Here is a 143,367-nt window from a genome sequence, read left to right on the forward strand (position 1 = left end):
ACACACACACGCACATTGATGGTGGCCGGTGAAATGAATTCTCTGCTTTTGACCCATCCTGGCTTGTCCTTCCTCCGGGGGCACAGCCAGGAGCAGTGGGCAGCATACGTGGACGCGAATGGGGACCAGGTGATAAATGTCCATTGCTGGTCAGACAATGATGGGTGCATGTTTTTTTTTTGGTGGGGGTCCTTACTGACGTGAGGTGGAGGAAACCCCATGTGAGCACGGGGAGAACATGCAAACTCCACACAGAAAGGCTCCTATTTGGGAGATAACCCGCCGGAGCACGGTGCCAACAGCGCCCCAGGCGGGAATCGAACCCAGGACCTTCTTGCTGTGAGGCAGCAGTGCAATGCACTGCGCCACCGTGCCACCGCCAGAAACAGCAACCACAGCAACAACAGAAACAACAACAGAAACAGCAACCACAGCAACAACAGAAACAGAAACAGCAGCAACAAAAGAAACAACAGGAACAACAGCAGCAACAGCAACAACAGCAAAACAGCAGCAGCAACAACAGAAACAACAACAGAAACAGCAGCAGAAACAGCAACAACAGAAACAACAGCAACAATAACAACAGCGACAACAGAAACAACAGCGACAACAGAAACAATAGCAACAACAGAAACAACAGAAACAACAGCAACAACAGAAACAACAACAGAAACATCAGCTAAAACAACAACAACAGCAGTGGCAACAGCAGCAGCAACAACAGCAGCAACAGCAGAAGTAACAACAGAAACAACGACAACAACAGCAACACCAGCAGCAACAAAAACAGCAGAAGCAACACTAGCAACAACAACAGAAACAACAGCAACTGCAACAGCAGCCGCAACAGAAACAACAAAAGAAACAGCAGAAACAACAGAAACAGCAGCAACAGCAGCAACGGCCGAAACAACAGCAACAACAGAAACAACAGCAACAACAGAAACAGCAGCAACAACAGAAACAGCAGAAAAAACGGCAAAAACAGAAACAACAACAACAGAAACAGCAGCAACAACAGCAGCAACAACAACAACAGAAACAGCAGCAATAGAAACCACAGCAACAACAGAAACAACAGCAACAACAGAAACAACAGCGACAACAGAAACAATAGCAACAATAGAATAGCAGAGACAACAGCAACAACAGAAACAACAGAAACAGCAGCAAAAACAGCAGCAACAGTAACAACAACAGCAACAACAGCAGCAGCAACAACAGAAACACCAGAAAAAGCAGCAGCAACAGCAACAACAGCAGCAGCAACAACAGAAACAGCAGCAACAGCAACCGCAGCAACAACAGAAACAACAACAGCAACAGCAGCAACAAAAGACACAACAGCAACAACAGAAACAGCAACAACAACAACAACAGCAGCAGCAACAGCAGAAACATAAACAACAGCAGCAGCAACAACAACAACAAACACAACTACAACAGCAGTGGCAACAGCAGCAGCAACAACAGCAACAACAGCAGCAACAGCAGCAGCAACAACAGAAACAACGACAACAGCAGAAACAACAACAGTAGCAGCAACAGAAACAACAACAACAGCAGCAGCAACAACAACACCAGCAGCAGCAACAGAAACAACAACAACAGAAGCAACAACAACAACAGAAGCAAGAATAACAGAAACAACAGAAACAGCAGCACTAACAGCAACAACAGAAACAGCGGCAGCAACAAAAACAACAACAACAACAGTAGCAACACTAGCATCAACAACAGAAACAACAGCAACAACAGCAACAACAAAAACAGCAACCGCAGTGGCAGCAGAAAAAACAACAGAAACAGCAGCAACAGTAGCAACAACAGAAACAACAACAGAAACAGCAGCAACAGAAACAACAACAGAAACAGCAGCAACAACAGCAGCAACAGAAACAACAACAGAAACAGCAGCAACAACAGAAACAACAACAGAAATAGCAGCAACAACAGCAACAACAGAAACAGCGGCAGCAACAACAACAGAAACAGCAGCAACAACAGAAACAACAGCAAAAACAGCAACCGCAGCGGCAGCAGAAAAAACAACAGAAACAGCAGCAACAGTAGCAACAACAGAAACAACAACAGAAACAGCAGCAACAACAGCAGCAACAGAAACAACAACAGAAACAGCAGTAACAACAGAAACAACAACAGAAATAGCAGCAACAACAGCAACAACAGAAACAGCGGCAGCAACAACAACAGAAACAACAACAGAAACAACAGCAACAACAAAAACAGCAACCGCAGCGGCAGCAGAAAAAACAACAGAAACAGCAGCAACAGTAGCAACAACAGAAACAACAACAGAAACAGCAGCAACAACAGCAACAACAGAAACAGCAGCAACAACAGAAAAAAACAACAGAAACAGCAGCAACAACAGAAACAACAACAGAAACATAAACAACGACAGAACCAACAGAAACAGCAGCAACAACAGAAACAACAACAGAAACATAAACAACGACAGAACCAACATAAACAGCAGCAGAAAATGTCTGTGCAAGCATAAGAAATCAAAGAGATCAAAGGAAGAACATTGTTGTCAGCTGTCAGCTGGTCATTTAAAAAGAATGGTAATATCATTAAGATAAGATCATTAGAACAGTCAGTGCAGAATAAATAGATCTCACAGGATACAGAGCACACATACAAATCTCACAACATAGAGAACACACACACACACACACACACACACACACACACACACACACACACACACACACACACACACACACACACACACACACACACACACACACACACACACACACAGAAGTCCGTTATAGACTGTAGTGAACAGCAAGGTTTTCAACTTGCTTTTAGAAGTGTTGAGTGTGGGGGCCTCTGATGTCTTTTAGCAGGGTGTCCCATTTACTTGGGGCATAGATACAGAAAGCAGCTTCCCCTGCTTGAGTGTTGGTACGAGGGATGGTTAAAAGACCACTGCCTGTGGACATGAGAGTTCTTGCTGGTTCCTGTATAATTAGCATTTATTTTATATACTGAGGTGCAGGGCCATTTATAGCTTTTTATACAAGTAGCAGAATCCTAAAAATAAATCCCAGTTTATACAGGGAGCCAATGTAGAGATCAAAGAACCGGTGTGATGTGTTCAAACTGTTCTGTCCCAGTGAGAACACGTGCAGCCGCATTTTGGATTAACTGCAGCCGCTGCACAGCTGATTTCGGGAGGCCGGTGAATAGGCCATTACAGTAGTCCAATCTACTCGTTATGAATGCATGGATTAATTTTTCAGAGTCTGCTTTTGACAGGAAGGTTCTTAATTTTGAAATGTTTTTTTAGATGGTAGAAGGCTGATTTTGTGATGTGATTGATATGGCTCTTAAAATTTAGATCGCCGTCTATGATTACACCCAGATTTCTGGCGTCATTCTTTCTGTCCAGGGACAGAGGACTGAGATGACCTGCAATTTCTATCTCTGAGCCTTTGCACCAAAGATTAGTATTTCTGTTTTATCTTTGTTCAGTTGTAAAAGGTTCTATGACATCCATGCATTCATTTCATTAATACATTGAGTGAAGGAGTGAATGGGGAGTAGTTCATCAGGAGATAGGGATATGTACAGTTGTGAATCATCTGCATAATTATGGTCATTTATTTTGTGTCTCTTTATAATATGTGCAAGTGGGAGCATTGGTTTCCCTTCCCTGTTGAATGCTGAAAGAACCAATAAAAGCAGTTTGGGGTTTTTTTTTGAAAGAGGTTAAACAATAATGAGCCCAGAATCGAACCTTGGGGCATTCCACATATAATATTCACTTTGTTCGACACAAAATCTCCAATAGACACAAAGAACTGCCTGTCCCGTAGGTAGGTTCTGAGCCAGTTTAGAACCAGGCCAAAAAGGCTGACCCATTTTTGTAATCTCACTAATAAAATCTGATGGTCAACAATAATAAACTGTTTTTTCAAGTATTTTGCTAAGGAACGGCAGGTTGGAAATGGGCCTATAGTTAGCAATAACTGTTGCATCGAGATTGCTCTTCTTCATTGGTGGTTAAATGACAGCTGCTTTAATAGTGCAGGAAATATACCTGATTGAAGGGAGCCGTTTAAAATTTCTAATACCTCATGTGCTAGGCAGTTAAAAACTGTTTTAAAAAATGTGGTAGAGAGGGTCCAGGCAGCAGGCGGAGGACCTGAGCTGACCAACAATTTTGTCCAGTTTTTTTTGTCCAAGGGGACAAAATGAGACATGGCTGCAGTCATAGTACTGAAGAACTGTAGAGTAGGTCCATTTCTGGATGTTGAGGTACTAATATTCTGTTGATAGCTAAAATTTTGTTACTGAAGAATTTAGCAAACTCTTCACATTCTTTAGTGGAGAGCTCTGACGGGGTTGTAGATGATGGATTCACAAGTCGATCAACAGTGGAGAAGAGCAATTTACTATTGTTGATATTTTCATTAATGATTTTGGAGAAGAAAGACTGTCTGGCCTGAGTCAATCCTTGTAAACTTCATGATGAACCTGAAGTTTTGTCTTTTTCCATTTTTGTTCTGCCTGGTGACTCTCTCTCTAAAGCTGCCTAACAAGCGTTCTATTTCTTCAGGGGGCTTTTTTTTATGTTTTTAGTTTTAACAGGCGCAATGTTATCAATGATATTTTGTATTATGGGGTTGAAGTTGTTAACAGGATCCTCAGTTGATGATGCCATGAACAGCGGTAACACATTTACAATTCTGTTAAAGCTTTCATTGGTATTATTGTTAATGATACGTTTTTTAATTGTTCAATGAGTGCAACTGTGCCATTTCTGTCCAGCCAAGGCTCAGTCAGTAGAGAGAAATCGAGGTTATGGGTACTTATAAGCTCATTAAGTGAAAATGACTAAATAGTTAGTGACCTGACATTTATTAAAGCCATTTTTATTGTTCTGGGTGCATGGCTTTGCGGCTGACTGAGAGTAGGAGTCCGAACCGGTAGTATATGGTTTAGATTCCTTTATGTTACAGGGAAGTTACGTGATTTCGGTCTATGGTTTATAATTACAGGAATTTGTAAAGCAGAGTGACAGTCATTAATGTCAGTAGAGTGGATCGGACTCACCAAACATCAGCAGTGAACAGAGAATTCAAGATTCAAGATCCAAGATTTTTATTTGTCACATACACGTACGTTCCATGTTCATGGCAAGGAGATGTGCGCCGTGAAAGTTTGGATGTACTCCATCGTGTCTGAAGACGTTTAACGGTTTAAGGATGTGTCAAAGTTGTCCACAAACGGTATGTTGAGGGAGCAGCAGTATCCCTTCAGCCATGTGTGTAGCTGAAGGACAGGCGTGAATTTTACGTCTCCAAAGCTGGGACACAGCAGCGAGCCGGAGACAATAAGCCGGCGATCTGACTGTAGAAGACTGTCAATAAGTTTCATAAAGTCCTCTTTAAGTGTTTTCGATTGTTTGTTCCTGAGATCGTTGGTTCCGACGCGGATGAGAACAGTGGAGGCAGACGGGTTTTGATCCAGCAGCTGTGGGATTTTGGGGTTTGTATCCTGGACGCGGGCACCCGGGTAGCAGAGGGTTTTAGCCACAGGCAGGGTGATGTGTCGAACCATGCAGGAGCCAACAATAAGCATGGATGGAGGTCCAGCAGCAGAGGAGTTCCGAGGGACAGCAGCAGCAGCAGCCGAGCCATGAGGGCCCCGTCCTCTTGGAGGCGGCGCAGGCAGGCTGTCCAAATCAGTGGCTGTGAGGCCAAGGCTCTGGGGTGGAGCAGGCTCGGGACTTGGGCCATGGCTCCTCTATCACAGCCCGCGGGGCGTCAGATGGACCCGACTCACCTGCAGTGAGAATGGATCTGGGCCATGGGAGAGTGGATCCTAAGTCCAGTTGTCAGCAGATGTCATTGAGCAGGAGATGTACTTAGCTTTAGCACTAGCGATGGAGGTCAGACGCACAGACAGTTCATCCCTTTTCTTCACATCCTCACACAGGCTATGGACGTCTTTGAAGACCAACTTCTCTAGAGCGCTGAGTCTGTCGACCAGGCACAAACAGTTCCCACAGTCTGTGGAGGTAGGCATCAATGCCGGCATAGTTGGCAATATACTAAGCTAATAGGCTAACTAGCGCTAGCCGAGCGCTAGCCAAGCCAAAGTCCATGTTCCAAAATCCGACAGCGACAACAGAAACAGTTCCAAAAACAGTTCAGGCGAGGGTCAAAGCCAGGAAATAGTTAGGATATCACAATCCGCAAACAATCTGAAATCCATAATCCAAATTCAGGTAAAGTTGGGAAACGATTCAACAAAGTAACGCACATGCAAAGATGTCACCGGAATTGGAAGTGGTAGATCGAGCCCAGTGCCCAACGACTGGAGCCTGAAGCCTGCACCATTAAAACTCCTGTGGGCTCAGATCAAGAGCAGAGAGGTAAAGAAGTGACCTAAAATGGGACTTTAAACTGACTTTTAATCCAGCCGCTGCCCTCGGCTCCGGCCATGCGTCCGCGGTGGTAGAGGTGCGAGCAGCAGAGTGTGACGTGATGTAATGTGAAGCCGGCGCTATAGACGCTCCTCTACAGCCCAGAACGGCCCCAAAGGAAACAAAGCAAAGTGAACATTCCGTAGAGCAATTTGGACATTGCGCTTCAGGAATGAAATGGCATTGGTGCCCCCCCATCAGAGTCCATTCCAGAGATAGAGAGAGGTTCAACTTTCAGTCCAACTTCTTTTCCCTCAGCAATCAACCAATCAACAGACTCCCCCATCTCTTTCCCTCTCTGTCTTCACACGTAACCCACATTATTTTGTTTGATCCAAGCCCCCATGGAGAACTCTTGTCTTCTAAGACCAGGCCATAAATTACAAGACTCACCTGAATGATTTGCATCTGCAATTTCTCTTTGTATTAAGCCTAAGTCTGAATTAATGTGAACCAATGTCAAATCAGTAAGTAATTGAAGTCACGTTATTTCTTCAGATGTTTCTGTGAAAAAGAATCCAACTGACATCAAGATACCAATAATACTATTTAAATGTATTAACTTTCATTTTGCCAGGTTGTCATCTAGTGGCCAACATATAGAAATCACGATAACCACAAAGATTACAATGATCATTGTGAATTATTCAGTTAAGGACGATGATTATTGCCATATATTAGGAGTGTTGAAATTCTGTTTTTATAGTTAGTAATTAGAAATTGTCTTAGTAGTTAGTCATAAATGTTATATTACTGAGAGTTCTGAAAGATGACCGATGTCCATCATGTGTCATGTGTCATGACACATGACACAATTATGTGTTTTCTTATTTTATAAGCTGTATGTAAAATACTGTCACCAGATTTTATGTTTTTAAACCATTAATTGGTTCGAACATAGTGTTGCCTGGAGTGACTTTTGTGCATAAAGTGAAATTACCTTCAATAGTTAAGGAATTATCAGCAACAAGTAAGAAAGGAGGCAGACAAAAACTCTGCGTCATTTTGAGAAGGAGAGACACCCAAACTCCTCCTCCTCAGTCTAGTGGATCAGGTATCGATAGGCGGGACCTCACTCCAGTTTTCTAAGAACTTTTATTGTTATTTTGTTTCAAGTTTTTCAACGTCTTATTTTTAAGTCTTTGTTTTCGGTAAGTTTGCCCGCAATTTAAACTTCCAGACTGATTCAGTTGCCCAGGACCGACTCTGTGAGAATAAATCACGAGCCTTTCCACACCGGTGAATCGTTCCAGTCCGCTCGGGAACTTGAGACTTTTTCCCCAGTACCGTCCACACCGCCGACCACAGATACCCACACAACCCAGCTGAGAATCACCAGCGGACGAGACGAGCTGTAGCGATCGCCCACGACACCACCGACCCGCTTAGTCCACAAGCTCTGGACAGCCCGCTGAGACTCCCCACCACGACTCGATGATTCGTAATGCAAAATGCTTCCAAATCTGCTTCTTGTTAAGGGTTGATGCCAAGTTAAATTAATTTCCCCTTTTAGAGAAGTTAACTGCCATTATGTACCTCATATTATTTTCGATGACAGAGTCACATAACTTCTTGCCTCACCACCTCACATGTCTCTGAGTTCAAGTGTCACCATTCATTTACTTATTTTCTTTATCATTTATTTTCTTTCTCATTTACTTTTTCTCTTCATTTATTTTATTTCATCATTATCACCATTACTTTCACGTTTCATATGTTTTACTATTATTTCATTAATCAAATTAGTTTGCATGAAAAAATCCATCCCATTCATCGGAAAGAACTTCCTTGAGAGGTGAAGACAATGGTAAATGTATCAGCCAAAAGCTCCTCCAATCCTAATGAGACTGATCAGTTATAATTAATATGGTTTATTTGCTGTTCTCCCAGAATTGAGAGCGGTGCCTGGTAAATAAAAGTCTTTTAATATGATAAATGTATAGTTTAATAAACCATATAATACTACATAAATTGATAGCCTTTTGACAAGTGCAATTTTAATTTCTAACATGGTGATAATGCTACAATCATATCACCAAACCTTACTTTAATGTCGCCTCGAATGGCAGCCTCTGTGAATTGGTGTGAATGGTGTCCATCTTTTTTGTGTGAACATTGTTTTTTGCGATCATACTCAAGATTATCATGAGAGAAGAGATCATTAACATCAGGGAATCTTTATATATCTGACTATATCTGTTTTGAATTTCTTTTGGGGGGGGGGGGTGGTATTTTTATATATTTTATCATTTTATTTCATTTTTAATTGTATTTTTTAATGTATTTTTTGCATTTATTTATTCTATTTTTCTGACTATTTATTATATTTTACATTTTTCTTATTTTCTTATATTATCTCAAATATTTTAAACAAAGTTACCCTTTCCTCACAGCAGAAACGTTTGCTGTTCTATTGTAAATAAAAAATAATGAAAGTATTAATAATGAAAACATCTTAAATGTAGTTATTACTTAATATGGCCTGGCCCCGATTCAGCCGTGCCTCCTTATTGAATTATCTTTATTATCGCATTATTATTGATGTTCTGAGCTCACCTCAAGATGTGTTCACCTCAGTTGTTTTTTTTTGGGGGGCGGGGGAACGACTGCAGAGGCAGGCTGAGAGGGAGAACAAAGGCGTACAGTGACACAAAGGATGGAATAACAATGAGTGGTTTTCTGCAGTAGTGAGTGTTTCCACCCTGTACCCAGACCCTGACTACGGTGCAAGTGTGTGTGTGTGTGTGTGTGTGTGTGTGTGTGTGTGTGTGTGTGTGTGTGTGTGTGTGTGTGCGCGCGCAGGGATTATTATCAGGGCCCAGGGAGCATGTTCTGTATATATCATTTCACTAATTACTGTTGCATGGTAAAATTACAATGCAGCAGGGACACACTCATCTCAGATCCAGGGTTTGTGTAAAATATTTTACCAGCTTCCATTGTCAATTACACAGGGAGAGCATGAGAGAACGGGGGGGGGACTTTCCACTGTTCTCTCTTAAAGATACTTTCTGTACAACTGTATCCTGTCATTCCCCTCCTCCCTTCACCGGAGTAAGATGGGTGGATGGTTATTCTTGTGTAAAGTGTTACGATCAGCAAAGGCGGACCCAAACTGAGACAATGGAATTAGGTCATAAGAAAAGGGGCTCATTGTTGGGATAAAAGCGAATGAGGATGGCAGGCAATGCAGACGGTGGAAAGGCGATGGTGGATGGCAAAGCTGAGCAGGACAGGCGGACAAGGGAGTGAGCGTGGCTGGCGGAGGATAAGCTCGGGGGTTTGGTAAGCGAGCAGACGAGCCAGGCAGTCGGACCGGAGGGAAGCAGCCAACCCAAAATTTGGTGTTTATCATCACTAAAAGGCTGGTTAACATACTTATTTCAGCATGAGGACAGGTGACTTTTCCTTATTTGGGGTTGTGAACTTCCATACAAAATACTGACATCCTAATATTTTTGTTTATGTCTATAATCACTTTGATGCCTGCACCCGATTTTGATGCTTCAGCCAGCTTTGACCATCAAGGAGAATAGGCCTTTATGAACTAGCAGCTAGTATTAATAAGAGTCTCTCACCACAAACATAAAGAGCATCCCCCTTTATTTGACTATTATTAATTATTACTAAATATATTTGATCTTAAAAAAGCTTACCAAAGCCTCATTAATAGCACGAGACAGGTTACGGATCTACATTGCGGGAATTGACTCTTTTGCTGTTCGAGCGGGGCAACACAATGACATAAAAAGGTCCCATTCAGCTATTAATCAATCAGAAGAGGAAAAAACGAACAGAAGATTCTCAGTCAATGAAGCCCTCCCTCTCATCTCATCCAAATGCAGACACGGGAGGTTTTAGGAGTTGTTAAAGAAAACCACACTCACACAGAGCACACAGGTCAGGGGGGAGCAGGCTGGGCAGGTGTGACAGACGGGGGGGCGGGGGGGGGGGGGAGTCCGAAATGTCCGAAACTGAGGCCAATGTTGAACATTATTGGGAGTACACTTCTTCATCCTTTGATAAGGAACAACATGCACAGATTGGAAGAGAGGCGATGCTGATGGAATGGAAACCTATGGTCACGAATCTTCCTTATTTCCTCATCTTCCCTGCAAGTCAGGGAAGATGAGGAAATAAGTTGAAAACATCATCACAGTGGTCCCAGGGCCGACCAGAGTTGCAGTTACATGTGCTGATGACATCAAATCTGCCATTGAACTCTTCATACAGCAGTCAGTGGAGGGCATTATTCTGGACAACACAAACCTGGTGCTTTATTTAAATTTAATTTAAAATTTTTAAATTTAAATGTGCTGTCTTGTTATGAAGGACTAATTAAATTAAATCATTCATGTGTTTTGATGTGGGTTACATTTGTCATCATCATGTCGAGGCCACTGGGGCAGCTTGTCATAATGAATGTTTTTGTGCCAAATCTGGCCCTCATCAAATGTAAGACAAACATTACATGTGTAAGATATTAAAAACATGGCAGCAAATTTCAAAAAAGCACGCTCATTATGGCCATCATGGAGTTTGATGAATAATGAGTGCATCTTGTGTGCTTTGAAAATTAAAAACAAGTGGTGTAATATCAAGAGAAACCTGTTCTATGCGGACAAACTAACTGAAATATATGGTGAATCTTGTTATGATAGTCAGTGACATGATGTTCATTTGCATTTATTACTTTTTAGTGAAAGGCATATCTCACAATTTTTAGGTTACTTTTTTAACAGCAGCCATTTCTTGCCAAAACTGTATCCATTGGTTAAACATTTCAAAATAACACAAGGGTAAATACAAAAAGAGCTGTTTTCTGTCCAACACTGCAGGACAGCCACAGGGAAAGAGGCGTGCGAGTTTATCTATTATCCCTGCGAAGGATTCAATCAAGATGCAAAGCGGCTTTATGGCCCGCTGCCGTTTATTTCATAGTGAGAAACTGTCATTGTTTATGAGTAAAACGTTCTATCGAATTTGCAGTTCCTTTATTATTTCCAAGGTTCAAGGCATTTGTTAACATTTTTTCCAAATAACATAAACAACCAACTTCATGCACAATCCAATCACTGAGTAGTAGTTATGGGACAATATAGGAATGCTTGCATTGATGGATAAAGTTCTCTGACATTATCGGAACTGTTCTAAAATGGTCAACTCACCTGGAGTACGAGGTGGACCTTGAAACTCACTTTTGGATAATCATGATCCTTCACATTACAAGGAAAATTCAAATTAAAAAACTACTTTTACTATTTCTAATCATTATCATCATAATAATGGTTTAACAGACAACTTGACTTAGATGTAGGCCTACAGATGTCTCTACTTTTCATCTAATCTTCAAATATATAATTTTTCCGAGTCTCTGTGTCCAGGAAACTCAACGCGTCTTGCGCTCATTCTGCCTTTTCCACTGTTCTGGTGCTAAAGCCTTTACTGACATCTAGCGAGGAAAAGCCGCATGAGGAGACATAAACACACATGGCTGCTAGAGGGCAGTGTTTCCCTTTCCCATGCTAAGCTGCACTGTTGTCTTTCTTCAAAACAGGTTTTAAGCACAATAAAATGTAATGCATTTAATCAAACACACAATTATTAAATTAAACACATTTAATGTGTTGAACAGAAATACTTTTAAGCCTGCACAGTAGTTACTGAACTGTGGTCATGAAGCACTGCTAAGAACGACATTGAGTCAAATACAATTTTGTGCCAAGATTTATTTATACAATTGAAACCACCACATTGAAAGCACCGCTGAAAATGATGCTAAAAAGTAGTGCTACAACACGTATCAAGATTCCAGTTTCCACATTATTACAGCATACATTTTAAATGGTACGTTGGATTTTTGAAAAATGAACAATGAGAAATTGTTCATTTCTCATTGAGCACTGAGAAATTACTATTCGTGACGATTATTCCTCTACTGTTAAGATCGTATTCACCGATCTATCAAGTCAGTCACAATCTCTGTATGTGCATAAAAATGTGATTCTAAAACAAAAAAATGATGGTTTACCTTTGATTAAAAGTGATTTCAGCAACATTACTGCACTTCTATCAGAGCTGCAGTGGCTGCAAACTGCTGAGTTTTTTTTAATGAAACTTAATACATCTTCATTATCATGTGTCAGGGCGTGTTTTTAAAAGTCCTGACCACTTAGATCACTCTAAAGCTAAGCCCTCTGTGGAGGTAGCTAACTAGTAAACAATGACAGGTATGTTGGAGTGTAATTGCAGCTTAACCCAACAGCTCAAACCACTGCAGGTTGGATTTAAACACAAAATGAAGGATTCACTTATGAATAAATCATAGAATATATACATAGTTGTATTGTAAAACCATAGAATAAATAATAAAAGTCACCGTATTAATATGAGCAAGTCACTGGAAAAACAAACTCAAGATGTAAACTGTTTAAAACATGTATTCCTCTTATGTAGTGGTATATTTCATTGTTATTTTCCTTGTGGTGATCACATAAGAATTCCTAGTTATTACCAGGGATGCAACGGTACAGTGGGCTCATGGTTTGGTATGTAGCAAGGTTTTGGGGCCACGGTAACGGCACTGTTTCGGTATCTTTCTGTTTACGTTTTTTATTTTTTTAATTAAAAAAGTTAAAAAGGTTTTAAAAATGTTTTTATAGTAGTCTGTCACAAATAACTACTCAAACACTGTGCATGTATGACTGTGGGGGAAGGGGGGGGGTGGTTTCAAGTTAATTGGTGGGTTGCGTCGGCAAGACCGGGAGTATGGGCTTCCACCGCCCTGTCACAGCTTATATACCTTGGATCCTGAGGGATAAGCAACCACTGAGGAAGGAGGATATGGTACAACCAAAGGGGCTGGAGAGTAAACGGTGGCGGGATCGTCTCAGGAGAGACCAGAGACAGGGCTGCAGTAAGTAGGAGGTGGTTCCTGTGGAGGACAGCGCACCAGAGCCAACACCCAGCACAGGTACGACTGAGCCCAAGAAGAAGAGCAGCGGCAAGAAGACGACGACAGGGAAGACGAGGCCTAAGACCAGGGCCCAGACAAGGGAAGGGAAGGAGAAAAAGAAGGAGAGAGGAGGAGAACGAGAGCTGCTACCGCAATCTATCATGTTGACCGGAGAACCGGACGTAGTCCAGAAGAAGGAAATTTCACCAGGATGGATGGAAGGATTAGAGGACATTTCCCCAGCGGGATCGCCACTCCAAGTGATGGAGGGGGCGGAGAGGAGTAGTGAGGGCCTCGCAGGCCTATGAAAAAGAACTGTAGGTGGAAACAGCCAAAGCAGGAGGATACCCATCATTGGGAGTTCTGGACTGGGAGTTACCGGACCAGCTGATAGACTTGCCCAGACTTGAGGAGGTGGAGGAAGAGGAAGAAGAAGAGAATAAATGAAATGCATTAATAAAGAAAGATGTCTTGATGTAATAATCTTTAACAATAACAAGAATGATTGAAGCACTTACAATGATGTAACAAACTGTTTATGAATTACTTTATGATATTCTATAATCTACAAGAAACAATTACCGAATGGTAATGATGTACCCATGTAAAGCAAATGGTTTAATATGAGAAAGAAATGTTGTGATTAATGTGATAATGATGTGTAAGGAATAGGGATAGAAATTGTAGATAAAGAAAAAATATATATATACACCAGGGAGGTCTGAAAAAATTGTGTTAATGTATTTACAGTAAAAATATAATTACATGTAATGTGGGGCTTAATGTGGGCTGACCTGGGATGGCAATTTTAGAAGAAAATCTAAAATGTCACGAGGGGGGGTGAGCTGTGGAAAAATACCAAACAAGTCTTTTCTGTAGACACACAGAAAAGAATGGACTTCAATAAGGCATTTATCTCCATAGAAGCATGAGTCACTGATCATGTGCTCCTAAAAGAGAGAAATTGGCAGAAGTTATAAAAAGAGGAGAGCAGAATACATTGGGATTCTTTGCTCCGGAGAAGACAAGACAAGAAGCAAAAGAGGATTACAACGCTGGACCAAGAGGCAACTTGAAGTCTGGGACTTTGTCACTTCAACCCTTCTCTGGAATATTAGGACACTTCAATACCGCAGCGAGCAGTGGTTGTTCAGCTGTAGTGAGGCCTGGGCTCCTTGTACTGGGAGTTGGGCTGTTCTGGAGGAAAAGCCAGTTTGGAGGTTCCTGATCAGATCCTTTGGCTGGCTCCCAATTGAAATTAGGCTAAATTAGAATAGGATAGGGAAAGCAGTCGGGTACGTTTTGATTCTTTTCTTTTTACCCATTTTAATCAGATTGATTTTTTGATCATATCTACACCAATTATTACGATTTGTCTGTATCATGTAAAGACTAATTACCCCTTTGCAACGCTTCAATAAATACTTTACCTGCATTTAAAGTATCAGTTTTAGTTATTATTTTAGTTTAGAGAAACAAGTCTCCTAAGTACCCTTCGTGTAGATGGTAAAAAGTTAGGAGGAGCGCATTGTAGGATCTAAATGGTTAGCCTAGCCCCCATATAGAAACATCTCCTTAGGACAAAAGTATACTTCTTGTTAAATGAAAACCCAGCAACCACACCAACTGGCACTCACTGAGTCTATTTGCTACCTAGACTAAGCGATCTTTAGAATGCTGTACAGTTGTAATACCTGGCAGGCTGGAGATCCGAGCCGTTAGACGGAGGACTAGTCCGGAGTACTGCACGGTGCAATTGCCGGGAGACAGTTGTTAGAATTTGCATAATTTGCTTGATTGGAGGGGAGGTGTCCAGTATAGTGTATAATTAAAATATTAATTGTATTTATTTTTATATATATATATATATATATATATATATATATATATATATATATATATATATATATATATATATATATATATAAACATTTCACAATAAACAAAATAAAATAAAACCAGTACTATTGTTAGTTATTTTTGTGTAGAACAAGTATAAACAGAATTTTTCACACAAAAAAATAAAATAAAATAACATATTGAAATAAAATCTCAGTCAGACCAGTGTTTTTGTGCCTTTGCTTTGTGAACCTGACAGAACTGTGGTTGCGCTCCTTCTCAGCAAGGGCATCTCCCGGCGAGGGAGAGGCATAGACTCTCTTTCTGGTGGCAGGAGACGACAACTTAAACAAAGAAAACATAAAACTGTAAAACTTGGCAAAAAAAAAAAACAAAAAAAAACAAAAAAAAAAAACACAGCTCATCACCCAGCGAGCCTTAATTCATCCATAAGAGCCGTTCAAAAGAACCGGATCGTTTTGTGTTTCTAAGAAATTGAAAAGGCTGCGTAGCTGTTGAAAAAAAAAATAATAATAGACCTCTCGAGTAAAAATGAGAAACGCTGCGCGGCTCAGCGTGGACTCAGGTGGAGCTGCAGCACTGGCGCTGCACCAACGTGCACAGTGGACATTTCTACCGTGATATCGCAATACCAGTTCAGTTCACTTTAGTTTAGTTTATTGTTATTCAAACATGCTAAAAACATGAAGGAACGAAATTCGTTATCTAGGTACATGTGCATATTGAACAGTAGGGGGCGTACCTAACGGTTCGGTAGCATATCGTGTACCGTGCATGTTTTGACTGACGTCTACATCCGGATCTGGGAAAACATTGTATTCCATTTGCTAATAACTTCTGGCAAATAATGTGCACCCAAGAACTGTTAGTAGGAATATGCAGGGTAATCAAATAAAATGAATGAATGAATGAATGAATGACAGTGCAGAATTATTGCGCACAGTACAAGGAATTTGGGCAATAAGGCAGCTCTTGAGAGAGGCATATTGTAAATATCAGGTTATGAAATGACAGGAAGCAATCACTGATATTCATTGTGAGCTGATTTGAAAATGGGCTGATTATCAGATCGACTCCCTGACTCCCATCATGTCCATTTCACGCTGGGGGGGGGGGGGGGGGGGGGGGGGGTGTTACACTTGTTCGAAGACTTTCTTTTCTCTAAATGTCGGCTTCTTCTGATCGATTGAGAGGTTTTTGTTTTTCCTCGGTCACTTGAGGTGGTGGAGATATTTTTTCTTTTTTTTTTTGTGAATGTTCAGCCATATAGACAGTTCACTGACCACAACTAGCTACGCTGCTTCAGAAAAATTCACCGGTTCGCTGCCTTTCACTTCTTGCACGTGCCCGATCTTTACAGTCTTGCCGGGAAGGGCGGACCCCGCCACCAACACGGAAACAGCATATAGAGGAACACATACATAACAAATACATTGAGTGGCTGTTTCTTATAAAGTGCCAGCTAAAAATAAAAAATAATTATCAAATATGGGATTATTAAACAAAATAATCTTACGGATTACCACTTTAATGTGCTTAAAAATGTCCATATTGCTATCAACAGCAGAGCAGAGCCCCCTCTTTGCAGTTTGGTCAAGCAGTGTTTAAAAAACAAACCTGAATGTGTAGTCATGAAGGTTTGACTCTTAACAGACTTTTTTTTTTTTTTGGTCGTTTCAGTGGAGGATGCGGTGGAGGTATCTGTCTGGTTCGCTCTCCGTGACACTCCTCAGCCCGGGGCCTGACCTGCTCAGCCTATCAGAGGTCCCTGTCGGCCCCTGGCTCCTGGAGCGCATCCCCACAGCCCCTCCATCTCCCCTCCCTGCTGGAGCCGGTGTGCGCGGCTCTGGGTTACTATGCGCTCCCACCTCAGAGTCACTGTCCTCTTCTGGATCCATCCCATGAATGCCAGCGGCAGACTCACCGATCCTGAAAAAAAAAAAGAAAAATGCCTTTGTTGGAATAGTAAGTACAGCTTACTTAAAAAAATAACAACAAATAAATAAAATAAAAACATCAAGTTCCATTCAGGTTAGTTCCCTAATGCCATGGGCACACTACATGACTTTCTAAGTCAGATCGCTGTACTTACTGTTCACACTACACAACTTTCTGTCTTGTGATCGAAATCTTGCAGTCTTGTGGTTTCACACTTCATGACTGGTCAGTGACAGGGGGTCACACATTACAATATCTTTCACAAGGAGGAATCCAAGACGAGTCTGCTGGGTCTACAAACATTGTGTCATGAAAACACGCGAAAAGGGCACCAGAAATGACGCGATACTATGTGCGGAACAGGATTATTTATTTTTTGTTATATCCTTGATCACTGCAAAAAAATAAAAAATAAAACAAAAAATAAAATAAATAAAAAAAGGCAGGATTTAAATAAGAAATGTATTAAATTATGTGTGTATTGTGTATGTATAATGTATTAATTAACATCTCTCCATTTCATCCCCGCTTCTCCCCCTGCTCTCATTGGTTGTAGCTCATTGTGTCCACCACGACTTGATCCCAACACGACCAGATATTAAACCTGTTTGATATCTCGTTGCCGTCAGCGAGCCATGGGCAAGCGCTGGGCGAGCAGTCGGATCGCGTTGTGAGCAGTTCACACCACACACTCATCGCTCACGGGAGCGCGCTATGACTTTTCTCCGATCGGGGGCTTTGCTCAGCGATCTCCAAAAACCTGTCAGCGGGCAGAAAATCAGGCCAGATACACGTGGTCTGAACTTGGCATAAGAGAACATAAGAAACTTTGACAGTCTAAAAGATTTACCTAGGCAACTTCCAAAGTTAATGCCAGTCATGTAACCACATGACTTTTAGAAGCCCTTGATATATTCGCTGGGCTTACTCAAGGATGTGTGTACTGTGTACTGTGTACTGTGTGTGTGTGTGTGTGTGTGTGTGTGTGTGTGTGTGTGTGTGTGTGTGTGTGTGTGTGTACGTGCAGCATGCACATCAAATCCCCAGCTCAGGGGTGTTATTCTACCTCAGGTGGTTGAAGGATCTGAGCCAGCGCGAGCCCAGTGCGTCTCTTCCTCCCTCCGTCCTCCTCCCCCGGCGGTGGCTCCGGGCCCTCAGCCCGATGAGGGCCTGAGCCAATTCGGCCTCGTCCCCATCGCCCCAGACCAGCTGGGCCCTCTGCTCCGCATCCTGGTCCCCTGCCGCTCGGAACAGCCTCTGGAGCTGCCACAGGTTCACGCCGCCAAAGATGTTCCCTGTGCCGGCCTTCCGGGTCCTTCTCTCAGCAAGACGCCACAGCGAAGAGGGTCCCGCCACCACGGAGGAGGAGGAGGAGGAGGAGGCGGAGGGTGGCGTCACTGCCTCACTGTCCATCAGCCTCCGCAGGAGAGACACGCAGCAGGAAGCGCCAGACGCTGCCACAACAGAGGGAAAATATCAAGACACTTGAACCTTGATATATTCCTTTTCACAGAATGAACACTAAAATGACAAATATATATTCGGGTGAGATATGTACAATAGGATGAAAATAGATCAGATACATGAATCGTTGATGTACAAAACAATAAGCGTATAATACATAAATTAAAATATACATACGGAGTAGTCACCTAAAACATCAGGTGGGAATGGGCTGCCAGCGAGCTTACAGTGTTCTGCCCTCATTCTTTAATCCTACTTTAGGAGATAGCAGGGGAGCGGTGCTTTAAAACCTGTTTGCAGAGGGTAACCTCTTCTCTTTTTAATGGGATAATTGGGACTGAAAGGTATCAGAGCTGTGGCTGAAGCTTTCATACACTGACAAACTCAGTACTCCTGGGCCCAAAATAAGTCTCCAAAAATGTAAATGGTGGACATTTCATGGGTTACAGTTATCACTGACGTTAGTTGACAACTAAGTTATTGCAAGTGTGAGAAAAATAACTAAAAAAAGGACTTAAACACATATTCATTGACAACCAACTAAATTCATGTATATAAAAGGCCTTTCTCTGAATGCGCATAAACGGCAAAGTTTAAAGATGCTCGGGAATAATTAACACATTTATCAATCAATGCATTTACTTTATTTGGCTTCGGTGTCCAGGTAAGCACAAAATAAACACCATATTAAATAAATCGGGACAAAATAAATAGCAGCGCTATCTGTTAATAACGACTGATTTAAGCCCTCTGGTGTTTTTTGGAACGCATATAACACGAATTTAAAACCAAACGTCTCGGCCGACAGACGCTTATCAATGATTAACCATTACTTTTGTTTACCTTTTCAACCGACTGTGCCGGTCTGAATGTAGGTCAAAGAGCAGCCAGCTTCCAGTGCAGCCCCATACACATCCCATGACATGCATGCGAAGTCTGCTTACCCAAAACACAGCTGCTTTGTCCGATGCGCTTCCTACAACACGTCCCTCTGCCGCTCCGTGTGTGCATCGGCGGTTGGCTTTCATACAAAACAAAACGAAGAAAGAACCGGTTAGGGAAGGCAGAAGAGCGGCGTTCCTTGGCCGCGGCCCGCGCTTTGTCTGCCCGCTGACCCACCGCGAGTTTCCAGCCCTGAGCCGATTTCCCGTTGACGTCCCCGTTGCTGGGAAGCGACCAATCGGCAAAGAGCACTCATACTGTCCCGCCCCCTGGGACGAGCGAGGCCTCGCCTTCGACCAATGGAAGAGGCGTTTAAGTTAGAGGAGGCCCATGCGCCCCCCCCGGTCAGTAAAACCCATTGACGTCAACGGCGCTGGCTCGGAGGTCCGCGCGAGGCGCGTGTCAACCGTGAGAGCGTCAGTTTGGACGCGGATCAGGGATGAGGGAGCGAGGTGTTTGTGCGAGGCCACGTTGGCGGGGGGTTGGAAGGCAGGGCGCTCTGACTCAAACAGCTTTCTGACAAACACTTCCACCCCCCCCCACCCCCCAAACCTCTGCTCCGGACTAGATTGCGCGGCGTGAGGGGTTCATTGTCACCTCCGTCCAATAGTCACAACTGGGAAATAACTATGTCTTGATGAATGAAAAAAAATTAAGGGTTATAAAACCCGAGACAGACAGACGCGTCTTTTATCCAATGTCTGGTAATAAAACTAGTAGAAATTAAATAAACAGAATGTCTGCTTTAGTTAAAACATTGACCCTTACATACGTTTTTTTTTTTAAATAATTATGAACAATGGCAGGTTGTTCAACTGTTGACGTATTTGCAACAGGTTTTGGCCTTTCACGCCAATAAACCACAAGAATTTGACTTTAGAGAGAAAATGACGCAGGCAGTGAGAGAGAGAGAGACTTGATATTTAAGAGAGAAAGAAGTGTGTGTGTGTGTGTGTGTGTGTGTGTGTGTGTGTGTGTGTGTGTGTGTGTGTGTGTGTGTGTGTGTGTGTGTGTGTGTGTGTGTGTGTTGTTTCCGTTCACATTTAAGTTAGAATATGGACTAGACTGTTAACGGTTTGGCAACGGTTGATACCTCAAAATAAGTAAAAGGAAAATGATTAATTAAACCAACGGACAAACAACCGTAGTAACCGTCTCTATTTTAGTCTATCTTTACTAGTCTCTTTACACATTAAATGACTAACTATTGTTGTTTTTGGTGATGTTGACTAGTTGTTAAGTACACATATGAGTGTACTTATCATACTGCACTAACACGCTAAAAATATATGTGACTAATAACACAACTTTGTTTCTTATTTCTTACAGCGATCATGCACTTCAATTCCTGGTTGCTGGCCTCTAACTAACTTAACCTCCTAATTCCCTCTGGTGGTCGCCGAGGCGCTCCGTGTCCTCGGCAGAAACCAGTGGTTTCGTTGATTACATTAAATGTAAATACCGACGAACGGCCCAACATTGTACAGCAGTCTGTGCGGCGTCAGCTGGCGTAGGCGACGCCGCCCCTTTAACAACAAACCGATATTGTCGCTGCTCTGTGACGTCCGATGAGCGATGTGCTTGATTTATCATCACTCGTGTTTCCCGGCGGGCGGTGTCACAGCTTTCCCCGGCAGCTGTGACTCTTGCGGAGTTATGCGCTCACTTGTGTAAGGTCAATGAAACGAGCGCTACCGCCTGTCCCGCCACTTCCGTTCAATTCAGCCAACGGGCTAGGAATTGTAGTGTTTTGTAAATGCATTTGTAGTTCTATTGAGACTGGTGTTTCAGCTGCCACCGTGTTGTAAGCATCGTGCACTGAATGCTTACGTTGTCATACATTTTGTTGATATTGAGGTTTATAGTTGATGTCATTTTTTAGGTTTATTGTATATTGGCAAATTGTTCTATTTTTCTACTTTTTTGGGGTTATTGCGTTTAGTTTTTGTTTTTCTATATATTATTACTTTATTATAATTGTCTATTATTTTGATGTGTGCTTCTGTAAACACAGCAATGTTGCTGCTAAGATTTGCTTTGGTTAAATATAAAATATGAAAAAAAAGTGAACAGCGGTGAATGTGCTGAATATTTCACTAGGACGTGTTTTGAGTCAGTAAAGTCTAAAACAAGTCTAAACAGTCTAAAAATGTGTAAAACAAAGTCTAAACAGTTATCGAGAATTAATTGAGACTGTTTGTTAAAAGAAAAACTACTACTACCACTACTAGTAGTGGTACATATACTTGTCAGATTACTACTGCTAGTTTATAGTTTTTTAGTTTATAGTAGTATAAGGAAGCACCGAGGTTTCCTTACACTACTATAAACAAATACTATTTCATGCCAAAGAGTCATTAATATCCAACAAACAAAATGGAAATGAAAAGAGTGGTTCAAATCAGACTGCATTGCCATATTAATTCTTTTGTAATGTATCTACTGTTGTAGCGAAGGGCGCGGGCCTCTCACTCACTGCAGCTCTACAGGCATTCTGTTGCTACTGACAACAGCTTGTGTTATGTTTCTACCGTACTGCAGATAAACCTGAAAACATATCCTCATGTTGCCCGAGAGCAAGTTACTTCCCTTTCACAGAGAGGATTGTTTTATATGATCTGTTTGGACTTTGGAAATATTTAAGTAATGCATACAATACAAATGTGATATTTCATCGCTCCTTTTCAGATGCATATTGATTTTGTGTGTGTGTGTGTGTGTGTGTGTGTGTGTGTGTGTGTACGTGCGTGCGTGCGTGCGGGCGTGCGTGCGTGTGTGTGTGTGTGTGTGTGCGTGTGAAGAATTGGCTGGCTATTTATTTTGTTTCTTATCAATTGTTTTTGAACCGCCTGGAATAAATAATAATCATATGTCATTCAATCAATGTTTTAGATGTTGAAATTGTCTTTTTATAGACTCTTGGGGCCATTTATTCAATGTTCAGATGTCTTCATTTGCAAATTAAAAAAATAATGCACACCCTTTTGGCAAAGGCCTCTGCTCAATTAATTAATATAAAGTTGAAATGTAGTTATAGTGTTGATATAATTCTTTACTTTTGCAATTTCTTCGGCAATGTAAAGTATATATCACACGCAAATAAAGCCTTTTGCGTTGAAGTGAGAGAGATGGAGGATGGACGGAGGATGGACGGAGGATGGATGTAGAATGGATGGAGGATGGAGGAGGAGGAGCAGGGGTTGGGTTACAGGCCTCTCTGCAAGACAAACAGCGCAATCGGAGGAAACGGAAAAGACGAAACATACAAGAAGAGATTTCAAACCCGGGTCGGAGGAAGGAACACGGAGTTCCTCCGAAGCCCCCTTCCACACTCACACCACAAAAACTTTTTTCTAAAGTTTTTACTTTATTTCTCTCTCCTTCTCCGGCTGCGCGCAGCTGCCTGGGCACAAAGCATCCGCCCTGTTTGTTTGGAAGGGGGGGGGAGAGAGAGAGGAACCGACGAGACGAGACCGGGGACCCGGGGGAGCGAGATGCCGCCGCCGCCGCCGCCCCACGTCCCGCAGCCGCCGCCACACGCTCCGCAGCCGCCGCCCCAGGTGAGGAAGACCTCGTTGCGCTTTCTCAGGAGCTTCTGGGGCATCGCCCGCGTCCTGCAGCTCGTCCTCGGCGCCGGCCTGTGGGTCACCATCGCCGCCAACAAATACGAGGGCTCCATCCACTTCGTGCTGTTCGTGGCGGTGCTGTTCTGGCTGCTCACGCTTGCCGCCTTCCTCGTCACCCTCCTGGGCAAGCAGGACCTGGTGCCAGCGGTGGGAGGGGAGCGCTGGCTGCTCACCAACCTGCTGCACGACGCCGCCGCCGCGGCGCTCTACCTGCCGGCCGTCGGCGTGATGATCCACAAGACGGAGCGCAACGCGTACTGCAACCTGGAGCAGTACCAGCACTTCTGCCTCTACAAGGTCTACTTCACCGCCGCCGTGTTCGCCTGCCTGGGGGCCGTGGCCTACCTCCTGTCCACCGTCTACGGGGGGTGTCGGAAGTGCAGGGGAGAGCGGACTGTGGCGTGAGAGGCCCGGGCGCGCACAGGAGGGGAGGAGGGAGGGGGAGTGAGAATTGGGGGAATAAGGAGGTGAGGGGTTGGTTTTTTTTGTCCTCCCCTCAGAAGATGTGCTGTAGGGGGGGTGGGTGACATGACAGTCCTTCTGACGGTACGAAAGAAAGAAAGAAAGAAAGAAAGAAAGAAAGAAAGAAACCCCAAGTGTAGATCTGACAGTCTCCTCATCATAACTCCATAACAACTTAAAAAAAAGACGTTAAAAAACGTTGAAATACCCTGACACAAATTGACTATATAATTAAAGAAATGCCATTTCTATGCGAGTGAAACTGTAAAAGTGATCATCATTTACCAGGATAATGGGGAATCAGATATCTAGATATTTGCTTTTTAAATGTAATGGATCAAAAGTGAAAAGTGTCCGGAACTGAATGTACTTAAGTCAGTGCAGATTGTTGAGAAACTTTCTGTACTGTACAGTAAATAAGTGCTTGGACTCTGTCGCCTTCCACCACTGTAGTTAAGCCTGCGCCCCAGACATTACTTTTTGAATTTGTTTTTATAATTTAATGTCATGCATTATTTTCACTTGCAAATGAAAGTTTATATTTTTACCTTTTCTATTGTATTTTATTTACGTGTGTTTGTATGAAAGCAAGCTGTACTGAACAATTATATAATTATAGTGTGACTGGCTAGTAGAAACCTTCTAACCAGCTTTGTTATTTTTTATTTTTCTAATATATTTTTATGGGTGGAAAATAGGACATACATAGGTTCAGTGTTCAATTTTTCCAGTGGTTTTTTTTTCTATTTTTAAATACAAACAAAAAACAATAACAGCTTTGTTATTGTTGTGTCTCCATTACACTGTGCCTGGCATGATCATTTCATCAGGGGCCTTTTTATGTTTGGGTGCTGTATGCTGAACCAAAACTATCAATGCTATTGGTGCTAGTAGACTATTAAAAAAAATAGATATTCAAAGTGTTCTTATTGTAAAATCAGATACATACAAATAAATAAAGCAGTCAATGACCGTTGGTGATGGTGTTAATTGGCCAAAATGTTGTTCCACAGTATGACTCAAATCACAGAAATGCATCAGCATCTTGTCTATCTGTCTGGAAGTTAGAGGTCTAGTTTTTAAAGGGCTGCTGTGGTCCTGGTACTGATTGTGTTGATCCTGGTTGAAATGAAACACAGATTCATGAGTCAGAATTGGAGCCCCCAGGAATCAAAAGAGATTTAAAAAAAAAAAAGAAGCTGTAACCAATCAGCAGGAAACATTTAAGTGCAACTTCCCACGTAAACAAATTGAGCTTATCTAGCTATCTGTGGGGTCTCTAAGCTGTAATTTTGAGTGGTAAACATGGATGAAAGAGGCACTCTTAGAAAGGGAAACAATGTGTACACTGTGTGTGTGTGAGAGAGAGAGAGAGAGAGAGAGAGAGAGAGAGAGAGCTCTACACGTTGTCTTGTGTACTGTTATGTGCATGACATGATGAACTTATGAGAGAAGGGGTGTGCTGTTACCGGAACACTGCTGGGGAGCTGGAGTTGAAGAGGATGCCAACTAGATGATTCATTGCCTTTCTATTCCAGAAAACATGCGGTTACTCAGAGAGCTTAGAAAGAACCCAAAGCCCAATCTACAGTACGGTGTGTCATGGTTCCCGTCATATCGACTCAGCAAGAAGCTTAGTATATATATATATAGAATAGTGTGTGCGCCCCCCCCCCACACACACACACTTACACAAGCTCTCCTCAGAAGTAAAGAAACAGTCATTGTTTTAAAAGTCAGTGTGTTGCAGTGGATTCCAACCTATTCACCCAAAATTTGCTTTCAACTAATTTGTCTACAGGTTTTCTCTAACTTCTTTCAGAATGTGATGTATTAAGAGGAGTAATATGTTGTAAGAATGACCAATAGCAAAGGATGAATGCAGATGGAGGGGCAAGGCATCATGGTCTGTGTGACCAGCTGGACACGGGGGTGAAGGGCTCTACAGATGAAATGGTGGTGGGGCTAATGTTGAACAGCTGCCGTGCTGGGACATAAATCCAGTACTTCTGAGAGCCCCCGCCCCCTGTAGCCCCCATTTGAAGTGTTGACCCGTCCACGTGTCGGTGCCTGTGGAAAAAACTGCCCCTGTATCTGACCAAACAAAGTCAGTGCACAACAGCTCTGTGTTATGTCGGTCCCTGAATGTTTTACCCTGATTCATGATTCATGGCTCATGACGTGTACAATTAGATCAAGGAAAACGGCCCGTTGCAACCCCGAGGGGATGTTTTCTAGCTTTTTCCAATTCCCTTTGAATGAATGCACAGTTTGTTCATCCAACATGTAGATGCAAATAGCAATTTACTTCTCTGCGTGAATGACCAGAGAATCTGGGCAGGTTCACTGCAACATAGGTAATACCATGAGTTTGGAAGCGGTGTTATCTGGTAATGCCATTAACTGGGTGTGAGAACCACAATAGTGATGTCGTGTTTTATTCATGTTATTCCAAAGAAAGCCCAGGAAAGGCCAGAAAGACAAAAATTAATGCCAGAACTGGGTATAAGGGCACTTAAGCCCATACGAGGCTTGAAACACTGGAGGGCCAAACCTGTGATATTTATTTTAGCCACTCAAGTAAAAATACATTTCCTGCATGTACCCTCCACCCTCCTGCGAGAGAACCAGCATGTTCCCACAGCTATTACCCCTCCAAATGCTTTCTCTGGCCTTCCCTCAAAGAACAGCATTGCACGCACGCAGGAATGCACGCGCACACGCGCACGCACGCGCACACACGACACACACACACGCATGCACGCACGCACGCACACACACACACACACACACACACACACACAGCCTCCTTGCGCTGATGTCAATTAGCCAAAGAACTCAGAGATATGTGTGCCAGGAAAGCTGAAAATGGGATCTGAGGACAGAACAGGACACAATGACAAACAATCAGGACATGGGCCATTTTCATGAAACCACCATAAAACATGTTTGAAGTGAAAGTGAATTGATACACATATTGACAGAGAATGTGAAATAATATAATAAAATATCAAGCACAAACCATCGAAAAAAAAACCCATTCAAATAATATAATAATTAACAACAACTAAGTGGGCCCAGAGAAGGCATTGTGTTCTTTAAGATTTCAATTAATTATTTCAATTCTCTGTGAATGTGTGAACAATTTATTTGGGACATGTTTTATAGTGGTTTCATGAGAATGACCCTTATCGTATTCCTTTCTCAATCACTACTTACAGTAAGTTTTAATACTCTGTAGGATACTTTGCCCCGCTCCTAAAAGGGTTTGAGTTCAGCATCCCATGATTAATCTTTTCATTGGGTATGGGTGTAGATGCATCTCACTACATTTAAATGGGACAGGACAGAAAGGCAACATTTGGGACCAAGCACCAGATGATATTAGGAGGAGGAGGAGGGGGAGGAGTAGTAGTAGTAGTAGTAGTAGTAGTAGTGGTGTTGGGGGGAGTAGAAGTAGTAGGAGTAGGAGTAGTAGTGGTAAAAGTAGTAGTAGGAGTAGTAGTTGTAGTAGTAGTAGTGGTAGTGGTAGGAGTAGTAGTAGTCATATTAGTAGTAGTAGTAGTATTAGTAGTAGTGGAAGTAGTAGGAGTAGTACTAGAAGTAGTTGTAGTCATTATAGGAGTAGTAGTATTAATGGTAGGGGTAGTAGTAGGAGAAATAGTAGTATTAGTGGTAGGGGTAGTAGGAGTAGTAGTAGTAGTAGTGGTAGAAGTAGTAGTAGGAGGAGGAGGAGTAGTAGGAGTAGTAGTAGTAGTAGTGGTAGGAGTAGGAGTAGTACTCATAGTCCTAGTAGTAGTAGTAGTAGTAGTAGTAGTCGTAGTAGTAGGAGTAGTAGTAGCAGTAGCAGTAGCAGTAGTAGTAGTGGTAGGAGTAGTAGTAGTAGTAGAAGTAGTAGTAGTATAGTGTTGATACTGGCTGTGTTGTTTCTTATCAGCAAATACGCTGTATCTCTGTCTGGTGTCCAAACTGATGTCGTTTTAAAGATGACGATTGAGTGAACTGTGAATATGTAATTGTATAATCAGGGGTAATTTTGTGTCTGCCTCAGAAGGAGCCCCATAATAAATCCTACATTTCTATTCGCTGCCTCAGTGTCAGCAATCAGGCGATCCACCCTGAGGCTCGTGGCTGAATCAGTGGCATGTAGGATGATATTCCATTCCAATTAACAGGCTGTGGCTGTGTGCAACCGATGTTTCCGTCCCAAAGAAACCCAATTCATCACGTACAACCTGTCATCGGCTCCAGTAAAACTCCTGTTTAGGCAGCGCCTAAAACTGCAGCCACCCAGGTTCTGACGCAACCCCCCCCCCCAAGATCTCCACCTCCCCTTTCGAGTAGGCTCTGCCTGCTGTTAAACAGCCTTTTAACCACTTCTCCCCTGGACCGACGGTTAGGCAGGCGCACACACACGCACACACACACACACACACGCACACACACGCACACACACACACATGCACGCACTAGTTAACCACACTTTCATCAGACTGCTGAGATGCACATTCCACTGCAAGGGAAGGGAGACAGGGTGGGGAAGCAGGCGGAAAGCGACAGCAAGAACAAGTGACCGACTGTGAGGTGAGAAACCGGGGAGGGGACGCAGGCAAAAAGTTCTGATCCACCGAGCAGCACGTGTCACTGGTTATGTCACTTCTTTCTGGGGAATGAATTGTTGCAGTGTTTAGGGGTGATATAGCCGCTCATGTTCATGGACTCTCCACCCTCGTTCCCTGACAGGACGGGGGCGGAGCTGCCAAAGCCACATCTGCTCTGGCTGTTTTACAGCCCAGACAATCTTTTTGAATGGGGACTGTGTTCCAGTGTGTGTGTGTGTGTGTGTGTGTGTGTGCATCAGGGGTCAACACAGCCACTGGTGGGATGTTAAGGATGCTATGTATATAGAAACAGGAAAATACCACATCACCAGACACAGTCAGTTAGAATGGGCCGTCATTCATCCACACGATCCCATCTGCCATTTCCGCTTCTTCCCTTTGAATGTCGAACGGCTTCTGTGATTCTTTCTGTTTGGCTGTCACTCGGCTAGGAATGTTGCATGCTTTCCAAACGAGTGTGAAGCCTGGTCCAGAGATACAGGCCACACATGCAGAAGCACGTAGCAGGAGGAAGCGTGCTCCTGAGGACGTGTCCACAGGGATGCACGTTGCATTTCCTCCAAATGTGGAACAGGGTGTAGCTGATAATACTGTCCAGTGAGGGATATTCTCAGCTCTCATATCCGCTTCTTGTTTTGAAAACCAGATCACTATACTATGGAAGACTCTGCTACAAAATGTATTTCACTGTTGTTGTGAAAAGACTTTTTTGGTTTAATTTCCTCCTGAGTAAATTCATAATGGCAAATGATAATAAAATAAAAATGTGATAAAGGTGATCGTAATCTTAAGATTTGTATATTCTTTAATAATATTACTTATGACATTTTTTTTTTTCTGTATTCTTGAAACATCATCAAACATCTATTTGGGAGCAGTGTGCAGTAAAAATCATTTTTAAAAGTCAACAAAATCAGAATACTTTTTAAGCAAATATAGAATTAATGCATCAATGGTACTTATTGAAAAACCTTTTGTACAACCTATTGGCAGTGTGAATTAAAAACAACAAAAGAAATTTGGTTAAGCTTGCTTCCACATTTTTCTCCCCACTAGGTGGCACAATATGTCCAAAAACAAGCACTTGGCTCTAAAGTCTTCAGCCTCTGCTGCTTCACATGCACCCATATAAAGTGCTCCTTCAATGGCTTGGTCAAGTCCATACCCCAGTCACCAGAAAAATAATGTAGAAGACAACTAGTCAAATTGGAAATGACACCTCACCAGCAGCCAGTATCAGTGTTGCTACCTTTGACCAAAGGTCAATTATATTTCATTAAGTAGGTTTCTCATCCTATCATTTTAACATTCTGTATATGATAATAATCTATAATAACACTAAAAGGGCAGAAGAATAAGACGGTAACACCCATACATATTGCAGTGCTATTCATTTTGGAGGAAAATATCTACTGTCCAATACTTTGACAACATTTGCTCTCTTTGTATTTGAAGATTGGATATTAGTTTCCTATTAAGATGGACGGATGAAATACAAAGCAAGAAAAACACAGAAGTGGTCCACAGGGATATTCAATCTCAAGCAGCATTGCAGACATATTCCACGTCGCACTTAGGCCATTAGAGGTTTGACTTGATGTTGCTTTGTTGCAACAACACCTGATGCTTATGAGGTCAACTGCCTCTCCAATTATTCTCTTCCTTCACTTTCCTTAACTCCACATCAATCTCTTCCAGCATCATTTTTTTTTTGTCTTTTCTGGCTTTTACTTCTCACAGGCTTCTTCCATATTCACCGGGCCTGCCCCATTCAAATCACCGACGGAACTAGGCGCAGTGATCCAGGTCCAGAACGTTGCTGTTTTGCCAAGTCTGTTCTTGTTCTTGTCATTGCTACCACCAGGTGAAAAAGGGTCTTCTGCTCTGAAAGCTCTGTGTGTAGGACTCGCTGTCGGCCTTCTGAGGGGCCCTGGCTGTCTCCACTACGACAGGGGGCATTTGGACAAGGTGGAGGGGGGTCTTGGCGTCCTTCAGAGCCTGGATCAGGTTCAGGATCTGATATCAAGGGGAAAAAATATATATTATACACACACACACACACACACACACACACACACACACACACACACACACACACACACACACACACACACACACACACACACACACACACACACACACACACACACACACACACACACACACACACACACGGGCAAAAAAGTATTTAGTCAGCCACCAATTGTGCGAGTTCTCCCACTTAAAAAGATGAGAGAGGCCTGTTATTTTCATCATAGGTTCACCTCAACTATGAGAGACAAAATGAGAAAAAAAATCCAGAAAATCACATTGTCTGATTTTTTTAAGAATTTATTTGCAAATTATGGTGGAAAATAAGTATTTGGTCAATCACAAAAGTTATATACCCTACACATCTTGTTATATACCCTTTGTTTGCAATGACAGAGGTCAAACGTTTTCTGTAAGTCTTCACAAGGTTTTCACACACTGTTGCTGGTATTTTGGCCCATTCCTCCATGCAGATCTCCTCTAGAGCAGTGATGTTTTGGGGCTGTCGCTGGGCAACACAGACTTTCAACTCCCTCCAAAGATTTTCTATGGGGTTGAGATCTGGAGACTGGCTAAGCCACTCCAGGACCTTGAAATGCTTCTTACGAAGCCACTCCTTCGTTGCCCGGGCGGTGTGTTTGGGATAATTGTCATGCTGAAAGACCCAGCTACGTTTCATCTTCAATGCCCTTGCTGATGGAAGGAGGTTTTCACTCAAAATCTCACGATACATGGCCCCATTCATTCTTTTCTTAACACAGATCAGTCGTCCTGGTCCCTTTGCAGAAAAACAGCCCCAAAGCATGATGTTTCCACCCCCATGCTTCACAGTAGGTATGGTGTTCTTTGGATGCAACTCAGCTTTCTTTCTCCTCCAAACACGACAAGTTGAGTTTTTACCAATATGTTCTATTTTGGATTCATCTGACAATATTCTCCCAATCCTCTTCTGGATCATCCAAATGCTCTCTAGCAAACTTCAGACGGGCCTGGACATGTACTGGCTTAAGCAGGGGGACACGTCTGGCACTGCAGGATTTGAGTCCCTGGCGGCGTAGTGTGTTACTGATGGTAGCCTTTGGTACTTTGGTCCCAGCTCTCTGCAGGTCATTCACTAGGTCGATCGAGGGAGATTATCAGTGGTCTTGTATGTCTTCCATTTTCTAATAATTGCTCCCACAGTTGATTTCTTCACAACAAGCTGCTTACCTATTGCAGATTCAGTCTTCCCAGCCTGGTGCAGGTCTACAATTTTGTTTCTGGTGTCCTTTGACAGCTCTTTGGTCTTGGCCATAGTGGAGTTTGGAGTGTGACTGTTTGAGGTTGTGGACAGGTGTCTTTTATACTGATAACGAGTTCAAACAGGTGCCATTAATACAGGTAAGGAGTGGAGGACAGAGGAGCCTCTTAAAGAAGAAGTTACAGGTCTGTGAAAGCCAGAAATCTTGCTTGTTTGTAGGTGACCAAATACTTATTTTACCGAGGAATTTACCAATTAATTCATTAAAAATCCTACAATGTGATTTCCTGGATTCTTTCCCCCCATTTTGTCTCTCATAGTCGAAGTGTACTTATGATGAAAATTACAGGCCTCTCATCTTTTTAAGTGGGAGAACTTGCACAATTGGTGGCTGACTAAATACTTTTTTGCCCCACACGCACGCGCGCACACACACACACACACACACACAGACACACACCCACACCCACACACACACACACACACACACACACACACACACATAATTGTTCTCTGCTGCCTCATGCACTGAAACTCACCTGCCCCCGCATCACTGAGATCTGCTCATGGAACTGACCCCGGTCAAAGCCCGGGTCTTTCTGCAACACACAAACATACTCTCAGCAACACTTTAAGCTCAGCAATTAAATAGGCAATTGAGAATTGGTGCAGGCCCCGCACTCACCTTAAAGAGCTCATAGAGGTCTTCCTCCAGGTCTTTGATAAAATTGGGGTCACTGAGTTTAGGGAGCACCAAATCTTTTATCTCTTGGGAGAATGGAACCTTGGCTTGGGGTAGCCATGCCCAGTAGAACGGATCTACAGAGGAAAAAGAAGCTCATTGACGTATGCGGATACAGAAAAGCATTGACAGTATACACTGTATGCACGGTGACTTACAGGCCCTCCAGGAGTCTGGGTGCTTAAGGGGGAAGGCCAGGCCGTTGTCGATAGCCGCCAGTCTAATAATGGGATCCTTCACCACCACCCAGTCCGTGTCCTGCACACATCAGCACAGTCAAACTAAGGTGAAACTATTGCCAGATCATTGCAACACCATGTACAATGTTCAGGATGAACAATAATTACAGCCAAAGCAACCATTGTACGCAAAGTAGCCGATGGATATTGATTGCAAAGGTGTCTTTTAGTGCAAAAAAGTAAGACCCAAAGGGATTACAGGTTTAATCAAGTTCAAGTCTCTTATGCTGGCCTACAGAGTGATTGTTGGGAATGCTCCCGCCTACTTAAATGCTCTTGTAAGAGCACATGTTGCCCCCCGGATGCTGCGCTCGTCAAATGAGCGTCGCCTGGCTCTGCCGGCCACACAGCCACGGCAACCCAGGCTATTCTCATTTGTAGTTCCACGTTGGTGGAACGAGCTGCCAAAGATGACCAGAGCGGGGACCTCCCTCTCTGTCTTTAAGAAACACTTGAAGACCCAGCTCTTCAGTGAGTACCTCCTGTCCTAACCTACAATTACTTAGCACCACCTTGCAGTATTTATTGTTACACGCATGTTGTTGTTACACTAATCTCTGTCGCAATGTAGCTTGAATGTTACTCTCCCTTGTAAGTCGCTTTGGATAAAAGCGTCTGCTAAATGACTAAATGTAAATGTAATGTAAATGTAAATAAACATAAATTAATCGTTTTGGGTTGTTTTTTTTTAATGATTTTGTGTCCACTAGACATTAGAGTACTATATTGTTTTGTACATTGTTTACTCACTCGAATACCTCCTGTGTCCATTGGATAGTCATATTTTATTAGCCAGTTGTCATTTCCTCTGTCTGTAGGAAGGAATTCCAAACAGATCACACCACTGTTATACAACAAGACACTTCTTGCAATAAAATACATGTGCATTAATTGAAAACTACCAACCTGTATTTCTAATAATGTAATCTAGGACCACCAGTCTTTCAAACTGTAATTGCAAGTGTCGATGGGTGTTCCCAGGGAGAGGTTCTGCCTCAAACCGCCTCAGCCAGTGATCAGCATTCTTATAACCTTCAACAAACATCTGAAAGGACCCTACCTGACATGTCAGAAATAAGGAGAAAAACAGTTTTCTCAGATGTGGCGCACTGGATCTCACCGTTCTTGGCTGAGTGTAACACGTGCTGCATTTAGAAGTGGCTTTACCTTTGGAGGGAGGCCTATTCTGTGGAAGCATTGGCCCACTTTGGGCACTTTCTCTAGGGCAAGCCTCTTTCCCCGAGACTTCACTCTGTCTATGGCATTATAGTTGAATGTTTCACTGGCCAGATACACCACCTAGGACAAGTAGGTTGAATGGACAATAGCGGAGCGAGAAGGAAATGTGGAGGGAAAGCAACACTAAACACAGATCAAACGGTGTGCCATATATTGAGCTTCTGTATTGTGTTCTTACCTTGGTTTTGGGGACTATGTTAAGCTCAAGCATCTGATCCACCAGGCTTGCTCCAGCCTCTGACAGATATCCCTGGTTGAGGACCAGACAGTCACGGCCAAAGCAACAGGGACAGCACAGTTTCTGGAGCCATTTGGTCCACTTTGGGTTCAGCTGGCCGTAAGGCTCCTCGTTCTTTGGCTTGAACACACCAATTATCTTCTACAAACAAAACGGCATTGATACAACCAGATTAAAAGCTCCTTGACCAAAAAAGTACTTTCAAGAACAAATGATGAAAATGGCAACGTTACCATCCTAGGTAGGAAGTTGTGAATTCTCAACCGGTTCCTTGTCATAGCCGTGGCTGCTAATGCAGTCCCTATGTTATAGCCTTGCATTGCAGGATGCTGCATGCTCCAGGATGCCCCACAGGCTCTGACGTTTGCTTTGGCGTCAATGGAAAATATTTAGGGCCAAAGCAGATGCTGCTTACTGCAACTAACAAATTGAAATAGCGTTGCAACTTATTTATGTCAATTTGATTAACTTTGATTTCATCACATGATCAACCATGTATTATCGGCCAGGACTGGGGCTGGTCTTTGTGTCTGCTCAAATTAGGTGTACTCGGCTTGTGCGTGGCCAAGAGACAAAGTTCCAGCTTGTGCTCTGTAATAGCCATGCTGTCACCATGACAGTGTGTGTAATGTATCTGACTGGAATTTTGTTGGAGGAATTTGGCTGGGGACAGAATACCCCTTAAGGTGATTATACCCGGAACCTGAACGTCCTCAGTTAGCACAATGTCTCTTATCGAATGATGTGCTCAAGCAATTTTCTTAGATAACAGGGCCACATTTAAGCATGTAGACTGAGAAAGCATGTGATGTTTATTAATGCTGGGCTCTCGTTTCACACTCAAGCGCGCATGCATACACACGCGCGCGCGCACACACACCTTGGTTTTCAAAATTTAGAAGCAAATATGTTCACAGGTCTGTGGGATATCTCACAGATATGTGAGCAATGCAGACTGTCTGTATGGTCTCTCAACTTTTTTGGTGGTGGGGTTTTATTTTCTACAAGATGCTGGAGCAAGCAAGTTATTTCTCCCATGTGAACAGGGTCTGAAACACAACACAGGTCTGAATATAAGGTAACAGAACCATTATCCATCCACCTCATTCACAGGACAGCATGGTCACAGTTGCTTAAACATTATGGAGAAAGTTGAAAGTTGACTCTGGGGACAGTAGTAGAAAAGACACGGGCTGCACAGGTGCAAAGACCAAAATGTAGACAGGACCCCAGACACAGCCTAGATCTGCACTTTTTCCACTGTCAGCAAAACTAAAAACGACGAGTGTCCGTCGTCAGCGACCGCTTTTCCGACCTGAGGTTGAAGTCAGCGCATCGTTTTATCTAAAACAAACAGTTAAAGCCGCCGCAGACTCTCACCCCTTGAGAGTCTTTGACGAAGTAGCTGCCGCTGGAGCCCTGGTAGATCCTCTCGGGGAAGATCTCCGCGTCGATGGCTTGCTCGGCCTTGCTCACGAGCTCGCGGAACTCCGGGTCGCCGGCGAACTCGTTCGCTTGATGGTCCCGTAAAGAGCTGACTCTGCTGCGGTCCAGCAGCGGCTGACTCTCGCGGCCGCGGCGGGGGTTCCCAGCGGGCACTCGGACGACAGATCCCGGCGTTGCGGTCGCTCCGAATAACACCCCGCGGGAGCTGGGGGGCTCTGTGCAATAATTGCAATCTGTTGAATCGCAGAATGGAGAAAGCAGCGGGCTTGTTTCGTCCATGCCCAGGCGGGGTGGTCGGCAGCCGGACAGGCCGTGTGGCGGAGACAGCAAGGCAGGCGTGCGAGACTCTGACCGGTCTCACGAACACTGTTGTCATGCGCTTCCGCATATAGACCACGCCCACTCATAAATCCCAGCGCTGATTGGCCAATTTCCTACAGGGCGCTCGTAGAAATTGTGGCATAGTGCCTGCGCATAGTCATGGGCTGGACCCCGAATAACTTTGAAATTGAAAATGAACTACATTTAGCAGGTGAGGTTATTATATGTTAGATATGCTGGCATTGAGGACATCATTTTTGGTCCTCAAATGGTAACTGAAGTGTGTATTTTTTACCACTACTGTACAAACGTCGCATGACCCCTTTTAGTTGTGTTCCCTTAAAATGCAAATAAATAAACGTAAACATGGTGTCAGTTTAGTCTGGTTACGGAGTTTTGTTTCGTTTCATTTCCATTTTTTTTGTTGTCGTTTTTATTAGGTTTTCTAATAACGTACTAATACAAATCGCTAACTCTTCCACGAAGAACGTATTAAAATGTTTGTAAAACAAATTCATCCTAAGATCAGAGACCTGTGACAGTGGCAGACGCCCACCTCCCTGATTGGACGAGGAGAGAGTGACGTGGCCTTCCCTCGGATATGATTGGATGATGTGAAAACAAGAAGTAGCGGACCGGCCAATCAAACTGACGAAATTCCTCCCCGTTAAACCCCGAGTCGGGAAGACACATCTGTCCGTAGCTGGCAGTCATTCGTGAACGTCACCTTCAAGCCCAAACCGTCTTCCAGCTGTGATTAATGGCGGCCTACAAACTGGTTTTGATCCGTCACGGGGAGAGCAACTGGAACCAGGAGAACCGCTTCTGCGGATGGTTTGATGCAGATCTGAGCGAAACCGGTGAACGGGAAGCAAAGAGAGGGGGACAGGCCCTGAAGGGTAAGCAGCGTTCCGCTCCAAATTAAATTACGTTTAAACCTGTTTGGCACTGGGGGGGGAAAACAACATTTTACGATATATTTATGATTGAAACAGGGCGGAATTAAATAATTGTTACATTTTAATGTTTTGTAATTGAGTCGCCACCACGCGTGGCATCGGCACGGCTCACTGACAGTTAGCCAATCAGCGTCGAGATTACAGCGCGTCGTACTTTTCTGCAGGATGTGCGAACGTGCGGATACCAGCGTGTTGCTCTTCTCTGCTGACGTCATCTGCTGTCAAATAACGTCAGCAGAGACCACTTGTGTACCAAATAACTTCTACGTCGCCCCTTTACATCGAAGTTTTGAAAAAAACTGTACTGTACAATTATACTGATAATTATTATTTGTATAGCACCTTTCATACACAACATTCAACTCAAAGTGCTTTAGATATTGATGGATAATTATAATGTGGGCTGGACTGAGGAGACTAAAACCGATTGGAAGATCAATATATGTTAAGGGCTGGTGCAACGTTTTAAGAGCATGCACCAGGGGTCTGTTCCGGAAAAGAGCGAAAGAAGAGAGAAAGGAGAGAGAAAGGAAGAAAGGGGTCTTTTCTGGAAGAGAGAGAGAGAGAGAGAGTGCTGGAGAGATGGGGAGTGAGAGAGGGAGGGAAAGGGAAAGGGGATAAGCAAGAAAAAGAGTGATCTCTGGGGGCTGGCTGGTTAGTCTCTGTGGTGACTGCCACTGCCAGATGTCACAAAAGGTGTAAAAGCTGAACACTGCTTTGTGACACAAGTTTGACATTTCAACAAAGATACTATGAGACTAAATAACATGCCCATTTATGGTTACATGGAAAGTGAAAATAAATGGGGGTAAGCGTGGTGAGACATCATTATTAGCAAAAAATCGCATCACTTTACATCAACATCAAACAACCAAATATATATATACACACATACATACATACATACATACATACATACATATATATATATATATATCTCATCTTCAAGATGTTTATTTGTCACATACATATATACATATGAGCATGCATATATATAGTGAAATTACATTGCAGTGCATTTGGAGATTATGCATATATATATATGCAATTTCAGTTTTAGGTCATCAACAGAGCATAAAGTATGCTCTATTGATTATACTGCATAATCATTCTTCAGTAAATGTCTTTCAGTCTTTTATTTCTCATGAATTGGTCTTGAATTATGAGTCTGAAAGTACTTCAAGCGACTCCGTAAATTCTCAAAATGTTCACAATCCTTTAGGGCCTTGCCCCCCCCCCCCCCGCCCCCCCCCCACATAATTTTTCCTCGAGTCACTGCCATTGAATTAATTTAATTTTCAAGTCATTCTCAAAATATTTTCCTTGCAATAGTTTAGTTCAGGGTCTTTCCACGATTTTATTTTAAACACGTCCCATCATCCTCCAGTTCTGAAATTATTATACTTTTTATTTTATTATTATAATTTTCTGCTTTTATCTACCCCATACTTTGGCCTTAATGAAAGCCTATATAATTAAAATTGCTCCCTTGTTTTTATGTGCCTTCAGATGCCGGCTATGAGTTTGACATATGCTACACCTCCGTACTGAAAAGGGCGATCCGGACACTATGGCTGGTTTTGGACGGCATTGACCAGATGTGGGTGCCAGTCCATCGGACTTGGCGGCTAAATGAGCGCCATTATGGCGGTCTCACAGGGCTCAACAAGTCAGAGACGGCTGCCAAGCACGGAGAGGCCCAAGTGAAGATTTGGAGGCGCTCTTTCGATGTCCCGCCTCCCACCATGGACCCAGACCATGACTTCTATACCGTCATCAGCAAGGTGAGCTCACTGACCTGACAAACTGTGTTTCAGTTCAGTTTGGTCGAAGCAACACTTTTACACCGACAGCTCTGTCATTGACATCACAATTACTGTATGTTGTAGAAATTTTTGAGAAGAATTTCTTGTGTTCCAGGGCAACAAAGAACTAAGAATTGAGCTCTCCAAATGGGTATTACCCAAGTCTGCCGTCACACAAATGCTTGCTGTTAGTCTACGTGACTATTTTGTACCACACAGTTTTAACACATGGTGTGGATGAAAGCTGCTGGTGATAAGGCACACAGCAGATGGGGATCGCTTGCTTTGCTGTATAATATACTTTTCCCCTGCTGTTATGCTCTATGATGAGTTAATCTATGACTGGCAGGAGCCAGGCATTTGGGCTTCAGAACAAAGTTCAGTCAATAGACATATGGGCTGATCAAAGGTCCCCCCGTGTATTGAGAAACCCATTTAAGAGCCGAGACATACTATAATAACTCTAGACTGAATGTCCATTGAATGTAAATTACTTGTTTAGGCCTAAATTGAACAACTAATGTATAAAACCTTACAAAAAAGCAGCTAGAACCATATTAGTTACACTCGGGGTGGCACTGAAATGTGTACAAGGTTTAATTCCCTCTCAACCAACTAGGGACATTCTGGCATTTCAACACCTTATTACCTTTTTTTAATCATCTTTTATCTTTACTTTTATTGCACAATACTTCTGCGCCATCTCCGATTTTAGGTTTGCCTTTATGTTGCATACTGAGGCTGTTTTCCTTGTAGGATCGTCGCTATGCGGACCTGACTGACGACCAGCTTCCCTCCTGTGAGAGTCTGAAGGACACAATCGCTCGGGCATTGCCATTTTGGAATGAGGTAGTTGCGCCACAGATCAAACAGGGAAAGAGGGTCCTCATTGCTGCCCATGGAAACAGTCTGAGGGGAATTGTCAAGCACCTGGAAGGTAAGTGGCGCTGTATAACCTGATAATGGAAGGATGACAGATGATGTTGATTGGAAGGCGCAAATTCAGTTGGAGGACCAAAGCTTCTTTTAACCTCACTTTAGTCTAAATCAGGGCTATTCAACTTCAATAGCAAGTAAGCCAAATAGGAAAATCACTGGAGGTTCATGGGCCACACAGAATACATTGTCAATGAATGGCTCCAAATAACTCTAGTTACAGGAATGTTAATAGATATAATTCTTCATGAAATAAACTAGAAACTCGTATCCCCTTTTTTTCACTTTAATTGTATCATTACAAAAAATTCCAGAGAGCAGCCAGTCCATACAAAAACAAAGGAAAATTGTGGTTACAAGGCTTGATACAGAAGTTAAAAAGTTGCATCTTGAAAACAAAGGAGACATGACGTGTTTTTCAGACACGTCTTTATCCACAAATGTTGGAAAAAAAAAAGAATATGGTAAAACAGTATCCATCACACGAACACACAGGCCTGTTTCTAATTTTGTATCCTCAACAACACTTCCATGCAGCATATTAGGTAGAGTTGAATTTTTTTTCAAACATTATTAAAGGAGAGGGGTCAGCTTCATTTACTGCTAAACTATGACGATAGTGAAACTGCTAGATGTCAGTAGCTTGGATACACTCGTTGTCAGAGGTCAAAGTCATTATGGTGATAATGGCACTGTGGGGAAATGTGGGATAAGTCATGCTCTAAATGCCACTGGTGTTTAACCTGTTTATATCATATTCTGCTAATACTGCTAAATACTGAACAGTAATCTTGGTCCAATGCCAACAAATGATGGAACAAACATCAAGTTTATTGTCTCTGATTGCCAACCGCATCCGCTGCCCCCTGCAGGAATGTCGGAAGAAGCCATCATGGAGCTGAATCTGCCCACAGGCATCCCCATCCTCTACGAGCTGGATAAGAACCTGAAGCCTGTGAAGCCCATGCAGTTCCTGGGAGACGAGGAGACCGTGAGGAAAGCCATGGAGGCCGTGGCTGCCCAGGGGAAGGCCAAGAAGTAAAACAAAAACTTACAGAGTCCCAGTGTGTGCACAAGGATCATGGGCTTTGCTGATTCTAACACTGGGCAAGGAGATATAATGTTAGATTCTATTTTCACAGTTCAGAGATTATTAGAGATGTGAGATATGGAGATAGACCAGTACCAGACAACTACAGCTGTCAAGCGAGTAGATCTCTACAGTAATAATGTTTCTCTGTGCTCTTGTTAACTTTGAAGGCGGCTGATAAAGTCAGCCGACAATCTGCTGACTGGGGCAGTTTTTCTCATTGCATAAACTACAAAAGTATTTTCAGATATGGTTCTAAAAGATTCATCACGTACTTCACATACAAATTCAAATCTATTTTAATATTATTTCAGTCACCGCAATGCTATAACGTAACGTTGTACCGAAGACATAGAGGTCTTGCGCTCATCTTGGCATATGGGATGTGCTGGTCGTGTGGAATTATCCTTTACTAGTCATTCCACTGATGAAGTTTCGCCACTTTGAAATATCTTGAGATCTTGAGACCTAACTTCCTCTTACCATACGTGAAACTTGTGGTGTGTGCTTGTTGTGTTCTTTTGTGTGTGGTCTGTCTATCTTAGTGATGTTAACACCTTCCAGTACAAACGAGATCACCAATTTCTATTCAACTACATGCATGCACAGTCATTTACGGTTCACATAATATTTATTATGTAGGTGTTCCTACGGTGATACCCAAAATGTTATGCAATGAAACATCCAAGGAATGAGCTGAGTGTGAACTAAAAGGTTGAAGTCGGTCACAAATCCAATACGTTTTTTTTTTCTATCTGTATTGTTTAAATGTAAATTGAAAATTAACTGTTTTCCACTGGGACTGAACCCCGTGTCTTGGTAATTCAATACAATGCATATTAGTGTTGCAAGGAAATTGAACAATTGTTAATGTTGTTGGTGTTTATTTGAGCGTGATCTCCACAGATAACCATAGACCTTGAATATTTTGAATGAGGTTGTTTTGGTTGTGGAAGCCACAGGCTGTCAGGAGCCATGGCAGGGTAATGAGCCGAGATAAAAGAATATACTTTAATAATACAATAGCGGCCTACTTTAAGCTTCTTATCAACAGAAAACATGTAATTTTGTATTTTGCCTTTGCTTCTTTTTGGTTTTATTCTGAACTAAACTCATTGCCAGGCTTTCTCATCTAAGAAGCCCCAGTCTGATTCACTCACTGTTGCAGATGGTTGAAATACACTGTTTATTGCTCTTATTAAATACTGTTCTGTGAAATACTGTCGTTTACAATCTGCAAATAATTTATTATTGACATTGGATTTGATTTTCTGCACGCAGCGTAGTTCAAAGCTAACTTTTCTTTTTAGCAGGGATGTGCAACATTTCCATTCACTGCGGCTGATTGAGACATCTCTGAAGTGTCACTGAAAATGTTAGATAGCACAAGAGAACGAACCAAATGGGGAAGAGGGGGGAATTGATGACTGACATTCTGTTTAGAGAATTATTTTGGGTGAATATACAGTCATATCAATATATTTATTGGCGGGTAGATACAATAAAACAAATCGAGCGATTGTTCTGTAGATGGAATGTGAGAAAGTTAACTGTGAAATCTGGCCAAATCTGCGGGGTGGCGTGCCCCCCTGGGTTTTAATGGGCGCGTCGCGGCTGAACCTAAAGCCTCGAACTACAAGTCCCATGATGCATTTCGTTTGAATCCAGCGGTGGAGCAGCAGCGAGTGGTGAAAGGTTCGTGTCTTTTTTCAAGGATTTGGTTCTGGACGAGTCCCTCCGTGGAAAAGGAGTCGTTCGATTATCCCGACGCTTCGTTTGAAGCGGTTGGACTAACGCGCGGGCGAGCGACGGATTCTGTTAAAACAACGCATTTAGGCGGAAGAATGTAAAGTGGGGGTCGCTGAAATATTTCGGCCAGATTTTCTCGAACTCCTGAGTGTGTGAATATGGACGTGACAAATATCTTGAACTTGAACCTGGATCACAAAACGTCTTATCTGAAGTGTTTATTGTGGTCGAACGCAAATGTGAATTCAGTCTCATTCCACCTCCGTTATATGAAAACGCCCTCTTCCCTTCATGAATTACTCCTCAGTAATTATTTTCACTTTGAGTCAGAGGTTCTCTCACTCGCTGAGTCGAAACGGAAAGAGTTTTGATGGGCAGGCTTGTCCCGAATCAACATCCAGACCCGGCGACGGCCGCAGCTACCCCCAGTCACCAGGACGACCGTTCCGCCGGGTCGAGTCCCCCCCGACCGATTTCTAATGTTCGTTCGCGGCGAACGATCCGTTCTCTCGAACGATCACTATTCAGCGGTCGAGCGGCGCTGGGGAAGCTTGACCCGCACGGGATGTTGACATCCCGCCGGAGTCGGGCCGTCCATGGGGAACCGGTGCCCTCAACTTGGTCTACAACATAAGAAAACATGTCAGAAAATCGCAGGAAAACACGGTAAAAAAAAAACTAAATAAAGAAGGCACGCATCAGGCGTCGGGCATGGCAACCGGAGGCACGGGGGTTTGCTAACTAGCAGCTAGCAGCCGCGTCCAGCTAGCTAGTGTTGTTACAAGTAGAGTCTGGATTGCAGTAAAACGTGCTGCTGTTGGCTTACCTCCAGAGAAACATGGCGTTCAACCGGTTTGAATATCTAGTGCTTGGCTTTTATAAAAGCTCTTTACATTTCTCTGTTTGATAGCCGCTTGGCTGTGCCTATCCACTCATATCGGTCACCATTAGATTGAACTTTTTTGTCATTGCGATTGTTACGTCTAGCGCATTAAACAGGCGGCCCGCGGGCCGAATGTGGCCCTCGTATTGACCTAGACTGGTCATTTGCGTACACGTCGAGTTTATCAATGAACTGCATATACTGTAATAACTCAGGACATCACGATGCAGAGGCTGTATTTATACAAGAATATTAAACCCCAGAGAATAATTAAAAAAAAAAAGTGCATTGTTTATTTAACTGCTGTCATTTGCGTACACGTCGAGTTTATCAATGAACTGCATATACTGTAATAACTCAGGACATCACGATGCAGAGGCTGTATTTATACAAGAATATTAAACCCCAGAGAATAATTTAAAAAAAAAAGTGCATTGTTTATTTAACTGCTGATTTTGTATCTTTTGTATTATTGTTTTTAGAATGAAGATTGCGTTTTCTTTAAAGTTTAACAATGCTGCTTCAACAAATACAATTGACTTCTTGGTTAACTGCTTCCCTCTGGCCCCAGGCTATCTGGTAACAGGTTGAATATCTGCCCCACCAGCAAAATATTATACAAGGCCTGGTTTACATAAACCATCGCAGTTTGTTGTTTGTTGTTTGTTTTTCTGCTAGTTTATATTGAGGGACTGAAAGGCTTAGTAATAGGCTTGGAAATATATGACAACACACACACACACACACACACACACACTGTGCTGACAGATGTACTTTATTCCCTGATACATTGATACATTCATTAATTCCAAAAGTATTGTGATTTTTTTCTTCCATTTCTTACCCCCTGCAGAACCATTTGCGAATACTTCTCTCCAAATGGCAAAGGTAGGTGATACTGAAATTGTTTGAGTTTTGTTCAACATTACCATAACGGCTTACATGACCCAAGGAGTCCCTTTATTACTCCTTTCCTTTCACGTACTTTGAAATAACTGTGTAAATACACATGCACAACTAGGAGGCTTCCATGTCATGGCACACCTTTTTAATTATGCTCATCTATAGGATAAACAGGGGTCAGGTCTCCTGGCGAGTGCAGGTGTATTCGCTGGCTTTTTAGGCTATTTCAGTTATAGTTAAAAATGTTAAATTTGTTTTTGACCAGACCCCATACTGGACATGGCCGCAACGGTTACAAAGATTGTAAGTTATGTCAGTGATGGCTTTAGGTTTGCCCGCTACAGTTTAAAGCCAAGTTCCACTTTTTGGAATCATAGTCATTTTTCTTCGTAGTAATTTGATTCTTTGAATCAAAAGGTCGCTGCCTACAGGTAAGCATGTACTACCCTGAAAGTCTACATACCAGAAAGAGGATCACTGGCTCCTTACTCAGATGTTCCCCAATCTCCTAGGATTTACCTAATAATCCATAAAACTTTGTTGATTACAGTATCTTATGCACATTTGTTCCAACCTTAATTAATTTGAATACAATCTTGGTTTGGTCTTGATGGTTTGATTCTTGTCACTCTATGCTGCCTTGGAGTTACCTTAAGCTAGTAATTCATCAAGTCATTCTGATTTTACGCCAAGCCCAACAAACCACCTGGAAATTCCTATTTGACTTCTATATTTGTGGTCCATCATTTATGGGTGGGTGTCAACATGCCAGAGATGTTGTCATTCTTGTAGTATGCAAAACATTCTAAGACAGTGATGTCTTGTATACGTGCAGTTCAATTGACTTGATGATTTCATTCTGTTGCCTACTAACATGCTTTTTATTTCAATCATAAAAGGTAATAACATAAATAAGAGCCAGTTTCATTCCATCCATGTTTTTGTTTTGTTATTTTAGTAAAGGAGAGTTCTCTGCATTCCCTTCGTCAGCGTCGCCGCACATCCCAGCTGGAGACGCCAATGAAGCCCTCTCAGGTCCCAAACCGCCTCGCACAACCGCCCCCCAGGAGAACGATACCCCTGCGTAGTCCTGAGCACTGCCACAGCAGTAGACCACATCCTCAGCTCCATCCTCCTCCTGCCCCAGGTTCAATCCATTCCTTAGGGCTTGTTGCGTGCAACCCGGCCAAGGTAGGATCCCCAGCTGAGAGGCTCTCGCTTTGACTTCCTTAACTTAGATTCACTTTAACATAACAAACATTTCCAAGTGGGGTTAAAGAGATTTTACTATTTCTGAAATACAGAGTGCGCAACTCCCCACATCCAGGGTATCTTAACCACTGGGAGGAAGCATGGAATAATGCCAAATCAGAAGCCAAATATGACATTGGATTCTTTGCTTATAATTGTGATTAATTAAAAGTTTTTTTCTGTTGGGGTACATTTCAACCACCATTAGTTTCAAATTGGCCTCTTATTACATATAAGATAATAAATAGGCAAATGTGTTTAAAATTAAGGTTTTTAAGAGGATGGCATGAGACATTTTCATCGTTGGAGTGTCAGTGAGAGACTCAATGAGCTAAAATGGAACAATATAACTTGTGTTAGTTGATAATATGTCAAGTGATGGGAGCCAGACTGATCTGTAGCGGTTGTGAACATTCACCCTGTCAGGTTGGGTCAAGTGATGTTGGACACTCCGTACATACCGTCCAGCCCCAGTCTTGTGTCCCATCCCTCACACCTAAGATGGCAGAGAAGGCTCAACCACCATTTCTGGCCAACACAAAATCCTGGAGTCCTGGAAACATTCATTTGCACGGCAAGCCCGCAAAGAATATCCAGTCCCCCGACAGGAATCGAGATCCATTTCCACAAAACATTCCCAGCACAGTGGCAGATAATCAGGTAAAGATCTTAAATGTATTTATGCTAATAACCTGCTGTCTCTATTTTAACAGTAGATGTTGACCTAATAGTGTTCAGGTGAGTAAAATGTATGGGGCTTGTGGACCTGGAGTCTTGTTCTACTGTGACAGCATGGTGCTGTGTTATGTGTCATAATGAAAATAAGTACAGTTGGTTGATTGTAAGATAGCTCTTTCTGCAGTTGAAAGACATTTCACATTAATTCAAAAACAAACACTTTGGAGGATTTGTTTTTATGTCTGTTTCCTTAATTTAGTGCCAGCTTTTCCCATGCTGTGAAAGGACAAAAAGTGTTTATTTTCTTTTGGCAGATCCATACTTCCCGAGGACATAAAGAAACGCTTTCAAGTCAGAAGTCAAGTCAAGGTTAGAAAACTTGTGAAATCTCAATTATTTTCTAAGTACTCTATATATATGACATATTAAAAAATATATAATCTATTGTTAAGATAACACTTAATTTATCTCTTGGGGGGAATTCTGAAAGTCAACCTTTGAGGTGCTTTTAATAAATAAACAAAATGGAGTAACATTTCTGTACGTCGTACGTACCAATATCTTTCACTATGTCCCCACTAGGGGGCGTGAACTGCTCATTTCTGAAGAGGCGCAGTGACTCTGAAGGCAGCGACAGCAGGGTCAAACGGTGTCCCCAAGACACAAGTTATAGCAAAGCTCAAATGCCAAACTGCCCTCCTGGCCAATCCCTCTATCTTCTTCTATCCCACAATGCTGAAAAGCACAAAACCACTAAAATACGGAAAACTTCAGTCATACCAAATGACCTAGATGAACTATTCACTCCAGACCCCATCACCTACGTGGTCAACTCTAAGGCAGCTACGCCCACCTCTGCTACCACGCCCGTGAAATCACCCTGTCGGCAAAGTCAGAGCTCCACTGGTTCTCCCCCGTCCAAGGCACTTGGTACTAAAATGACTCTCCCCTCAACACTACCTGGTCAACAAGGTGCAGTGTCCCACGACTTCCGACTCATAAGTGACCCGGTCAGACAGCTCAGCAATGAGGGGGCAAGAGCTGACAAGGCACTCGGATCTCACGTCGCCCCTCAGAAGCTGAGACAATCCAGCGATGACACCTTCAGGGCGGACGATTCCGCGGCGTCGTGTTCACCCTCTACATCCGGGGCTCATCGGCAAGAGTGGCAGTGTGAGGAGAAGATGGATGTTAACAACCCCCTGGACCTGCAGCTCGGCCTGGGCCTCAGCTTGGGGGTTGATCTGGATCAGAGCTCCCAGAGCAGCGAGGACGAGCCACTGCTCTCTCTGCAGGAGATGATGCAGCGCGTGGCCAAACCCCCAGACACACCGGAAAAGGGCGCCCTCCCAGAGCCCACCACGCCTATTCTGCCCCGCCGCCACTCCAAACCAGTAAGCTGCAACACACAGTTGTAATGATAATAATAACAGTAATATAATATTAATAATTAATTACATTTATTTGTATAGTGCTTTCATAAACAGCATGCATAAATGTGCTTTAAAGGAAATCAAATAGTAGTAGTAGTAGTAGTAGTAATAAATATAAAGAAAAGGGAAAACAAGCTAAATTAATTTTTATATCAATTTTGGTTCAGCATTTTGCCTTAATTAGTGATACTGTTAAACAAAGTCTAGAAATCTGTTGTTCTTTCTTATTGTTCTCGCTTCTGGGCTTGGGCGATCGTACAAAATTCCAAAGGTTACTTGACAGCTCTGACCGGAGCCCCCGGGCCCTTTTTCCCCTCTCTCCCTCCAGTTTCAGAATATGATAAAACTGTACTTACATCGTTTAAATTCTCGGATGTTTCCTGCCATATAAAATAATAAATAAATAGATAAATAAATAAATAAATAAATCATCTGTCATTGTCACAGAGGATTTAATCGTTAATCTGCCCAACCCTACTTGCTTCCAAGATTTGATCTTTCACAGTGTATCTGCTGGTCATTAAAAAGAGTATTAAGTGCATTTTCATGAAAAATAAAAAAGACTTTACATAGCATTAGAAAATCCCCAATTTATACTTTTAAGGCTAGTAATAGAGCTTCTGCTAGTAATTCAAGAAAAAAAGGATTTGGAAATCAAGATGTTGTTGCCCCTGGGAAAAAAATATGTAAAGTGAGAATGCAAAAAAGGCTGAAAAGTAACCATAATTAGCTTAACTTTCACACCTGCAGAAGGTCAAAATTGATCATAAATTTAGCTGAGAATGGCGTGAATTTTTTGAAACCTGCACCCTTTCTCAGTCCCATGTCGCTGCTTTTTCTGACAGACACTGCAGTCCAGAACCAAGGCTGTTAATTACAAAAACAACCTCGATCAGATGCTGAAGGAAATCCACAGTAACAAGAGGTGTGTCACTTTAAGCGATTCACTAGAAGCAAGTGTATTTTGATGAGCAGCAGACTGCGAGGCATTCACCTCTGAATTTTCCTCAGATGCAAAGAGGAGGAGACCAAGATACTCTCCGCCTGCGAAGAGGACCTGCTGAGAATCGCTGAATATGAGGAGGCCGAGGAGAACCAGGGCGAGGTTGTCTTATCCGAACAGCAGTAAGGAGTCATTTTCCATTGCTTGAATTTTATTTTGTAAAAAGGTCATAATTGTCTCAAATTCAGTTTTACAAATATCACACCTTAATAGTCATTAAATATTTTCAAAGTTTATTTATCCACATAATTATTTTTCTTTAGATTTAGTCTCGTTGTTATGCATAAATAAGTTCCTGAATTTCCCTCGGGGGGGGGGGGGTTAATACTGTGTTATTTGTTATAGGTGTTATAAAAGCAGAAACCAAAATCCCAAATCCTTGCACTTACCTTAAGTTCTGCGTTTGAGAAAAGCGTATAAAAAAAAAACAAAAACAAAAAAAAAAAAAAACGAGAAAAAGTACTGGTATTATTAAAGAATTTATTCCAGGTCCAAATTAACATTGAAGTCTGATCTAAAGGTAACTGTTCTAATAACAGTTCATAGAAACCTTTAGGTCATAACCTGCCTTGCTTCTACCTAAAACTTGCCTCACCTTGTACCAAATATATAGTACTTACCTTTATATTTTGAACACTTTATGCCATGAGACTGACGCTTTGTTTACAAATCACCCTGTTTGTTAAACCCCCCCCCACCCCAGGGAGTTTGTGCAGCGTTTTTCAGTGTCCTCAGGCGCCATCAGGGACGTTCACCCAGGGGAAGTTGTGTTCGACTTGGATGGTTTTGGACGTTTTTTCAGCCAGGACACACTGCAGCTCAGACAGTGCAGAGTGGAGCCGCAGGGGGCCGCACAGAAAACCCTCATCTGGTGAGCTCTCTGTAACTATGCCACGTTTTGAAGTTTATGTTGGTTTTAGGACAAGTACATGAGCACAGTACCCAATGCCGCCATCAGCGTCTGTGCATCCCTCATATTTCCCATAAGCGATGGCATTTCAGGTTCTATTGGTTCCACATGTGCTATTACACTACTATAATCTTGCACGATGATAGTGCCAAATAAACAATTATATTCTTAATCACAGTTTTCTTATGAGGGCTCTTAGCAGGTCCTTGAGGTGCTTGAATTTAGTCCTCATAAATGTAAGTACTGGAATACCCTCAGAATAGCCCCTTTTGTACTGAAATGCTTGAAAAGTCATTGGAAAAAAAACCTGATGTTGGAAAAACCGTGTTATTCCCCCTCGTTTTGTTATTGAAATCATAACGTATTACAAAATTTCCAGAATCACTTTTACGACAAAGGGGAATGTAAATTTTATCCAGCATGGTTGAAAATAGACACTTATAATAGTAAAGGATAATGAGATTAATTATAGATATATACTGTATATAATATATACTAATATAAATAATAGACAATAAGACTGAAGATTATTTTATATTTTTAGTCCTTGAAAGTGAAAGAATAGTACTTAATAAAGTACTTGGAAGTCCTTGAATTTAATCTTGTCATGCCAGAATGAACCCTGTTTTATGTTAATATGCAGGTTTTGTTTTTTTTAGCTTATTATAATGTATGACAATAACATACCCACCTTCAATTTCACATAAAGCATGGGTACAATGATGAACTGTTCTGTTCTTTACTTTGTCTGTCCCCGCACTTAGGTCCAGCCCAGCGCAACTGAGATTGCATGTCGTCATTGGCTTGTTTCAGGAAGCTTACGACTCCTTGCCTTGCCCTCCTCAGGTCACAGGTTTCCTATTCAAGGTTGGACCCAATATTCTCCTGGAACCTCTCCATGTACCATGTACTGTGCATTTCCACGTGTCTAAAGCCTCCATCTTTTCAGATGATGTCGGTCCACACTGAGAGACTGGTCTCTCAGCAGATACTGCACGCCCTGTTGGACATCGCCTGCACAGCTGCTTATCAGATAGGTCCGTTTTTATTGTGATGTATTATTATGACAATATCATCTGGTGTTTTGGTTGTCTTCATGTAGTTAAATGTTGAATGCACTTTTCTGAACTTCGTAGGTTGCTCCGAGAGCACAACGGGCGCACAGATTTATCTGCAATAAAATATATTCAACTAAATAACTTAGTGTCTCAGAATTTATACAAGTAACAACCTGGACCCGCAACTATCACAGACCAATCGCACCACGCAAGACCCCTTTGTCCAAATTTTCCATCTTTCTTTCTCCATTCAGTTGATAAATAGTAAAAAACAACTTATATCAATCCACGGTTTTTATTTAAGCCATTTAAGTGTAGTATTCCAGAGCAAATGCCATCTACCGGCTCTGTCATAGTGTTGTGCGGTTCGCTCACAACTGACCAATGCTCAACTGAACTGACTGATGAACGGATCGTTTCAGGAAGTGATTCAGTTCAGTTCATTCACCCAAAAGATTTGAATCGATCGTGAACCGCACAACACTATCAGGTAGATGCCGTTTTCTCTGGAAAATCAAATTTAAATGGCTTAAATAAAAACGGGATTCATAGAAAGGTTTTTGTTTTTCTGTTTATTAATTGCATGGAGGGAGAAGATGGAAGATTTGGACATGGTGGTCTATTGTGGCGCAATAGATGGATAGTCCAGGTTCTTAATTTCGTTTTTTATATATTTTATTGCAGAAAAATCGGTGCATCACTTCCGTTATGTTGTACCTTTTGCATTTGTGTTTTCTGTTAATGCCGTTGTGTTGTTCGAATTTGCAAAGCATTTTGGTATGCAGCTCGTTGGACAAGTCTGGATTTGCAGCGCATTTTTTAAATGCTGCGCATATGTTCTTAAATTGGTGAAGATGTTTTATTAATTTGCTTGTATTTTGTCTATTTGCATTTGTTTTCATAACTCGCAGTTATGTTGTGGCTTTTGCATTTGTGTTTTGTCTATTTGCATGTGTTTTCTTTAGCGACAGTGCATTGAGCTCTCAGGGCCACCGTAGTTCTACCTGCTTGGTGATAAAAGCCACATTATTAATGGTTGTTTCTTAAAATATTCATGTGTGTAAATTTCTTATTAAAAGCACCAATATTCATCCCCAACATATGGTGAAATTCGATATTGAGGTGTGTGTGTGTGTGTGTGTGTGTGTGTGTGTGTGTGTGTGTGTGTGTGTGTGTGTGTGTGTGTGTGTGTGTGTGTGTGTGTGTGTGTGTGTGTGTGTGTGTGTTCATGTATTTATTCAGTCAAAAATGGGTGCCAGAAGTTTGAAGTGTGGGTCCCCAGTGTAACGGATGTGTCTCGCGTCCTGTTGAATATGGGGGTTTCTTTCGTCAGCCTATTCCCTTTGGGGAACCTGCAACCTCCATTCACAGAGGGGGATTTGCTGTAAGTACCATTTCCTGTCCACGACTTTCCTTGTTATATTTTGTTTGTTGTTGAAGTTTCCCCAGTGTATATCTGTGTTTTTGTGTGTCTCTTTTTTTAAAAGGGATGACATCTTTAGCAGTGACAGTGACTCTGGCAAACAAAAACCAAGCACCTTCCCAGAACACAACTACAGTAATATTCTTAAGGTGAGACAGATTCAGATAAGTTACCAGCTTGGGGTTGAACATATACATAAATACTGACATGCATATTAACATACAACGCTACATACAACCTGCCCTCTGCCATTGTTTGTTGTTTTCCATCTGGACCCGTCATCTACAGTTGTCCTTGTGACGCGATGCAATGCATTGTGTGCTGTGCTTGTATACTACGACATCTCACCGGATGTAATATGTCAAATGTACGGCCCTACCAAAGTCACATGTGCCTGTTGTGCTTGGAAAACTTGTCTCATACAAAGTGAGTCTTTTAACAATGGATGTAAACATACAACACGTACCAGATGTAACGTAACTGCATGTAATGAGAACAGTTTATGCTGACTTGTGTGCTTAAAAAGTTTAATCATCGCTGTGAAATGTCATATCTTTCTTATAAAATCCGTGAAATGTTTTTTTTGCAAGTCTAGGTCTGTGACATTAAGGAAAATTTACAGTGAATATGGTAGAGCCCTTGTGATATGGTTTGGGACATACTAAACACTAATTTTGGCGTACTAAATAAAACGCTAGCACGCCATTCCAGACACAGCAACGGTGTATCCGAATGCATACAGGGGGGTCTGTTGGAAAGCTGATCCTTCACTGAGTACTTCTTCTCTTTGTGTGTAGTACCTGACTTTCTGCTTGGGGATAAGTCCTCGGGCCTACAGTGACCCTGACCTGTTGCTGCTCCTCGCCATCCTGAGCCGGATGGGTCTGGAGGCACAGCTGGCCCTGCATCCCAACCTGGATCTGTTCTCTGCACAGTGCCACATCGTCGACAACATCAGGGATTGGGAAGGCGTGGTCAGTTAAGCTGCGTCTCTGGTTCTTCCAAGCGGGATATCTGCTCTGACAGAATGTCGCCTTTGTAGTTTTAGTCAGTTGTAAATCCAACATTTATGTTTTATTGTGCTGCTTTGTTCTTAAAGCAGCAATCCGTAATATTGTCTGCGTTGGGTGGATTACACTACATGTCCTGTTACATGTTTTGTGAATGGTGTTGGTTGTTTTTAAATCATAATTTTCTTTTTTATGTGTTCTATTTATCCGTCAGCTGCCTAGAATGTGTCTGGCGCTCTGTGATCTGACAGAAGATCACCACAACATGTGCTGGCTGCTCCAGCTGCTCCCCGACCACCAGCGGGGAAAGTAAGCTTCTCTTCAATCGAGTTTCCATCTCTCCACCTCTGACTTGGCCTTCTGTCCATCTCTCTTCAATATGACTTGACCACATGGTTATTTTTTATAACTTGTTTCTATAGGCAGCTGCGCAGACACCTAAGTCTATGCATGATCTCTAAGTTATTAGATGGGAGTTGCACCTACAGGCCTTCTTGCAAAGAGTTTCAGGTGAGGTTTTGGAGGTGTACCAACACCTCACATCTCATGCTGAAATTGCTTTGACGGTCTATTCTCTCTTTCTGTAAAATATCTGCCCGTGTGTGATAAACAGTTCAGTAATCCTCGACCTTCCTGTTTCCCTTTCTCTCTGGTGCTTCTGCTCGGTGCAGTTCTCTGATCTACTGCCTTACCTGCCTCGTATGCAACCCTCCAGCCTCCTCCGAGCTATGCAGAATTCCTCCAACAGGAAAAGGAAAGAACAAGTAGAGGACTCTAACACTCTAGACCAACAGGTGAGAACACGTCTCCCCGTCATGAACACCTTAGTGAGTCCGATTAGTAGTATTATTTGCATTACTTTCCCTTGAAACTATATAGGAAAGAAAAACGTGTATGGAAAAAGTTCAACGTGAAATTGTTATACTTCAATTCATTGCTAGTACAATAAAAAAGGAAACACGACACTCATAAATTGTTTCCATTCCAGTTCTGTAAAGGATGTAGTCTCTGTGAACTCTGTACCGTGTATTGTAGCGAACTGTGAGGCCAGTGTATCGTCACAGCCTGTCCGAAGTAGAAGCGATTTTTAGATTTCCGTCCATTGTCTTGGAGAATGACAGGTATCACAAATAATCCCTTACTCATTCGATTTTTAGGTTGCCTGTGTATATTCAGTGTATTCAAAACATTTTTTAATAGATGTGCTGATTGATTTGTTGCCCTTTTGTTGTGAATTTTAGACTTACTACCTCTGCTACAGCCTCCTGACACTAGTGAACGAAGCATCAAATTACCATTTCTCCCCGCCTGAGCAGAAGGTAGTGTTTCCAAACTCTTTCCCTTCATTAGCGTTGCCTTCATCTTTTTGTTTTCAGATCATCATTGTGACTACTGAATGCAGTGGATGAAAGTGCTGAATATACACATCGCACATGGCTCACTATTATTACCTGATGCTGTGTAAAATATGTACAGTATCATTTATAGAATAATTTAACTTAATTGTTGTGCATGTTGAGCCTCAGTTAAGTTGGACGTCATGTACATCCGAAGATTTATTCAATTCTTTTTTTCCCCCTCATTTCACACATTCCAATCTTGTCTTAGAACATAGTTAAATTCTCATACCTGATATTATTATATCCTTGCTGTGTTTCCTCGCCCTTTAGAAGCACTTGATGTTACTGTCGTCTGAGCTGGAAAGGCACATCAAGTGTGACATCAGGGAGAGTGAGAAGTGTCTCTACAGAAGCAAGGTCTGTGAAGCAGGGCTGGGTGGATTAATATCCATATTGTGATGTGATATCATCTACTGATGCTGTCAAATGTTGTCTTTGGGAAAGAAATGCTATTTTATTCACATTACTAACGCTTTCTTAAATAATTATTGTGTTTAAATGTCTCATGAAAACACCAATAGTGATCCCAGAGTTCCAAGACATTGTCAAATTATATTGATATTGAGGTGTCAAAATTTGTTGTGATATATATATTTTTTTTTTTTATATTGCCCAGCCTAATGTGAAGCGCCAACATTTTGTATTGGCAATCGATCTGAGTATTCTGGCCATTAATCCTCACAGTAAAGAAATGATCAAACAATGTGTTTTCTGATTATAACCCCTTTATCGTTTGATTTGTAACAAAGATAATGAAAGGCGATCTTTTATGTCGTACTTTGTGTGCTTTTAATGAGATGGGTGGCCGTTCAAATGCAGGATCCATTGTTTCTTATTGTTACCTTTTGGAATTGTTACACATCTAATGTTCAATGATGATTTGTTTCCCTATTCTCCAAACCCAATCTGCAGAGTTGATTAGTTAAGGCCATGATGTAGTTCTATGTTAAAATGAGACAACTTGCATTTTTTGTTGGCTTTAGACAGCTTGGCTGATATATAGAATACAATGTACCATTTATGAAATGTTGACCAGTCACAGGCCAGTGTTGTGAGAAGCAGGGACCATAGGCAGTTTTTATTCAGAGACCTGGACATTCTGCCGTAGTCAAACTTAATTTAACGCTTCATTACTGGCAACTTAACTGAATATACACTGACTTGAATGGGCTGCCACGTTCCATATATGATCTCAGTTCCTGCTCTTCCAGGTGAAGGACCTTGTGGCCAGGATCTACAACAAGTGGCAGATGCTCCTTTCCAGCACAAAACCTCTCAATGTACAGTAGTCACCACTTGCTGACATCTTCACTGTCTGCTGTTTTGGATAGTTGTTTTTGTTGGTTCGAGGTCTTGTTGCGTTGGCTTGTCGCTGCTCCGACTAAAAGCACAGTCGAGCCTCAAGCTGAAAGATGGCACCAAACTAAGCTGTCTGCTGGTCCTTACAAATATTACGCCTTAGAAGTAGTTAAATAGTCTTAAATTAGAATTTATTAGGTGTTCATTTCATCATAAACATTTTTTCTGATGTTATTTGTCCATGTATTTTTATTAATTCTCTGTCAAAATGAGTCCCTGCTGAACCTAACACCTGCTACACGTGTCTGTTGGGTGGCACGGTGAATGGGTGGTTGGCACTGTTCTGGGTCTAACCCGATTTGGGCTTTTCTGTGTGGATTCTGCATGTTCTCCCTGTGTGCATGTGTGTTTCCTGCGGGTGCTCAGGTTTCCTCCCACCCTATAAAAAACTTCTAGAATTAGACACTCTTGCCGATGCCCTTAACTATGGCATTGGCACAAGAACAAAGTCAAATGCAGAGATCCTTAAAGTGATTCTTCTTCCTCTAACCTGTTGAGGAAAATGCCTATTTTAGATTAACCAAATTTACTTCATACTTACCTCTATACTTACCTGTGGAGAGAAATCCAAGAAAAAAGAAAAAAAGAAAGTACTTACCTGCCTGAAGATCTGTGGGGGGTAAATGTACTGGTTATATATTCCAGTTCCTGTAATATATTCCGGTATTCTAGTTCCTGGAATATATAACTGCTTACCTTGAGGTCTGACCACCTAAAGGAAGTTCCCTGTTTCTACCCAATACGGCCCCGCCCTGCACCAAATATATTGTACTTACCTGCAATACTTTGTTGAATGAGAGAGAGTAAAATTTGTCCAAAAATCGGTCTTAATTTAGTTAAAATTGTCTTAAAAATGGTTAAAATACCAGCAGACAGCCTGAACACCGCACTAGTTTGACCCAGATAAAGCAATTGCAGTAACCTTATTCAACCTATAGATGGTGCTGTCCCAATGGTTTCGCATGTGGATCAATTTGAAAGGGTTTGGTTACCCTTTAAATCATTTGCCAGGTTGTTTTTATTGATTGCGTGCTTTGCCCCTTTTAGGATCAGCTGTATGATTACTGGCAGCCTCCAGCCGGAGACACGCTGAGCAGCAGCCAGGCGGAAGAGACAACAGAGGAAAGCGATGATGGGATGTCAGACCCCTCTACAGGGGAGCAAGGGGCTTTGACAGAGGACGAAGATGAGGAGTTTGGTCCAGAAACTGTTGTTCCCATGGAGGAGAATGAATAGGGACGCAGAGGAGTAAACGAGGTGGAAAACACTGAGTTGAATGAAAGTGGAGAGGGGTGGACAAAAAAATAAAATAAATTGACGACGGGACGACAGTAACGGATCTGAGAAAGACACGTGATCAACGGAAAACTCAAAACGAAGCTACACCAAAGATGGAGCTTCTTGAATGTAAGAAGTCAACAGCGCTGAAACTTGGAGCCGACTTAAACTCAAAAGAACTGAAGTAAAGAAATTAAAAATCTGGCAGACACTGGAGACCAACGTTCTACCTTTGCTGATCAGCTGGAATACTGGACCTTTTTTTTTTGGCTTCAGGGTTGTTGTTGTAAATTGCCTTAAGATGTTTTTCTATTTGCACTGTCTATTCTCATGGGCCGTTATTTTTGCACTTTGAATAAAAGTTCTGATTTTGCCTGAAAAAGTGGGCGGACATAGATGAGGGTATGGTGTGTGTGTGTGTGTGTGTGTGCGTGCGTGCGTGCGTGCGTGCGTGCGTGCGTGCGTGCGTGCGTGCGTGCCCCTACCGCACACTCAGTGGCCACTTTATTAGGTACATGTGTCAATCAGCCATTCGTGTAGCAGCAAGTCAATGTAGGAGGGCGTGCAGTCCTAACCAGTTCAGCTGATTTTCAGAGTAAACATCAGTATGGGGAAGAAATATGATCAAAAGTGACTGGAATGGTTTGTGGCGCCAGCCAGGCTGGTTTGAGTGTCTCAGAAACTGCTGATCTGAGTTTCACGCAAAACAGTCTCTTAAGAGTTTAGATACCGGTGTGGAAAAACATCCAGTGAACAACAGTCATAGCAGAATGGCTAGACTGGTTAAAGCTGACGGGAAGGCAACAGTTACTCAAATAACCAGGCGTTGGAATCGTGTGCAGAAGAGCATCTCTGAAGCACAACAAGCGGAAGCACAACAAGCGGAACCACACCGCGTTCCACTCCTGGAATAAGGGAAAGGAACAGTGGCACGGGCATCAAAAGTGGACAGCAGAAGATTGGAATTATGTCACCTGGTCTGGCGAATCTCCGTTTCTGTAGCAACAAGCAAATTGTAGGTTGCAATTCGACTCAAGGATCCGTCCCGCCTTGTATCAATGGTTCAGGCTGGTGGTGGTGTCATGTGGGGAAGGCATTCCTTCACACACATTAGGCCCCTTAATGCCGATGGAGCACTGTTTAAATACCACAGCGTACTTGAGTATTGATGCTGACAATGTGCATCCCTTTATGGCCAGACTTGCCTTCCTGCTCTTCTCTAATGGGAATATTTCAGCAGAATGATGCACCGTGTTGTGAAGCCACACCATCTGAAAGCAGCTTCTACTAACAACACCGTGTGTTGAGTGACCAATGGCCTCCACAGTGACCCCATCCCAATCCAGTAGAACACCTTTGGAGTGGGGTGCAACGGGAGGTGTGCAGCTGACAAATCTGGCTAAATGGGTGGGAAAAAAGTTATAAAAGAAGCAACTGACCATCACACTTAAGCCAGAAACGAGGGCGTTCTCAACAGAATATCTCACTAAAAGCTTCTGAATAAATGTCCTACTGAAGTCAGCGAGGAGAGTAGTAAGGAGAAACTGTTGCTTAAGTAATTCATCCCTATCTTCTGCATCCATGGTGATTCATAGAAGAAGCTTACAGGCTTTCTTCATTTCTGTGCAATAAGTCACAAGCTCATTTCAGTACAATATTTGTAGAATGCAAAAAAAAAGAAATCCCCCACCCCCTTTGTTTTGTGTTGTACCTGCAATGCAACCAACGCACACCACCTTTGACTAGTGTGTTAGGGATTTGTTGTCTTCTATTAACCCTTTATCTCATGCATGCTTACAGGAGTGCCAGAATAAACAAGAGAGGATGTACGGTATATGGGGCTCAAACCAGGAATCATTACAAAATGCAATGCAAATATTTTAGGAAACTGCCTCTGGCCGTGAGGCAGCTGATGAGGGAGGTGTCGAGACTGCACTGCAACGTACGACCACAGGAGGACATTGTGCGCCTACTAGATTTAAATAATGTCATCAACACTTCGGCACTATTTGGTTCCAGCGTTTCCCACGTGTGCGGATTAGGGCAACGGAACACCTCCTGCAAAATAAATAAATAAACGTTCCCTGCAGTCTGAGCAGCTTGTTTCTCATAAAGTCGGCAACGCGAAGCGCCTTCGCGGGAGCCCGGAGTCCTGAGCTCTGAGCGTCCGGCTCCGAACACCTTGTCGCTAGGAAGACAACGTTTAATGGAGAAAAAAAAAAAAAGCTTAGATAGTGATTACCGAGGTTAATGAAAGAAATGATTTTCAGCCTTCTCAAATGACGTCATACGCCTCCTATTCACCCACCCCCGAGCTGTGAAACGACAACGCGACAAAATGACGCCATGACACCTCCGCCGTCACTGAACGCTCACGTGTAGCGTTTTTTTCGCGTCACAAAACACGAATCTCCGAGGGCGCCTTGAACGCCGCACCAGAGCCCTTCCGTTCGTTCAACCCTCCGCCCCGCCCGCACCGGCGTCGCTAGGCAACGCCCCGCGGGTCAGGTGACTGTCTGCAGACACAACATGGCTGACCTGTCAGAAGACCAATGAGGAAAACGGCCACTTTCTTTTTTTTTTTTAAGCATAATCGATTTCTATTTCACGCTCGTTTCGCTCGAGAGTTCGCCCTCGTGGATAAAACAGCCAGTGAGCACCCAAGGTAAGAAGCAGCGCGCCGCTAGCATGTAGCATGTAGCCTGCTGTAGCTGAAGACTAGTTTGTTGTTCTGTTAGCTTTTGGGCTAATATGCTACACAAACAACAGGGCGGTATCCACACCTTCTCGCAGCGGGAACATTCTATATCATCGTGGAAGCACGTTGGGACATTGAAAAGAAGTGTTTACGCACGCAGTGGGTTCATGGCGCCTCTGAAGGTGCTGTTACGATCCACTGAAATATCCTGAGTGTGGGACAGGAGACGCTAGCTCAGCTCAGCTCAGCTCAGCTCACGATCGCATTACCGCCTCCAAACGGTGTGATTTGCAGATGAGCGAGTTGCCAGACGGGATGGCGAATGGCCCCAGCGGAAATAACCACCTGGGGAAAGACGACCAGGTTTGGGAGAGACCCTGGACCCTGGAAGAGATGCGACGGACCAGCGCCAACTGGTCTCTGGCAGCCGATTCAGGGGTAGGTCGGAGGGCCAGGCAGGTTTATTAGCACAGCACAGCACATTGCATAGACATGGGTAAACAAGACTTTACATCAGGGCATGAAAGCATAGGCAGCATACCCTAAAAACAGACGAAAAAGATGTATTAACATGTCAGATATAACAAGTGGGTCAAAGTGCAATTTAAAATGTGACTCCTTTCATGCACCGCGACACCTTTTTTACGTGGTAAAATAACTGGTCGTCGGCGGTTTTATACAAGTTTCTGCTTCCGCCGTTCTGTGGAAGTCCACTCCTCGAAGGCACGGAATTATGCCCTGCCACGGTGAAACTAACTCTGTGAATGTGATTGGTGTCCACAGCTCTTCCTGTTCCTGCAAGAGTTCTCCCAGAGAATAATGTCCAAGACTCACGAGATCGAACGGCAGCTGGACCGTTTGATTCGGGACACCAAGGCCACCGACAGCTGCTTGCACACCGTCTTCAACGACTTCCTCATGCTTTCCAATACGCAGTTCATTGAAAATGTAACGGGTCTTCACTTGATTCTAGATTATTTATTATATTCTGTTCTTCCAAGTCATTTATTAATTTATTTTTTATTTTTTTTAACTTAGATTTCCTCCCATATTCTATTTGTTTGTACTTCATATCACAGATTTTTACACAGGGTGAAATGTGCACAGTAACCTATGGTAAAACTGATTGTTGGGGCTGTGCTTCTCTCCCCCACCATCAGAGAGTGTACGATGAAGAGGTGGAAGAACCCGTTGCCAAGACCGAGGCTGTGGTGAAGCAGCATGAACAGGTATATTCATTTCCTCCTTCCTCCTCACGTTTTGAATAAAAGGGGCCATCACCGTGGCGGCTTGTGAAGGGCATTTAGGTCAAAATTGTGACTTTAATCTTTATTTTTCACGTTGCCCGCTAGTCGCCTCCCATTGTGCCAGAGCATCTATTTCATTGTGTGACACCACACAACTTAATGATGCAATGCTGTGGGCTTGGTTTTTGGCATTCACTACTCTGGTGAGCAAGTGACTGAGGTACTGTAGGGGATTCACAGACAGACACACACACACACACACACACACACTCACACACACAAACAGGCATGCATGTACGCTCATGCATGCAACATTACATTACATTTAGTCATTTAGCAGACGCTTTTATCCAAAGCGACTTACAATTGTTCAAACACCGACGGACGCAGCCATCAGGAGCAATTAGGGGTTAAGTGTCTTGCTCAAGGACACTACAGCATGCTAGCAGGAGGAGCCTGGGATCCAACCAGCAACCTTTAGATCACTAGACCACCAGCTCTACCGCCTGAGCTACCATCCCCAGCAACACTTGCTGACAGGTGAGATTGATTGATTTTGCAATTCCTGGGATTTTTTTCGGGCCACCAGGCCAAGCGACATAAAGGTGTTTGATGGATTATAATGATATTATTTATCTGGATGATTATTTAACCTGACACAGACAATTTTTTTTTTTCCATAATTGAAGGGAAACACTGAGATTATTCAACACCTTGATTTAACAGGTTGTAATGATATAGATGAGACACAAACAAGTGTTTCCAATGATCCCTGTGAAAAGTGACCAAGGCAGAGTGCGTTCTGTTTTTCCCCAGGAGAAAACCCGAGAGCAGAAAGAAGCCGAGTTGATCCCCAAGATGCAGGAAGCGGTGAACTACGGTCTCAAGGTGCTTGACTCAGCTTTCGAGCATCTGGACATCAAAGCAGGGAACTCTGACTCAGAGGATGAGGAGACCACAGACAGAGTTGAAGCGATTCTGGAGCCGAAGGTACTTGCGGAGCGTAGAAGCCCTGGTTTGAACCTTGAATCTTCACCTTTTGAATTTTGAGGTCCAGGTTCCTTACACCGTCTTTTTGATGACCTGGTTTCCTCAGGACCTTTACGTGGACAGGCCCCTGCCGTACCTGATCGGCTCTCGAACCTTCATGGAGCAGGATGACGTCGGACTCGGCGACCTCTCCAGCGATGGTAATACACCCTCAAATGCGTGGTGTCTTCATTGATTTCCCACCATTAAGGTCATCGTTGCATAACTAAAATATTTCTCAATATGGTGCCGTCGCTTTCCAGAAATGTCCATCGACAGCGACCGGGACAGTGTGATTGAGAGTGACGACGGCAAACAGGAAGTTGTAAGACTTTTTTTTTTTTTTTTTTTTCTCCCCCCCCTCATTATCTTCTTACTAGTGCTGTGCCTGTTAAAAACATGCCTGTTCGCACATCCAAAAGACTTCACACAACTTCACACTCTGACTTGAACTGCCGCACGTAAAGGTTGCATTTGTGAAAGTCGCGGTGAAAAACACCAGAGAAATACACCATTTGTCACAGGAGTACATATTAATTTCATTCCCTGATTCAAGTCATACACCAGGGAAATACACTCTTTCTCATGGGAAAAGAACACCAAATCCATATCGGGGCTGCACTGCGGACATAAGTGACTCAGTCGCAGGCCTGAAACCCCGCCCCGCTGCTCCACCCCGCTGCTGCATAGAGCTGAGCGGCAGAGCCCTGAAGCTGTGTGGAGAGCTACTGTAGGTGTTAATTTATGCTTCGCAGCGTTTGCACATGCCTCCATGGTTGCTGTTGCGTTAATGACTTCTTCAGTGGGGGTGGGGGGGGGGGGATTTTCTGAGAGGATTGTTGTGAATTACAGTTGTGAAATTGCTAGAAACGCAGCAGAAATTGTTAAACGAATTACATAATGTCTTTGTTTTTGTCTCAGCAGCAGTCTAATGACGAGTTTGATCAGGATGAGGAAGGCCACGGCAGCATCAAGAAGGTGAGCTTGTTTTTGGCGTCTGACAAACGGAAGACAAATTGGCAATAATCAGGACGAGTAACACCCCGTCCGTCTCCTTCTCAGAAGTCGTCCTTGTTGAGTTATGAGGACGATGAAGAGGAGGAAGACGACTCTGACATATTCGGAGAGTCAGACAAGGACGATGTCGATGATGATGAAGATGAGACAAAGGTACGTGTGTGTGTGTGTGTGTGTGTGTGTGTGTGTGTGTGTGTGTGTGTGTGTGTGTGTGTGTGTGTGTGTGTGTGTGTGTGTGTGTGTGTGTGTGTGTGTGTGTGTGTGTGTGTGTGTTTTCACGGTGTGTGTCGCTCTCATCCAGAGCACAGGACCGCCGTCATCTTTTGTGGACGAGCTCGCCGCAAGAATCAAAGGAGACCCGGTCAGCAAACCGGAGGCTGACCGTGCCTGTAAGTCCTGATATGACAAAGATCTGCTGATTGGTCGATACTTCCCTTCAGGAAATTTGGATTTTTGCCATCCCTTTAATTTATACAATCTCCACAATATTTACAAATCAACAGATTAAACTTCTTCCCTTCCCCCTGAAGACACAGCACTGCATCACCATACAGTGCTGGTTTTTTTTAGTGCTCACCTTATGATGAAATAAAAGTTTCTTTAAGAGATGTATTACTGGAAACTATGCAAAAGTACAATATGTAACTTATGGAACTTTGAGCCCTTTGTTTCTGTGATTTGCAGAATGTGTATAATCACAGGAAGTGACGCTTCATCAGCAATAGTTGAAAAAAAAAAATTATATTTATTCTTTGATTTACAATTTTTTTTGCCAATTCCTGCAATTTTACTGCAAAAAACACACCAAAGTTTGCAAATTGTGTAGCAAGTTTTGAGAAAAGCCACTGCAAAATCAAGAAGTTTTGTTTGCAGCAATCTCAGAAAGAAACAAACGGGTCAATATCTTCACACTAGGACCATATCACCACATCAGTTCATTGATTATCCATCCGTGCGTCACGCTAAATAAACAAATTAGTTTTTGAGATGATAAGTCAAGAACTGTTGAATGGTTCATCTCTGCATGTGCATGATTATGTTTTTTATTTTATTATATCATTTTCGTTTTGCCATTTCTTCCATTTCACCTCCTTGAAGCGTTGACATCATCGAAGAAGAAAAGTAAAGGAAAGAAAGTGCCAAAGCCTGAAAGGTCGCCTGGTAGGACACACTGTCTCTTCAAGTCATTCTTTCTTCATCCCAATTCTCATAAAGTCAGTCGCAAAAGTTTTAATTTTGAGCTTTTTCTTTCATTAAACTCTGCAGCAGTTGATGACAACAGTGACGACATGTTCAAGCCACCCAAGATGGAGGACGAGGACTTCTCCCCATTTGGAGGAAAGAGTGGCCTCTTCAGTGGAGGGAGAGGTCTTTTTGACGACGACGAGGTGCTTTGATTTGGATCGAGATTTTTGGAAACAAATTTGTATATGTATGTTCATGATGTTTGTCTTTTAGGGGGATCTTTTCTCTGATGCGCCCAAACCCCCTGTGTCGGAAGAAAAAAGCACGACTCATTCTGCAGGTAAGGGAGGCTTTACTGGTGGGCTTCCTTGGTCACTTGAGGTGGTCTGGATATTTGTCATCCCGGGATGATGTTCTGTTTTTGTGTGAATGTTCATCCATATGGACCGTTTACTGACCACAGAAAGGCGGATATGCATAACATCCATGATATTGAATGGCTGTTTCTTAATAAGTACTAACTTAAGCAAAAAAAAAAAAAAGATCATGTGACAATTTTCAACAAAATGATAATAGAATAATCATCCTATCACTTTAATCCTATGGGAATATGTTATTTTATTATTCTTTCTTCTGCTAGAATCTGTTAAAACTGAAAAGAAAATTCCAGCAGGTGCCATCCCAATATTCCCAGGTAAGGACATATCATTGCATTGTGGATTAAACGACAAACTCTAGCTTCAAACATTTGTTTGGTGGATTCCGACTAAATCCTAAATCGCTCTCTCTGGGCAGGGAACGGCCTGTTCGGCTCCAGCAGCGACTCTGATTCATTGCAGAGCAAGGAGAATGGCACACCAGTGAAGCCAAAAGCCCAGGCGTCGCTGAACAGCCAGCAGCTGCCTAGTGGAGGAGGAGGAGGAGGAGGAGGAGGAGGCCTGTTTGATGATGACGAAGATGACTTCTTTACCAGCCACAGCGTGAAGAAATCCAGCCCTGGTGAGTACGGGTAAATCTCTGCTCCGGTCAACGTTTGGAATCCACAATTTAAAAACCACATGGTTGCATTTGCTTCAGCTGGACGGGACAAATTGAAATCCCAAAAGGCGGCAGATCTTTTTGGAGAAGACGCTGAAGACTACAAGGCCGGGGACATCTTCGGTGAGACGACCAGCATCCCAGCTCAGACCGAGAAGGACGGAGCTGAGGTCAAAGCCAAACCCTCCCAGAAGAAGGTGTGTGTGTGTGTGTGTGTGTGTGTGTGTGTGTGTGTGTGTGTGTGTGTGTGTGTGTGTGTGTGTCTTAGTGTATATAATCTTCTGTACTTAAGTTTTTCACTCAGCTTCTGTAATTCCCGATTCCCAGGGCATTTATAAAGTCATGTCTTACCTGAAAACAGAAGAGAATAACTTTGATTTCTGAGGGGGAACTTCAAGGAACTCCCATGAAGCTGTTTTCCAATGATTGTTTTATCTCGTCAATTTCAACCACTTTCACTGACTGTGTGTGTGTGTGTGTGTGTGTGTGTGTGTGTGTGTCAGATGCCAGCGGGTGCCATCTCCGTGTTTGGTCCCGAAACGAAGAGCCTGCTCACAGATGGCCTGAGGAGACGTCTGCCTCCCACAAGCCAAGAGTCAGAGAAACCTGAGGAGGTCTGAATGGATTATCGTCTGACCTCATCAAGTTATCTTTCATGATACAGTGGAGGAATAATAACATCACCATCTGTTATCTCCTTATCCCATTGTCACAATGTGGACTTCAGAATGGTCCTCCTGCAGATGATGGGAAAGCCGCTGCGACTCACATGCAGAAACCCCTGACAAGAGGCCTCTTTTCTGATGATGAAGATGCACAAGTAATGTTTAGAGTCTTGTAGGTCGTCGGTGTGAAAAGGGTGAACATGTGTCATATTTCCATCCGCTTGTCCATTACAGATATTTTCAACCCCCCCGAAGAGCCAGTCCAAGCCTGACAATGCAACCCTGGGCAAAGTTGGCAAATCCCCCGTGTCCTTATTTGACGACGAGGAAGAGGAGGTGAATACACAGACAGGCTGTATATTTAGAAGAAGAACAATCTTTAATCGTCACACAGCACACCACACTACAACACACGCACGCACGCACGCACGCACGCACATGCTTTTGGACGGTGGCCGGTGAAATGAGGCCTCTGCATTTAACCCATCCTGGCTTGCCCTTCCTCCGAGGGCACAGCCAGGAGCAGTGGGCAGCATTCATGGACGTGCCCGGGGACCTGGTGATGAGTGTCCATCGCTGGTCAGACGATGATGTGTGCATGTTTTTGGTGGGGGTCCTTACTGACGTTAGGTGGAGGAAACCCCATGTGAACACAGGGAGAACATGCAAACTTGAACCACCATCCTTTCGGTTAACAGCCGAACGCGCTGACCGATTGCGCCACAGAGACTGGGTGTAATTTATTGAAATGTATCAAATATAGCGCACCAGTACAACCCTGTCCTTCACATTGCAGGATCTGTTTGCGTCCGTAACTAAACCGAAGAAAAAGCCGAACCAAGCGAATGCCGCTACGCCGCAGCCCAAGAAGACCGCCTCCCTCTTCAGCGATGATGAGGTAGGAGGAGGTGTTTATTGGCACAGAATTAGAGGTGTTCTTGGATTGATACGTTATTTGGGTTTTCGAGAGTTTGTGAGGTTTTCTTTTTTTTTTTTTTTTTTTTTGTTTGGGGAAGACTCAACAAACATATGTGGGATTCCCTTCATCACGGTGAAAAGAAGGCTGTGAAGTCTGGGTCCACTCAGTTAGCCAGTTCAACGACCACCTATATGTATTGGAAAAGGGAGAAGCCTTGTCGGCATTCTTGGCTTTAATCATAACCTTTATTTCTATAGCACCTTTCATACACAACAACTCAAAATGATTTACATAAATGGAAGCCATGATATAGTAATAATAATTAAAACAATAAAGAGAAAGCAAACACACAAAATCCATTTTATAACAATATATTATACTCAATATTAGTTGTGGTCGTCAATTTAAACAGAGACATTGAAGGATCATAATCATTCCTCAGCAAGTGATTTAAAATTATTCTTTCTCTCAAATGAGAAAGACGAGTGAGGAGGTACGGCCAGAACCTAAGAAGAAGCCCGTCGGAGCTGTCAGCCTCTTCACGGGCATTGATGTTCTGACCAACAACGCCCCCTCTATCAAATGATTCTTGTCTTGAACTACTTCAAACTATTTTCAAATATTGCTGAAAATAATGCTCACAGTAGTTTCGGGATCTTTTTCATTCAATTCCTGAGGTAGACTTGATAATCTTCTTGCAAATCGAACAAGAGACCGACCGATTTGAATACACAGTCACTGTAGCTTAAAACTTGCTTCAAACACAAAACACAAGTGACTTCCACTGAACTGAGGTGGAACAAAAGACACAAATGCCAGACAAACATTGTTTGAGAATAATTTAGGAATGGTTCGTTTAAGCTGCTTAAATGGGACTTATCCAACTTGATTTGGGGTTTTTTGGATGGCGTGAACGCAGGACCAGTGGTTAAGCTCCAAGCCCAGCCCCGGCAAAGCAGAGAGCCTGACTGGAGGGATGAAGTCCAGTGCCAGCGCCCCCTCCAGTCTGCCCAGTGCCAAAACGCTGCAGAAAAGCAGCCTCTTTGATGACGAGGATGACGACCTCTTTGCTCCAACAAAAGCATTAAGGTATTTAGTGAAGGAAACATGTGAGGTGGATTCTGTTTAAATGTATTTGTGCAAGCATTTAAAAGAATCAGCAGAGGAAAAGAATGCTGCCATGTTTGTAAATTTTGCAGATTTCCCTCCTGTTCTTTTGCATTCTGTGCGGACGTTTATTTCAAGTAGATGCACAGCCATGAGTTTAGGATTTGCTTCTGTAATAGCGAAATCTTTTTTTTCCTATCTTTGAAACTTTTTTTCTTTAATAATGCCGCAGTGGCCCATAAGTAAAAATTATGTAATTAAATACCTGATTATAATAATACGTGTATTTCTGTTTTGTGTAGTCCAAACAAGCCTCAGCGGGTTGCTCTCCTATTTGAAGAAGAGGCAGATGAACATAAAGGAACGGTCTTCGGCTCCAAACCCATCGTTGGCTCAGGTGCTCCAGCAGTAGCTGCTAAAGTGAGTGACCAGAAAATGTCAACAACAGACATTTTTTTTCATTGTTTTTTGTTGTTTTATTATATTACTATTTTTAGTTATTTATTTGTTCATTTATTTGCATTATTTTATCCTGTGAGGAAATGTTATCTTAATGCCATTTCAATTAGTTTTTTCCCTCCCTCTCAACATGAGTTTGTCCCTGTAAATATTCAATATAAATTTACCTTATTTGCCATTACTGTACCTCATTGATGTGCTGCTGCACGTTGCTCTCATTGTAAATACTGTATATTATAGATCTTATTCGCTTTGTGGTTATTTTTTTGACAACCAGAGTCAAATTCCTCATATGTGCTTGTACATATTCCTGCTTGTACGTGTTCTTCAGATGTGTGTGGCGCCCTCCGTGGCGCCACCTGCAGCGCCCTCCCTGTTCAAGGCAGATCAGCTGAGGGCGGGAGACAAACCTCCAGAGCTGGGTATGCCGGCCGTGACGAGTGAGGAGGTGCGGCCCGAAACAAAGAAGAAGCCCGTCGGAGCCGTCAGCCTCTTCGGTGGCATTGATGTTCTGGCCAACAACGCCCCCTCGTCCGACGAAACTTTGCCAGGTGGCGGTGGCGGTGAGCTCCTTTCTGAGGACTGTGCGCTGCCTCCTGCGGCAGAGGGAGAGAAGAAGAAAGAGAAGATGAAAGCCAACACCGTCAGCCTCTTTAATGACGATGACGACTGGGAAGAGGAGGACTCGGACTGGAGTGCTTCCAGCGCCATTGCCAATAAACCCGCAGCCAGCACCATAAAGGTTTGTATCTGGACAGAGGAAGTAGCAAGCGGACTGCGTAAATAGAATGAAAATGAAACTCATGGTTTCGCTCTGGCTTCCACTAAAAGCAGCAGAGCAGTTTTACGTTGAAAGTCGGACATACCAAGTTGGTGGCTATAATGATAATACTAAATACTACTCAGTTTTAGGTCTCAATGGAATTCATTCAAGGACAGTGCCGATAGAATATGTGTGTGCGTGTTTGTTTGGTGAGCTCGTAAATTATATCCACACAGGAACTAAACCGACATAGTTTAGATCCCATTTAGACGCAAAGGGAACTTTGTTTAACTACTGTATGTGGGCCGCCATGTTGCTGTGATGTCCCATTTCCCAGTGAAGTGGCATCGAAATTATGATTCAAACGCCTGTTCCTCCACATTTTTCCAAGGAGGTCTGAGAGTTCCAACTTCACTGGACCTTAGTGGTGGGACCCAGAGTATCACTGCTTTTCCATTCTGCCACGTGGTTCATTCAATTCACCCGGCGTCCCAGGTCCTACTCCGCCCAAACCTCTAGAATGAGAACCAGCCCGAGTTGGGGTTCTGAGGCTCGGAACCAAAATGACAAACTCCCATATTAAGGAAAAGTGTGCGCGTGTGTGTGCGCGTGTGTGTGCGCGTGTGTGTGCGCGTGTGTGTGCGCGTGTGTGTGCGCGTGTGTGCGCGTGTGTGTGCGCGTGTGTGCGCGTGTGTGCGCGTGTGTGTGCGTGTGTGTGTGTGTGTAGCCCACAGGAGAGCAGCAACGCACCAAGAGCACGGGAGTGTTTCAGGACGAGGAGCTGCTGTTTAGCCACACGCAGCAGAAAGACAACGACCCGGATGTCGACCTCTTCACCACCTCAGGGAAAGCTGTGGTCAGTGTGTGTGTGTGTGTGTGTGTGTGTGTGTGTGTGTGTGTGTGTGTGTGTGTGTGTGTGTGTGTGTGTGTGTGTGTGTGTGTGTGTGTGTGTGTGTGTGTGTGTGCCCCACTGACACCGCCACCTGACTGCGCTGTGTGTTTTCAGAGCACCACGTCCAGCTCGTTGAAACCTGCCGCTCCCGCTCTCTTTGCTGACGATGAGGAGGACGATCTCTTTGGCTCAGTCAAGCCCAAAGCTCCTCCTCCGGTACCAAGACCTTCTTTTGTTTACATCTAGCCATAAGAGTGAGGTTCATGAGGTTTTAATTTCAACATAAACATTTTGTCCGTGTCATTGATCAGATGTTAACTCGAAAAAGTGAACATTTCTGCTGTTCTAAACCCCAAAATCCTACCACTGAACCTAATTCTGACCTTCATACTTAGCTGCTACACTGACCTCGATAGATGGACCCAACTTTACACTTTCTTCAAACTTGTGGAAAGAGATCCAAGAAAATCCTTGTACTTACCTGTCTGCAGTTCTACTTAAAAGAAAAAGTTCCAAATCTCTTACCTTGATGTATGAACAAAGGAAACTGTTCTAATAACAGTTAATATACTGCAGATCGTAACCTGCCCTGTTTCTACCTCATGCTCACCACTGCCTTGTGGTAAATATATAGTATTTATCTGCATCTGTCTTATTGAATAAGAGAGGGAGGATTTGTACAAAAATGTAGTTAAAATGTCTTACAAAATGTCTCAAAATATATCTAACTTAACTGTCTGATGCCTGCACATGATCACCCTGATTACAGAAATGCAGAATCTCTATACTATACTGTACACCCAGTCCGGTGCACATTTCCACATTGGTTTGTTGAACAATAAACTGGATTATTCACCTAGAATAGAGACCAGAGGCAGAACACAGAACTCTGTCTCACGCTTTTCTCCTTAATTTCCCTGTTCAGAAAGTAGCAGAAAAGCCCAATAAGCCAGGGGGGGAAGCAGCTTTAAAACCTGCAAGCTCAGAATCCACACCAGACAGTGAAGTAAGTGGCTCCATGTCGCGAGCTGCTGCGGTTCTCAGAGCCGTGTTTTCCCTTCAAGAGGAAAATGACATTCTTAGATGCATTGCGATTCTTGAACAAATTTAAATCGATGCAAAAATCTCCATAATCAAACATTTATCATTCTTCTTACAACATTTTTTTATTTTTATGAACAAATTTTTTATTGAGGATATTGGCAATAATTGTTTCATAACTATGTTGCGGCACCCTTAATCCAAATTGGATTGAATCGTGATTTGAGATTTTCACCCCTAGTATTTTTTTATGGCAACTAAGGAAATAGTCTTATAAGCGTAAAAGCATACAATACATTTTTATTTGCTATCCTTCCATGTTCACTGTGAACTAGAATCAAGGCGCCAGTATTCTCACAACGAAACACAACTTTTCCAGGAAAGAGACAAATTTCCAACAAGAAACAAAACATTGAAAACAATGTAGTTTGTATGTGGTTTGTATTTGTTGTCCTGTTTGTTTTGCCACTGTATTGTTGTATTTACATTTTTGTATTGAGGATAATGACAGCGGTGTTCTGGGACATCGCTGGCGGCTGATTTTTATCCGTTTATCCTGCCGACTTACTGCACAGGAGGTTTTTTTTTTTTGTTTGTTTTTTTTTTAAATAGGAAATGCCTCTCTACAAGTGAACTCTCAACCTGTTATGTTGTCATTTAACTACACAGAATCCCACACCAAGCACTGTAAAACCTAAACAGCCCTCGTCAAGGATTGGGAAACTTCAAGTAATTTGTTTTTGTTTTTATTGAGCGACAGGCTGAAAGACTTATTTCTTAGCCTTTCACTTTTGTTTCATCCCTTTTTTGCAAAGCTCCTAGTTCTTCCTGCCGCATTTCTCAGCAAAGTTGCTTGGGAGCTCTTTGATGGTTTAAAGCGGTTTCTGCTTCCACAGCATCTGGCAAAAAAGCTAAAAGCAGCAGCAATGCGTTATATTCAAAGCTTCATTTGGATATAAACTTGTCGCATCAAAAGGTATTGCTTCTGCTTTTCATCCGATTTCACAAGATTATTCTCACGCATTTCTGCAATATGTCTGTGTTTTCCCTGTCTGCTGCAGTCCTAACAGCAGCAGTTCATCTGTTCAATCTTCTGCTTTAGATCATAGAACTTCAGTGAATCCTCACTTCTTTCAGATGCATGCATCTACAGTATGCTGTACTGTATTAACATGGCTGATTGTAGAATACTCTGCCTTCATAGTTGACGATCAGTTGTTTTGAACCAATTAGGTCTTTAGTGTTTTTAAGCACGGACGGTCATCTTGGTGTTTCTGTGAATCTTTTCACAGTCCAATCTCGTGATCAACCCCACGACTTTGCTCCCTGGTAGCGGTTACCGCATCCCGGGGGCAGTGAGCGTCCTCCCCAGTCTGACCACTGGCTCCTCCTCTGGGGTCTCCAGCTCCAGCCTTAGTCCCAGCCCCATCACCACGCCTGTGGGAGCCCACAGTGGTGCTGAGGAAGGGGTGAGCTTCGACACCCCGGTCCAGGTCAATATGCTGCAAAGCACCAATAAGGTAGGTACCCGGGTCACTGTCCTCTGCTGCGGGGCTCCACAGTAACGATTGCCTGGTTGCCCTCGGCAACCAGATATAGGCTATTGTCAACCAACCAACCATCTTGTGGTTGACCCATTGTAGACCACCTTTCAAAAGTTAAGAATGATGGTGGGATACCTCCCATATGTTTACAAACTGAAAATGTAGTAATCAGGAATCCGAGCAAAGTTTTAACGTAGTCTAACATTGTTCCAACTGTAAAAAGAAAACGAGGCAGACTTCAGTCAAGATATTGATTGTATTATCTCCCTTTCGAAACAAGACAAACTTAAAAAAAAAAGATGTTGAATCGAACCAGAAAGTGCATTTCTGTTCATTGATGTTTCCTCATTCTTTATCACTCTCATAATATTGAAATGTGTTATATTTATAAAGGATCAATATGGCAAAATTATGAAATGATTGAAATCCCGCAACCGTTTTGTCAGTCTTTAACCAAAAGCTGATGTGCAAAGTTAGTGTGGAGCCCTGTGTTGTTGAAATAGTTATTTTGGAACTACTCAGCGAAATACTTATGGAACCTGTTGCGAGCTGGGTGTTGTTCTCTCTCGCAGGGTCGTGCCAAAGGCTCCGTGAGCCGGCGGCCTCAGTCCAGGGCGGCCCGGCAGCAGGCGGCCCGGAGGTCCGTGGAGGACGGCGAAGACGGGCCGCCCAGTCCAGCGCTCCCCAACTCGGCCATCGTCCACACTTTCTCCACTCCCTCCCCGTCCCAGCCTTCGTTCGCTGAGGTCTCCCCAAGACCCTCTGACCTCTCGTTGCCAGTGTCCGAAAACCTCGGGAAGAGAGACTCCAGTAAAAAAAGTAGAAATTCCAGCGTCCTGCTTCCTTCGGATGAGGGAGATAGCGACCTTTTTGGCTCGGACAGCCTCTTCGGAGGCGCTGAACCGGTCACCAAGCTCACCGCACCTTCCTCCCGACAAGTTGCTAAGATGCCACTAGAGCAGGATGATGGCGGCACAGTGTCAAAGAAGGAGAAAAAGGCTCCTCCCTCTATTTTTGATGACCACAAAGACGAACTTTTCCAGAAGGTCAAGCCGAGGTCGACTGCTAAGAAAGCTGTGCCATCACCCTTCTTGGAAGAGGATGACGATGATGAAGGGGATATATTTGGAACCAGTACTAGCTCCACCCCCTCTTCAACTGCCGACAAAGACACTAAGCCCACCAGTAGTCCTTCTACACAGGATATATTCCAGGTACTGTTGTTTTGTTTTATTTTTTATTTTGTTTTTAAACTTGCAATTGCAGTTTGGGTTTCTTGCAATTGCGTTTGTGCTTGTTTTAAGTGTCATCATTTTTGCTTTTATTTATGTTGTTTTATTATTGCCTTAAAGTTTCAATAAGATTTTTATGACCTTTTTTACATTTACTTTTTACATGGCTTTTTACAATTTACACGTTGGAATCTTTTTTTTTTTTCTTCTTCCCCTCCCCCAGGATGATGTAGCGCCTCTGCCCAAAGCTCACAAGAAGCACAAAGAGAAGCCTCTTGACGCAAGCCTATTTGATGACAATGTTGACATTTTTGCTGACTTGACAGTGAGTTCAAGACCAAAAGAAAAGGCTAAGAAGAAGGTGGCGACCAAGTCGATATTTGATGATGACATGGGTGAGTCGATTTGACATAATATAAAGAATTCCCTTGAACTTGTAAATTAAGACGGTAATGATGTGTTTTATTGTTGTCCCCCCCCCCCCCCACAGATGACATCTTCTCACCAAGCACAGTGAAAGCAGTGACAAAGGCTCCGCATAAATCGAAGAAAATCCAACCGCCCCAGGACACCAGTGCGTCAGCTGATTCAGGCGACATATTTGATGATCCACTTAATGCTCTGGGTGGGAATTGAATGCTTGTTTTGTTTTTGTTTTTTTACCCGGAGTAGATTTGTACAATTGTGCAGTAATTATTTTGACATTTAAAAAGTGAAAGGAGAAGAGATCCAAGAATGACACTGCACTGCTGATAGACTATTTATATATAATACTGTGGCCTATTTTTGGAAGGAAATTCAAGGAGCAAGTGATCCCAATCAACTTCCAACACCATTTCCAAAATCATCTCAATAACATATCAGATTACACTATGTAACGGCTATTAAAAACTGTTGTTCTTTATTTAATAGACAGAATAGCACTTTATAAGCATACGGTATGCTTAGCCTTGAGGCCTGCAGAAATTAACAGTTAATGATTTATTAATTTTCAAAATACTTTGTTTGGCTTTGCCATGGTGAGATTCCATGTTGTTGGGTTTGTGCCACATCATGTGAACATCTTACGTGATTAGAGATCCATGTGTTTACTTTGTGTCCAAGGCATTTTGTCAGTGTTTTTAGAAAGAAATTAATCTATTTCCTCACTTTGGCTGTGATGAAAGGAGAGTCCTTTTTAACTAAAGAAACATATTTTATGCTACCTGAAACATGTGTGGTCATTTCAATTTTATTTGTTCTTTTTTTATTTTACCACATATTTTGGAAAATGTAGTTTAAAGAGAGAAATTGTGTTGTGAGATTTTCAAGGTTTTTAGTACTGTAATTTGCTGAAATAGATTTCAAGTGATGGAAAACAGCATATAGAGGAGTGCACACATAACACAATATATATTGAATTGCTATTTATTATTAAGTGCCAGCTAAATAAAGAATCAAATATGGGTTTTTTTTATTAAACAAAGTCATTTTTACGGATTTCCACTTTAAATACATTATTAATCAGCATCTTGACTCCACTATCCTACAGAGAGAGGTTTTCAAGGCAAGGACAATGATGGAAGGAAGGTGGAATACTGCAAATAAATGCAGTAGTGTTATTCTATGTCACCATCTCTCAGGGGTGGGGAAATGTATCCACATGCCATAGTTAAGTTAAAGCAAATATACCAAATGAACTACTTAAGTACAGCATCAAAGTATTTCTACCTCGTTACTTCACACCCCTGATCGTGATCCTTTACTATTTGTGATGCAGCTTGGCTGCTAGTCATCAGCGATGCTGATTGGTCCGTTGTTTTATTTTCCGCGCTTCTGATTGGCCAGCGGCACTTCCGCCTCGTAAAGACACGGGACGCCGTCTTTGTTGTCAATCCAAAGATGTCGCCGCGGTTCGTCGTGCCCCCGCCGGTCTGACAGCGCCCATGGAGGCTGCAGGGACGCGCTGGTCCTCACACGCTAGGTTCGTACATTTTTTACGATGTTTTATTCCACCGCAGTGTGAGTCGCACGAGATCCCCACAGCTGAGCCCGCATCTAGCCGGGAAGCAGAGCACCGGGACGAGGTAGGCTACGGTTAGCCATTGTTTGGTAGTTTATCGCGGTAACGCTGAGCGACGGCGTTATTGCTTCCAGGTATTCACGGTGTTTCTCCACACAAAACATTGCGGTTACGGCTCTAAACAGGCTTCACATTACGGACTGTTTAATCCTTTTCAAAACAGTTGTCGGAATACCGCCCGAATGACCTTTTTTTCCCCCCCCTCTGCGCTAATGGTATCGTTAGCCGGTGTGGCTAACTACACCCTTCCTCTTACCTAGAGGATGGATGTACTAACTACACCCTTCTTCTCACCTGAAAGATGGATGCGCAGCAGTAGTAGTAGATGTAGTGAGTTAGTGAGGTTGGCTTTATTTATACTTGAATACAGTTTATAAACACACAAAGTGCTTCACAAACAGACAAGTGGTATAAAAATGGACACAGATGGAAGGTTAATTTAAACAGTGGACATAAAAACAAAGGTAACACTTAAGATAGCATAAGATAAGAAGTCTATTAAATGCAGAGAAAAACAGACACGTTTAAATGAAGGTTAGTAATATGATATAAAGATAATAGTATATGAAGTATTCTGTGTGTGAATTCCCACAGGACTGTCTGCTCAGATGCATACTGCTCAGATGCTCTCACAGCCAATAATAAGTGTGGAGATGTAGTTTAGTGTGGGTGTCGGCCATCCCATTATTGATGTCCTTTACATCTGAATCCGTAATTAATTTCTAGATATCATAAGTGCTATTTTGACTGCCTTGCTTGACACTTATGTCCCAAAGATAGAGACGGCTGTCCACCTGTTGAGCTCATGAAGCACAAGTAATAAGAGAAATGATCAGATCGTGTGTGTGTGTGTGTGTGTGTGTGTGTGTGTGTGTGTGTGTGTGTGTGTGTGTGTGTGTGTGTGCGTGTGCGTGTGCGTGCGCGTGCAAAGAGAGATTGGGTTGAATGATCCAATTCAATTATTCTTTTTGTTGATGGTAACAATAATGCATAACACGCTCGGCTTTTGAAATGCAGCCAGTTTTAATATAACCGCCTTTTTTTCGATGTGGTTAAAGGGGGGTTTATCTTTACTGCGATTCAACACACTTTAAAGCCATTTATTTTTTCGTTCTGTGCATTTTGCAACAGTGTTTTTGTGTATTTTTAGATGTGTGAGTATCAATAACTGAAATGTACTTAATGTTTTAACAAAAAGTTATCATGGACCATTGGATTCACTTGCCCAGTTCTGTAAAAAGTTCATTGCAACATACATTGTTTGTTTTTCCTTTTATTTAATACAGCTGCAGTCCTCCTGCATGATGTGCTACTGTACCGAGGGCAGTAAGCAGCACCCATCCTTGTCTCCCTCCTTTTGGGCAATCCCACCTGCTATAGCTTCTCCCTGAAGTCCCCTGTCCCCCGCTCCCACCTGGCAAGATGGCCGACAGGAAGGAGCCACCTTTCTACAATGACCACAGCATGGGAGCTTTCCACCAGAAGCTGCCGTTTTATGAGACGATGGAGCTCTTCATAGAGACCCTGACAGGGACCTGCTTCGAGCTACGTGTGTCGCCCTTCGAGGCCGTCCTCTCAGTCAAGGCCAAAATCCAAAGGCTGGAAGGTACTGCAGCCATTCTGCGTAGACAGTGCCATTGTTGTCTGCCAGCTTCTCTGTTCAAACTGAAAGTGTTGTTTTATTATGTCATATTAAATTAGTGAGCAAAACAATATAAAAAAAAAAAATATATTAAAATGAATGTCAATTTGTTTTTGAATTGGAACTTAGAGTAAAGAAATCTTCCTCCATAGACTGAGGAATCCCCGTTCCACGCTGTTGACAATATGCATACACCAACCTTGGGCTTTAATGATGGCATGTTCATCAAACCACACTCTGCCTACCTTTTTAATTTAAAAAATGTAATACCCCCCGATTCATCCTCCTCAGCTGCTTCTAAAGGTGGGTGTGGGCGGTGTAGAGAACATTTGAGACCCTGTGATTCCTGCTGTGACATGGATGCTATGAAGCTAGCAGCACTGTATAATTCATGTTCCTAATGCTGACCGTCCACTAGACAACATTGGAAGCAATACCACCATCACAGATACATTTCCAATACCTGAACAAAATCAGAGTGGTCTTACTTTACTCTGTGCATGCTCTTGTACCAGCAGTCTTTTAGTGTATGTTTAAGTAGTCAGACTCCAGTTTGGTCTGGTCTGGTCTACAACCAGGAACACGCTCGGCAACTTTCACACCCAATTCAGCAATGATTTTAGGCCAGGTGGAGTCATGTTAGTTCAGGGCTCTACAGTTGCAGATGTAATCTTCGTGTGCCTGAGACTCATATTTCACGTACAAATTAAATCAGACATGTTTTACCTCTAGAGTCTTTCCACAATCCTTTATGTATCATGAAAATTGAGTTTGTAACAAAGGAAGGAATACTGAAGTATGGAGGAAAAACAAAATAAGATATCAAACGCATATGATTGCATCGTAACATTTCACTCTACCGTTTAGAGCCATCCCAACGAGGGTTGTTGTGCATGCAAATTAGAAATGAGTGGTGGGAAATTCTGCAAACTTCAAAAACTTTGTCTGAGGCTCTGCATTCTGATGAGGTCAGTGTTACACGAAACAAAGCAATCTGTAACAGAAACAAATACAATCTGTTGTGAGTGTTACTTGTATTGCTGCTCCCATGAGGCTGGAACAACAACCAAAATTGGATGCCCATTAGAACATTGGAGTGTCTGGGAATTTATTTCCCACTTTGAAGTGGTGATGAGAATAATGATTTTTCTGTCTCTTGGCACCTTTCAGGAAGGCATTCTGGAGAAGCTAGCTCAAAAGGACTGTAGGTGCTGTGGATTCCTAGCCTAGCTTGGAGAGGAAATCCCACTAATATCTATTAAGTCCCATAAATAGTGGTTGAGAAGGTATCTGCTGCTGTTCTCAGTTTCAGCACAAACGGCATCTCTGTACTCTGTATGTCAGTGGGATGTGTGTGGAGCAGATTGAACATACATGCTGCTCCACAATGGAGGTCCACCGCTCGTTCACAAACACTGGCACACCTCCAGTGTCAGGCCGGCAAGTTCACTTCTTGTAGGAGAACGCACCCTGCTGCTACATCTCATTTCATACCTGGATTCATATTTGGTGGCATACCAAACTGATTAAGAAGTGGCGAGATTTGACAGGCAGGCAAAAGGGAACACGCTACCTCAGTCTTGGGGATTTCTTTATTAGCGCTGTGTAGGGTTGCCACGGTAACCGGTGTTAGTGTTTGGGTATACACCATTGCCCACCATTGTTTTGCTTTTTTTTTTTTTTTTTTTTTTTTAAGAGAAAAAATCTATTTAGTTCATTTTCGTATTTCGTATTCGTTTCATTTGCGTATTAGCATTGAGGTTCATAAAATTAAAAAAAATTCAAATTTCTAAAATACTAAGTGTGTTAATAATACTTAGTCAGACGCTACAGAAGTGAAAGTGGCTGCTTCGTGGGTGCGCAGCACAGTCTGCGGAGTCACGTTTCAATTATCATGGGAAAGAAGGCTCTAGAAGACATTAGATCGTGGCCTGTCTCCCTTCATGCGTAATTAGCGCCCGTGCATAACGGGGACACTCCGTGCACACTCACCCGTTGCAAATTGTCCAGTGTTACCGGTAACACCAGTATTGTCACCGAGTTGTCATGAGTTTATTACCCGGTGGGGGAAAATACTGCACTGTGGAATATAATGACAAGTTTTTTCAATCCTAAAATATCTTTACCTTCAGGGGGCAGACAAGAGGAGTCTTTCTTGCCTCAATTTGGATGAGTTTCTGCTGGCATGTGGCCCATCTCACTCTATTCAACAGCTTTCGCTATGTCTTAATTGCTTTCTCTCTCCGTCTCTTAAGGCATCCCTGTTGCCCAGCAACATCTGATCTGGAACAATCTGGAGCTTGACGATGAGTACTGTCTGCACGACTATGGGTAAACCATTCATTCTGACCTTTTTTTGAAGGTTTGACTTTCCCCTTGAATTTGTTGTTGTATTTCAACCAATAATGAAACTCCAAATGTAGAAATGTCCCCAGTGTGTACATTTAGAACCACCCTGCGTCTGAACTTAAAGGAACTCCTGCTGCAGCAAACTACTCTAATTTATGCTTGTTTGAATAAATGTTTCCAACATGTGGATCTGAACAAGATCAGTGACATTTTGCGTATAATTTAGAGACTTTTCCTCTTCGCCACTTGGTCATTCACTAGACGCCGGCTCTTTCCTCCCTCGCTCCATCGGTGGCAGATGGTGCTATAATTATGATCGCTTGTCACCTCAATTTCCACATGAACAGCGTTTGAGATCCAGCCCAAGCAGTCTATCAAATCTTAGCACGCTTTTTGGAGGTTTTTGGGGGCACGGTGGGCTGCAAGATGGCCATCTTCCAGTGGAACTCCCAGTTGTGTGCGTACAGTCTAGTTCCCAACCCTTGATATTGAGTTTAATTGTAGATTAGCTCCCCCGCACAATATATCGCACCTACTGTCACAACCTTCCAGCTCATTGTTTATCCTCATACAGAGCGGAGGAAGGAGACAGGCTGTGAACTGGTCCTGCTTGTGTTTGTGTTTGCAGCATTGCAGAAGGCTGCACACTGAAGCTGGTGCTGGCAATGCGGGGCGGTCCCATCAACACCAGGAGAGGTAACCAGGAGATGACATGAACTTCGACTCGCCCGCTGAACATACAAACGACCCCTCTGCAGCTGTACATTATTAATCACCCAACACTTGCTCTCCTTTCGCCGCCAGTGACTCTGGATGGCCCCACGAAGGAGGTGGCCGACCTGATGGAGGGAGCAAAGGAGGAGGGCTGGGAGAGAAGTCTGACCAACAAGCAGGTCACTTTCCTAGTTTACAGGGAGGGCGACCAGCTCAACTTCTTCCGCGTGGTTGACCGGGGTGACGGCACTCTGACCCCCCTCTCTGAATCTGTGAGGTAAGCATTTGTTGAATTGAACATTTGAAACCAACTGTGTCCCAAAAACTCGGAAAGTAGAATGTGTCTTGTGGCTGGTAGGCAAGTAAAAATTTGTCCCGGGAGGGAAACTTTTTTTTTTTTTATTATTATTATTATTATTTTTTTTAATTTAGTAAAACCATTAGAATACAACATGGGAGCATTTTGCCTGTAAACGCTACATGAAATATTTCTGTAATGCAATCAGATAGTAGACTGAGAAGCTTGGAGCAATTCTCATTTTGTATAAATGCGCGCGCACACACACACACTTTTTGGGTGGTGGCCAGTGAAATGTGGCCTCTGCATTTTTCCCCATCCTGGCTTGTCCTTCCTCTGGGGGGGGCAGCATTCGTCGACGCGCCGGGGACCTGGTACCAAGTGTCCATCGCTGGTCAGACGATGATGATGTTGTGCATCCTTACTCTTCTCTGGAGGAAATCCCATGTGAGCACAGGGAGAACATGAAAACTCCACACAGAAAGGTTCCTATTTGGGTGATAACCCGCAGGAGCACGGTGCCAACAGCGCCCCAGGTGGGAATCGAACCCAGGACCTTCTTGCTGTGAGGCAGCAGTGTAATGCACTGTGCCACATTTATATTGTTTTGAGTCATGACCCTTTTCTCACAAATTGCATGGTGAGTTCCTGGCCGATTCTCAACTCCAGTTTTAATCAACAGCGCTGCAGCCCCCACTGTGGGGAGGGAAATTATTAACGATACCGCTCTGCATGTGTTTCCCAGCGGCAGCTCTGTGTATAATGTGTATGCCGGGGAAGAAGAGGACGGAGAAGGTTCTGCAGCCACAAAGCAAAATGTTGAAAACTCCATCACCATGAACAAAATGAAGCTGCTCAAAGCCAAGATGGAGGACATGAACATCAACAAGAAGGTAGGAAACATTGGGGGGGGGGGCAAACATGTTTGATTTCATCCAAATTCCATTAAAGTCTTTTGGGCAGCGTGGCCCTTCATCAGAAGTAGATCATTTGAGGTTTAGAAAGTGAAAGTCTGTTTGTATATGCTCCATCCATGCACTGATCAACTGATTTCACTCATCAACTGGACCTCTGTGTTGATGTTAATTAGCAAGTCCACATGGTTGGCTCAAAATCTAACTTTACTTTGAACCTGGATTTTCTACCTTCTTTTTAAGTATGTTCAGTTTCGGAGACTTTGACTTAACTACATTTCAAAGCACATATCTTCACGTTTTATTCTACTGCGTTTCTACTTTATTTTGAGTAATGTGTCAGGGTATTTGTTTCACCACTGTTCCCCTCTAGTTTGATTCAGTTGCTTTTTCCTTGTCTCCCCCCGCCCAAGAAGTCCACCAAGTTGAAACCGCGGCCGCCTGTCGGCCTTCTTCCATGCAGCAGCTCCTTCGGACTCCCCGGCACCCGACACCACCATCGCCTCTTCCGCACGCTCCCCCCAATCAACCAGCCTCGGCACTCGAACACACAGCTACCTCCAATCAGAGACCAGGATCCTGCAGGCCCCTTCATCACCAGACGAGCCCCGTCATCGTTCTCCTCCTCCTGCTACATGCTCCAGGAGGAGGAGCCGTGGGAGGCTTTCCCCCCACTCGCAAAGATCCGCCCCCCTCCCAAAGTCTCCCGGTTGGACGTCGGAGGCACCAGGTTGATGAGGGACTGTGTGTACCCTCAGCTCCCCCCCTTACCAACGAGGCCAAATCCTGAGGGGATGTTTGAGATGGCCGAGTCCGGGGGGGAGGCATTGAGGGGAGGCTTGTTGGAGGAAAGCGGTGGCCTGGTTGAGCCAACGCAGACTGGGACTCTGTTCAGCGATCTCCTGTCGGAGACTCTCAGTCTGGATGTGTCCGGCTCGGTGCAGGAGGGCCTGCAGTCACTGGAGGTGGGGGCACCCTCTACCCCTTCCCTGCTCAGCACTTGGGCTCTGGGGACAAATGATTGGACAAATCTCAGCAGCTCGTTGCAGATCAGCCCCCCCTTAGCGCTGCCCCCCACTACCCCTCCTATCCCAGTCTCCACAAAGCTGTCTCAGCCCTTTGAGTTCACAGGCTCCTCCTCTTTACAACCGACAGCACTAGTGGAGCCAGGCAACACATCTCCTCGACCCTCCTCCGCCATGTCCGATTCCCCACCGCGCCCCGCCCGTTTGCATGCTATCAAAGTGGACTCACCGGGAAAGAGAACCGAGATCATATCCAAGTACGAGGCGAGGGACATCACACAGATGGCTAACCAGGCCTCCAAGGAGCCCATTGGCTCCCTCAGCAACTCGAGGCTGCTGGCCTCTCTGGCCACCAGGGCTGCAGGGGGGCTCGGGCGGGACTCAGGACTTCCACCGGCACTTCCTGTTCTAGGTGCCTCAAGACAGATTGGCTCGGGCTCCAAACCGCTTTCCATTGCAACAACCAACATGCAGCTCCTTCAAGATGACATTGTGAGACAAATGTCCCCTGTGCACAGAGTGGTGTCCTACACGGTAAGTGTAGTTTTGTAATAATTTGTTACTTCGATACAATTTCAGTGGGAGAAATTCATTATGAAATTCCTACTACATTGAGTGGTACAGTGAGAGTAGTATCTGTACAAGACAGTTCAGTATTATTTATTTCTAAATCAATGACTCATTTCTGGGACCAAAAAAAAAAAATGTAGACAGGTTCAGCTGCTTAATCAGGTCACTACAATGTTTATTGCCTTGGTGTTTTTTGTGGTCTGTAATTATTGCACTAATTTCCGTCTTCTGATCTTAATTTGTTAATTATCAGGTCTCCAACAGTCATGGATCAGCGGGTGGAGCCTCCACTTCAATTAGAAGACTCGGTAAGTCCAGCCAGAAAGGGTCCTTCAGCACAAATGCTCCCTCTGTGTTGATAAAGTTTGAATAAATAAGATTTAATATAGTCCTTTGACCTGCATTAATAATAAAGTCTTCAGTTTACTTGGCCTGAGAATCCTAATATTTTGAGAGGTGCAGATTATTACAATTAAGCTTACTGTATTATTATTATTATTATTATTATTATTATTATTACATTAAACAAATAAAGTCCTAACAAATTTCCCTTTGAGGCAGGCCTGTGTACTCTATGCAACGCTAGGAGTAGATTCTGTCGAGGTTCGTCATTTTAGAGTATCCCGGTCATCATATAGCAGTATATCTACATTAAAATGGTAGACAAAAAGCTACTTAGTTACTTAGCCATAGCCCAGTATTTTTCAACCCAGACTCCATTTAGAAAAAGAGATTTATTTATTTTTTAAGGCTTAACTATCCGTTCTGTTGGGCTCTAAATACATGAGGAAGAGCAGCAGAGCCACACATTTCTCATCATTCAAGATTCAAGATTTTTATTTGTCACATACATATACATACTTCCATACATATATGCAGTGAAATGTAATGCAACGCACCAGGTGATAGCACACAATATGTCCTAGGAAAAAATAAAATAAAAAGTAGAAAATTCCTTTCTCATAGACCGACTGACTCCTAAAACGTAATACAGTAAGTGGAATACTTATAGAATAAGATAAAAATATAAAGAATAAAATACAATAAAAATAAGTTGAAATAAAATGGAATAGATAGAAGGAATATGCCTATGTATACACAGATATGTGCATTTAAAGTGGCATGTGAATGTGAATAGAGGGAGTAGTGTTTGGGATAATACAGTACGGCGCAGCAATACGGCATCACGAACAACCCTGAACAGTGATACAGTATGCGGTACAGTATGCTACATACAGTACAGTAGGTAGTGGAGCCTAGTGCATGGCTCAGTTAGGACCCCTGGTGAGGTCAGCGTTGACAGTTCTAATGGCGTGTGGGGAAAAAACTCCGTCTCAGTCTCTCTGTTCTCGCTGCGTGACTGCGGAGGCGCTTGCCTGACCGCAGCAGCTGAAACAGTCCGTTGTTGGGGTGATGAGGATCCTTCATGATCCTACGGGCTCTGCTACTACACCTCCTGGTGTATAACTCCTGCAAGGGGGGGAGGGTAGTTCCAGTGGTACGTTCAGCTGAACGCACCACCCTCTGCAGGGCCCGCCTGTCCTGGGCAGTACAGCTCCCAAACCAGGCAGTGATGTTGCCTGTCAGGATGCTCTCCACTGCTCCAGAGTAGAAGGACATGAGGATCCTCACCGAGACCCGGAGTTTCCTCAGCTGCCTGAGGTGGTAGAGACGCTGCCTCGCCTTTCTCACCAGAGTGTCTGTGTGAACAGTCCATGTTAAGTCCTCTGTGATGTGGACTCCCAGATATCTGTAGCTGCTCACCCTGTCAACAGAAGTCCCATTAATCCACAAGGGCGCGTGCGTCCTCGATTGTGATCCTCGCCTAAAGTCCACAATCAGCTCCTTGGTTTTGCTGACGTTCAGGTGTAGGCTGTTGTCCTGGCACCAGAGTGACAGGTCAGTCACCTCCTCGCGGTAGGCCTTCTCGTCGCAGTCGGTGATCAGGCCCACGACCACGGTGTCGTCAGCAAACTTGATGATGGTGTTGGAGCTGGACCTGGCCACACAGTCATGTGTGTACAGGGAGTACAGTAGGGGGCTGAGGGCGCAGCCCTGGGGGGGATCCTGTATTCAGGGTGAGGGAGCTTGACATGTACTTCCCCACCTTGACCACCTGGGGGCGGCCTGTGAGGAAGTCCAGGATCCAGGTGCACAGCGGACCATTCAATCCGAGCTCCATCAGCTTGACAGCCAGTCTGGTGGGAACTATGGTGTTGAAAGCTGAACTATAATCGATGAACAGCATTCTCACATAGGCCCCCTTCTGGCCATCCAGGTGCGTGAGCGTGGTGTGCAGTACCTGGGAGACCGCGTCATCCGTGGATCTGTTCTGCCGGTACGCGAACTGCAACGGGTCCAAGGTGCGGGGGAGGGAGGCGCAGATATAATCCTTAATCAGCCTCTCGAAACACTTCATGACCACCGAGGTGAGGGCCACCGGACGGTAGTCATTCAGGCAGGTTGGAGAGGCGATCTTCGGGACAGGAACAACGGTGGACCTCGGTGGCGATAGTGGCGCCGCCCCTAGCGGTCGCCTGCGCCGGCGCTCCGGTTACTTTCTTACTTTAGTATTTTTTTCCTTTTTTTATCACAATGTTCGCCAGAAAAACATCAACAATTAACTCATACGACCGCGATGCACTCATGGATATAAAAATTTCCCTAAACGAACAACTTTGGGACTTTTTATCCATGGGAACAGAGTGGCCGGCGGAAATCCTACGCGGGAACACTCGCAACAACAAATACAACAAAAATGGAGTCGCTGTTCCACGAGCCAGCCCACGGAGGAAGCACCGAGGTAAACGAGGCGGCATTCGGGTCAGAATGAGGACGCAACCTTACCGTCCACCTCTGCCAAGCATCCTTCTTGCTAACGTCCAGTCCCTGGAGAACAAGATGGATGAACTTCGAGCGAGGATTCAATTCCAGGGAGACACGAGGAACTGTTGCGTCCTTTGCCTGATGGAAACATGACTGAACCCACTGGTGCCGGATGAAGCCATACGTCCAGCCGAGGCCTTCTCCGTGTTCCGCGGCGACAGAACGGGAGAGTCGGGGAAATCCAAAGGTGGAGGCGTCTGCCTAATGGTAAACAACCGCTGGTGTAACGCCAACAACACCAAATTCCTCTCCCACTCCTGCTCGCCGAACCTGGAACAGCTGACCATACTATGCCGTCCATTTTATCTCCCCCGGGAATTCAGCACGGTCATCATTACAGCCCTTTATATCCCACCGCAAGCGGACACCGACGCAGCTCTGTCGGTTCTGTACGATGTGTTGTGCGGATTTCAGAACAGACATCCCGACGCGGCTGTGGTGGTGACTGGGGACTTTAACAGGGCCAACCTGAAAAAAAGTTCTGCCGAATTTCCACCAACACATCACGTGTGCCACCAGGGGAGACAGAACTCCGGACCATTGTTACACTCCTTACAAGAACGGATACAAGCCCGTGTCGCTCCCTGCTTTCGGGAAATCAGATCACGCCGCGATCTCGCTGCTTCCTGTTTACAGGCCTCTGATCGCGCGGGATCTGGTGATGACCAGGGAAGTGAAGCGGTGGACGGACCAATCAGAGGCTGCGCTTCAGGACGCTCTGACTGACGTAGACTGGGACATGTTCCAAACAAGTTCAAGTGACGTCAGCGAGTTTACGGAGGCTGTAGTAAGTTTTGTGGCTACGCTCGTGGATGAAATCGTTCCCACGGTGAAAGTTTGGATATTTCCAAACCAGAAACCATGGGTTGATAAATCCATCCGCTGCGCTCTGAATGCGCGCACGGCCGCTTACAACGACGGACTTGTATCTGGCAACATGGACAATTACAAAGCGGCGTCGTACAATCTGCGGAGGGCGGTGAGGGACGCCAAACGGACGTACGATGTACGACGTACGTCTTCATGAAGTCTTTAGTGAGGTTGTGCTATGAACAGTTATAAACGATGGCAACCAACTTTAAAGTATGGCCTGGGTTGGAAAAATGTATTGCATGCATTGTATTTCATAACTTAATATTTGCCAATAAATTGGGAAATAACATTTTCCAGTGTATTTCCAACTCAAAAATTTTGAACCACTTCAAAATGAAACTTGAATATCATCCTACTTAACTTCCTGTGTGTGTGTGAGAGTAAACGGACAGCACAACTCAAAATCCAATCCCATGCCCCACTGCCTGACAGTGAGCTTAATCTAGCTACGCCATCACAAACCCGACAGATTTATCTGTTGTGCTACGCCTGTCCACGTTCCCCCAATCTCCACGGCACACCACGAGGATGTTTCCAGAGAGATGATTGTCATGAGTAGAAGCTGCTGCATTAGATGCTGTTCTCTGACTTGGAAGTTCAACAGCCATTTGTTATTATTTCAGCTTTCAAACATGCAACTGGTGGATTTGCACAGAAGTTCATCCAACTCTGGAAATGCCACTTCTCTGCCTGTAAAGTGGTAGAATACAGGGGTTCTTGTAAATAAATATATTTATTCCTTTGCCTTCAGGCACTCAAACGTACCACCTACCTCCAATCAAGGTTCCTACAAGCAGCAAGAAGAGCTTCAAGCACTGCTTCCTCTGTGGCAAGAAGACCGGCCTGGCTACCAGCTACGAGTGCAGGTACAAACTCCGTCACTATCTCCCAAAATGTTTTTTTTTCTTTTTTCTCTCGCCCCCTTTATTTCCAACCCCCCCTTCTTTTTATGTCACCCCCTCTTTCTCATTCACCCCATCTTTCTCTCTCATCTCCCTCTTTTTCTGTCTTTCTTTCAAGGTACAGTACTCGTAATGCAGTGTCTTGTTAGCGTCATGCAGCATGTAAATGTGGAACACCCCGCCCTTCCTGCTCTTGCTCAAGGCGTCCGCAGTGAAGCCTGATGCAACAGCATGCAAGTGCGACTGTGATCTCCACACACCTTCCCGCTGTGTTCCCATGATTGCAATCAGCAGCAGTTAAATCAGTAAATGGTAATGTACTCCCTAAACAAATCAAGTATCCCTAAGTCAGCTGATTGCAGGAGCTCTGGGATAGTCTCCACATGTTGCTTTGGCCTTAACTTGAATGAAACAATGCAGGTGAAGTAGAGTACGTAGTTTAACTCTGGAGGGCATTGGAGGATCTATAAACTCTGGGGGGTATCTTAACTCTGAGGGGTAGTTTAAGGGGTGTAATCTAACCAAAGTTTCCGTTAGAAATAATTGGTGCCGGTCAATGAGTCCTGGGAGATTTGAATTTCCTGGACAAATGGGAGGGATTCCGATCAAATATTATCTGTTTATCAAGCTTAAAAACAATTGATAATCAGGCTATATAGAGAGTGACAAGGCATATAGATGTGTAATATTTTTATTGAATATTCCCCGGGCGTGTCGCTGTATGCTGCTCCTGGCTGCCCCCCAGAGGAAGGACAAGCCAGGATGTGTCAAATGCAGAGAACTAATTTCAATGGTCACCATTTGGGGGGTGTGTGTGTGTGTGTGTGTGTGTGTGTGTGTGTGGCCATCACTGCATGAATACATGTCTTGTGGTGTGTGTGACGAATAAAGATTCTTCTCCTCTGCAAAATAAAATGAGCCCCCTCAGTAGACGCCATTTAAAAAAAAAAAAAAAAAAAAAAATGAATAAATAAAAATTATGAATATTACCAATTGAAATAAAATGATTTCTGTTCATAAAGAATAAGTAACAAGTGCAGCCGCGTTATTTAACGTTTCACTAAAATTACATTTTTATCAAATCAAAAACAAGATTAATATGGCGAGTAGGTCTAAATAAACAAAGTTTGTCTTCCCATTGACATATTTTACACAATGAATATTTACCGTCTGCTTTGGGTCGGAACTTAAATATCCAGAAAAACACCAAACTTTTGATGTATGTGTCCCAACGGCACATCATCTTTCCGTTTCTTCTCAGAGTTCTAGACGCTGCGGCTCCATCTCCGCTCCATGTGTGTTTACTTTACAAACACAACCTGTCCGCAAGGGAGAGGGCGGGGCTTAGTTCTATATCAACGAATGTGATTGGTCAGAGGTGAAGCTTTCAGAGCAGCTTTAGATCGTCCAAACTGATTGGCTTCCTGTTACAACTTGCTGCGCGTGGAAATGAACAGATTTGCAGACTTTTTTTTTTTATATATAAATGATCCACTAATTCATATTGTGCTTGGAGGGAATTATTTTCACCAGACATTATGACCGGAGAGATTTAAATATGTCGGACTTCTACAGATTTTCCCAGTAAAAAAACGGCAATTACCAGGTAACGGAAACGCTAAAGGGCAATAAGAAGAAATTTTATTGGGGGTAGTTTAACTCTGGAGGGCAGTTTTACTCTGTGGGGTAGCTAAACTCTGGAGGTATAGTGGGTAGGCTTGGGCGATATGCAAAATTTCATATACAGTCCCACCCAAATATCGCGATACACAATATTATCATTGCTGTTGGGGGGGCAGCAGTGACAAAGTGTTTCCATTACGCGCTTTTTATTTTTTTTGTTTCATTCAATTACAGTATGGAGAGTTAAAAAAAAAAAAAAAAAAGTGTTTTCTTTGGAGAGACGCTGAACCTTTGAAGCCAGAGAACGGATCGCAAGTTGTGTGTAACGTGTGTGCAGAAAGGATCTCCTGTTCACCCAGACAACACAAGCGGAAATATATGCCTAGACTTAAAAGATTTTTATTTATTTTGGGATTGTCAGTGTGAAAAATAGGAAGTGTGGTGTGTTAATGTGTGAGTAGGGCTGCTCCCCGAAAATCGACGAGTGGAGCAGTGTGGGGTTTTTTTTTTTGGTTTTTTTTAATGTGCAATTCGGCCTCGTCTGGACATGAACATGTCCGGGGACAAATGATTGTGCGTACAATCACCGTGCTTGGTTCCATGTGGGGGGGCACAGAGGAACGGGGCACGACTCGAAGACTCGTTGACATTATGTTCTACGCTTAACGCATGGACAGATGGTGATAAGGGAGAGAGCCGCGGAGGAAGCGTCCCCATTACGCACGGTTTGGTTCCATACGTAGACATAAAATAACCTACATCTAAAATAAAAAAGTCTTGACCCACCCATTTTGGGCACCCCCTTGCTGGCAAGGCACATCTTCGGTGCTGTCGGAGCTTCAATTTATTCGCCATCCACGCCACCACGTCCAAATCCTCCATCTACTTCCTCGCTCCTGCGCGCATACACCCACATACTGTACATCCTGTCTGTGCCCGCATGTGATTGAGTTCCGTCCATCGGGGGGGGGGGGGTGCCATGGCGCGCGGGGACCCGCGTGAGGTCGCGCACCTCCGAGGTTTTGTGACTTGGCACCGGGGGCGTTCCCTGGAAATGCACTGTAAGATCAGCGTGTTGCTGTTTTATTTCTGATATGTCGTACATCATTGCTCCGCAGCACAAGTCAGTGTGTCAAAAAAGAAATTGGTAGACTTTGAATTTCACATGAGACAAAACAGTATAGGCAAACAGGTCACCCAGGTTTGGGGATTTTATTGTAAATTAAAAGGGACATTGTAAAGTTAACTTTACCCAAAAAAAAGGGTAATGTTTTGTTGGTATTCATGTGCAGTTTCCTTTTAGAGAGGTTGCAATGAGGGAGCAACATATTGACTCGTAATTCACCCATAATTGTTAACTTCCTCTGTAATAGAATGCTGAGCAGGGCAGCAACCCTCCACTATTGGGCATTGGAGGGTATCTAAACTCTGGAGGGTAGTTTAGCTCTCGGGGTATAGTGGGTAGTTTAACTTTGGAGAGTAGAGTTAAACGGCTTTCTACTGCCCTCCAGCGTGAGACTAGAGGGTAGGGGAGGGTTTCAATCTAGAGGCCAGTAGAACCAGGCAGAAACGTTGTGTATTTGACAACAAAGTGGCTGCCAGTGTAAGCGGTGGGTTACTCGACTCAAACCCTGAACACCTGCCAATCTGGGAGTGAGGTTGAAACCTTAACAGTCTAAACTGACCTGCATGGAAAGACTGGAAAAGGCCCCCCTACCTGTAAATCCAAGTTTGAGATCCATTTCCTTTGTTTCCACATCGTAACCGCATGTTAAAGCATCTTTTTTTTTTTCCTTCTCTTCTCCAGGTGTGGCAACAACTTCTGTGCCACCCATCGCTATGCAGAGACCCACGACTGCTCTTACGACTACAAGAGCGCCGGTCGCCGCTTCCTGCAGGAGACCAACCCCATCGTCAGCGCTCCCAAACTGCCCAAAATCTAGTGAGGGGCAGGTTTAAAAAAATTAAATAAAAATTAAAAAAAACGAGCGAACGAATGAATGAACCGATGGATGATAAAAGAAGAAAAACTTAATCACCGCTGTGTGCTTTTTATCACCCAAGTTTGCTTAAAAAAGTTAACTAAAACAATTCTGAAAAGCCAAGTGTGAACTAACTATTTAAAGGGCACAGGACTAGTAGCTATCTCCTCTGGAAAAATGTGAAAAGGAAAAAAAAAAAAAAATCAAACAAGTTGTATACGTTTCCCTGCTACCTTGATCTCTTCCCATAGCAAAAAAAAACAAAAACGAACAAACGTGTGCATGTACATAGGTAGATTAAAAAATAAAAAATAACAAATAAAAAAATTATATTGCACGTTCAAACCGATATCTATTTTAGGTTATTTGTTTGTGGAGACGGTTTTCATTTTTCCAAATCGGACAGATCATCACTTTTAATGCGACAAGTTCTTTGAGAGATGCACTTTAGAATTATATTTATACAAACGATTTATTCACCTCGTTGGGGTGGAAGGATCCTACATTTTCTGTGTTTGTCTTTGTTATGGAGTGTTACGGTCGACTTTCATCAAGATTCTTTTATATCCAGGGCCTCTTCTTACATGGCCACATGCTTACCGGCGTCACGGTAATGGATATTGCTACAGTTCACCTACTTATTTAAAATCTAAATCTTCTTGTTTTAAAATGGCAAAGTATGCAATCTGTGTAGTTGTGAATGTCAAGTGTAACGTGTTTGCAGATCGAGTGAACTTGGTGTACTTGGAGGGCTGGGGGAGTTAAAAGTATTTATGTATCTACAGTGAGGTGGTTGCCATTAAATCTCCTTTGTAATTTTTATTATTTTAACATTTTGCAGCTTTTGTTGCAGAACATTTTAAGTGCTGTTATATTATAAATAAAGTTTCTTTCAGTACATGAGTTTCACCTGGGTTGCATTTTTAACTTTTAAATCCACTTTTTTTTTTTTTTTTCTAAATTTAACTTTCAAGTTTTTACTTAAAGGAAAGTAGGCTTTTGTCCACCTTCCCTCGATTCAGATGAGAAGGTAAAGGCAATTCCATCCTAGTGTGTCCAGTACCGAGATGGCAACAGGCTGCATGCTAGCTGTGTTAGCTCAATGCATGGCTGCAGGGGGTATCAACTAGCCTAGCTCCTGTCAAATTAGGGAAATGCTCCTTCCGTCTGAAAAGCTCAGTTATTTAAACCAGTGGTCTTCAGCCGGGGGGTCTGGAGATACTGCAGGAGGTCCACCAATTTTTTCTCTACATCCAAAATAATTTTTGTGAAAATATTGTTTCACACAAGCAGGAAACTAATGGAAAAGAAAAACACAGGAACCGTGAGCATCATAACAGAGTGAGTCAGAGTGTATAAGTAGATTAATAAATAATTATAAACGTTATCATGGACGAGGCAAGCAATCCCCGCTCAGACCCCTGATTTAAGTGACACATCGTGCATCTTTACGGCGAGCAATTATAAAAGCTAGATCTTTGTTGTTTTAAATGCAGCTACATTTGAAATACTCAATTCTTTTTCACCTCTGGTCTTGAGTATTTATAATAACCTTGCAGTACTTTCTTTCTTTCTGCTCCATTTTAATTTTATTCCAAGTAGATTCTTACTGTGAGGTAACTGGGCTCTGGTTCCAGTACTACGGCCACTCTCTTTGTGGTTATTTGTTTTCAAGTGGTTACGGAGGGACAAAGACACACAATCTGTCTCGGTTGGAACAAAGAAAAGCTGTAATTTTCTGTATTTGGAGTCACGTCCCTGACTCGCAGAGCAGAGTCAGTGTCTGCTTTAGATGTCGCATGCGACCGGTGGATGGAATGCCCCGAGTTCCTTGATTTTCATGTCGGCGGGAGAGCGATTTACTTTTTTGGCCCGATGTGAGCAATGTGTGGTTGTCTCACACATGCATCATTACCACATGTTGTTTACACTCTCAATGCAAGATTTAAAGGATAGGTTTGCAGTTTTTCAACCCAGGCTTATTAATATGTTGGTTCCCATCGTTTGTTGTACAACCTTGCTGAACGCTTTTACTATTGTGAAACTTACCACTCTGCATTCCTTATTATCCAAAGGGGCAAATGTGTTTAATCTCCTTTTCAAAAACCAGAAGCTTTCAAAATAATCTCATTTTATGAGACTATAATGAGTTTTCTGTTTTTGTAAAGGAGATTCAACATGTATTAAAGGTTTAAACGTTTGCCCCCTTGGACTGCATTTAGGCACAGTGAGAAGCTGCAGCAGAGTAGTAAGTTCCTCAATAATAAATGGGTTCAGTTCAGAGATTGTGCTATGAACGATTATAAACCATGGGGTGGAAAGCGGATAAATAAAGGAACCGGAACTGACATTTTAATAAGGCCTGGGTTCAAAAATAGCGAACCGATCCTTTAATCTTCAGTCTTGGCAAATACAGTGCATACATTTTTTTCTTTTTTAATTTAACAGCAACGTATTATTAAGGAATCGGGGGGGTATTTGGATGAATAAATCCAAGCTTGAATTCTCCTCATGTCCTGCCAGTGCCTGAGTGTTGAAGTATTTTTAGATAATGGGGATGGTAATTGTCAAGAAAAATTACACCCTTCTTCTGTGGCTGTTTTGCATCACTGGGGGCAGCGCTGTGAAGCTTATTGTTTGCCTTGCTTCAGATATTTCCTTGTCGTTTTCCCCATTACAATGCGTATTTATTTTATGCAGAACAACTTATATTAGTTATGACTGAAAAGTTCAGTTTAGCCCTTCATAAAATGAAAATATCCTGTACATTTTGATCTTTTTTTTTTTTTTTTTTATAATTTACAATCTTTAAAGTGGTAATCCATAAGATTATTTTGCTAAAAAAATCCAACATTTTTTATATTTTTCCATATAGCCACTCAATGCATTTGTATTTTCATTATGCATGTGCTCCTCTATATGCTATTTCAGTTGTTGGTGGCGGGTCCGGCAAGAACGCACTGATCGCATATGCGTGACGCAGTGAATTTGATAAAGCAACGTAGCACTTTGTGGGGATGAACATCAACTGAAAAGATCAAAAAACTTTTCCAACCACCTCAAGTGACCAAGAAAAAATAAAAAATCCAAATCAATTGATCAGGTGTTTGAATATGGATTTTCACTTTGATGCACTGAATCCAAATTTGCTGCCCATGCGGTGAATCCAGTCTGTCTGTTACTCCAGCCATGCAGTTTCTGTTGATTCATCTTATTGTTTCAGGAACAAAAAATTGGGTTTCTGCTTTGAAGTCAGTGTTTCACACTGAGGCAACCATCAGGAACGTCACACTTCAGAACAGAACATTTAGAAATCTCAAACCTTGTTGTTGCGTCATTGTGGTGGGTCACCGGGGGAGAATTCAAGAGAAAACATTTGCTGAGGAGTAGCAAGGAGCAAGGAGCCCATTGAGGAGTAATTCTTTGTGATCCTTCAAGGTCTAAATTGATGACCCCAAAACTGAAATTGAGCATTATTTTAACCTATTATTATTATTATTATTATATTTAGATGAGTTTTGCTTGTTTTAGGTTTTTTTTAATTGTTACTATGTGATTACCATCTAATTTATATGTTTATTATGATTAATATTGTTTATATGTTTACATGTTATTATATTATTGATTTGTTTTTAGTTATTAATTATTACCACCGATTTATTTTTTTATATCCAGCTCAGGAAAACAATTTGCATTACTTGTTGCTATCACAATATTTGGGCAACAGGTGTACAGCCACCCTTGTCCCGGATCCAATTACCTAGGCCCAGGGCAGGTGTGGCTGCTCAAACCACACCACCCCAACACCACAGCAATGAAGCAGATAAAAAAAACCCTGAAGATTTAGAATCTACACAGTGAAGGAACTGCACTTCAATTACTGTTAATAGGCTTTACATAATTAGAGCTGATTCACATTATTTTTAATTATAGACGACAGAACTTGTTTTTGTGGAGTTTAATCAAACTCGAACCACACGGAATCCTCATTGTGCAGCAGAGATGAGAGGCGTGTCTGCGCGAAATATTAAATGTGATGTCTTCTGCGGAGTTCGACGACCACGGGCGCCGAAATGATCCGGCACTGGCGGTTTGACAGATTCACTCCCGTGGGACGTTAGGAGGAAACACACATATTGGCTCCTCATGGGGCTACACCTGGACGTCTTCCGGTCGACCTCCTGTGTCCTCTGTCTGTCTGCCCTCCAGCGTCTTCCTCCCTCGCTTTTATCTCCTCTCTTCCTGTTTATTTCCCTCATGCTTCGTGCGGATGGTTGTGGTGTTGAGCTGCGATGTGCTGTTGCATGCCGTGCTCCTTCTGGGAACGGCTCCGGGCTCCCATCCACGAACTCAGGCCACACGACTTCCCCACAAACTATAAACAAAGTACTTTTAATTTTCAGGTTCCATTTCAATGGAATTTTTTTATTTACCCTTTAACACCTGTGAGTATTGTGTTTAAGAAATACAAACAATTTATAGATCGGGGACTTGAGATTGAACCTGATAAGAATAAGAGGAAGCTATGGTCAGCTAACCCGAACCAAGATTTTTGACATTATAATACGATATACTGTATTAGGGAAGCGCTATCCCATGAGCTTTCACAACCCGAAAACTATCAAGTTTGTTCCCAGCATTGAACATTGTGAAAGAACTTCAAGTTCAAGAGATTATTGAGGCAGGAACAGTAAGCTTGTCGCGGGTTTAGGGTTTTTGACAAACATTCAATGTTCATGCACTTAGCTGCCCATGTGGCTGTTATGATTCTGATCTCATATTTACTGCTCATATGATGATGTTTGATTTGTCTGATGTATTAACTGATCAACTTGAGTATTTTAGACTCCCCTGGTGATACATCAGAAACCTGCCCCCCCCTGGCCTGATCAGCTGCCCGGCCAACAACAATACCCCAAAAGATCATTGTAATCACTGAAGCAAATAAGCTTTTACTGCGATTCTCTGTTGCCTAGGCAAGGTTTTGTGCAGACTACGTTTTTATGTTTTGCTTCCTTTCCTTTCTTTTCACAAAAGTAACCCCCCCCCCCCCCCCCCAACCTATGGTGGCCCTGAGAGCTCAACACACCGCAACTTAAGAAAACACATGCAAATAGACAAATCACAAGCAAATTAATGAATTCACCAATTTGATAACACATCCGCAGCAAAAAAGAAAATGCGCTGCAAATCCAGACGTGTCAAACAGACAACATACCGAAATGCTCTTCAAATTCGAAACAGACAACCGAATTAACGGAAAGCACAGATGCCACATTACGGAAGCAGGTCACACTGGATGCACCGATTAATCTACAATACGATACACATATATATTAATAAACACACAATTTTTTTTTATATCAATCTATGGTTTTTTAATCCATTTAATTGCGACATTGCAGAGAAAACAGCTTCTACCAGCTCCGTGCCAGTGTTGTCGTTCGCGACTGATTAGAACCTTTTAACAGAAAACAAGGCTTTTCAGAACCTTTCTGATGAGTCGCAGCCAGACAGCACTGTGATGGGACGCAGCAAGGGGGGTTGAAAACACAATCTTTGCCTTTTTGAAGGAGACCACTTTGAATCTTGCTGTGGTCTATGGCAGTTAAGGCTTCTCAACTCTCGCTCTGTTCCATATTTTTATTTTTATCATTTTTTTTAACCTGTGCTGTCAGCATGCTGGGTGGGCATACAACACAAGTATTTGCGCCATTGCATCTAGGACAGAGTTAGTCTGCAAGTGGAGTTCAACTTCTCAACCTGCAATGCCACTTTCTATTCATTCTTTAATCATCAAGAACTGCTGCTATAACTCTGTCCTGTGGATGACCTGTAGGATGACCAGGGGACAGTTTTTTGTTACACAGAACCTCCACCAATCCCTCTTTGGACAACTATTTTACCATGTTTTGGTCACTACTTCAAGAGGGGGAGAATCATCACAGGTGAGACAAATAAGTCTGGACAAATTATTTATTTTAGCACATCGGCCATTTTCTCTTCACTTGGTTGTACTCGATACCGTTGACAGACCACACAGTCAGATGTTATCTTTCGGCAGGCAGAGTTGGCATTTGTGATCCAGTATTTCCGTCGCAAATTTGAGAGAATATGATTTCTCTGGCATGTCAAGCTGTTTGTGAATGTATTGCAGAATGAGATTGGATACATGTTCCAATAGCTCCTCGGGTTAAGCTGCCCGGCTGAGTCTTCCAACCACTCTCAACAAATCATCCTTCAATACAGGATCCAATCTGTATCACTGGTTTTCCTTATACCAGATGCTCCACTTTCAAACAAAGAGATTTCTTCCTTGAATGTTGCTTGAGTTTGAAGCGGATAATGACAGATTCTGCTCTGGGGAGGTCACTTACAGGTAGTGACTGATTACTAACCACATCTTTTGAGTTGATGTACATCCACTGAGCAACAGTTGTTGCTTCCCTTATGGAAGCCACTCTATTTGCCGCGAAGGTATGAAATTGTTTGGTCTCGTTATTGATATACTTTAGCACGGCCTAACTGTCAGTCCAGAAGCAAGACTCCTCCAACTCAAGTTATAGTTCCTTCCTCAGAATTTTATCGACTTTAACAGTCAGCACAGCAGTGTTAAGTTCAAGGCAAGGAATTGTTGTCTGTTTTAATTGCGCACCCTGGCTTTGACCAACATGAATGTAAGATGTACCTTCTTATCCTGGTTCTTCATATTAGGTCGGACACTGTGCAGTAACCATGGTCACTGGCATCTGAAAAGTGATGCAGCTGTGCATGTATGGGTCCTCTGAAGTCAGTCCGCTTGATGCAAAAGTCCACATTAGGTTCCGCCACCTTCTCCAGGTCCAGCAACCATCCTATCGATAGTTGTGAGAATGTCTGGGGTATAGGGTCATTCCAGGACAATCTTTGTGGACACATTTCTTGCAACAGCGGTTTTGATAGCAAGGTGAATGGTGATGAGAATCCTAATGGGTCGTAGATGGAACTGACGATTGAAAGAATCCTATGTCTGGTGTATGGTCACTTTTCTACTGCAGGTTTGAATATGAACGTGTCACTTTCAGTGCATCAATTAATCCGAGTGCCATCTCCAGAGGCAGGTTGTCTTGTTCCATGTGCAGCTGCCTGGTTGTTTTGGACCGCTTTGCCTCAGGAATCGATGACAATACAGCCCAATTGTTGCTTGTCCAGCTGAACTCCCCCCTTTTAGCATATGTCAGTTAGGTCCACTCCCAACTGCATTGCTTCTTCCTCTGTGGGCAAAGATTTCAGACAACCATCCACGAAAAAGTTGTTGTATATGGTGTCAGTCATCCTTATTGTCCACTGCAGTCCTCCTCAAAGCGTAGTTGGCACATCATGGTGATGAAACTGCTCCAAAGATGTGTACCCTCATTCTGTGTTCCACTGGACTCTGACATGTCTCCCATTCTCTAAGATCTCCACGAACCTCAGGTCCTCCCTTGACATCTCCTGCTTCTCCTCCAGTGACTTCTCACTGAAATCTTGGTTATACTAAGAGACCAACAGCTCCTCGAGTCTGATAATCACTAATGACCACTATTGCCAACAACCACTATTTCCCCGCAAAGGACCGCTGACGACCCACCCCAATACGGTCCTCACAGCGTAGGGTCCATTACCTTGGCTGTTGATTATTTCCCAGGGTTCCATGAGTTTTGGCGTATTGAAGGGGACGGTAGCTCAGGAGGTAGAGCTGGTCGTCTAGTAATCTAAAGGTTGCTGGTTCGATCCCAGGCTCCTCCTGCTAGCATGCTGTAGTGTCCTTGAGCAAGACACTTAACCCCTCATTGCTCCTGATGGCTGCGTCCGTCGGTGTTTGAATAATTGTAAGTCGCTTTGGATAAAAGCGTCTGCTAAATGACGAAATGTAAATGTATTAGTCCCAATCAAAATTTGGTTACCATCCAGTTTAAACACCTCCAGTCCTGTGAGTATTTGGCTTTCAATTACCTTTCCGTGGCCCATTAGTGCACAACAGAATGTTGGTCTTTATACTGTAAATTGAGCTTATTCATGAGACAGTTGGTACAAAAGTTTGCTATACTTCCAGGGTCTAAAAAGGCATAGGTCTGCGGCACCTTATCTCCTTTCTTAATTCAAACTGTACTGGAATGATGGAAAGGGAACAGTCTTGGTCTCTGGCCTCAGAAAAACCACACGCCTTATGAGAGACAAAGGCACGACTGACTGGTGTTTCCTGTAGTTTGTTAACTTTGTCTTTGTTGTGGACATGTAGAATAATCAGGTGTTTTAGATTGCATTCATCACAGGTCAGACAACTTCTGCCTTTCTTGCCCATCTGGCCAACTTTCAAGCATCCAAAACAGATTCCTTTTCCTGTCAGGAATTCAATTTTCTCCCCTTTTATTCTCAAAGGGAGAATCCTCAGGCAGGATTCTGAGGACAACTCCTTTGATGTTATGGGTTGCTATGGCATCTTGTGCACTGCGGGCTGAGGAATTTCAGCATGGTTGGTAGCTGGAATGGTTGTTGCAAAACTGCTTCCTTGATGTTGCTCCTGGGTAGCGATTTACTCCTTTTTACAGTATTTATTAAGGTGTTTGGTCGTTCATCTGAAATATCACCAAAGAGTGGATGAGACAAGATTTTGACTTTTTTCTCCAGAATGTTCACCATATCTGGGAATGTGACCCTGTAGCCTCGTCGCTCTTGTATCTTACAAGCCGCCGACCATCTTTCCTCCAGCTTGTATGGTCACTTCATTACTATAGGCCTCATGTTTGGTGGAATGTTCATCTCCTCCATGTATTGTATCTCTGTCATAGCGTTGCAGCAGATGGTTACCCATCGTGGTTGCTGCAGCTGCTTCTCCCCTGGTCCTCCGCCAGTATGCAGCCACCCTGACCCAATCACCTCAATCCAGGGCGGGTGTGGCTGCTCAGACAATCCCATCCCCACACCACAGGTACCCTGGTCAACTGTATTTTGCACTGGTGAATTGTTCTGTGCAGATTGAAGCCTGTGCAAATGTTGTTCCTTTGTAGCTACAGACCTGAGAGATGCAGCTCTTAAGGCTGTAAAAATATTTTGAGACTGATGCTTTGGAGTACTTTTGTGAAACATTCCAGTGTTTGATTGCAACTATGGCCTGAGAGTGGTATCCTTTGCTTGTGGGGTTCCATGATGTTGTCCTTGGTCCTGTACAGTAAGTGTGTTTGTATATTTACTTTTGGTCACACATCACTTGTAGATGACATAGGTGGCGCTATTGAGCCTTGATCCAAAGTCAGGGTGCTCTTTTTTGGCACAAATTCACTTGTCTTTGGATTCAACTCAAGTCTTTGACCTTTTAGTCCTTTGCTCACACTGGAACTCATTCAATTTGAATGGGACTTTCCTCCAATATCACTGCCTTCCAGCACAGAAAGTCTTGCAGCAGCAGCGGGCTATTTGTGTATCGAGCTCCAGCTGCTCCTTTATTTTCCTCAGTTTGTCTCATTTCAGTCTGAGTTTCTCCTCTTGTGCCTCTAGTTCATGTCTCCTTTGCAGAGCAGCAGCTTGTGCCATTGACGCAGCTTTCTCTGCCTTTGTCTTTAAGCGTGCAGATGAAGTACTAGAAACAGATGACTTAGGCAAACTAGAATGGCTAGACACATAGGCACACTATCTTCAGGATTAATGTCTTCATGCACCGTCATCATTTGCATCATCACGTGAAATTTAATTTCCCTTCAACCACGCTGATATTTCCTCAATAAATATATCATTGCCAGCATTTTTTGAATGAAACCATGCTTCCTGCTTTCTCCGCTCCTCCTTCCTAGAGGAAACTCAGCGAGCAATGTGTTATGGAGTTCAGAGGCCTTTTGACATATTTTTTTACACGTGTAAAATTGAAATTCCTTTCCTTTTGAAGCCTTTCTATAACCATTGAGAATCCTTTAAAGGTAGGCTTACTTGGTTTCTTTTTCAGTGACATCACATTGCATTTCCGTGGACTCTGTTTCAACAGTAAAACGGTGCATATCATCAATTTTCAACAAATGCGTGCTGTTGCTTTATAAGAGAAGGCGCTTCAACGCGGATGCTGCGCTATGTTGAGCCTGTACGCTTTCAGTTTGTCCAAACAACACAATCATAATCACATGACCAGATGACAGAATCTCTTTCTCTAAATTTGCTTGTATTAATAGAAGGTCCATAAAATCACTTATAACTTGAATGCAATACACTATAGTCCTCAAAGCAGCCCACTGCCGCGTATACAGCGAAATGCCGTTCCAAACATGCAGATGTATGCGCTCTTACCGGACCTTTTTTGGCTTGTGATAGTCAGTGCCCAGAACTTGTCTTTCTTTTCGGGATGATGATGGATTCACCATTAACCAGAAGACAAACAGAATGCCCATTGCAGTAATGCGATCCAAGGGGAGTGTGTTCAAAATTATTCCAATTGTCTAGGTGACATCTGGGTTTTTATTTGTGTAGCGACTATTCTGACCTCCAAATTGCCACTCTGCTGCGTGCGGGAGAAGACCTCGTTTTTGACGCGCTCCAATGAGTAGATGTCCAGACTGCATTTTGATTTTGGTTGTGGTTTACAGCTGAATTACTTAGTTGAATGATATTGATAAACCATTTTGATATTGCAAACTTATATTACTTATTTTGCAAATAAACATTGTACGTTATGATGGCTGTGCTGGCTTTCTGGTGTACAAGCGGTAAAAACCGTGATCCCTCCCTGTCACCCATGCCCTGTTAAACCCTGTTACACCTGTGCCCATATAGATTTCACCTACCACACCAATCTACACTGCCACCCATGGTAAACTTGATATAAACTACAAATTATAAACTGACATAATACAAACGTGATTCATGGCTCCTATAGTAAAGCTGGGGTTCACTTCCGTCAAGGTATGGCTCACTTCCGTTATGTTGTGGCTTTTGTGTTTTTCGTTAATGCGGTTGTGTTTTTTGAATTTGCAAAATGTATTCGTTTGCAGTGCGATCGACACATCTTAAGATATATATATATATATATATATATATATATATATATATATATATATATATATACACACACACACTACTCACAAAAAGTCAGGGATATTCGGCTTTCGGGTGAAATTTCAGGATGAAGATAAAATGCACTATAACCTTTACAGGTGAACTTAATTTGACCTTCTCTAAACTTTTGAATGCACATGTCCAACTGTTCAATGTTTCAGTACTTTTTGCACAACTTGCTGTTCTCTCACAAGGAGCTGAACGGCAAAATTCACGACAGGTGTTTGATCCATGAATCGACCAATACATTTCCTGGTTCAATTAGAACTGGTATTTAAACAGTCCTCTTCATCATGCTGTTCACATTTTGACATCATGAGACCAAGACGACACCTAACAATTAATCAACAGTACCTCGCCAGGGACGTCAATCCATTTGAAATGGTTTACATCGGCGTGGTCTGCGTGCTAGACAACCTGCAAGGGTACCTGACCACACCACCAGGCACAGACATCATCGTCTTGCATGGGCCAGGGAGCATTTACGCTGGACGAGGGACCAGTGGCCTCAGTGCTGTTCTCTGATGAAAGTCGATTCACGTTGAGCAGAAATGATGGCCGCCAACAATGTTGGAGACATCAAGGAGGGCGCTATGCATCAGCCACTGTTGTCACCAGACGAGCCTTTGGTGGTGGTGGTGTTACAGTGTGGGCAGGTGTGTCTAGTCAATACAGAACTGCCCTACACTTTGTGAATGGTACAGTGACAAGCCCATACTACCTGAATAACATCATTAATCCAGTCATTGTGCCCCTGCATGAACAACACAGGCCTAATTTCATCTTCATGGAGGACAATGCTCCAGCTCATGGAGGTGGCATCATTAGGGAACAGCTGCTGGAGACTGGGGTACCTCAAATGGAGTAGCCTGCACTTTCTCCAGACCTGAATCCCACAGAAAACCTATGGGATCAGTTGAGTCGTCGTGTAGAGGCTCGTAACTCTGTGCCCCAGAACCTCTATGACCTGAGGGCCGCCCTTCAAGAAGAGTGGGGTGCCATGCCTCAGCAGACAATAAGTCGACTTGTGAACAGCATGAGACGTCGTTGTCAAGCTGTAATTGATGCTCAAGGGCACATGACAAGTTATTGAGACATTGACATTTTTTGTTGTGATATACCCACCACTGTTGTTGCCTTTTGTTTCAATAACTTGTTTGAGATGAGAAAATCACCATTGCATGCTTCTACTTAAATGCCCTACTTTCATGATATATCACTGTAGCGTGAACTTTTTACATTTTCCATAAATTTCACCCAAAAGCCAAATATCCCTAACTTTTTGTGAGTAGTGTGTGTGTGTGTATATATATAGATATATAGATATATAGATAGATAGATAGATAGAGATGTGTGTATATATTAATGTGCATATACGATACATCCACTAGCCATAACATTAAAACCACCACTAATAACCATTGATATTGTGTAGCTCCCCCTTGTGCCCCTAAAACAGCTCTGACCCATGGAGGCATGGACTCCACAAGACCTGGTGTCCTGTTGTACTTGGCACCAAGACATTAGCAGCAGATCCTTCAAGTCCTGTAAGTTGTGAGGTGGGGCCTCCATGGATCGGGCTTGTTGTTCCAGCACATCCCACAGATGCTCCATCGGATCGGACCCTTACCCCGCCCATCCACATGATGTAAAAGAAAACGTGATTCATCAGACCAGGCCACCTTCTTCCATTGCTCCATGGTTCAGTTCTGACGCTCACGTACCCATTGTAGGCGCTTTCGGTGGTGGACAGGGGACAGCATGGGCACTCTGGGCGGTCTGAGGCTACACAGCCCCATACGCAGAAAGTTGTTATGCACTGTGTTTTCTGACACCTTTCTATCATAGCAGCATTAACTTTTCAGTAATTTGTTCTCCAGTAGCTCTTCTGTCGGATCAGACCAGAAGCGCTAGCCTTCGCTCCCCACATGCTGGCTGGGGGGACCTGGTCAAGTAGGGATGGAGCAAGGCTGGGCAGGGATGACAATGACCGGGAGGAGGGGTCCAGGATCCGGGTGGAGAGATGGGGAACCGGGCTGGATGGAGAGGGACGGACAGCCTTGGTCGACGAGCGGAGACAAGCAGGTAAACCGGGCTGGCTGGAGAGGGACGGACAGACTGGGTCGACGAGAGGAGACAAGCAGGTAAGGGGAAGACGAAACAAAGAGACATAAACTAGGGACTTGAAACAAGCACTAAGAGCTAGGAACTTGGAACTAGGAATGGAGCCAGTAGCTGTACAACTCGGGTAAGCTAGTTGACGTCTGGCAATGAATGACTGGGACGCTGGAGAGTAAATACTGTGTGGAGTGATGCAGGTAATAGATCCCAGGTGTGTGCAATTGGCTCAAGGGGGGAACTGCAAGAGCGGCCTCTAGTGCTGGCAGGCCATGGGCCTAACAGTACCCCCCCCTCTACGGACGCCCCTTGGCGGACATCTGGAACCGGATGGGCGAGTCCGATTGAAATCCCGGATGAGAGAGGCATCCAGGATCTGTCTCCGGGGGATCCAGGAGCGTTCCTCCGGACTGTACCGCTCCCAGTCCACGAGGTACTGGAGCCCCCTCCCCCGGCGTCACACATCCAGCAGGCGCCGCACTGTGTAGGCCGGGTGACCGTCAATGGTGCTGGGGGGTGGTGGGGCCTTGGCCGGGAGGGAGAGAGGGCTGGAAACCACCGGCTTAAGCAAGGACACATGTAAGGTGCGGTGGACATGGAGGGAGGGATGGAGACGGGGGGCGTACTGCACAGGGGTTGATGATTGACACAATGGGGAAGGGACCAACATACCGGGGAGCGCGTTTTCGGTCCACCTTCGGGCAAGTCCTTTGTGGAGAGCCATACCATCTGTCCGGGGACGTATGTGGGTACGGGCGCACGGTGCCGGTTCGCCTGCCACTGGGACCTGGCGGAGGCCTGGAGTAGAGCAGAGCGGGCCATCCTCCACGTCCTCCGGCAGCGACGGATGTGGGCCTGGACGGCGGGTACGGCGATCTCAACCTCCTGGGCAGGGAACAGTGGGGGTTAGTAGCCCATAGAGCATTGGAAGGGTGACAGGCCAGAGGAGGCGTTGACCAGGGTGTTGTGGGCATATTCGGCCCACGGCAGCTGGTTGCTCCAGGAGGTGGGGCTGGTGGTTGTCAGGCAGTGGAGCATGGCCTCCACCTCCTGGTTTGCCCGCTCCGTCTGGCCGTTGGTCTGGGGGTGCGGGCGCACGGTGCCGGTTCGCCTGCCACTGGGACCTGGCGGAGGCCTGGAGTAGAGCAGAGCGGGCCATCCTCCACGTCCTCCGGCAGCGACGGATGTGGGCCTGGACGGCGGGTACGGCGATCTCAACCTCCTGGGCAGGGAACAGTGGGGGTTAGTAGCCCATAGAGCATTGGAAGGGTGACAGGCCAGAGGAGGCGTTGACCAGGGTGTTGTGGGCATATTCGGCCCACGGCAGCTGGTTGCTCCAGGAGGTGGGGCTGGTGGTTGTCAGGCAGTGGAGCATGGCCTCCACCTCCTGGTTTGCCCGCTCCGTCTGGCCGTTGGTCTGGGGGTGGAAACCGGAGGAGAGACTGACCTGTGCCCCCAGGGCCGAGCAGAAGGCGCGCCAGACCTGGGAGGTGAACTGGGGACCTCTGTCCGACACCACGTCTGCCTGGATGCCATGGCGTTGGAAAACCTCGGCCACCAGCAGGTCCGTGGTCTCCTTGCCGATGGAAGTTTGGGCAGGGCGAGGAAGTGTGCCGCTTTAGAAAAGCGGTCCACCACTGTGAGGATGGTAGTGTTGCCCCGGGATGGTGGGAGACCGGTGACAAAGTCCAGGGCGATGTGGGACCAAGGACGAGTCGGGATGAGACACAGGAGCAGGAGGCTGGAGTGGGGTCGGGTGGAGGTCTTGGACCGGGCACAGGTGGAACAGCAGAGATGAAGGACCGGGTCTCAGGGAGCAGGGTCGGCCACCAGAAGCGCTGGCAGACGACGGCCAGGGTGCGGGTGATCCCGGGATGGCAGCTGAGGCGGAAGGCATGGGCCCACTGCAGAACCTGGGAGCGTGTGGAGTCAGGGACGAACAGGCGGTTAGGGGGTCCGGTACCTGGGTCGGGCTGGTGTTCCTGCGCTTGGGTGACAAGGGACTCGATCTCCCAGGTGAGCGTGGCGGCAAGGCACAGGGGTGGAAGGATGGGTCCTGGATCCCCTGTCTTCTCCTCTGGCGCGAACACACGGGACAGGGCGTAGGCTTGGTATTCTTGGTGCCTGGGTATTCTTGGTGCCTGGGTAGGATAGAGAGAAGTTAAACCGGCCGAAGAACAACACCCACCTGGCCTGCCGGGAATTGAGCCGCTTCGCCGTCTGGATATAGGCCAGGTTCTTATGATCGGTCCAGACGACGAAGGGGTGGTTTGCTCCCTCAAGCCAGTGGCACCACTCCTCCAGGGCTACTTTGATGGCCAGGAGTTCCTGGTTGCCCACGTCATAATTGCGCTTGGGTGGGGTGAGCCTGCGGGAGAGAAAGGCACAGGGGTGGAGCTTACCGTCGATTGGAGAGCGCTGCAACAGTACCACTCCTACCCCCGTGTCCGAAGCATCCACCTCTACCACGAACTGGAGGTTGGCATCGGGCTGGGCCAAGACCAGGGCCGACGAAAAGCGGCTTTGGAGGTCGAGGAATGCGGCCTCGGCCGTGGGGGTCCACTTGAAGGCCACTGCAGTGGAGGTATGGGCTGAGAGGGTAGCGGCGATACGGCTGAAGTTTCGGATGAAGCGCCGGTAGAAGTTTGCCAACCCGAGGAAGCGTTGGAGTTGCTTCCTATTGGTTGGGGTTGGCCATTCCATCATGGCGGCCACCTTCTTGGGGTCCATCCCCAGCCTCCCTCGGCCAATGATAAATCCTGGGAAGGAAACGGACGGAACATGGAAGACACACTTTTCGGCCTTAACAAACAGACGGTTCTCCATGAGCCGCTGCAGCACCAGGCGTACTTGTTTTACGTGGTCGGAGAGGGATTTGGAAAAAATCAAGATGTCATCGAGGTACACAAAGACAAACGAGTTGACCATGTCCCGGAGGAAATGGTTAATTAGGGACTGGAAGACCGCTGGGGCATTTGACAGACCAAAAGGCATTACCAGATACTCAAAGTGTCCGAGCGGGGTGTTGAATGCGATCTTCCACTCGTCCCCTTCACGGATGCGGACCAGGTGGTAAGCGTTGCGGAGGTCGAGTTTGGAGAAGTGGGTGGCAGCCCGGATGGGGACGAAGACTGAGTCCATCAGGGGCAAGGAGTACTTGTTCTTGATTGTGATGTTGTTGAGTCCCCTGTAGTCAATGCAGGGACGGAGGGTCTTGTCCTTCTTGGCGACGAAGAAGAACCCTGCGCCCAGAGGAGACGACAAGGGGCGAATGATCCCAGCAGCGAGAGAGTCGCGGATCTAGGTCTCCATGGCCTCCTGTTCCGGAGCCAGGGGTACCCCAGGTCCCATTTTCTGCAGCGAGCCCGCCGCATACAGACCGGTGCCTGCCTATATTGCGCCCGGCTGGGACACCTCCGAGCCACCTGCCCGGTCCGGCCGGGAGAGGGCGACCTCTCGGTAGGGTAACGTTCCGGTCGCTCAAGCTCCAACCCTCTCACCCATCCTCTGCTCCCAGCTACCCTCTCGTGGGGGGGTATAATACTCTCTTCCTCCACTTTCATAGATTCCGGGGCGGAAGCGAGCTTCCTCGACCTGGGACTAGCACGCCAGCTAGGGCTGACGGCCGTCCAGGCCCATGGGCTCGTCCCGCTGTGCCAACTCGTCCCGCAACTCGTCGTTCAGGGCGCGCTGAAACCCATCCTGCAGGGCTCCATCATTCCAGTCGCTTTCTGCGGCTTGTGTCCGGAATTCGACAACAAGGGAGGCGACGCTACGGGGACCCTGGCGGAGGGAGAGGAGTCTTCTGGCGGCCTCCTTGCCGCAAACTGGGTGGTCGAAGACTCTCCTCATTCCGCGGGTGAACAGATCAATGGAGACACTCACGGGGCCCCGCTGACTCCAAACCGCGGAACCCCAGCCGAGAGCCGCCCCTCTCAGGCAGGAGATGAGGAATGCGATGCGGGCGCCATCGGAGGTGTACGACGATGGCTGCTGCTGGAAACCACCACGCACTGCACAAGGAAGGCGTGGCAGGTGCCAAAATCGCCGTCGTAGGGCGCTGGAGACGGAACGTGGGGCTCAGGGGGGACGAGGGAGGCGCTGGGAGCCCTGGTGGAGGGATGGCAGGGGGGGCCACGGGAGCCGGAGGAACTTGTAGGCTGCTGACGGCCGCCAAGATGGTCCGGAGGTGTTCCGCGATGTCCCGGAGGGCCTGGTCATGTTGACCAAGCAACACTACTTGGTCCCGGAGTGTGCGGCGGAGCCCCTCTGTGTCGGCTGGGTCCATGTTTTATGGCCAGACCGTAATGTCACGACCAGGGCTAGGAGAGACCCAAATGCACGACCCGGGGAGACGGGAGGCAGACAGATGTTTATTAGCCCACACAGTGGAGCCGGCCAGGGGGGACCTGGTCAGGTAGGGATGGAGCAGGGCTGGGAAGGGATGACTATGACCGGGAGGAGGGGTCCTGGATCTGGGTGGAGAGATGGGGAACCGGGCTGGATGGAGAGGGACGGACAGCCTTGGTCGACGAGCGGAGACAAGCGGGTAAAGGGAAGACGAAACAAAGAGACATAAACTAGGGATTTGAAACAAGCACTAGGAGCTAGGAACTTGGAACTAGGAATGGAGCCAGTAGCTGTACAACTCGGGTAAGCTAGTTGATGGTCTGGCAATGAATGACTGGGACTGGAGACTAAATACTGTGTGGAGTGATGCAGGTAATAGATCCCAGGTGTGTGCAATTGGCTCAAGGGGGGAGCTGCAGATGGGGCAAGAGCAGCCTCTAGTGGCGCTGGGAGGCTGTGGGCCTAACACTCAGACCCTCACACTTGCCCATTTTTTCCTGCTTCCAACACATCAACTTCAAGAACTGACTATTCACTTGCTGCCTAATATATTCCACCCCTTGACGGGTTCTATTGGAACGAGATGATCAATGTTATTCACTTCACCTGTCAGTGGTTTTAATGTTGCGGCTGATCGGTGTACAGTTTATGTACATACATATATTTTTTTTTAACGTTGAAAATATTTTCATTAAAAATACTGAAAACATATATGAAAATGAATTACTAAATAAAATCAAACATTTACATGAGGACTTTGACCCACATAAAATTTGTGTTACGCTAACCCATTTGGCCAAACTAAGTCTGTACAGGCTATATACTACACATATACTACTCATTGATATAAGTAAATATGTTAATAAAGGTCAGAACATGTGTGTTCTAGATGTTTAGCACTATAACTTAGAGCAGATGAGTCTCCTGCTTTTATTCTGGTGCAATGCATTGCAGCCTGCTAATGCTTATCAGTTTTCATTAAGGCCATACTGTAGAAAACACACACACACACAGAACTAGAAAAACTGGATAGTGTTGAGCCGATGGACTGGAATGATCGATGCCCGTACTTCCTTCTCTGCTTTTTTTTTTGTTTTACCTGTACTGTCAGCATGCTGGGCATACAACAGAGTATTTGTGTCATTACATCTAGGACAGAGTTAGTCTGCAAGTGGAGTTCAACTTCCCAACCTGCAATGCAACTCTTTATTCATTCATTCATCATCAAGAACTGATGCAATAACTCTGTCCTGTGGATGACCTGTAGAATGACAAGAGCACAGTTTTTTGTTGCACAGAACCGCCACCAATCCCTCTCTTTTCAGAACAAGAGAGAGTGTGTGTGTGTGTGTGTGTGTGTGTGTGTGTGTGTGTGTGTGTGTGTGTCCCTCCCTCCACCGGCAAGTGCACGGGACTTATCCCAATTATTTCTGTTGTGTGAGGTCAAAATTATATCGTAGCACTTCCAAGCAGCAGAAAAGGCCCCGCAGCCACACCTGAGTCCTGCAGCCACCAGGTGCAAGCAACCAGGACCCTAAGCCAGTCACCAGGGGGCCCACTCGTTTGCCCCCCCCCGGCCAACCACACACCCACACCACAGTGGAAAGCCCGCACTCAATGTCTGCAGTTGGTAATTAATTTGTTAAAATTGCAAGGTGTGGGGGTGCAAGTCCTCCAAGCATGTTGAACCTGAAATCGCTCACACCCTTCCTGCCCTGCATACCCTGGTCTGCTGGAGTGTTGTTTGGAGTAAAATCTGTTTGGTTGTATACTGTATGTGTTCTGAGCTAATATGAGTGGTATTAAAATTGCAGGACAGACGTGAAGCACACCTGGGCAAGAGCGTGACGGGCAAGATCACAGACGCCTGCCGCATCTCTATCCACAGAGCTCGCACCCCACCCGTCCTGTAAACCTGTATTGTGTGGAGTATGTACCGAGAGTGAGTTCCTGCACTGGGAGAGATAGGTGAAGCGCAACTAGATCAAGGCAGGGGTGCAGTTGGTCGGGCGGCAGCCATCCGGACCCCACCCTGGACCCGACTGTGCCCCAGTGCCCCTGCCGAGAGTGGGGTTCCTGTTCCAGCCACAGGCACGGAGAGGCCTGCCATGTGCCCCCTCCATGCCGGCCCACCCCGTTCACCCATCAGGGGACTTCTCTGCTGTGACCTCTCTTTGCTGAACTAGAAATTAATATGCTTTATCTTCTTCTTTTAAACTAAATGGGGTAAATAAGTTGGGTAAATAAGAAAAAAGGTAAATAAGTTGGAGAAGTGAACACAGTCAAGACAAGTCACAGACAAGTCAGCTTCACCAGTTAACTTCTTTCTTCGCAAAAAGCGGTTTAATCTAAATCAGGACTAAACTTATCACTTCTGTAATTATTCTAGAAATTAAAAAAGCCTTTCTACTACTAGACTATGGTACTATGGTTCGAGACTTGGAATGGTCCTGGACTAAGGTCAGGATGGGCTAGTTAGCGCCTTCTATCTGGTCTTGGTGCTGGTCTTAGTCTATATAATCAATTTCCTCTGTTGTCAAGGTCGACCTGGACACCCCACAGCCATGAATCCAAAGATTTAATTTAAGCCTTCCCTTAGATTAGCTCTAATCCTCCTTCTGGTAATCAGGTTTTTTGAACCAAGACTAGGGCAAGTCTGACTCTATTTTAAACCACAACTGTGACTGAGAAAGGCACTTTCAGTTCGTCCACGTTAAGTGTGATTTAGTCAAAAATAAGGCCTAATCTGTGTCCATGAAATGGCCCCTGTATATTTATTTAATCTGTTTGGAACTTGTCTTGCACTGTTCTGTAAAATGATCTGGTACTGTAATGGATCAATAAAGCGCTAGCTTATCTTAAAGAAAAAGATGAAGTTTTCCAACATTGTGTGTGTCTCTTGGCTCCTGAGCCTCTTGCATGTCCCCTTGGCGGCCCCAGTGCTCGCTCAGCGGGGCCCACTCGGTCCAGACAGGAGACAGAAGCCCTGTTGTCCCAAACCAAGGACACAGCGGCAGGCTGTGCATCCGTAATCAGCCTGGCCACAATGGCTGTCTTCACAGAGTTGGAGCTCTGTGTAGAGAGGCTACTTCACCATCTGAAGTCTCCAGTGAATCTCCCGGTCTGCTCCGTCTTAATGAGGCCCCCATAGCCCCGCCCTGCCCGCCGACTTCGGGCTCCCATAGTTCTTATTGCTAATTGGCTTTCTTCACACGTATTCATTTTTTAATTAATTTTTTTATTTTTTATATATATATGTGTGTGTTATATGTATATTCAGTTTGTATTTACTGTGTGTATATATATACTGTATGTATGCATATGTATGTGTATATATGTATGTATCAGTGACGTGCAGTGAGGGTTGGGGTTGGGGAGGCACTGACTCACATGTCAGATTTACAAACATACAATAGGATGCCAATAGGATAGGATGAGAGAATAGGAGCGAATAGGATGCTGAAAACCATTTTAAAACACCAGTGCCACTGTCCATTCGCCTTTCCTTCTGGACGAAGATCTCCGTGACTTTGTTGTAAAAGTCCTCTTGTTGTCCTCTGGCTCCTTTGAGTTTTAAAAGTCTCTCTGCCTCAATTGAGATAACTGCCAGTGAAGAAAGTCGTCCTTGGTCAGTCCGATTTCGACTGTATGTTTTGATCCTTTTCAATGCAGAAAACGACCTTTCCACAGACGCCGTTGTTGCAGGTATAGTGAGCACAAGCTGACTTCTTGCTTTGACTGAAAGTCCAGCTTTGAAAAATGTCTTAGTTTAGAAATCAAATCCTCCATTTTGAGGGCGAGAAATGCCAGCTTGTCGCTAAGCTCTACAACGTCGCACAGCACACTTCTTGTGTTTACTTTTTGCACACGGGTTAGAGTTGACCGTGACCTGGCTGGTGGCAGGCTATCAGGCCGCCTTCCTTGAGGCAGAGGTACTGCCTGCCTCAAGGCAAGCATTTTCCCTGTGGATTTATGTCATATCAATAAGATGTAAATATTACACACATACGTGAAATATATGACTGAACACCATGGAAAAGAAGACGTATACTTTTATTACATAAAAGTGTCCTCAACCATCATATTGGAAACATACACAGAAATGGGAACAAGCACGCGCCATTTGCACGCGCTCAATCCAGTTTGTGAGTGATTGCTCAATCTGGAGGGAGGCTCGGCTGTCCATGCCTCACCTCTCGTCTCCGAAGGAGACTCCGTTTATTTAAGCAGGACATACAGAATTTTCTGCGATTTTTACTAAAAAAATGGTTAAAATACATTAAGAACCACACCAAAATCATAGTCCAGAGGACAAATATTAATACTTGTGTTATTTTACTATTTCGTTTCTTTTTCCTCTCATGATGACAGGGGAGGCACAGCCTCACCTGCCTCCCCTGACTGCTCGTCACTGGTATGTATATGTATGTGTGTGAATGTATGTATATATGTATGTGTATATACAACATATATATTTGTATATGTGTCTGTATATATATACACTACTCACAAAAAGTTAGGGATATTCGGCTTTCGGGTGAAATTTCAAATGAAGATAAAATGCACTATAACCTTTACAGGTGAACTTAATTTGACCTTCTCTAAACTCTTGAATGCACATGTCCAACTGTTCAATGTTTCAGTACTTTTTGCACAACTTGCTGTTCTCTAACAAGGAGCTGAACGGCAAAATTCACAACAGGTGTTTGATCCATGAATCGACCAATACATTTCCTGGTTCAATTCGAATTGGTATTTAAACAGTCCTCTTCATCATGCTGTTCACATTTTGACATGAGACCAAGACGACACCTAACAACTGATCAACAGTACCTCGCCATTGCGAGGCTTCAAACAGGATGTTCTCAGAGGGAAGTGGCCACTGAGCTTAGAGTGTCACAGAGTGTCATCAGCAGGTTGCAACAGAGATACAGAGACTGGAAGAGTCACAGAAAGGCACAGAAGTGGACGTCCTTTGGCCACATCCCACACTGATGACCGCTTCATTGTGAACAGTGCCTGCGGAACCGGATGATGAATGCCACATAACTCCAGGCACATTTAAGGGAGGTGAGAGGCACCCAAGTGTCATGTCAGACCAATCCAAACCGTTTACATCAGTGTGGTCTGCGTGCTAGACGACCTGCAAGGGTACCTGACCACACCACCAGGCACAGCCATCATCGTCTTGCACGGGCCAGGAAGCATTGACGCTGAACGAGGGACCAGTGGCCTCAGTGCTGTTCTCTGATGAAAGTCGATTCACGTTGAGCAGAAATGATGGCCGCCAACGATGTTGGAGACATCAAGGAGGGCGCTATTCAATCAGCCAGTGTTGTCACCAGACGAGCCTTTGGTGATGGTGGTGGTGCTACAGTGTGGGCAGGTGTGTCTAGTCAATACAGAACTGCCCTACACTTTGTGAATGGTACAGTGACAAGCCCATACTACCTGAATAACATCATTAATCCAGTCATTGTGCCCCTGCATGAACAACACAGGCCTCATTTCATCTTCATGGACGACAATGCTCCAGCTCATGGAGGTGGCATCATTAGGGAACGGCTGCTGGAGACTGGGGTTCCTCAAATGGAATCACCTGCACTTTCTCCAGACTTGAATCCCACAGAAAACCTATGGGATCAGCTGAGTCGCCGTGTAGAGGCTCGTAACTCTGTACCCAAGAACCTCAATGACCTGAGGGCCGCCCTTCAAGAAGAGTGGGGGGCCATGCCTCAGCAGACAATAAGTCAACTTGTGAACATCATGAGACGTCGTTGTCAAGCTGTAATTGATGCTCAAGGGCACATGACAAGTTATTGAGACATTGACATTTTTTGTTGTGGTAAACCCACCACTGTTGTTGGCTTTTGTTTCAATAAATTGTTTGAGATGAGGAAATCACCATTGCATGCTTCGACTTAAATGCCCTACTTTCATGATATAATATCACTGTAGCCTGAACTTTTTACATTTTTCATAAATTTCACCCAAAAGCCAAATATCCCTAACTTTTTGTGAGTAATGTGTGTGTGTGTGTATATATATATATATATATATATATATATATATGTGTGTGTGTGTGTATATATATGTATGTATGTCTGTGTTTATATACATATGTGTGTGTGTCCTACTTCATTGTGTCTTTGTCTCAATATTAGTGTTTGTTACCTTGCAATATAAAGAGCCTTCATGTCCCGTAAACCTTTGAGGATTTCATTATTAAGACACTTTTAGACACAATGTTTTTAGTTTGTTGCTAATGTAACTGAAAAGCTGATGTAAAAGTAACAATTTGTTGTAAACAGAAAAGAGAAAGCAAAGGGACACAGTATCTTGGAAAAGTCAGAACAAAATAAAATAATATTGATTGAGAAAAGTATATTAAAATAATAATAACAATAATAATAATGATGAAAATAATAAATCAAACAAAGTAAATGAAGCCAACCATAAAAACACAAACAGTTTCAATTCCTGTTACACGTTCATGTAAGTAAACGTGTTCCACATTCTGAAGTCATGTTGCTGTTTTCTGTTTGTGTCCACAACAACACAAATGGAAAATCATAGGCTACGTTGTCAAAGTGTTGTGAAGAGATTGCAAAGCAACCCCGCATTATAAGCGCAACCATGCTGCTGCGCCCTAAACAGAGCGTAGCAGACAAACAGGTTTGATTTACCAACATCAACAAAGCGCGATGGAATCACCGTGGAAAGGCTTGCGTTGCAACCGGTTCAACTGGCACCGTCGCAGCGACAGCCACACATGTGTCCTACACAACCCACCAGAACTGTAAATTAAATTAAAACATCAACCCTTTATTTCGGTCTGATATCATTCAGGAATGACTGTTTCATCTTGTTTGCATTTTAACTATATCTCACTGATGCACTGAGCTACCGTGGCTACGGGCCCCCGAGGCCCAACCGGAGTTAAACGTAACGGCCCCCCAGTCAATATCCCAATCTCTTTGCGTGTAAATGATTAACACGTCTCGCTTGAGTTTGGATGTCCATTTAAGCTTATTGTGCGTAATCACCGGGTGTCATGACATTTCACTGCATATATGTATGACCGTATGTATATGTATGAGACAAATAATCTCTTGAATCTTGAATCTTGAAGTGGAAATAGATACAATAATATGTTTACAATTCCCAGAATTCCATTCAAAACCAGAATTTCTCTTTTTTCATAATCTGGGTTTAACCAGGCAAACAATGATCTCCAAAGTGGCTGGTTTATCAAATTCACCACGGCTGCCATTCACTTCTTTGCAGGCGGACCCCGCCACCAACAATGAAAAGCGCATTTAGCGGAGTACATGCACAATGGGAATACATCGAATGTCTGTTTTCTTATAAAGTTCCAGCGAAATAAATATGGGATGAACCTCAAATGTGGGATTTTTTTTTTTTCTTAACAAAATTATCTTCACGGATTACAACTTTAAAGACTGCAAATTGGACGAAATAAAAATGGACAGGATATTGCCATTTGACGAATCGTGGTTTCTTATCAAGTGCCAGCGAGATCAACACGCAATAAACAGCAAACGTCGAATTTTTAACCCAATCTCACGCATACCGCTTTAAATCTCCCCGACTTTTTAAAACAAGGATGTTGTTGAAAACACAATATACACGACGTTGTACCTGTGGCCACACCCTGAAACACAGCCATGACATCAACGCATTCATATGCGAAACATATCGTTCCATCGTCACGTTGAACACATGCGGACGCGAACATGTGCATTGGGATTGTGCGCCCGCGCGCGCCCCTCCTGGCCTCGAGCCTCCAGCTCCATTTCAGTGACTCAGCGCGCGCCGCGCACGCGCACAAACGCACGCACCGCCCGCGCGTCGCTCCGCAGCGCAGCTGAGTCGCCGCTGGTTCCTCCCGCTGAGCGGTGCGTGCTCCTCCCGCTGAGCGGTGCGTGCTCCTCCCGCTGAGCGGTTTGGGAAATTGATCTTTTGGAAGAAAAAAAAAAATAATAATTTGGAAAAAATAAAGCAAATCAATAAATACATCAGGGGGGGGGGGGGGGGGGGGGGCGATCGAACCGTGCGCGCGTCCATCCGCCCCGTGGCTCCGACCCGCCTCATCCCACTGACGCCGGAGGGAGGACGCTGACAGACAGACGGACAGACAGACAGACAGACAGACGGACAGACGGACCGACCGCCCCGGGAGTGGATTACATTTTTATTCCTAATTTTTTTTCATTTTTTCCCTCTTCCCGGAAACTGCCTTCACCCCAGCGCACAGCACCAGGTTGGTTTGCAGATGCGCCTCCGTGTGATCCGCCGATGCACCTTGCAGCGGCTGCGGCAGCGGCAGCGCGTCGACATTGTCTTATTGTCGCCTCCCCATGTATTTGTCGATTGTTTTGTTGATTTGTTTACTTACCGCTGTGCATCTTCTCCGTGCGGACCGTCCACCGCGGGCCCGGCTCGTCCGTTTACAAACCACTTGATGGGAATAACACGGAGCCACCTGCTGATTAAATGATAAATGTCCCCGGTTCTGTTTTCCATGTCCGCAATTTATCCCCAGGTCCCTGTGGTTCCAACCGTCCTCCGAATACTCCGATGGGAGTTTGTCTGCAGTGGGACCCTGAACTAAAATGTTGCCATGCACTGGGGAATGACATGAACGACAATTCTAGTTTATTGTTCCAGTGTCAGGCGGTGGGCAGAAGATCCACTGGACACTTGGTCATAGTCCCATGAACCCTGGCTCCCAAAGTGCCCTGCCCCTCTAGGCAGCCATATGTTATTATGTTAGTGTTTATCATTTCACTGGCGGCATTACACCATCAAACGCCATTAACGGTCACTGCAAAAGGAATTAAACGAGGCTGACGAGGAATACGCTGCCTATGATGTAGGCACCATCTTACAGGTGTGTGCGTGCTTGTGCGCGCACGGTCAGCTTTGAGCTCTTTAAACCCCTTGTTCTTGTTGAATTGGCACCAGCATCTGTGGCCATTACCCCAAAGTGCGAGGAAACTGCTGAGCCTACCGGTGGCTCCTTTCTTCCCCAGTTCCATCCGTGAGGATTTTAGAGGAGCAGGCCTGTCATTTTCCATTTTTCATTGTTTGTTTATTCGTTTGTTTAATATCCCATTTCGACTACCCCCGTCGCTTTGCTCCAGTCACCATATTGTTTCCATTTCCATTGTTGTCAGTCTTACTTTGGAAGAAACTTTAGGGCTTTTATTGCTGACTCGCCCAGTTATCCATCATTATTCTCCTGGATTTGATGGAAGATGAAACCATATGTGTGTGTGTGTGTGCTTGTTACATCACTGCAGCCTTTGGTGATGTTCTTTGCCACTGTTGTGAAATACTCAGGGCTTCTTGCCGTGATAAGAAGCCTCATTGTCTGGCTGCTATCGGCACACACTTGGAGATAACACGATGCATGTAGTCCGTGTAACTAATCCTGCCTCCTCACATGGGATTACTGCTTGTATTTGGGCTTTTCTCTCGCACACCCAGCGTGCCCACAATAAGCTAGTGAAACACTGGTGCTTTTCTACACCCCTCTGAGGAAGACATGACCGCCTCCCTCCCTGTGGGCAAACCGGGGCTCTGATTTGCATTTGATACTCAAACTTGATCGAAAAGAGGCAAAGTTGAATTGGTTTTAATCTACAGCAGCAGTCGAATAATAATAATAAATATAGCTGCAGGCAGCACTGCACAGGGTCCAGGTTAGTCGTGTTAGTTACGAATTACAGTTTTAGGAGAATACAATCATATGTTATGGCAAGAAAGCTGGCTTTATAACCAAGCCATCTGCATTTTGCTGTAAACCAGGGCTTGTCGTTGTTGTAACTCACTGAGGTGCGTGTTGGACAGAGCTGTTCTCTCAGAGTCTGATATATGATCCAGACTGTGACGTGAGTTGTGGACGGTGGTGTAGCGGTGATCCACTGTGTTTTCCTCTCCCCTCCGCTCGAACAGTTGATAAACTGCTTGTATTTTGGGAGTTAGTGGCTTATATTCCCTTGTGTGCCATGTCGCGTAATGATGAACCAGGGACGGAATGACAAAGTGACTATTATCTGTGACCAATGTGTACTCTGCAGAGTTTTCTCAGGACCATTTGGTGCTGTGTCGGGCAACGACGACGCAGCAACGAAATGACGTAGTGACGACTTTCTGTGACCAATTACTGTTTTACGATTTCTGGTGACACGCAGCATTACTACTAACACGAGTTACAATTTTCCAACTTCCCTTGGATTGCGCTATCGACTCCTGCTGTCCGTCGTCTCGACCCGTGCAGATCCTGTGCGAACCAACTGTTGCAGACCGAGTCTACGCCCCGCACCTTGGCCCATGCAAATGCCCCCCAAAGCCACAATCTGCCCCAATATAACAAATTGAATGATGATGTCACAAAGCACTTTGCTCCACAAAATCATCGCGCTCCACCACACTACCGGAAATGGCAGAGGTTGGTGTATCGTTGATACCCCAACGTTTTACAACCGTCGGTAGTTATGCAATACTTTTTCCCTAATTCCTGCTTCAAATATTGATTGATGTGCCACACTTGGACCGCAAGATGTTTGAAATGCCCCGGATCCAACACACCTCATTCATGTCCGTGGGTTCGGCTGTTGCTGTGCGTCAGACACTTTTAGCCGGAAAAATGCCAAGGAGAAAAATAATAATAAAAATCTGAACAAAAACAATGAGGTTTCAGCCCTGCAGGCTGGACCCCTGTTAATAAGATACAAACGTCTTCTGAGTCTGCACTTGGCATCTTCATTCTAAGTCTGAAGGCAATGTTTATCTTTATTTGTTAGTTGAATAATACAACATTGAGCTCCAATGTGCATAGATGGATGGGTGGATGGATGATAGATAGATAGATGGATACTTTATTCATCCCCAGAGGGAAACTTAATTGTCAGAGAAGCTCATATCAAAGTCGGCGATAAGAATAAAACAATAATAAAACATAATAATTAAGCAAGCAATTATAACAAGGAAATGGCAATATATGGAAAAATGTGCGAATACACAATAAATCTAATGATAAACAACCTAAAATAACATTAAAATGAAAAAAATAGAAATACGTATGAAAATAACCCAAAAAGATAAATGGGGGGAAAAAATGTCATATACAATAACTAATCAAATAAACCAGAAACGGTGAACCAGAAAGATTAAACCAAATATATACGAGACAATAAATACAATACAATACACCTAATGATAAACATGAAATATAAGCCTTGAAGTATGACAAAATTACATATTACAATTTTAACTCTACAATTTTAAACAGTTAAATTCAAGAGCCAATATCAGATTACAATTTAAGTTTTTAAATTTTTTTTTTATGTAAAAAATATTTAAACGATGACCTTAACTGTAATGTTACATTTGATATCCAAATAAAACTTACGATTAAGAGGGGGGGCAAAAATAAATTAAATTTTTCCTAGAGTCATATTAAGGAATTATGGATCAGTTCCTTCTCATCGTTTTTCATTAATTAGATCACAAATTAAGGGTGCACCAATTTATTGGCCGCACATCGGTATCGGCTGATATTCGCCTCGCTGACTGCCATTGACCTATCGACAAATAAGATGACATTCACCGATGGCAGTGGCCATTGTTTATCCAGTGTTTCCCACACATAGACTTTACTTGAATTAGTGCACATAATTGGTTTTAATGTGTGAACGCAAATGTCCGAATCATTTGGAGCGGACGTTACCTGGACTTTTCTCTGATAAACTGTTGATTGTAACAGATTTTAACATTCATCTGTTGCCATCCCATCAAAACCCGTGGTCGACGAGTTTTTATGCCTTCTGCACTGTTTTAATCCTATTCGTGCAGTGTCTGGTCCAACTCATCAGAAGACACACTAGATCTTGTTTTATCATCTGGGTTCTCTGTTTCCAACCTTGTAATTGTGGATACTGGTGTCTCTGATCATTTTTGGTTGTCTTTGAATCCACATTGCCTAGACCAACCCCCCCACAGCCCCACTCCCTCGTTAGATTTATGCACTTAGCTGCAGCCACATATTTCTCAAACACATTCACACTCACTTACCTCGGATGTAAGATGTTCTTCCTTCCTGCAACGACACGGAGAAGCTCGTCACTCTCTTCGACTCATCCTGCTCTGATGCCCCAAGGCTGACACACGCTTTAGTACCCCCTGGCTAAATGACTCCACCCGTGCCCTTAGAAGAGCCTGTCAAATAGACAAATTCCAGGTCTCATATGAAATCTTAAAATATTGTTTAAAGCTTTGCCGAAGCTGTTATGACAGAGGTGCAATATCATGCTGGACTAATTAGCAAAGATACCCACAAACCCACAATACTGTTCAACACAATTAATTCGATCTTAAATCTTTCTGCTGCTGTTGCTACCTACGCGTCCACTACTGAAACCTGTGAGTAATTTATGAATTTCTTTGACAGAATTGTCAACATAAGATCTCACATCTCACCCCCAGACTCTGATCCCTCTGAGCCAAGGGTTTAGTGAGGAGGGTAAGGGGGGCGGGGCACAATAGAACATGGGGTCTGGGCATCCACCCCCAGAAAAAAAAATTGCCATTTAAATCCTACTTCCTGCATTTCTAGACATTCATGCATTAGGAAACGCGGCCGCCCCCTGCCAATATGGCAGCCGCCAGTGGCGTAACATGATGGTGATAGGCCCAGTTGCAAATATTTTTTTGAACCCTCCCCTCCCTGTGCACACACGCACCCAGCCCCGCTGTAGCCATTCTGCCGCTCTGCGTAATCTCTCTGGGGTTGGTAAGGGAGTCTCTGTTACGCATGTTCCATTACCCATGGTTCTTCTTTTGTTTCGTTTAATGAGGAACTGAGTAAAATAAAATAGACTACATGTAAAACAAACAAAAACACTCTTTTTATTTGGAGGGACTGGGCAAGGTCCTTGCGTGCAAATGTGGCATGCACCCCATCGCTGCCGTGCTGGTTGAGGGTGCCCCATCACTTGCGCGCCGATGGGAAAGGCCTCGAGCGGCCCACTGGGCCCCGGTGCAGCTGCAACGGTTGCACGATCGGTAGCTATGCCCCTGAAGGCCGCATTGATGCACAGGATTCAACCGCGAGGCAATGGAACGAACAAAACGTAGCCTGGTTACAGCTGTAATTGGGTTTTATTCTACTGAGTGGTGTGAAAAATGTCTGACACATCCTTTGTTTTAGGTTAACCTTTGCAAAGCAGTTACTTACTGTAGGTCAGCCGCCACTTCCAGAGACTCTCGTATCGAGGGTTTGTGTGGGGATTTGGGGAGGCAGTGGACCAAACCACTGTGAGGCATATGAGGGGGGACGCAATCTTTTGAAACTTAAAATCGCATTGTTTTGCATCTATAATTGGCACCAAGGCTTTCAATGCATATAATTATATCATTCAAAATGATATAGTTATGTTTCTAATGATATATTGAAGGCAACAACTCCGCCGTCCCCCCCCGTAACTTCCATCCCCACTCTGAGCCACATCATCTAGTCAGCCTCCTCCAGCAGTTTCAACCAGTGTCTTCCTTTCAGCTATCTGACAGGTCTCACATAGGAACCCCACCTACTGTCTCTTAGACAACATACTGTCTTGCCTTTTCAAGGAAGTTTTTGCCACAATCTGCCCCCTTATTTTGGCTATAATTGATAGCTCTTTAAGAAATGGAGTCATCCCTTCCAGGCTTAAACATGCAATTGCGCAACCCCTACTGAAGAAACCAGGCCTAGACCCCAATTAACTCAAAAACTACAGATCCATCTTAAAGATACCATTTATTTATACGGTTTTGGGGGAAAAAGATGTCTTCTCCCGCACTTGAACACATTCAACATTTTGGACAAATGTCCAGTCGGGTTTTAGAGAACTGCATGTCACAGAATACGCTCTGCTGAAGGTGCATAACAACATCCTTCGCTCTGTCGATTCCATGTTTTGTGCTATTTTAGTCCCGCTCGATCTCAGTGCCGCATTTGACACTATCGACCATGATGTTCCTTTTAAACACCTGGAGGGCAAAGCCGGTCTGCTAGGAAAGAGGGAGAGGGGGAGAGAGAGGGAGGGAGAGAGAAATCCAATTAATAGTAACTATTTTTCTTGTAACCATCAACAAATTATGCAGTATATAACACTGGTCTGTGGTAAACAAGTGTTCAAGAGATACTTCAAATAGGAACAATAGCGGATCCGGGCGAATGTCTGTTGCCAGAATCTTCTCAATTTCTTCTTTGAGGTTTTTCCAAAATGCCTGTACTTTCGGGCAGTCCCAAAATAGGAGTATGGTCCCTGGCCATAACACAGTTTCTCCAGCATTTGTTGGTAGAATTGTTATTAAAGACCCAGGCTGTCAGCAGGGTCCCAAAGAACCTCATTTTAACAGTCCAATCAAATTCCTTCCATAGCTGGTTCCACACTCCCCTGTAACATCTACAACATGTTTTCCCAGGTGTCATCGTCATCATTTTTTGGTTGATGCAGGGTGTTCCAACAAATGCATCATTTATATATTGTTTTTTTTCTCTTTTAATATTATCCCAGTCTGTATCTGTGTCTATTTGTAGAATTCTATATAGGTCACTTGGGGCTAAGGCAAACTTGTCTTGGAGTTGTGAAATAGATTTTAATATATTCCCAGCATTATCACACATGGATGGGAGAAACTCTTCATGTCCTACTATGATCATGACCCATGATGGAGCTCCCTTTAGTTGCTTTTGGACTGAAGTCCATTACTTCAACGTGTGTTTGATCCATACATTATTCATTTTTTTCCGAGACTGTTGACTAAAAAATAGATGAGTAGATAGTGATATTCCTGTCCAATAGAAACCCATCTGGTCCCCAAAAACTTGGCAGCCCAGGCCGCCATTGCTCAGTGCTGGGCCGCCCAGTAATAAAGTTTTAGTTTGGGTACACCCAGACTCCGTTTCAGAGTTTCTGTTCCAAAAAATTGATGCCGGTCAAGGTGTCCTGGGAGATTTCAATTTCCCGGACAAATGGGCGAGATTCTGTTCAAATACTATCAAAAAATGCTGTGCTTATTGAGCTTAAAATCAATTGATAAGCAGTCTAACTAGAGAATGACATCAGCAAGCCATGTCTCCCGGCAATTGCACCGTGCAGTACTCCAGACTAGTCCTCCGTCTAACGGGTCGGATCTCTAGCCTGCCAGGTATTACAACTGTACAGCATTCTAAAGATCGCTTAGGCTAGGTAGCAAATCGACTCACTCAGCTACTGTCTCCTTCCTGAAATCTCCCCTGTTTCAGCCCTGAATTACACCCACTCAGTAACCCTACAAACTAAAGGATGTAACTTAAAAGGCCACTCCAGTTAACGACAGCTCTATTCTAGTGAGTGCCAGTTGGTGTGGTTGCTGGGTTTTCATTTAACAAGAAGTATACTTTTGTCCTAAGGAGATGTTTCTATATGGGGGCTAGGCTAACCATTTAGATCCTACAATGCGCTCCTCCTAACTTTTTGCCATCTACACGAAGGGTACTTAGGAGACTTGTTTCTCTAAACTAAAATAATAACTAAAACTGATACTTTAAATGCAGGTAAAGTATTTATTGAAGCGTTGCAAAGGGGTAATTAATCTTTACATGATACAGACAAATCGTAATAATTGGTGTAGATATGATCAAAAAATGAATCTGATTAAAATGGGTAAAAAGAAAAGAATCAAAACGTACCCTGCTTTCCCTATCCTATTCTAATTTAGCCTAATTTCAATTGGGAGCCAGCCAAAGGATCTGATCAGGAACCTCCAAACTGGCTTTTCCTCCAGAACAGCCCAACTCCCAGTACAAGGAGCCCAGGCCTCACTACAGCTGAACAACCACTGCTCGCTGCGGTATTGAAGTGTCCTAATATTCCAGAGAAGGGTTGAAGTGACAAAGTCCCAGACTTCAAGTTGCCTCTTGATCCAGTGTTGTAATCCTCTTTTGCTTCTTGTCTTGCCTTCTCCGGAGCAAAGAATCCCAATGTATTCTGCTCTCCTCTTTTTATAACTTCTGCCAATTTCTCTCTTTTACCAACACGTGATGGGTGATTCAAGCTTCTTTGGAAAACAGCTTCCTTGCAGACGTTACTTGTTGATCTTGTCTTTTCTGTGCGTCTGCAAAGACAACCTGTTTTGATGTTGTTTTTTTGTCCCACACCCCTGTGTGTTCTCCGATGTTTTAGGGTTCTCCTAAAATCCAGGTCAGCCCACATAAAGCCCCAGATTACATGTAGAATTATATTTTACTGGAAATACATTAACTATTTTTTTCAGACTTCCGCAGTGTACATATACATCTTTTCTTTATCTCAGTTTTTTCCTAATTCTAACACCTCATCATTACATTAATCACAACATTTCTTTCTCACATTAAACCATTTGCTTAACATGGGTACATCATTACATTACATTGCATTTAGCAGACGCTTTTATCCAAAGCGACTTACAATTGTTCAAACACCGACGGACGCAGCCATCAGGAGCAATTAGGGGTTAAGTGTCTTGCTCAAGGACACTACAGCCTGCTAGCAGGAGGAGCCTGGGATCGAACCAGCAACCTTTAGATTACTAGACGACCAGCTCTACCTCTATAATTTAATTATTATTAAAGATTATTATTATTTTAGGACATCTTTCTTTATTGATTCATTTCATTTATCCTCTTCTTCTACCTCCCCAAGTATGGCCAATTCCATCAGCTGATGCGGTAGCTCCCGCTCCAGAACCCTGGCCGTCCCCTCTCCCGGGTGCTGATTATGGTGTGCCTTCTTCCACAGGAAGTGCCTTCTTCTCCTTCTTGCAGTCCTGTCTAGGGTCTCTCCAGAGACGACGCCTCCATCCTTTGCTCATCAGCCCCTTTGGTTGTACCATATCCTCCTTCCTTAGCGGCTGCTTATCCCTCGGGGTCCAAGGTATAAGGTGCATCAGGGCAGTGGGAAGCCCATACTCCGGGTCTTGCCGACAAGAGGTTCAATGTTTTTTTTAATTGAATATTCAAAATAAAATCTCTCAGTCCCGTCAATTAACACCATTTTAAAAATAAATAAATAAATAAAAGTTACCAATATTACTCCTTGAAATCAAGTAATTTCCGTTTGTGAACAATAAGTAACAAGTGCAGCCGCTTTAATTAACATTTAACTAAAATAAAAAATTTAAAATCCAAAACAAAAAGAATATGGCAGGTAGGTTAAAATTTATGATAAAGTTTGTGGTCCGTCTTCATCAGGACATCCCATCGACATATTTTTAACAATGAATATTTACTATCTGCTTGGGTCGGAACTTAAATATCCCCAAAAAAAACACCAAACTATGGATGTATGTGTCCCAACAACACATCATCTTTCTGTTTCTCCTCAGTGTTCTAGACATGATTGCTTAGAGGCGAAGCTTTCAGAGCAGCTTTCGATCGTCCAAACTGATTGGCTTCCCGTTGCATCTTGCCGAGCGTGGAAATGAACAGATCTGACTTTTTTTAATCAAAATGATCCACCCAGCAATAATTCAAATTGTGCTTGGAGGGAAATGTTTTCGCCAGACATTATGGCCGGAGCGATTTAAATATGTCAGACTTGTTAAAACTGGCAATTACGGGATAACAGAAACTTTGTTTATTTTCAACCAGATTCTTGGTCTCCTGTTTTGCCAGAGAAATATTGTTATTCATTTTGCTAAAAACTTCAATGTGGATTATGTTACTAGGACAGGAAGGAATTGAAATTAGAAAACTTCATCCTGCCAAAAAATGACAGCGGCAGCAAATTTCATCAGTCAGATCCTTTTTCATTTCTTTAATACATTTCTCCTCATTTGAGGACAAAATTGTGTAGTTTTATGTGTAAGAACTACACCAAGATATCTGAACCCCTGCTTGGATCTTCTGAAAGAGACCCGGTCATCTAGTTGGTAAATGCCAGTCCCCGGCTATCTTCATGGCTTCGGATTTGTTTGTATTTACCTTGTACCCTGACCCTGCACTATACTCATGAAGGCTATGTGAAAGGGCGGGGACAGAGGTAATGGGGTTTTATAACAAAAATAATATATCATCTGTGAAAAGTGCTAATTAGTGTTGATCATTTCCTTCATCAGATGTATGTATGAGGGGATTAGTTCTTATTCATTCAGCCAGTGGTTCAATGCTGTGTGCAAACAAGGAGGGTGATAAAGAGTCTCTCTGGCCTGTAACATGTCCCAGAGGGAAACATTTTGAGCAAAGCCCATTTAGCAAAACTCTAGATCTGGGGTTTTTAGAAAATATTTTAATCCAATAAACAAATGTACAATTACAGCCCATGTAGCTGAAAGTCTGTTCTAAAAGGTCCGGTCGACCCTGTCAAATGCCTTCTCAGCATCTAAGCCGAGGAGCATTGAGGGAGTGTCCTCTTTGCTGCAACTGATTTTTAAGTTCCTTGTTGGTTAATAATAAAAACCTGGATGATCAGGCTTGTCAAGTTTATTGGTATGTTTTTGTATTCTATTTGCTACAATGGAGGTCGAGATTTTAAGATCTATGCAGAGGAGGCTGATTGGGCGGTAAGACATGTATTGAGTTGGGTCATTATTGTCTTTATGAATTACACTTATTACTGCGTCCGACCATGACCCAGGCTGTTATGATATAGCTTTAGTGGTTGACTGTGCTCAATGTATTTTAGGCGTGGGTGTGGTTTAGGCAGGCGGTAGGAGGCACGGTCATAGCTGATGTCACACTCGGGGGCGGCATTGTCCCATAGTCAATATCAGTTGCACCTGTGTGGCTTTTTGCCGCCTTTTGTTTTTGAGCCGGATCGGTCGCCAGGAGGAAGACGCCGGAGGTGAGACATTTTTGGGGGGGAAAAAAAAGACTGAGAAAACGGGGTTTATGTGACACACCCACCCCACCGCGAATTGTCACTGTATGTACACATTTTGAACTGAGCATCCACAACAAAGCACGGGCTGGCAGACTGGACCGACGGAATTGCACCGGAGGGGTAGCCAGAAGAGTTGCCAGATAGGAATGGTCACATTCGTCAACTAAAGTTTAGGTCACATGTCTCACGTCTCATGTAACATGTAGGGAAAGGCACTCGGTGAAGGGCTTGCTGGCCTTAGATATTTAGGATTTACCATGAGCCAGGTTTAGCAGGTTTAGCAGTGTAACAAGGGGGGCTCGTCCGAGATATGAACCCGGGACCTTTAACACTGAGCAGGTGTTAGAGGTCCTGTCTCACGGCCGTCTAAACCCAGCTCAAGTCCCTATTAGTGGGCGAACAATCCAACACTTGGTGAATTCTGCTTCACAATGATAGGAAGAGCCGACATCTAAGGATGAAAAAGTGACATCGCTATGAACGCTTGGCCGCCAGAAGCCAGTTATCCCTGTGGTAACCTTTCTGACACCTCCTGCTTAAAACCCAAAAAATCAGAAGGATCGTGAAGCCCCGCTTTCACGGTCTGTACTCATAGTGTAAATCAAGATCAAGCGAGCTTTTGCCCTTCCTGCTCCACGGGAGGTTTCAGTCCTGCCGGAGCTCGCCTTAGGACACCTGCGTTACCGTTTGACAGGTGTACCGCCCCAGTCAAACTCCCCACCTGTCACTGTCCCCGGGACGGGCTGGGCGCGACGCCAGAAGCAAGAACCCGCTCGAGGCTCGCCTCCAGGCGGATTCCCCTCTGCTAGGGCAAAGTTATAAACCCTGCATGAAACCGGGGTTTACTCATCTACCAATATTTAATAATATTCTCCAGGCAAGCCAATCTACACCTGGGGATTTATTGTTTTTAAGTCTGAGAATAATTTCTTTAAATTCTTCTTTAAAAGGAAACACCATCATATCAGCCACCGCTGTTATTCTATTCAGATTAATTGAATTAAAAGATCCAATCTTTTCTCATCTAACTCTTTACACAACTTTCTGTAATAAGTAGCAAATGTCCTCTGCAATATATTTTTGTTGGGTTGTTACATCTGGTCATTATTTGGTCATTTTGTCTTGTGCACTGCTCTGTTGGATTAGGCTTTCCACAGCTGGTAAGCCAGTAAGCAGCCTGATGTGTTACGAATGGTGTCATGATTCTCCAAATCCACGATTCGATTTGACTTTCAATTTTAAGGTCATGAATCGATTTTGGATTTTAACGTGTATTTTTTTTCAGCTATGACATTGTTAGACTATCGAGTCTAGATATGTGAGGCAGAAGCCTTGTTTCTCAATCAGTAAATTTGAGTCCAGTCACATTAAATCATTATAAATAATGTTATTTTTTGTAGTGTTCTACGTTACACTCACTAGTCCTGAAGATGTCTGTTCTAGATATCAAAAACACATCATTCACCATGTCCTTTTCTCTGAGGTGTGAGTAGTACTAGATATCCACCAAGGAAAGTCCATCCATCATTGCCAGAAGTCAAGAGCAGTAAAGAGTAGGGGACTTTTTGGACAGAGAACCTACTTGCCCTGGGAGCCTATCCATAGTTTGTTTGTTTAAAGATTTAAAGATGCTATGTTCTTAAAGAAATATGTACCGTCTTCGTTTGGGGTGTATAGATTGAGCATTGTTATTTTAGTACCTCCAATAATCCCTATTACCGTCACGTATTGACCTGGGTTATCATCAATTATTTTTTTTGTGGTTAATGTACACTGATTTTATTGAACAGGATGGCGACTCCCCTTTTCCTCCCATTTTTTTAAATATGCTCTACAGTATCTGCTTGAGCCACGCCTCCTCATTTTAGTTTTAAATGTTATTTTTCTAGCAAATAGGTCTCCTGGATTATTGCTGTATGGCAATGCAGTTTTTTAAGTTGACTAAATATATTTTTTTCTAATTAGGCTCAGTTTTAGGGCCTCTTTTTATTCTCATTATACATGCTTCCCCTTGACTCTATCGTTTAGAAACACGGTACAATATTCTGTATCACTGTTATGCGGATGACACACAGTTTAACCTACCAGTTACACCTGACAGCCTGCTCACTGAATAACCTCTTTAACTGCCTAGTTGACATCAAATGCTGGATGGCGAGGAAGTTCCTTCAACTAAATTAAAATAAAATGTAAGTCATAATATTTGGCCCTCCTCGCTCCGTCACTAGCCTAAGCAGTGTGCTTGGTCCCCTCTCTGCAAATTGGCAAAATTAAGTTAAAATCTTGGTGTCTTCTTTGATACCTATTTGAAGTCAGTCGTGTTGTAAAGGGCAGCCTTTTATCAGCGTAGAACCATAGCTAAATTAAAGGCGTTTTTGTCTCATAAAGAGCTGGAAACAGTTATCCGTGCTTTATTCATCCCTCCGCTGGAATACTGTAATTCCCATGGGGTTGGTCCGTTCCACCCTCTCCACTTCAAATGGGTCAAAATGCAGCTGCGAGACTTAACTGGTACAAAGAAAAGCGATCACTTCACTCCTGTTCTGGCGCACATGCACTGGTTGCCAGTAAAGTTCAGAATTTATTTTAGGATTTTAATAAAAAAAAAAAAATACGATTTGTTCGATAGCTGAACCGGACACCGATGTTTTTTCGGCGTTCCCGTGAACGCAGCATCACCTCCTGCTTGGAATGCTCCAGAGAGCCCTGTCTGTGTCTTCTGTAATCGATTTTTTGTGCTTTTATTTCTCTCGTGTTTATCTTAGTCCTGCTTTTTACTTGTACTCCTCATTCCTTTTATTCATGTAGCTCTTGTATTGTTAATAGATCTGTCTCGACTGGAAAGCACCTTGGGTCGACTCCTGTTAAAGGAGAAAGGAATTTGATTGGAATGTGTGAAAGCTTTTAGCAGCGTTCTATAACTTAGCTGCTGTCATTGTTGCTTTTTGAGTTTTCCTCTGACTGCATTTTAATATCATTTTGGGAACAAAAGTTTAGTCTAAACCAAATTCAAAGGGTTGTTCAGGGTTTATTAGGTGATGCAGAGGAAATGCATCATCGGTGCCTCGTGTCCCATCTAATCAGAATAAAGTTCAAATCCTCCCAACTTTGTCCCATCCTTGCCTTGGAGGTGGCGCCGCGTTGCTTGCCATCGCCACCTCCCATTGGAAATGAACGAGCTTCCGGCGTGAGCGTACGGTCAGTCTGAGACATTGATGAAGATTTAGATTTTCCCAGCACGCCTTGCTTATCTCGTCAATGAGCCTGTGTAATCTGTGCTAACTGCTCCAGCACCGGAGATGAAAACCCGGAAGGTCAGAGGGATTTTGGAGCGGATTATTCTTTTGGCCTGTTATAATTTATTTGTTTTTCATTCATAATTTTTTTACAAAGTTTAGTTTTTTGATTACCTGTGGACATTTCTTTAGTTGATACTTTTTTTTTTTAACTTAAGCAATTTTGCCTCTCATTTGTTATTATTATTCAATCGTTGTATTTTATTATATGCAAAAAAAACAAAAACCCCAGCAACATGATATCCCCATTATGTCTGCCACCCTGCTCTCTAAATATCAGCATCGGCCATTGAAAAACCCATTTCGATCGACCACTTGATCTAATTGTGAAACAGCGCCAAGTACCTTTGACTTAGCTTCATAATGAGCAGAGAGCAGAAGTGAAACAAGTATGTCTTCATACACAGCATAGATATTCAGTTCCCTTTCGTCCATTTTGTCGCATCATCTTACAGTGTTTTATCGCCTGTGACTGCAGAGGAGCCATTAAAATGTCAGTCATTAGCTCCAACATCTCAACAAGAAATCCACCATCTCTCTTTTTTTTTTTTTTTTTTTATGTATTATTATTGTTTTTTACGACGGGCCCCATTCTTTAAAAAACAATATTAACAACACTGTGCACAATCCATCCGGACGCCGTCTTATGGCGCAGCATTTCCAAACGTGGCTGAGCGGCATCGAGTCTGAGCATCTGCGTCGTACTGTTGTTTGATCGCAGCCCATAATGATCAAGATCCACCCACTAGCAGCTGTTGCATCGGTGCTGCATGATTTTATGATTGCGTCGTAACACAACCATACAATAATACAACAAAAACACTGACTGTGTAGTCTCTCTGACCTAATCCCACTCTCCATGGATCTTTTCTTTTTGTTCATTTCATGTCACTATGAGGGCATGAAATAAATCCTGTACTAATAGTCTATCTAGGTTATAAGTCGACCAATTGCAGAAGTTATTTATTGCGGTTGTAGATGCAGAGTTTCTTAAACTGGGGTGATGGAAACACCCCTCATTCACATTGTTTTTATTGCTAAATTTGGGTTGGTTTAAAATTCCCCCTTAAAGGACAACTTGTAGGTTGGCATCCTCAGTGAATTTATTTGTGGGGAAAGTGTGCAGCAATTTGATAACAAAAAATCAATAAAAAAAAGAAATGTAACTGTTTGTATCTTGTTTTTATTATTTATTATTTTAATATTTTTATTTATTTTGAATTACAGTTGTACATATATATATATTTTTAATGCAATTAGCCACGGTCACCTAAAAATCGCGAACTTGAACGTCACGTCACGTAGTAGAGATGGGACAGAGATACACTACAGTGAATGGCAAGAAGAAGAAGAAAAAGGGAGGAGGCGGAGCAACGTGACAGAAAAGAAGGCCCGATTTAATTTTACATTTAGATTTATTTCCGTAAAAATGAAAGAAAACACGTAACCAGGAGACTTTCCTGCTCCGTCCCACTGATTAGACTTGATGAAAAGAAGTTGTTCAACTAACATTTGGGATTTTGCAGATGTACAGTCGGTGAAATGTATTCTCCAAAATTGTGAATCTGTTTGGCTTTCTGCACATGCCAAAAGCTATTTTGACCCCCAAAATATATGAAGACATTAAAGGCAAAATATGTTCTTCCACAGGAACCTTATCACAGTTTGCATTGTAAACTATCCGTCAATTCTTTTGCCAATGCAAACAAACTGTCTGATAATATAGTATAAATTGGATTGGAATTGATGTTACATAATAAAAGTTAAAGCAGAGTTTCTCAGATTGCTCAATCTGTGAAACAATGGGGATGTTTCCCTGATTTCCCGGCACTAAGATGCTCGGTCGTATTTTCCGGTTCCAGTCGAGTCCGTGCATTTTTTTTTCCGCAAGTAAATCCTTGAAATACAGCCCAACAGCTGCCAAAAACCCCAGTAAGTGAAATAAATAAAAAATCCAGCTGTTTCCTGCTGCGCTTCAGAATCGTGCTCCATCCTTTGATAATTTCCAATTGAATCAAGGAGCGGCGGTTCAGTAATTTCTGTTACGTTTGTTACGTGTAATTTTTAATAAAGTGGGGGGGTAAACAAATTTGATGAGATAGGCAGTAGAGTGCTCTCAATTAATTCATCGTAAGCAATTTTGCTCATTTGCTAATTTATTCATGATTAGAATTACGTATGATTATATTAGAGGTCATTACATAGAAAAATTGGCGGCTCTGGTGATATTTCTGACCTCCAAATATACAACTGCCCTCAAGAATAAACCCAGTTTTCCTTAAAACAACATGTGATCTAAAGACTTTCTGAGCCAAACAACTCAAACCCAAACACTGGCCAAAAATGCTAAATATAACAATAAAAATCAAAATATACAAAATAATAGGAAAATAAAAATGACATTTACAAGTGTACAAAGTGGTGAAATATACAACAAATAACCAGTTATCTTTGCCAAATATGTAAAAAAAAAGATTTTTTTTTAATTGGCAAATATACAAAATGTTATTCTACGCACAGGATACATTCTTTTGGAAAGGTAATAGCTGGGAGATGAATGGACCATTTGGTGCTGTTTGAGGAAGTGACATGTAAACACCCAGGGTGTGTTTGCCCGGAGGGAAGCTGTGCACATTCCATGCCCGAGCGTCAGAGGTGTTTTGAAGCGGGCGGAGGGTTGGGTTTGCCAGGGAACCGGTGTGTCCTGATGAGGTGTGTTGATGAAGCAAGGCGTCCTTTGCCAAACCCAACAAAAGGCTTATTTTTTTTAGTCAGCCGCCTCGGATGTGTGTCCAGATATGTCTCTTCTGTTCCTCAAGGCGTGATATCAGGTCAGGACGCCGATCTGCATCTGATCTCCAGAAATCATCATCGAGTGTATAATTAAAATGGACTTTGTAGCAGCTGGATCTGACGGCCGCAAAACGTCTTTGTCCCATTAATGTGTTAATGTTTATTTGAATTTGCGCAACAGTTTGTTCTGGTTAAGTGACTTTTATTGGACAACGGGCCTCCCAGTTAAATTGTGCCAGAGGCAGGTTTATCTTTGGATTAATGGACGTAGGCCTCCAGGGTGACCATCACCCTTTGACAGTAGAGAAAATAGATGATCTGGACGAAGATCAGACAGAAGGAGCTGACTAGTGCTTCATGATCTTAGTCTAGGACTTCCTAGTCTAGAACTCATCAATCTGAAATTAAAGCATTTTAAAATTCTGGATTAATTAAAGTAGGATTATCTTAGTCCGGATATAGATGAAACCCCATCTGCGAAAACCACCCCTATACAGTATGTGTTTTGCGCTCAGACACTTAAAAAAACCCCAATTTTTCACTTAATGGAAAATCCTAGACGTTGATGGTGATTGATTTGGGCAGAGTCAAAGCCTCGCTGATGCACGGTGTTAACAGGACGCCCTCTGGGAGGTAACTGCAGATTATTCATCAGATTTCAGTCCTTTTTTTGTGAGTGTTCGCCAGCCTCCCCAGCGGGTTAATTGCTCAGCTGCTGCCTGCTTGCAGAGTGCAAGTATACTTTCAGTTTCACTGGCGCTGAGTTTGTGTTTTCACTTCCTCATTGTTATGGAGAAGTGGTCATTTCTCTCTGCATCCGTCCATTGACAGGCGGTCATAGTTCTGTAGCCGAAGCTGTAAACCTTCACTGCCGTTTATGACAAATTGTTTGTGTAGGGTTTCGATTTCGCCGGTCACTAAATCAGGTCTGAAGTTTACTATGAGAAACACCAGGCTGCACATGAGCTGCCTCCCCCGGAGCTGCTTTACCGTAACAGCAGAACATAAAGGTAACGCTAATAATCTCATTTACACCGTTCCAAATTATTATGCTAATTATATTTTTCTTTGATTTTCCTAAATAGTTGATGCAAATGACAGTCAGTATAATTTTCAAGTCATCAACCGTCAGGCTATAATTTGAATGTTATTGAACAAACCTCCAAATGATAGTATTTTTTTCAAAAATAAAAAACTCAAAATGCACTGTCCCAAATTATTATGCAAAACAGAGTTTCAAAACACTTTATAGGTTGTAAAGAACTGAAAATGGTAATTTGTTGAATGTGCAGCATTGGGAGGTCATATTTACTGAAATCAAAAGCTATTTCAATCAAAAACATCTTAACAGGCCAAGTTACATGTTAACATAGGACCCTTCTTTGATATCACCGTCACAATTCTTGCATCCATTGAACTTGTGAGTTTTTGGAGAGTTTCTGCTTGAATTTCTTTGCAGGATGTCAGAACAGCCTCCCAGAGCTGCTGTTTTGATGCAAACTGCCTCCCACCCTCATAGATCTTTTGCTTGAGGATGCTCCAAAGGTTCTCAATAGGGTTGAGGTCAGGGGAGGATGGAGGCCACACCATGAGTTTCTCTCCTTTTATGCCCATAGCAGCCAATGACACAGAGGTATTCTTTGCAGCATGAGATGGTGCATTGTCATGCATGAAGATGATTTTGCTGCGGGAGGTACTGTTCTTCTTTTTGTACCATGGAAGAAAGTGGTCAGTCAGAAACCTATAGGGGGCCTAAAGGGGCCGACCAGCTCTCTCCCCGTGTTTCCGGCCCAAAACATGACTCCGCCACCTCCTTGCTGACGTGGCAGCCTTGTTGGGACATGGTGGCCATCCACCAACCATCCACTACTCCATCCATCTGAACCATCCAGGGTTGCACAGCACTCATCAGTAAACAAGACTGTTTGAAAATTAGTCTTCATGTATTTCTGGACCCACTGCAACCGTTTCTGCTTGTGAGCATTGGTTAGGGGTGGCCCAATAGTAGGTTTTATGCCTCTGGAGGATCCTACACCTTGAGGTTCGCGGGACTCCAGAGGCACCAGCAGCTTCAAATACCTGTTTGCTGCTTTGTAATGGCTGCTCTCTTAATCCCATGAATTTGTCTGGCGAAACCTTCCTCATTATGCCTTTATCTGCACAAACCCAGAATTGTGGCTGCTGAATCAGCCACAAATCTCTTCACAGTACGATGATCACGCTTAAGTTTTTGTGAAATATCTAATGTTTTCATACCTTGTCCAAGGCATTGTACTATTTGACGCTTTTCGGCAGCAGAAAGATCCTTTTTCTTTCCCATATTGCTTTAAACCTGTGGCCTGCTTATTAATGTGGAACGTCCTTCTTAAGTAGTTTTCCTTTAAATGGGCTCACCTGGCAAACCAATTATCACAGGTGTCTGAGATTGATTTCAGTGATCCAAAGAGCCCTGAGACACAATACCATCCATGAGTTTAATTGAAAAACAAGAAATTTAATGTTTATGACACTTCAATCCAATTTGCATAATAATTTGGAACACTGTGTAGTTGAGAATCCTTCACGGGTCTCCGGCTCCACCTTCAAATTGAAGGGCTTTGCAGCACTTCTTCGGCTTGACGTGACAACAGCGCCATTTTGTTAATCATTCTTGTACCAATATGTTGTCTTAACAGTCTTTCTCGGTCCAATGTGCGGACCCTCACCGGGGAGGAGACACTCCCTCATCAGTTTTTCCTCTTTGTTTAAATTAAGTAAACGCACGCTGCTTTGCACAAAACTTCTCCAGGCATTGAATTCGCTTGGCGTTTGCGGCGGTTGCAACCCGACATATTTAGAAGTCGCCTACACTTCGTGGCCGTATTTTGGTGCTTTATTATGCAACCAACATTGCTTTATCCCAGTCAAGGAAAGACCCTCCGGGGGAACTTTGTGCCGGTATAAATATACAATCAACACAGTGTGTACAAATACAAAAAGAATGACGCCCTTTAAAAGGTGTTACTCGTGCATTTCACTCAAACCTTTGCGCGACTTGCATGGGACAAATTGTGTTTACTCAACATTCACATTCATGTAGATGGATGGATCATCATGAACAGATAAATGGGGTTCGGGGAAACGCTAAGGAAATAATTCTTAAGATTTATATTGGATGTTTAAAAAACCTTGGATAGCGTTGCCGGCAGATGGAGCGTCTGCAGGTGCCAGAGGAAGCCTTCGGCAGCCGTCTCTCGTCTGTTGATGAGAAGACGCAGCTGTATTGTTGTCAAAGTGCAGCATGTTTTATGTAAATCTTTGAGTCGTTTCTCGGTTCTGTCCGACGATTGCCGCTTTTTGCTGCCTTTTCGGGAAATGCTTTGGTTAACAGTTTGCGATATTTAAAAGTTAGGAATCCTGGTTGGGCTTTTCAGTCGAGCAGTGGTTCTCTGACCGTCTGTTTTTAGATGGATATTCATTTCATACTCATAACAACATCCAAGTGCCAAATAAGGGGCGGTTTCGCAGACACAGATTAGACCTAATCTTTCATTTTTAATCTGGACTAATCTAAATGGCCTTTTCCAGTCATGGTTTAAAATTGTCTCAGACTCTCCCTAGTCTTGGTTTCAAAAATCTGTTTTCCATAAAGAAGATTATAACTAATCTAGGTCTAAAGCCCCTTTCCCACTTGCACTGAAGGGTGTAAATCTACTGGAAATGTTGTGTATTGGGTCAGGTGGGAGGAGGAGCTGGTTTCGATGTTCCTTAAAAGTCGTTCCATAAATTTTCCCACTCTCAATCTAGTATCGTTTCCGTGAGTGTGTGTGAATGGAAGCAATAACATTGCTGTTAAGTTGGGGTGGAGCCCAATCCAAATAAAGCACAAGAAGTAGGTTATTACGAATTTTTATTTTGTACAAATTTTTCAAAAGTTATTTGAAAAATTTATTTATTTATTACACTTATCTATTACACTAATTTATTACACTAATCTCTGTCGCAATGTAGCTGAATGTTATTCTCCCTTGTAAGTCGCTTTGGATAAAAGCGTCTGCTAAATGACTAAATGTAAATGTAATGTAAATTTGTTTTCAAGAAGAAAAAAAAACATTCAGGGGAAAAAAGCAGAGTCCGAACCGTGGTGCTCGGCTGCAAAGACAAGAAACAGAAACATGTCCAGTCTCTACATGTCCATTCTCTATATTGTCAAATTTTATGCTTGTTGAAAATGCCACTCAGACGTGAGACATGTCTTTTAAAGTTAGGTGTGCGGTGCAGGGACATCGGCATAAGAGCTTCGCCTGGAGCTGCACTGGAGGGCGGAGCCGGAGAGGGAGTGAGCGGACAGGGAGCGGTAGAACGGGTGGAGAATGTTCCTTCTCTGGAGGCAGAGAGTGTAGGACAGGTTGAAAATGATCACACTGATTTAATAACATTGGGTTCTGGTTTTTGTGTCGGAGAGAGACAGGGAGACGAGGAGCTGGAATCTGGAAACCGAAGCGCTAGTCCCTGAGATCCAGGAAAAAAAACGAATCGATTCCGATTGTTTACCCACCCTAACCCATCACGTACAGTATCCATAACCGTCATCTATGTGGGAACACAGGAGGCCAATGTGTGAATAACTGCCTTTGCCACATATTTTTTATCCATCAATGTTATGGATTCCATGTGAGAAAGGGGCCTAAGTGAAGGTTTAACCCTGTAAAGCCTAAATATAGAAAAAAAAAAAATGAGCAAACATTTATTTCACTTTTCAGACCATTCAGAGTCCTCTGATGCAGAAATTAAAGGATTTTCATTTATTTTACGTTTAAGTACATTTTTAGGAAAATGGTGTTATATTGCAGCATTGGCACTGGTTGGGAGCTGTATTTGTATTCACATTGTCTGTTCAAAGAAAAACACTTTCCACAAAAATTCACACAATACTGTCCCAATAACCTATGCTCCCTACTTATCATACTAAAAGGAATACATGCACCCCCCAGAACACGTGCATCCCTACATTCAGGAGGATTCTCACCTTTACCTGAACAATGCAACAAGAATCCCCCTTTCATTCCAATCCAGAATACTCAGAATCTGTTTCTCCCTATATGCAACAAGCAGCTCTTTGGGAAAACAAACAAAGCCCATTAAAAAAAAGTATTTAATTCAAAAAATAAATAAATAAATTATACAGATAGAGTTTCAAATACTGCAACCAGAAATAATGTATTAATTTATTCAATTCTGGTCCAAACTCAAAATTTTAACAGAGAAAACACATTTAGAACTTAGTTATAGTGAATCATCAAAGACATTCTATTTCTATGAGTATTTTTTTTCCATATGAGTGGACGTGAACGTGTGAACATGTGAGAAGTGCAATGTCCCCATGTAATGTGTAAGGCGCACTTGTCAACCTCACACAGATATGTAGAATTGCAACACAGACATGACAAGCTCAAAATCTAATTTTATCAATGTATTCCACAATAACTTAATATCGACATGTACTAGACATTGTAAGAGTCACAACAACTTTTTTAAGGCATTTTACTTACTTAAAACTTGACAAATCCAGGCCAATAGAACAAAGAGGTGAGCTTGAAGGAAAGTTTGCAGGTTTTGTGAGTTCATGGCCAGATGGTCGGATCGAAAAACACATTTACTTTCCAATAGCACTGACTATGTAAATGTGGATTTGGAGATTGAAATATATATATATATATATATATATATATATTTTTTTTAGGATAGCTACAAGTGATGTACGTAATTTTGCAACTGGGGGCCTTGAATGGGTGTGGAGGTCTCCAGGTCGACCTTGACAACAGAGGAAATGGATTATCTGGACTAAGACCAGACAAGAGACGACTAGTCATTCACGACCTTAGTTTAGGACTTCCTAGTCCAGAACTCATTCATCTCAATAATAGAAAGGATCTTTAAATCTTTAAATTCTGGATGAATTTAAGTAGGATTATCTTAGTCCTAAAACCCCATCTGCAAAACTGCCCCACAGTAACAAATAGATCTGAGTGTACCTGTGCCAGTAAAAAAACCAAACAATTCAAGCCTTCAATGCTATGAACTAGTATTATTCTACTAGTGGCATTTATATTATTTTTATTATTTATACTATTCCTTCATAGTCCATGTTGCTTTTGCAGTTGGGAAGAAACCTCACACCAAACAATGCTGCAGGTCGAAGACGATTTGGTCCATAGTTCAACTAAGGTTTCATTTCAATCTTTATCGTGTGTGTGTGTGTGTGTGTGTGTGTGTGTGTGTGTGTGTGTGTGTGTGTGTGTGTGTGTGTGTGTGTGTGTGTGTGTGTGTGTGTGTGTGTGTGTGTGTGTGTGTGTGTGTGTGTGTGTGTGTGTGTGTGTGTCTCTCTATTCATCATTGCATTAGTGACTAGTACTAACTTTCCAAAGCTTAGTTATTTATGTGATTTATTTAGAGATGATGAAAAGTTTTTGGGGAGTTTTTCATTTAATATCGTCTGTGTCTGTCTGTGCAGAAATCAGTGCTTTGTGCCTTCGTCTTGGTCTTTTCCTCTGTTCCTTGTTTTTTTTTTTTGTTTTTTTTTGTCTCTCTAAACCTGCGAAAGTGGGGAAAGCGAGAGGTTATGGGAAATTTTCTACTTGGAAAATTAAACGTGAATGAGGTGAAGGGAAATAAAAGACAGGGAAATAAGATGGGAATAAAGGGAAATAAAAGACGGGACAGAGAAGACAGGGAAATAAAGGGAAATAAAACAAAGGGAAATAAAAGACAAGGGAATAAATCACAGGGAAATAAATGGAAATAAAAGACAAGAATAAAGGGAAATAAAAGACAATCCATATCATTACAGGTTTACAGTTGAAAAGCCATTTTTTTACGCCTTATTTCATGGTGTTGTCAGCCAGAGCTTTCAGTTTATTTCATCAGGCAATGCTGTCACCAACAGTGACGACAATTAATTGTCATACAAATAAGTGTGATCATTCAAAAAATGGCGTGAAATAATCATCGTTTTGATCATTTTACGCCACCATTGTAGTGTAAGGTTATGATGGTGTTATTCATATTGATGGACTTAGGAGTTTGTAAAGTCAATCAATTTTCCTCAACCCGAGTTATGAAACGTCACCCAATTCAGATTTGATTTGTTGCAACATTTCTCACACTGGCTTGAAAGAGTTTTTTTTTTTTTTTGTTTGTTTGTTTTTTAAAAACAAATGTTTTTGTTTTTTTGGGCCATTGTCCTGTCTACTATACTACAATAGTTATTAATTCATATAATTCTATAATATATTAAAGGTGCAGTGTGTAGAATGTAGTGGCATCTAGTGGTGAGGTTGCAGATCGCAACCAACTGAATACCCCTCCCCATGGCGGTGCAACCTGGTGGCCTCCATGGAAGCGACGGTGGCCATGAAACTTGTGAAAAGTCCTCTATCTTCTCTATTTTTATATTTTTTGGTTTGTGTATTGTTAATCATTAAGTTAATTTTAATTATTTTTTTGTATATTTTTCTTGTTTCTTTTTGAGGTTATTGTATATTACAAACTTTTGACACAATTCTTCAGTTTATTGCATCTCGCCATTTTACTATTTCTACTTTATTCGTACTACTTTATTTTTTTATAGTGCTGTGCCAACCGAATTTCCCCCGGGAGATCAATAAAGTATCTATAGCCCCTTTCCAAACAGATACCACATACAGTAGGTCCCGCCAAATTACTGCGGTAACCTTTCCGGCACTGCTAGAGTTTCACTATTCACACATCCAGCTACATTCAGGAGCATCTCCATTTTGCGCCTTTTCACCGAAATAGATGGGGCAATGGTCAGTCTGTTTCAGTGTAGATGAGATAGTTTGGACAATCTCTCGGCAACAGACGTACAATCTGAATCAGTTTGCATGCCGTCCGCAGAGAGCGCAGAGCGTTTATAACTGGCACATTGTCCGTTGAAGTATTCTCAGGAACCACGGGTGGCAGTAGAGAGAAAGTACAGTGTGAAGCAGGAAGTAGTAAACGAAGAAGACCCTAGACAGCCCGCAAACATGGCTGCACGCATAGCGTCGGAGCTTGTACTGAGGAGGAATTGCTGTTCATGGTGGTTGAAGCGCCAAAAGCAGGGAAAAGGAGAAAGGAAGAAGATCTGTCCATCCGTTCCATGCAGAGACAGGAGAGGGGGGTTGAGGTTATGTCCTGCTCAGCATTTTATTACAGAGGGACTCACTGAAGATTCACAAAATGTTATTATTCTCACTCGTTGCAAGACACTCTACAAAGGAACTGCACATCATTTTCAATGAAAACATAACCTTTTATTTGTAAACTGAACTTAACAACGAGCCTGTTAATTTTCAATAAAATCACCAAACCTGGGTGATCTGTTTGCCTATACTGTTTTGTCTCTGCGTCAAAAAGTAGTTGGCTTTGAATTTCACATCTGACTTGTGCTGCGGAGCAATGATGTGCGACACATCAGAAATAAAACAGCAACACGCTGATCTTACAATGCATTGCCAGGGAACGCCCTGGAAACACCCCTGGCGCCAAGTCACGAAACCTTGTGCCGGGACCTCGTACAGGTCCCCACAAGCCCCCCACACCCCTCCCGCCCCGGGTGCCCAGGGCAGGTATGCTGTTAACCTAGCTTCATTTTCCTCGCTGTTCTATCCCACCTTGTTTGTCGCTTCTGGGGGTTTGGCTCGCCCTTCACACTTACTCTGAAGGCGACACGCCTCTGCCTGTGAGATTCAGTAATTTTGGGGCTTTCTGGTGAATTCCCAGAGACTGAGTCATGTATGTCCCTTGCTCAACAAGGCAGTTTATCCCAAACTGTAGCTTGGGGTTCACTGCTCAAGATAATGTTAACTGACCGACTGCTCGCTCTGACAGTAGAACGATTTTCTTTTAACAAAATGTTGACTTCTAATGCCCTGTCTTGAGTTATTTTTAATGAAACAAAATTAAGTAACTATTGACATTTATTTTCTGTTGACAAATATACACATTGCAGTGTAAATGTGTGACAGATTTTAAAATGACATTCTGGGTGGTTTATTTTGCTGAGATTGCTTTGGTGGAGTCTCGACATTAGAAAAGGACCCAAACTGGGGTCCGTGGCCCACTGGGGGCCCTCAGAGGAATTGTAGGGGTTTAGATTAAATTTAGGTTTAGATTATTGATGTTTTTGTTTATTTAATTTTTTTTTGTAGTTTTTACTTTTT

At 43.5% G+C, this 143,367-nt stretch overlaps 8 protein-coding genes across 13 annotated transcripts in view; 6 read left to right on the plus strand and 2 right to left on the minus strand.

Annotated features, from left to right (window-relative positions):
* Positions 1–16,788: 16,788 nt before the first annotated feature.
* Positions 16,789–21,094, minus strand: avpi1 (arginine vasopressin induced 1). 2 transcript variants are annotated; one of them, XM_080017264.1, is made up of 4 exons: positions 20,953–21,094; positions 19,628–19,704; positions 18,286–18,673; positions 16,789–17,210 (listed from the first exon to the last, which is right to left on the minus strand). In XM_080017264.1, the coding sequence occupies exons 2-4, from the start codon at positions 19,692–19,694 to the stop codon at positions 16,958–16,960; spliced, it is 708 nt and encodes a 235-aa protein (XP_079873390.1). In that variant the 5' UTR covers positions 19,695–19,704; positions 20,953–21,094; the 3' UTR covers positions 16,789–16,957. The 2 variants fall into 2 exon arrangements, with proteins under 2 accessions (XP_079873390.1, XP_079873389.1); XM_080017263.1 differs by lacking the exon at positions 20,953–21,094 and having other exon boundaries at positions 19,628–19,753.
* Positions 21,095–22,841: 1,747 nt separating this feature from the next.
* Positions 22,842–24,686, plus strand: marveld1 (MARVEL domain containing 1). The gene has a single exon (XM_080016736.1). The coding sequence runs from the start codon at positions 23,120–23,122 to the stop codon at positions 23,654–23,656; it is 537 nt and encodes a 178-aa protein (XP_079872862.1). The 5' UTR covers positions 22,842–23,119; the 3' UTR covers positions 23,657–24,686.
* Positions 24,687–29,178: 4,492 nt separating this feature from the next.
* Positions 29,179–35,789, minus strand: LOC307241981 (phosphatidylinositol 4-kinase type 2-alpha-like; the record flags this gene model as incomplete). 2 transcript variants are annotated; one of them, XM_080016286.1, is made up of 9 exons in its annotated part: positions 29,179–30,351; positions 32,146–32,205; positions 32,292–32,425; positions 32,507–32,606; positions 33,338–33,399; positions 33,494–33,647; positions 33,755–33,886; positions 34,005–34,205; positions 35,445–35,789. In XM_080016286.1, 9 exons carry the CDS (start codon positions 35,787–35,789, stop codon positions 30,190–30,192), a joined length of 1,350 nt encoding a protein of 449 aa, XP_079872412.1. In that variant the 3' UTR covers positions 29,179–30,189. The 2 variants fall into 2 exon arrangements, with proteins under 2 accessions (XP_079872412.1, XP_079872413.1); XM_080016287.1 differs by lacking the exon at positions 35,445–35,789 and adding an exon at positions 34,298–34,398.
* Positions 35,790–36,477: 688 nt separating this feature from the next.
* On the plus strand, positions 36,478–41,842 carry LOC307242312 (phosphoglycerate mutase 1). Its single transcript, XM_080016724.1, has 4 exons — positions 36,478–36,730; positions 38,300–38,574; positions 39,352–39,532; positions 40,404–41,842. Exons 1-4 carry the CDS (start codon positions 36,592–36,594, stop codon positions 40,571–40,573), a joined length of 765 nt encoding a protein of 254 aa, XP_079872850.1. The 5' UTR covers positions 36,478–36,591; the 3' UTR covers positions 40,574–41,842.
* Positions 41,843–42,937: 1,095 nt separating this feature from the next.
* Positions 42,938–57,307, plus strand: slf2 (SMC5-SMC6 complex localization factor 2). Its single transcript, XM_080016764.1, has 21 exons — positions 42,938–43,036; positions 44,107–44,141; positions 45,115–45,347; positions 45,834–46,067; positions 46,400–46,454; positions 46,668–47,479; positions 48,364–48,443; positions 48,530–48,643; positions 49,225–49,392; positions 50,196–50,298; positions 50,381–50,468; positions 51,732–51,873; positions 51,977–52,061; positions 52,710–52,886; positions 53,137–53,231; positions 53,345–53,432; positions 53,594–53,716; positions 54,164–54,241; positions 54,593–54,679; positions 55,534–55,602; positions 56,729–57,307. Exons 1-21 carry the CDS (start codon positions 43,011–43,013, stop codon positions 56,915–56,917), a joined length of 3,081 nt encoding a protein of 1,026 aa, XP_079872890.1. The 5' UTR covers positions 42,938–43,010; the 3' UTR covers positions 56,918–57,307.
* A 2,175-nt stretch (positions 57,308–59,482) lies between these two features.
* On the plus strand, positions 59,483–74,999 carry washc2c (WASH complex subunit 2C). Its single transcript, XM_080016285.1, has 31 exons — positions 59,483–59,624; positions 59,952–60,095; positions 60,441–60,605; positions 60,818–60,886; positions 61,721–61,894; positions 62,001–62,094; positions 62,197–62,258; positions 62,858–62,911; positions 62,996–63,103; positions 63,252–63,339; positions 64,049–64,111; positions 64,217–64,338; positions 64,409–64,475; positions 64,776–64,829; positions 64,931–65,134; positions 65,213–65,370; positions 65,677–65,787; positions 65,901–65,993; positions 66,073–66,174; positions 66,635–66,736; positions 67,677–67,846; positions 68,167–68,284; positions 68,655–69,065; positions 69,814–69,942; positions 70,093–70,194; positions 70,904–70,984; positions 71,689–71,748; positions 72,312–72,539; positions 73,136–73,777; positions 74,019–74,190; positions 74,286–74,999. The coding sequence occupies exons 2-31, from the start codon at positions 59,952–59,954 to the stop codon at positions 74,429–74,431; spliced, it is 4,293 nt and encodes a 1,430-aa protein (XP_079872411.1). The 5' UTR covers positions 59,483–59,624; the 3' UTR covers positions 74,432–74,999.
* A 656-nt stretch (positions 75,000–75,655) lies between these two features.
* On the plus strand, positions 75,656–92,526 carry zfand4 (zinc finger, AN1-type domain 4). Of its 4 annotated transcripts, none has more exons than XM_080016308.1 (10): positions 75,656–75,758; positions 77,144–77,463; positions 79,755–79,830; positions 80,477–80,544; positions 80,653–80,839; positions 81,606–81,753; positions 82,188–83,333; positions 83,623–83,677; positions 87,880–87,994; positions 91,461–92,526. In XM_080016308.1, the coding sequence occupies exons 2-10, from the start codon at positions 77,280–77,282 to the stop codon at positions 91,594–91,596; spliced, it is 2,115 nt and encodes a 704-aa protein (XP_079872434.1). In that variant the 5' UTR covers positions 75,656–75,758; positions 77,144–77,279; the 3' UTR covers positions 91,597–92,526. The 4 variants fall into 4 exon arrangements, with proteins under 4 accessions (XP_079872434.1, XP_079872435.1, XP_079872437.1 ...); XM_080016309.1 differs by having other exon boundaries at positions 82,191–83,333; XM_080016311.1 differs by lacking the exon at positions 91,461–92,526 and adding an exon at positions 88,233–88,286.
* Positions 92,527–117,274: 24,748 nt separating this feature from the next.
* Positions 117,275–143,367, plus strand: part of marchf8 (membrane-associated ring finger (C3HC4) 8) — a 139,405-nt gene continuing 113,312 nt past the window's right edge. The window contains exon 1 of the mRNA XM_080016262.1: positions 117,275–117,445. The gene's annotated coding sequence lies outside the window, so the exon portion shown is untranslated. The remainder of the gene's footprint in view (positions 117,446–143,367) is intronic.

Source organism: Zeus faber (assembly GCF_960531495.2).
Source record: "Zeus faber genome assembly, chromosome: 16".
In the NCBI taxonomy this organism is placed as follows: domain Eukaryota; kingdom Metazoa; phylum Chordata; class Actinopteri; order Zeiformes; family Zeidae; genus Zeus; species Zeus faber.

Bases quoted from the DNA above. Each gene is read 5' to 3' on its own strand.
- zfand4 (XM_080016308.1), top strand. From the start codon at position 77,280: ATGGCCGACAGGAAGGAGCCACCTTTCTACAATGACCACAGCATGGGA. The intron at 81,754-82,187 runs GTAGGAAACATT...CCCCCGCCCAAG, and splicing joins ACATGAACATCAACAAGAAG to AAGTCCACCAAGTTGAAACC. The intron at 83,678-87,879 runs GTAAGTCCAGCC...CTTTGCCTTCAG, and splicing joins CACTTCAATTAGAAGACTCG to GCACTCAAACGTACCACCTA.
- LOC307242312 (XM_080016724.1), top strand. From the start codon at position 36,592: ATGGCGGCCTACAAACTGGTTTTGATCCGTCACGGGGAGAGCAACTGG. The intron at 36,731-38,299 runs GTAAGCAGCGTT...ATGTGCCTTCAG, and splicing joins AGGGGGACAGGCCCTGAAGG to ATGCCGGCTATGAGTTTGAC. The intron at 39,533-40,403 runs GTAAGTGGCGCT...TGCCCCCTGCAG, and splicing joins AATTGTCAAGCACCTGGAAG to GAATGTCGGAAGAAGCCATC.
- slf2 (XM_080016764.1), top strand. From the start codon at position 43,011: ATGTCAGAAAATCGCAGGAAAACACG. The intron at 53,232-53,344 runs GTAAGCTTCTCT...TTGTTTCTATAG, and splicing joins CCCGACCACCAGCGGGGAAA to GCAGCTGCGCAGACACCTAA. The intron at 54,242-54,592 runs GTAGTGTTTCCA...CTCGCCCTTTAG, and splicing joins TCTCCCCGCCTGAGCAGAAG to AAGCACTTGATGTTACTGTC.
- avpi1 (XM_080017264.1), bottom strand. From the start codon at position 19,694: ATGCACACACGGAGCGGCAGAGGGACGTGTTGTAGGAAGCGCATCGGA. The intron at 18,674-19,627 runs GTAAGCAGACTT...CTGTTGTGGCAG, and splicing joins ACAAAGCAGCTGTGTTTTGG to CGTCTGGCGCTTCCTGCTGC. The intron at 17,211-18,285 runs GTAGAATAACAC...TTTTTTTTTCAG, and splicing joins AGATCCTTCAACCACCTGAG to GATCGGTGAGTCTGCCGCTG.
- marveld1 (XM_080016736.1), top strand. From the start codon at position 23,120: ATGCCGCCGCCGCCGCCGCCCCACGTCCCGCAGCCGCCGCCACACGCT.
- washc2c (XM_080016285.1), top strand. From the start codon at position 59,952: ATGAGCGAGTTGCCAGACGGGATGGCGAATGGCCCCAGCGGAAATAAC. The intron at 65,371-65,676 runs GTGTGTGTGTGT...TGTGTGTGTCAG, and splicing joins CCAAACCCTCCCAGAAGAAG to ATGCCAGCGGGTGCCATCTC. The intron at 70,195-70,903 runs GTACCAAGACCT...TTCCCTGTTCAG, and splicing joins AGCCCAAAGCTCCTCCTCCG to AAAGTAGCAGAAAAGCCCAA.